We start from the raw sequence: 142,802 nt of genomic DNA, 5'->3' as shown, positions 1-142,802 counted from the left end.
CAAGAGAAAGCACCGCCATGAGAAGACCAAGCATTGCAACAAAGAGTAGCCCCCGCTCACGGCAACTAGAGACAAGCAGTGAAGACTCAGCACAGCCAAAAATAAATAAAATTTTTTGCTCAGAATCACACAGTAAGTGGCAAGACCAGACCGTCTGGCTCCAGAGCATGTAATCTTCACAACTTGATGGAAAAGAAATGTGGCAATTGAGTGGGTGTATCATTCCTAATGACAAGAAATTCCAGAGCAGTGGTCGTTTGCAGCTGCTAAAAATCCTTGGGGAGATGTTGGGAATATAGAGCAGAGAAGTGGGGTTGGGGTTGGGAGTGCTGGTTCAGATTGGAGTGAAGGGAAGCCTATGAACATTGGTGCATCATTCATCTCTGTGTTTAGGGCTGGGGTGGGTAGAGGGAACTGGGCTCTCAGAAATAAAGAGGCCTCCTCTCTCCACTTCCAGGAGAGCACCCAAGAGACCAAGGCCGCCTAGATCAAAGCAGAAATGGATCGAACACCTCCTGGATAGTTGATGTTAAAGGATTATTGTTAATTTTGTTTTCCTTTAAAAATTTTTTTATTAGAGTACAGTTGCTTTACAGTGTTGTATTAGTTTCTGCTGATCAGCAAAGTGAATCAGCCACATGTGTATATATATATATATATATATATCCTCTCTTTTTTGGATTTTCTTCCTATATTGTTGATTTCTTTTCCAGCTGTGATAATGGTATTATATAGCTATTTCCCCCCCCTGCTTTTTTTTTTTTTTTTTTAAGTTTTTTATTTTAGCCAATGACTATTTCCCATAGAACCTGGGTCCCAGATCCATGAGAAATATCAGGACCCTAGAATGAAGGTGCTGGAGAGGGCCACAGAAACAGAACTCCATTCAGGAAAGATTCCAGATTCACCAGGAGACCTTTCTCAGGGTTTTGGGTGGGTTAATTACTTGGGGGAGTTTTGCCCTTAAACATTAAGTTCAGAGCCTTACTCAGCAGAGCCATCAGAGATAGGGTTGCCTGAGAGGTCACGACGTATAACTGCAAAAGGACAGAATTTCAAGCAACAGAAGATGCAGTTTAGAGATAGACTAACTCTTGCCTGACTCATGACTTCATGGAAGTTCCTAAATCTCTCTCTAATTTTCTTTTTTTGTTTTCTATTTCTTATTTATATATAAGATGCATTCATCCTATTTCTTATCTGTAAACATTTCTAAAAGATCTGTGTCTTTTAGAAGTTTTATAAATACTTACTGATGCAATGATATGACATTTGGGGTTCTCTTTAAAACAGTTCATGGGGGTTAGGCAGGTTGATGTGTGTATAGAGAAAACAGGATGGGGAGGATACTGAATTAGGTGATGGGCACCTGAGAGTTTGTTACACTATACTCTTGTATGTTTGAGATTTTCTTAGCAAATTTTTCAGAAATACAAGGGAGGGGATCAAGAGATTTTAAGGATAGAAAGGGGGAAGGGCAGGCATCTCAGGAAAGACGGTGCTAGAGATACCACCGTAGAAAATTCTAATTTTTGCAGGAAGGCAGGAGTATTCTGTACCCCACCCTCCAATGTGAGAAACCTGGGGGGAAGTTGCTCTGAACTGAGTGTGAGTTTCTGGGTTTGGGACTTGTGGACTCTGGGCAACTGGCTTGGAGTGACTGATAACCTAGTGAAATTCATCGCACAAGGATGTCCTCTTCTTTTTTCCCATTTTGTTCTTGTATCTGTATTTCCACAGGAAGCAGGGCTGGCTGGTGTGCTGGGGCTTCTGTTTTGCTTGAGAAAAGCCACTGCTTGCAGGTGTCCTGGGGAGTTCTCATTTTTTCGGTCGAGATGTAAGGTTGCTGTCATTACATTTGGGGTTGGCCTTATGGAACTTTGGGACCATAAGAGGGTTGGGATAAATTCATGTAGTTTGGGAGTCCTGAAGAAAGCACATTTGTAATAAGGTTTCTAAAGAGACAATCTGTACCTGAGTATCGAGTGAGACTCCCATTAGAACCCCTGAGCTTATGACTGGATTAGGGGAAGGAAATCACTGGGCTTCATTTTACTTTGGCTTTTCAATCTCTTTGTGGGACTGTGAGTGTCAACTTCTGGTTGCTTTTATTTAATTAATTTATTTTTTGACTGAGCCATGCGGTATGTGGGATCTTAGTTCCCAGACCAGGGATTGAACCTGGGCCCCCTGCATTGGAAGCACATACTCTTAACCCCTGGACTTCCAGGGAAGCCCCTGTAGGTGCTTTTTAAGCTGCTAAACTTTCCCTGTGGTGGGTATTCGTGACTCATTATATAAGCCTTTCAGGTTATATAACATATGACCCCAGGTTGGGTGGCACAGCTGGGCATAAATTCAGGTGAGATGCAGAATAAAGGGTTAGTCCTCTGCGAGTCCAGCTCTGAAGTATCTTAATATCAAGTCTGACCAGCTTCATACCTTGGGAGCAGCTTCTGTCTTGTCCCACTAGCCCCAGGTCAGTACTTAAGAATAATCATTTAAAAAATCTAAATGGCCACTTGGGTGTGGATAGCACATTTCTGATATTCTGAGCTCCTTCTCTGAAGAGATCATCAGATTTAGTGTTGGCTGTTAAATGGGTTAATAAAACTAAATGTAAAGAATTTTAGGGTGGGAAGAAAGCTCTTAAATTCTCTACTCTGCTCCTAGTTTCCCCCAGGGTACATTTTGTTCATGTGATTGGGTGAGAGTTTGGGACAGTGACACTGAGCCATGGAATCAGCAAAAGTTTGGTTAGACTCTACATCCCCAGATTTCTAGCCACCTTCCTCCCTAGTGGCTCAGACAGTAAAAAAAAAAATCTGCTTGCAATGTGGGAGACCTGGGTTCAATCCCTGGATTGAGAAGATCCCCTGGAGAAGGGAATGGCTACCCACGCCAGTATTCTTGCTTGGAGAATTCCATGGACAGAGGAGCCTGATGGGCTTCACTCTAGGGGGTTACAAAGAGTCGTATATGACTGAGTGACCATCATTTTTACTTTCCTCTTCTCAGGAACCCTGTCTTCAAATTCCATTCCCTCATCTGAAATATTTGGCTTCAGATCCTTGGTTTCCTTGATCCTAAAGAAAGTACTTTAACATTAGCTCATCTCCAGAGTTGATTTACCAGATGGCAATAGTAATAGCTTAAAAGGGAAAAGGAATGGTTTTATTTGTAAAGCAATTAAAAACCAAGTGCTCTTTAATGTTAATTACTCTCTCTGTGTTAGGAAAACAAGTGCCTTAAATTGTCATTAAGATCCTCAGCTGTTAAACAAGCTTTATTACCATTTTTAAAACTGCATTCAGAGTCTCTCCAAAGGTTAGGTGTGAATGCCCTTCAAACCTGAGCCCCAGGTCATCTATAAGCTCGGATCAGCCTATTTATGTCGCTGACGGAAAGTTCAGTCGTATTTAAAAAGGGTGCTCACTTTCCCTTTTCACTTTCATGCATTGGAGAAGGAAATGGCAACCCACTCCAGTGTTCTTGCCTGGAGAATCCCAGGGACGGGGGAGCCTGGTGGGCTGCCGTCTATGGGGTCGCACAGAGTTGGACACGACTGAAGCGACTCAGCAGCAGCAGCAGTGGCGGCAGCTGGTGCTCATCTGATTGATCTCTCTGATCAGCTGGTGTGAGGTATGGCTCTTTTCTCTCCTTTTTTCTTTGCATCAAAACATATGCTTTGTGGGAATTCCCTAGCAGTCCAGTGATCGGGACTCCATACTTTCACCACAGAGGGCGTGGGTTCAATCTCTGGTTGGGAACTAAGGTACCACAATTGGCATGGCGTAGCCAAATTTTAAAAAATCTCTCAGTTGTGTCTGACTCTTTGAGACCCCATGGACTATATACAGTTCGTGGAATTCTCTAGGCCAGACTACTCCCTTCTCCAGGGGATCTTCCCAACCCAGGGATCGAACCCAGATCTACCGCATTGCAGGTGAATTCTTTACCAGCTGAGCCACAAGGAAAGCCCACTGTTGTAGCTACCCTTGTATATTTTGGAAGCAAAGGTGAGAGATTAGGCATTCGTACCTGAGTGCCTGATTAGATATTGGATCTGATATTTAGATCCTTGGACAGTTTGCATAATCAACCAGAGGCCATTTTCTCATCTACATAGAGCTGGGTGGAAAAAATATCTTACTGTAGATGAAACTCTTAGGTCAGGAACTTAGAACTTAAGACCAGTTAAACCCTCAGTATGTGAGAACGGGTATTAAACATTTCTGCATTCCATGACTTTACCACTCTAATATTGTCAATCATATTAAATTCTAATGATAGACATCAACTTAACTTCTCATAGCTCCAAGTTTTTCTTTTTTAATGTTTACTTTCTGAAAATGCAATTTAAAGCTCTTTACAATCAGCAAAAATCAAGATCAGGAGCTGACTGTGGCTCAGATCATGAACTCCTTATTGCCAAATTCAGACTTAAATTGAAGAAAATAGGGAAGACCATTAGACCATTTAGGTATGACATAAATCAAATCCCTTACGATTCTACAGTGGAAGTGACAAATAGATTCAAGGGATTAGATCTGATAGAGTGCCTGAAGAACTATGGATGGAGGTTCGTGACATTGTACAGGAGGCAGTGATCAAGACCATCCCCAAGAAAAAGGAATGCAAAAAGGCAAAATGGTTGTCTGAGAAGGCCTTACAAATAGCTGAAAAAAGAAGAGAAGCTAAAGGCAAAGGAGAAAAGGAAAGATATACCCATCAGAATGCAGAGTTCCAAAGAACAACAAAGAGAGATAAGAAAGCCTTCCTCTGAGAAAGCCTTCCTCGGTGATCAAGGCAAAAAAAATAGAGGAAAGCAATAGAATGGGAAAGACTAGAGATCTCTTCAAGAAAATCAGAGATACCAAGGGAACATTTCATGCAAAGATGGGCACAATAAAGGACAGAAATGGTATGGACCTAACAGAAGCAGAAGATATTAAGAAGAGGTGGCAAGAATACACAGAAGAGCTATATAAAAAAGATCTTCGTGACCCAGATAACCACGATGGTGGGATCACTCACCTAGAGCCAGACATCCTGGAAGGTGAAGTCAGTGGGCCTTAGGAAGCATCACTATGAACAAAGCTAGTGGATGTGATGGAATTCCAGCTGAGCTGTTTCATCCTAAATGATGCTGCTGTAAAAGTGCTGCACTCAATAAGCCAGCAAATCCGGAAAACTCAGCAGTGGCCTCAGGACTGGAAAAGGTCAGTTTTCATTCCCAATCCCAAAGATAGGCAATGCCAAAGAATGTTCAAACTACTGCACAATTGCACTCATCTCACACACTAGCAAAGTAATGCTCAAAATTCTTCAAGTGAGGCATCAACAGTACGTGAACTGAGAACTTCCAGATGTTCAAGTCGGATTTAAAAAAGGCAGAGGAACCAGAGATCAAATTGCCAACATCCATCGGATCATCAAGAAAGCAAGAGAGTTCCAGAAAAACATCTACTACTGCTTTATTGACTATGCCAAAGGCTTTGACTGTGTGGATCACAATAAACTGTGGAAAATTCTGAAAGAGATGGGAATACCAGACCACCTGACCTGCCTCCTGAGAAATCTGTATGCAGGTCAAGAAGCAACAGTTTGAACTGGACATGGAACAACAGACTGGTTCCAAATTGGGAAAGGAGTACGCCAAGGCTGTATATTGTCACCCTGCTTATTTAACTTATATGCAGTGTACATCATAAGAAATGCTGGACTGGATGAAGCACAAGCTGGAATCAAGATTGCCGGAAGAAATATCAATAACCTCAGATATGCAGATGACACCACCCTTATGGCAGAAAGCGAAGAACTCAAGATCTTCTTGGTGAAAGTGAGAGAGGAGACTGAAAAAGCTGGCTTAAAACTCAGCATTCAGAAAACTAAGATTATGGCATCTGGTCCCATCACTTCATGGCAAATAGATGGGGAAACAGTGTCTGCCTTTATTTTTCTGGGCTCCAAAATCACTGCAGATGGTGACTGCAGCCATGAAATTAAAAGACACTTGCTCTTTGAAAGAAAAGTTATGACCAACCTAGACAGCATGTTAAAAAGCAGAGACACTACTTTGCCAACAAAGGCCCATCTAGTCAAAGCTATCGGAGAAGGCAATGGCACCCCACTCCAGTACTCTTGCCTGGAAAATCCCATGGATGGAGGAGCCTGGTAGGTTGCAGTCCATGGGGTCGCTAAGAGTCGGACACGACTGAGCGACTTCACTTTGACTTTTCACTTTCATGCATTGGAGAAGGAAATGGCAACCCACTCCTGTGTTCTTGCCTGGAGAATCCCAGGGGCGGGGGAGCCTGGTGGGCTGCCGTCTATGGGGTCGCACAGAGTCGGACACGACTAAAGTGACTTAGCTTAGCTTAGCTTAGCTTAGCTTAGCTTAGTCAAAGCTATAGTTTTCCAGTAGTCATATATGGATGTGAGAGTTGGACCATAAAGAAAGCTGAGCACCGAAGAACTGATGCTTTTGAACTGTGGTGTTGGAGAAGATTCTTGAGAGTCCCTTGGATGGCAAGGGGATCAAACCAGTCAATCCTAAAGGAAATCAGTCTTGAATATTCATTGAAAGGACTGATATGAAGCTGAAATTGCAATACTTTGGCCACCTGATGTGAAGAACTGAACCAGAAATAAGAAATGGGTGTTAGAGGTATTTAAGTTTATATGACTTGGGTTACGCTAAAATAAATAAAATAAAGGAATTTGTGAAGGGAAGGTGGCTTGAGGTACACTTCTGTTATATATTTATTTTGGTATAGAAAGCCCTGACAATTCAAAAATACCCCTTCTCATCTCCCCCAGTGTTGAATTTTCCTTGTTGGTTCCTAAGGGTTAAGAGCGGTGATATGCAAGGCAGAAATCTTATCCCTGGGAAGGACCCAATTCTCTGACTAGAGTGGGGTGTGTTGGAAAGAGCATAAACTGGGTTTCAGGAGACAGAGTTTTGGGTCTTCTTTGGCCACTTGCTTGCTCTGGCCCTGGATCAGTTCCTCAGCATCTCTTGGCATCAAGCATCTAGCTGTGTGCCTAGCACATAGGAAGCACTTACAAGCTCCTTATCTTTCTATATCTTACCCACTCAAATTGCCTAAACCGCACATCTGATGCCTCCTGGGCTTCTTATAGTCCTTCCCACCCAGTTCCAGCCAGGCAGTAAGTCTGACCAGTTTTACCTGCTAAATGCTGCTGAATCCTGCTTATCCTCCCCATCCCTGCCCCAGGTCAGTTCAGCCCTTATTGTTCACTGGAGTCTTGTAGGAAATCATTTCTCTGTGCTGGCCACAGGTCCCGCTCCGATAACCATCTCTCACTCCTGCTAAGAATAGGAGAATTAACCAGATCTTGCGTATAAAAGAATAAAAATAGCAAGCAATCTTTTCATTCTTACTCTGTGCTCTTCTATTGATAAAGGTTTCGTGTATGTTAACTCAATCCTTGCAATATTTTTATGTGAGGATGACTGTTCTGATTTTTAGTCGACAGATTAAAAAACTGAGGTGTAGAGAGGTTGAATAACTTGGTTGGAGTTAAACTGCTAGGAAGTGAGGAAGCAGAATATTAAAATTTTATATGTCTCTTCTCAGTCTGTCTTGTCTCTGGCCACTTCTGCCTTGTTCTTTTTTTTTTTTTTGCCACGCTGCATCTGTGCACAGGTTTTTTCTAGTTGTGGCAAGCAAGGGCTACTCTTTGTTAAGGTGCATGGGCTTCTCATTGCGATAGCCTCTCGTTGCGGAGCACAGGCTCTAGGGCACGTGGGCTTCAGCAGTTGCAGCACGTGGGCTCATCAGTAGATGTACATGGGCATAGTTGCTCCAAAGCATGTGGTATTTTCCCGGACCAGGGATTGAACCTGTGTCCCCTGCATTGGCAGGCAGATTCTTAACCACTGGACCACCAGGGAAGTCCCTGCCTTGTCCCTGCTAAGCCTTCAGGTGTGTAAGCCCCATGATGTTCTCATCCCACCCATATCCATTCTACTTTTCCCGTCTTATTGCTTCCGTTAATAGCTCTGCTTGGAATGCTTTTCCTATTAACTCCTTGGCAAGTTCCTACTTATCCTTTTGATACTGAGCAGGGTCCTGTAGGGTTCCTGGGCACAGAGTCTCTCAAAGTTTCTTTGATTATAGGAAATAGCCTTCATTCAGCCTCCATGACCTTCCCTGAGTTCCCATGGGCAGATTCAAGCAGTTTAGGGAAGGGAAAGGAGGCGAGACCAGAGAGAAACAGCTAAGAGCAGCCTTGAAACAGGGTTCTGTTTCCCCATCAAGTGATACACACAATATCTTTGAGCTATTTTGCAGATATTGAAACTCCTCCAGGTGGGAGAAGTTAACAATTAACAATGGTATGCTGCCCACAGGGATGTAGACCCCAGACCAGTTGGACCTGAAGATTGGTGATGCAGACTCCTTCTTACCTCACCACCACCCCATCAGAAGAATGTCCATGAGAATCAATCACTCCCTCTTTGAACAATTACTATGAAACTTCTCACAGTCTTTCCCAAGTGGGGACATATGCCTTTGAGGACATGAGCCTGCTGGGTTCCCCTTTGCCTGGCAAAGCAATAAAGCTATCCTTTTCTACTTCGCCCCCAAACACTCTATCTCTGAGATTTTATTCAGCACCAGTATACAGAGAAGCTGAGCTTTTGGCATCACTTTCAGACTTGACCCTGGCATCACCTCCCCCATCATTCAGTCTTCCCACCTGGGTCGCCCTTGTGCTCTGTGCACACCTTCAAATATCTGAGGGGCTGCCTTGTATTAGGAATGAGACAGATGATGGAAACCCAGATTGAGAGGTGGTCTTCGGGATTTCAGAATCATTTAGGGAAAAGAGGCAAAAACCCCGGAGCAGAATAGCATAAGCAATCCTGGAAAGGTGAGCACAGGTCACTCAGAGGTCTCTAGCCTGGGGCTTGGGGAAACTAGAAAGAAATTCACAGTGAAGAACTGGGGCAAGGAAAGGCCATCTAGACAGAAGGAATGGCCATTTGCAAGCTCAGAGCCAAGACAGCTCGTAGTAGGCCTGGGGAAATAATTGAGTGCATTCATCTATTTCCTTGTTTCCCCCAGTTGGCTGAGCTCCTTGAGGATATCAAGTCCCTTCTGCATGACTCACAGAGATCTCAGTGGACCTGCCCCTTGCTGCAAACTTATATGTAACCTGACCCCTCTCCCCACCTCCTTGGAACAGTTCTCTCAGAGTCCCCTGAGATGCTGTCTCCTGGGCTTGACGTCCTAAAAATTCCCACCAAATAAAATATAACTCTCAACTTCAAGGTTGTAACTACTTTTTAAAAAAAATTTATTTATTTATTTTAATTGGAGGCTAATAACTTTACAATATTGTGGTGATTTTTGCCATACATTGACATGAATCAGCCATGGGTGTACATGTGTCCCCCATCCCGAACCCCCCTCTCACCTCCCTCCCCATCCCAACCCTCTGGGTTCTCCCAGTGCACCAGCTTTGAGTGCCCTGTTTCATGCATCAAACTTGGACTGGTGATCTATTTCACATATGATAATATACATGTTTCAAAGCTATTCTCTCAAATCATCTCACCCTTGCCTTCTCCCACAGAGTCCAAAAGTCTGTTCTTTGTATCTGTGTCTCTTTTGCTGTCTTGCATATAGGGTCATCGTTACCATCTTTCTAAATTTCATATATATGCGTTAGTATACTGTATTGGTATTTTTCTTTCTGGCTTACTTCACTCTGTATAATAGGCTCCAGTTTCACCCACCTCACTAGAACTGATTCAAATGCATTCTTTTTAATAGCTGAGTAATATTCCATTGTGTATATGTACCACAACTTCCTTATCCATTCATCTGCTGATGGACATCTAGGTTGCTTCTATGTCCTGGCTATTGTAAACAGTGCTGTGATGAACATTGGGGTACACGTGTCTCTTTCAATTCTGGTTTCCTCACTGTGTATGCCCAGCAGGTGGATTGGCTGGGTTGCAAGTGACCACCTTTGCCCCCTTCTGTCAGGTAGGAAATTGTAACTACTTTTCAAGTCGACAATACTTTCCCTTCTCCAGACTGGAAGTGGAAAACCTCTTGCCAATATCCCTGGCCTGCATATAGACTCCTCTGCAGGATTGGTCAGATATCTGAAAGCCTCTTCTAAATGCAAGGTCCCTGTAGAGCCCCGAGAGACTGAACATACATTGGCCAGACTATAAATAAAAATAGAACCCTGGCCCACAGCTTGCTGCAATCTGCCCAGGAAGCCATCCTCCTAACAACAGTAGCCAGTCCAGAAAGCCAAATCTTAATCCCTGTGGCAATTGATCCCAAACAGCCAGGACTTGATTAATAACTGACAGCCTCCCTAATTTTTGTACCTACTTCCGCTATAGGACAGACAGGAGAAAGCCAGAACGCACCCGTAACCAATTACACAGGAAAGCTCCGTGTCTCACTGGCCTATCTACTGCTTCTCCACGCTAACAGCCTCCAATCAGGGCTTCCTACCCTTTTTATCCGCCAGAAAACTGTCACACTCTAACCTCTGCTTTTTTTTTTTTTTTTTAATTATTTTTATTATTTGTGCCTGTGTCGCTGCATAGGCTTTCCTCTAGTTTCGGTGAGTAGGGGCTATTCCTCGTTGAGGTGTGTGGGCTTCTCACTGTGGTGGCTTCTCTTGTTGCAGAGCAGGGGCTCTGGGCACATAGTAGTTGCAGCACTGGGTTCAGTAGTCTTAGTGCCCGGGCTCTAGAGCACAGGCTCAGTAGTTGTGGCACACCGGCTTAGTTGCTCCATGGCAGGTGGGATCTTCCCGGACCAGGGATTGCACTCACGTCTCCTGCATTAGCAGGCAGATTCTTTACCACTGAGCCACGGGGGAAGCCCTTCTGCCTGCTTTTGAGTTTCTGTCATGTGCAAGTGATGATGGTCAACTCCCTTGCTAGAGCAAGCTCTAAATCAATAGCCTTTGCTTGTTCTCATATGGGTGGTCTTCATTCACTTCCACGGATCAGAAGTTTCCTGAAGCTCAGGGTATTCCATTGATTTTTTTCACTCTTGGATACAACTTCCCTTTCTTTAAACACAAGATTGTTTTTAACCAACGCTTTTCAATAATTTCCCCAAACCTACTCTAAACATTGACCAGAACTGAGCATGTTTGTGCTGTGTGGTGCTAGTGGTAAAGAACCCACCTTCAATGTAGGAGACATAGGAGACTTGAGTTCGACCCCTGGGTCAGGAAGATCCCCTGGAGGAGAACATGGCAACCTACTCCAGTATTCTTACCTGGAGAATCCCGTGGACAGAGGAGCCTGGCAGGCTACTGTCCACAGGGTCACAAAGAGTCCGACAGGACCGAAGCGACTTAGCCTGCAAGCACGTGCTGGAAAGAGCACTGTTTCCTAGGAGATAAGAAATAACACCTGGATTCCCAAATCTGCGCTCGGTGCTGTGAGTCAGCAAGTCTCTTAGACTTCTGCTACCTCCATCTTCTTACCTGTAAAATAGGACTAAGACATGATTGTCTGGTTAAGTATTTGGACCATACCCCATAGTCCTCTGGCCTTCCCTGATAGCTTAGTTGGTAAAGAATCTGCCTGCAATGCAAGAGACACTGGTTCTATTCCTGGGTTGGGAAGATCTGCTGGAGAAGGGATAGGCTACCCACTCCAGTATTCTTGGGCTTCCCTTGTAGCTCAGCTGGTAAAGAATCCACCTGTAATGCTGGAGACCTGGGTTCAATCCCTGGGTTGGGAAGATCCCCTGGAGAAGGAAAAGGCTACCCACACCAGGATTCTGGCCTAGAGAATGCCATGGACTCTATAGTCCATGGAGTTGCAAAAAGTTGGATACGACTGAGTGACTTTCACTTTCACTTTCCATAGTCCTCAATATTTATAACACCGGGTACACCTCTCAGCACTTTCTTACAGTTAAAAAAAAAAATTCTAGAGGAAGATATGGAGATATTTTATTTGAAAAGACTATGGCAATGAGGGGAGGGGCACTATTGTAATAGAGTGCTTGGAGCCGGAGATTTGCAAGGGTCTCCGACAGGTTTCAGAGAAGGCGATGGCACCCCACTCCAGTACTCTTGCCTGGAAAATCCCATGGATGGAGGAGCCTGGTAGACTGCAGTCCATGGGGTCACGAAGAGTCAGGCACGACTGAGCAACTTCCCTTTCACTTTTCACTTTCATGCATTGGAGAAGGAAATGGCAACCCACTCCAGTGTTCTTGCCTGGAGAATCCCAGGGACGGGGGAGCCTGGTGGGCTGCCGTCTATAGGGTCGCACAGAGTCGGACACAACTGAAGTGACTTAGCAGCAGCAGCAGCCAACAGGTTTCGTCAGGAAGGGCTGTGCGGTGTTCTGATGCTGGCTCAGGTTGAAAGTGGGTCAAGGTTCAGGCTCTTCAGGGGAGGGAAGAAGCCAGAGTAAAGTTAGGTCAGGCCATGTCAGCAGGCGTTTTGTCCATAATGGTTAGTAGTGTTAGTCGCTCAGTTGTGTCAGATTCTTTATGACCCTGTGGTCTGTAGCCTGCCAGGTTTCTCTGTCCATGGAATTCTCCAGGCAAGAATACTGGAGTGGGTAGCCATTCTCTTCTCCAGGGGATCTTCCCAACCCAGGGACTGGGGTCTCCTGCATTGAAGGCAGATTCTTTACCATTTGAGCCACCAGGTACACCTGATGGTCAATGGGCTCAAACAATTTAGCTAATCATTGATAGACAAATAAGGGGGGCTGGAATTTGTGTCTAGGTAAATGAGGGAGTATCTATGAATCTCATCCAAGTTACATGAAGGGTGTTTTTTTTCTTCCCATTTTATTGAGATATAATTGACATACAGCACTATATTAAATTTAAAGTGTACAGCATAATGATTTGACTTACACATATCATGAGATGGTTGTCCCAATGAGTTTAGTGACCATCCATCATCATATATATATATATATATCATATCATATATATATCATATATAATATCATATATTTATATATATATAAAGCAATAGAAAAAAAAGTATTTTTTTGTGATGAGTACTCTTAGAATTTACTCTCTTAACAGCTTTTATACCTAACATACAACAATGTTTTGTTTGTTGTTTGTTTTGGGGCTGAGATACACAGCTAGGAAGAAACTGTAAAAAAAAAAAAAAGATATAAATCATCTATACATCAATTTTTAAAAGTTTGTTACAAAAACAGTGCAATTGATGAGGAAATGTGGTTGTTTCTGGCCATGTAAAACAAAATAAAATCAATTTGAAATGAAAGTGACAAATATTTTTTTAAAATAGAAGATCACATGATTGTAAAGAACTTTAGCTCTTCCCAAAGTGAGAAAACTTTGTTCCTTTAAGTCATCAAGGACGTGGTAAAGTCAGCGTAAGGCACAGGAAAGTATTCCGGTAAGACATAGAATCCTTTGCCTTTTAGGCAGACTGAGAACACTTTTCTAATCTCTTAAGAAGCAGATCAGTAATCCAAGAAAATTTTGTCATTTGGCAACGAGAAAATAGAATTTCAGTTTTTCACCAGTATAATATTTGATACTAGTGATCTTTTAAAGGCAATCTTATAATAAGCCCATTAACCCTTAACAAAGGAGGTTCCCTCATAGCTCAGTTGATAAAGAATCTGCCTGTAATGCAGGAGACCTGGGTTCAATTCCTGGGTTGGGAAGAGTCAGACACGACTTAGTGACTAAACCACCACCAACCCTTGACAAATGTTGACCATGACAAATACAGTTCCCTTTCTGTGAGCCTTCTACAACTTTCTATACCCATGCAGATTTCATCCTCTGCATCCCTGCTCCTCACTCTCAAACAACCAATCATCTTACTTTAGGACAAAGCTACTCTTCTTTCCCTTAACAAAAACACATCCTGAATACCTTGCATACAAATTTATTTTCCTATGCAGTTATTTCTCCCAGAGACTCATTCACAGATAATGATCATAACTTTTAACCCCAGCAACTTCTGTTCCACAGAAATAACTGAAAAGTGGATAATTGTGAATTGTCACACACTGTTTTATAGCAAAGCTTATGAATGTACATCTCACAACTTTTTATGGCCGCATACATCTTTACAGTACAGCTTCTTGATGTGGCAGAAAACACATCCATTAACAGATCAATATATATAAAGTCTTAAAATTATGCTTGGTTGTTAATATTTCAGTATTTTATCTTATTAGAAATAAGGTAGGGTTTCCCTGGTGGCTCAGTGGTAAATAATCTGCCTGCCAATGCAGGAGACACAGGTTTGATCCCTGGTCTGGGATGATCCCAAATGCCACGAAGAGCTAAACCCGTGTGCCACAACTACTGAGCCTGTGCTGTAAAGCCGGGGAGCCTCAGCTGCTGAGCCCACGTGCTGCAACAACTGAAGCCTGTGTACCCTAGAACCTGTGCTATGTGACAGGAGAAGCCACCACAGGGAGAAGTCCCTGCACTGCAACCAGAGAGTAGCTCCCCCTCTGCACAACTAGAGAAAAGCCTGCACAGCAACGGAGACCCAGCATAGCCAAAAATAAATACATTAATTAATTAGATTATTTTTAAAAAATAGTTATTTGAGGTGGTTTACAGGGAAATTTAAAAAAAGAAGAAATGATGTATATAGATCATTTGCATAAATCGGGTCATGCCAAGGACTACAGGCAGTCACCAAGCTCCAGGACCAGATAAGAAAAAATCTTCCCTTAGAACCTGCAAACCATCCCTTAGAACCATCGTCCCTGGTGGCTCAGATGGTAAAGCATCTGCCTACAATGCAGGAGACCCGGGTTCAATCCCTGGGTTAGGAAGATCTCCTGGAGAAGGAAATGGCAACCCACTCCAGTATTCCTGGCTGGAAAATCCCATGGATGGAGGAACCTAGTAGGCTATAGTCCATGGGGTCACAGAGAGTCGGACACGACTGAGCAACTTCACTTCACTAGAATCTACAGAAGGAGGATGGCCCTGCTGACACCTCAATTTCAGATTCTAGCCTCCAGAACTCTGAGACAACAAATTTGTTGTTCAAAGCCACACAGTTTATGACATTTTGTTAGGACAGCCCTAGGAAACTCATCCAGTTAGTAACCCATGGGATTAGATAATCACATCAGACATAAAGACCTTAAAGAAGACAGGAAAGATCATCCTCCTCATGTTACTGCTCTAATGCTTCTCACACTGTCCCAATGCAAAGAATCCTCCTTCATTCAATCCTCAGTTGAGGAGCTGAAGGAACTTCCTGGAAAAATCTCAGAAGAGGAACCAAAGAGAAATAGGAGGGGCCTCGCAGAAGAGCCAGAGGAAAGTCACCTTGCCTGGAAGAATCACTGTAACTCAGCATGTCATGTGAGATGGCCGTCCAAAGCCTGAATGAAGATCCCAGATCCCTAGGACACAGAGGCTCAGAGAAGCCAATGTGAAAACCTAGGTGAAGATGGCCTGGTCCACGGAAGGGCTGCCATTCAGTCTGAGACATGGCACCAGCAAACTGTCCGAGACAAATCCAGATTTAGGTAAGGGGGAGTATTTGAAAGGACTATTGTAAGTGTTTGCCAGAGGTTGGAGGAAAGGCAGGCAGTGGACAGTGGCTCTCTAATGCAGAGGAGAGTTTCAGTTTTGCAAGATGAAAAAGTTCTGGAGATCTGTAGCACAATAAAGTGAGCGTACTTAACATGACCAAACCACACACTTAAAAATGTTTAGGGTGCTAATGTTTACGATATATGCCTTTTACCACAACTTAAAAAAATACTCAAAAAAGAGAAAAGACTTATAATATGGGGAAGGGGCCAACTGCAAAATAACACGTTGAACAAGATTGCAAGCATCTCAAAGGTCAGGTGAAAAATGGCTTTTTTAAAAATTTTGTTGTTTGTTGTTCAGTCAGTAAGTTGTGTCCGACCCCGCGACCCCATGGACTGCAGCACGTCAGGCTTCTCTGTCCTTCACTGTCTCCCAGAGTTTGCTCAAATTCATCTTCATGCTATCTATCTCTCTCATCCTCTACTGCCCCCTTCTCCTCGTGCCCTCAGTCTTTCCCAGCATCAGAGTCTTTTCCAATGAGTCCGCTCTTCACCTCAGGTGGCCAAAATATTGGAGCTTCAGCTTCAGCATCATCAGTCCTTCCAATGAATATTCAAGGTTGATTTCCTTTAAGATTGACTGGTTTGATCTCCTTGCTGTCCAAGGAACTCTCAAGAGTCTTCTCCAGCACCACAATTCAAAAGCATCAATTCTTCAATGCTCAGCCTTCTTTATGGTTCAACTCTCACATCTGGACATGACTACTGGAAAAGCCATAGCTCTCACTATATAGACCCTTGTCAGCAAAATGATGTCTCTGCTTTTTAATACACTGTCTAGGTTTATCATAGCTTTTCCTCCAAGGAACAAATGTTTTTTAATTTCATGGCTGCAGTCACCATCCATAGTGATTTTGGACCCCAAGAGAATAAAGTCTGTCACTGCTTCCATTTTTTCCCCAAAGGGGAGTAAACAAGACTGGAAGGAGCTGGATGTGGCCTATGGGGTGAACTAGGTGATGGCTGGACCATTGATCAGGGAATGTCCATGTTCATGGTCAGCTTTTGGGCTGGGGGAGGATGATTAAGGAAGGGTTGTTCTGAATTATGCTGATTCAGGTTGAAGGTGGGTCAAATGTCAAGGGCCTGGCTGGAGAGGAGACGCCCCAGTTGAGTTTGAAAAAAAGAATAGTTACCAGGCCTGAACCAGGGTGGCAGCTGGATCCCTACAAATTGGACATTTGATGAGCGTTTGTTCCCTTCAATTCTGTATCTTTATATAATCTAATAACTTTTGTGTGATCCTCAGCTTTCTTTTAACACTTCAGACAGATGCAGAACCAGTGTTTAATGTAAGTTAGATCATGTAAGTTAGAAGACAGGTAGTTCTTCGTCTGAATAATTTGGTGTCAGTGGTTAGGGGAAAGGAGGCATGCTGCTGCCAAGTTGCTCCAGTCGTGTCCGACTCCGTGCGAGCCCATAGACAGCAGCCCACCAGGCTCCCCCGTCCCTGAGACTCTCCAGGCAAGAACACTGGAGTGGGTTGCCATTTCCTTCTCCAATGCATGAAAGTGAAAAGTGAAAGTGAATCGCTTAGTCGTGTCCGACTCCTAGCGACCCCATGGACTGCAGCCTACCAGGCTCCTCTGTCCATGGGATTTTCCAGGCAAGAGTACTGGAGTGGGTTGCCATTGCCTTCTCCGAAGGAGGCATAGACTCATCATAATAAAGGGAAACCTGTAGAATTCAAGTTCAAAGAATAGAAATAGTCATGACCTGGCTACTGGTTTACAGCGGGTCTTCCCTTTTGAAAAACTATCAACTATTTCCAAAAAAATCCAAGGGAAGCATAGACTTAGATTTTTTTGGAAATAGTTGATAGTTTTTCAAAAGGGAAGACCCGCTGTAAACCAGTAGCCAGGTCATGACTATTTCTATTCTTTGAACTTGAATTCTACAGGTTTCCCTTTATTAGGATGCTGTCACAATGCACCCCTCCCCCAACACACATACATGCACTTTGCCAGGAAAGGTTTTGGGATTATTTGTGGGAGAGAGACTGACACGCTCACAAGAAAACAAACCTTAACATATTGATAATGTGCATTTGAAAATCCATCTGTTTATGTATTTGAAAAAGAGGAAATTCAACATAAACAAAGCAAAAATTTGTAGTCTGAGAAGATATTCAAATATTAATATCCATGGAAAAGAATTGCTCAGAAGAACAAAGGAAAGCTTGACGTTGCTTGAGTCATGACATTTTCCAAGAGAGTAAGATAGTAGAGAGTGGTTAGTTGATATTGAACTTTTAGCACCTTTGACATGAGTACTGATTGTGGAGGGACCCACCCCTACTCATGGGTTATTTGCACTCCTCTGTGGGCCTAAGGGTATTTTTGTCATCATTTATCCCACCTGTGTCTGTCTGTTCCTCCCCACTCGCCTCCTCCCATGACAGCCTGGCTCATGTTTCTCAGCAAAGCGCTAAGCCAGTTATTAATAACAGCCCAGCAAGTCTCCAGAGCCACCTAGGAGCAGATGGTGTTTTTCACAAAAGAAAGAGATCATCTCCTTGACTTTGGACTTCGCTTATCGAACCCCTGAACAGTAAGTTTTTTTTTTTTTAAGTGGCCTTTTAAAATGTTGACAAGAGGAAAGTTTAGCAGAAGTCTTGCTTGGTTCTGGTAGGGGAATACAGGAAGCTCAAAGACTCTGGAAGACTATTTTCTCTCCTTATCTTTCAATGTCTCTCCAGTTTTTATAAGGCTGGTTATATGATCTAATATGAATTAGAATTCTATCCCCTCCATTTCCTTCTGGATTAATAAAGGCAGAAGGAGAAGCAAGGGATTAATATGATCTCAAAGCTTGACCCAGCCTTGTGGTCATGCCAGATATTAATATTTATTAATAATTATTTTATATTAATTATTAACAGTATTTCTGTCTTTCTGTGTCCCCCTCCCCAAAGAGAGGATGTCAGTGATTTCAAAGAGAAGTTTCACATATGGAAAGTGTCTGCAGGGGAATATTGGACTGGACACTTGGGCCTTGTCTGTCATTGCCCCGTGTTTGAGATTTGCTGCAGAGAGAGGGTGTCTGTCATGTTGCTTGAATTTATTGCCTTCTTGAGTGTTTACCAAAGGCTTTGTCCTTGAAGCCTTTTTTTTTTTTTCTTTTGAAATAATGGTTGTTTCTGAGAGTCCTGAAAAGTAGGTCACTGTGTTTTCAGTCTAGAAAAGGAGGACCCTGAAGCTGGGGCCTTGCCCAGCCCTCTCAGAAAAGATGAAAGCTGACACTCCAGTCCCTCCTCAGGATTACAGACTAAGAGAGTTTCTGCTTCGGTTACGTATGTTCAGTCCTCTTGAACATGTGCATCAGGCTGCTGAATAAGAGAGGCATCACGGGAACTGGAAGGAGGCAGATGCTGGCTTGGTACTGAGGCCTGGCTCAACAGGCTGTGCGACCTTAAGCAAGTAGTCACCCTCTCTGAGCCTCAGTTTCCTTGTTTATGAGATGAGAGTTATAACCTCTTTGATAAGGTGGTGGGTTTTACTCACCATGTTTCTAAGTGGCCTAGTATGGAAAGATTATTGATGAAGTTCCTCATTTGAATTTTTTCTTGAATCTTCTTAACCTAGAACCTCCAACGTGGTCTTTGATGGGAAAGTTTAAACTGTAGGGACAATAATTGGCTTTCGGTGCTTTTAATAACTTCATCCTTAGGATCGTATCAGCCATGGGAATGCTGAGGATGGGGCCATTGGAGGATGCCATATGGTAAGCAGTTCGGGACATTAGGCTATGGCTAAACTACAAGAGATAGTGAAGGATGAGGAAGCCTGGCATGCCACAGTCCATGGGGTTGCAAAGAGTTGGACATGACTTAATGACTAAACAACTATAAGATCAACGATGCTGGGGAAACTTTCAAAACAATTTCAAAGCACAAGCTATTGTTTTAATAAACTTTTCTGCTCTTCTATAATCAGCATTCTGAAATTTTTCTTTTGGTTCCATGCTTCTGTCATTCTGAAAGATCTGGTTACCCCACTTCCTAGCTCCAATTCTGTGTCTGGATGAGACAGAAAGGAGGGTTGTTTCAGACAATACCTACTTCCCAAAGTGTTACCCTGTATGCTCAGGAGACAGGATGAGATTTTGTTTTCCACTGCAAGCTTTCATTCTGCAAATATTTATTTAATTCCCACTGTGTGAAGACACAATGCTAGATTAGCAAAGGGTCAGTAAACTCAGAATAAGGTAGGAGAGAGAAGTCATTTCATGAGCAACTGATGTAAGTCAGAATGGCCTTGATCCATGGTACATGAGAACTACAAACAGTGGGCCGGCATCCCACAGGGCCACCATTTCCAAAACTTATTCACTGAGGATGGGTATTATCATCAGACCTTACCTTGGAGAGCTGTGCATTCTTAGAAAACAGCTCATTGCTTTTCAGTGTTCCTCCCTGGGTTTACCTTCTAAGCAACAAGCTTGGGAGGCACAGAAAAACTCACCATGAAGCCGAATCTCAACCTCCCCACCCCAGTTTTTTTGTTTTTTGGTTTTTTTGGAGTACCGGTTTTGTTCCAAAGTGAAAGTGAAAGCTGCTCAGTCGTGTCCAACTCTTTGCAACTCCATGGACTATACAGTTCATAGAATTCTCTAGGCCAGAATACTGGTGTGGGTAGCCTTTTCCTTCTCCAGGGATCTTCCCAACCCAGGGCTCGAACCCAGGTCTCCCTCATTGCAGGCAGATTCTTTACCAGCTGAGCCACAAGGGAAGCCCAAGAATACTGGAGTGGGTAGCCTGTCCCTTCTCCAGCAGATCTTCCCAATCCAGGAACAGAACCAATGTCTTCTGCATTGCAGCTGGATTCTTTACCAACTGAGCTATCAGGGAAGCCCCAGCCCTGTGCTAAATGCTAGAAATTTAATTTGGCCTTAGGAGAGGTTACAGTCTTTCATTGAACCTGAAATTCTGTTACTCCAACCTGGCCATCTGCCTTCTCAGCTTAACTTGACTCCAAATAACACTTAGCTGGTTTCAGAAATCAAGTATTAGATTAAAAAGACAAAACTGCTAGCAGTGAATTTAGGCAAAGGAGTGTGTGTTGCAGGCCAAGAAAGTAGTTTAAAAGGTTTTCCTGAATGCTTTTAAGAAGTCAAACAGGTCCAGAGACCTCCCCTCCACTCGCCAAACTTAGGAGGACACTTGTTTCGATATGAGAGCTCTGCAGATAAAACCCCCAAAGCCAACAAATAAGCACCCGGCCTCAGCTCCACTCCTGCTTCATCACACCATGGAAGGTGTCATGTGGCACTGCCCTGTGGGGTTCCGCAAGGAAGCTTTGTAGGGCTGGTCCTCGCCACAGCTCTGGACAGTTTGGCCTCGTAAGACTGCGCTACAGCTGTGATTCCTGGCAAGGGTTGGGGAACTTGGCAGGGAGAAGGTTGAAAACATTTTGATTGTTTTGGTTCCAGAATCTTTCTTAATGTTAAGTGCCTGTAACTGAGTAATTTATGTCTTCTTAGGGGCAATGCAATCTCCTATTTGGTTTAGGAACAGGGTCTTGGAAAATTTCAGCTTTCAGGAGTCTCGGTACTGGATGATTAAGAGGAGATGTTTGTTCATAGGTAGAAAAACTGTTCATTTTAGGGCTGGAATATTTACTCAAGATGTGGGAGGCAAGGGACTTCTCTGGTGCTCCAGGGGTTAAGGCTCCTCACTTCCAACGCAGGGAAGGTCCTTCCCTGGTCAGGGAACTGAGATCCCACATGCTGTGTGTTCCTGTGTGCTCACTCAGTCGTGTCTGACTCTTTGCAACCCCTTGGACTGTAGCCCACCAGGCTCCTCTGTCCATGGGATTTCCCAGGCAAGAATACTAGAGTGGGGTGCCATTTCCTACTCCAGGGGATCTTCTTGATCCTGAGTCTCCTGCATCTCCTGCATTGGGAGGCAGATTATTTACCACTGAGCTACCTGGGAAGCCCTGCCACATGCTGTGCACATGGCCAAAACAATTAATTAATTAATTAATGGTCATATATGGCTTGGGAAAGCCCAGATTGGACAGATATTGACATGGAGAGAAAGCTTGAGAACTACAGTCGAAGAGGAGGAGAACAGAGGGATTCCACAGAGGTCTGGGACCCTCTCTGCACTCCTAGGGGTCAGGTGGACCCTCATGGAGCTCTGCCAGGCCAGACAGTGCCCTCTGGCCCACATCTCTGCGCGTCTGTCCCGGCTTCCTGGGGCTTGCCATCTCTTAAGTCCATCTGAGTCCCCCACCTCCCTCCATCATTGTCGGACTGCAGGAAGTGTCCACCTTTTTGACTCTCAAGCTTCATCATATCAACCATTCTTTTATCTGTTGCCAGGCAACATGCTGGGCTCTTAACTCACCTTTTTCTTTTGACCACCGCTGAGATGCTGCAGTGGCTAAGGCTTTGAAGCCAAACTGACCTCCATTCAAATCCCTGGTCATCCCCTGGAGTGTGATCTCAGATAGCTCCCTGAGGTCTCTGGTCATCAGTCTCTCCAACTAAGGAAATAGAAGCATTAGCGCTCACCTCATGTGGCTTTATGAGATTAAAATCAGAATATGTGCAGGCCCTTCTTAACTACAGTTATCAATAAAATCCTTTCAATCCCATGCAAGACTGGTTACGTCTATCCAGATGAGATAGCAGGTGAGGTTAAATGTCTGGTCAATGGCTATCGTGCTAATACCAGCCAGAACCAGGATCTCAAACCAGTTCCATCCGGCTCCACAACCTTCCTGACCCCCAACGCTCAACAGAGCATGTGTTTCTGTCTCCAAGCAAAGTCCACTTTGTCAATTCTGGCAAGTCTTACCTCCCAAGTTTCCAAGTTCTCCTTGTGGCTTATTTTATCCTGGACATTGGCCTTCCCTTGGCCTGAATCAAAGCAGCTGGGAGGTGTTGAAGGTAGAATAGCTTCAAATAGCCAAGTCTGGTGAAATGCAGAATCCAATTTATCATAAATGTATCCAAAACTTGCTGAGGCAATTAATATGGCAGCTCAGAAGAAAAGTAACCATGTGACCTCAGACAAGTTACTGTACTTCTCTGGGCCTCGCTTGTCAAATGAGAAGCTGGAAGAAATCTCTAATTTCTTTGCCAGTGCTAACATTTCTGTCATAGTTGAGATTTTTTCACTACAGTTGTTTTTCCTAGCTAGAGAAAGGTCTCCTTGAAATCATATTTTAATCAAGAAACTAGGTTTAACAATCATGCTCATAATCACTTCAGTGTAAAACCATATGCCATTTATAATTATTCTCATTCAAGCTTTCCCTGTACAATGCTCATATTATTGATGAGTTAATTTCTCAGATATCTGTTAAATTCTCTTCTTCATGTAATTCTTCACATAATTAATTCAGAAAATGCACCTTGAACTCTGTTTTGGAAACTTACAGAATGCACAAAATCCTTGTAACTATTGAATATGCCTGATTTTTTAGTTAACTTCTGAATGACTCAAAATTAAGGAGTTGATGTCTCCTATCCTACCAGGCTGTCATCTGTTTCTAGAATCTTAAGGAGACAAATCACCATTATGCTGGAGAAATAGTAACTATCCCAACAGGACAGTTCCATCGTGAAACCCTGTAGGCTGGTACAAAAGTTTTGTTCTCTTCCAACATTTGACCAGGTCTCATAATTACAGGCCAAAAAAAAAAAAAAAGAAAAACATCAACAAGGTATGATTCCTATATGATTTCTCAGGTTTCTAAAAGATAAATTTCGTTAAACATAAATTTTGTGGGAGAGAGACATTTTCTGGAGACAAAATTGAAACTACCCAACTTTGGGATTTTATTTTTGAAATTTTGGTGGTAAAAGTAGACTTACTATATGTGTTTTTCTTGTTGTAGTTGTCTTTTGAGCAAAATGAACTTTCAGTCTTCCAAGAAAGCTTCTGCTTGATGTGCAATTATTAAATCAATATTGTTAAAAATGATTAACATCAGATACCAGGATGCAGTGGGATTCAGGATGGGTAAGTCCATCCCCACTTTCTAGGAAGACAGCAGCTGCCCATGGGGGCTGCATGCAAATAACCATAATACACTATAGTGAGTTTCAATACATTCCAGATAAGTGGACACTAAATGCTGCCAGAGGACATCAGGAAGGATCACAGAGGAGATATGTTGGGCTTCAAAAGATGAGTAGGTGTGTGACAGTTTTGCATGTTTGGATACCTAAAGAGAAACTGAGAAAACTGATTCATTCAAGGGGTACCATCTAGGAGGTGATATGGTAGCGTATAACTGATAATCATAGTTACCCTTGCCTATTAAGTGTTTACTCCCTAGGCACAAGTATTATCTCATTTAATTCTCACACTGCCCTAAGGAGTGGCTACTGTCCTTATTGGGCTTACCAGGTGGCACAGTAGTAAAGAATCTTCTCCCAATGTAGGAAACACAAGAAGCTCGGGTTTGATCCCTGGTTCAGGAAGATTCCCTTGGAGTAGGAAATGGCAACTCACTCCAGTATTCTTGCCTGGAAAATTCCATGGACAGAGGAGCGTTGTGGGATACAGTCCATGGGGTCACAAAGAGTCAGACACAATTGAGCGTGCACACACACACACACGCACACACACAGTTATTGTCATCCCCATTTTATAGAAGTGCTAACAAACAGAGGCACAGAGAGTTAACATGACTTGCCCAGGGTCTCATGGTAAGTGGCAGATCCGAGTCAAATACCACCAATCTTATTCCTGACCCATCTCTCAACTACCAAGTCCTGGAAGCATTCTTGTTATTTCTCCATCCAGCTAATGTTAATAAGATCAAGAGGAGAAATTCCCTGGTGGGCCAGTGGTTAAGATTTCTTGTTTCCACTGCAGGGAACATGGGTTCAATCCCTGATTGAGAAACTAAGATACCACAAGCCGCTGGCACAGCTGAAAAAAAAAGATGAAGGGGACAAACTTGTCGGTCATAAGATGATCAGTGGGTTGATAACAAAACGAATAATAGGAGAGAATAAAATTGCAGAGAGTAAAAGCTCATAAAAAACAAATTAAAAAAACCTGAACTTTCAGCTAATCAGGTTGTTAGATAGTAAGCTTGCAGTAGTGGCCTGTGAAAGATCCATTTATAAAGAGAAGATGGTTTTGATGTGAATAAAATTGGCTGTTGTAAAAGTATTCCAGCAAATTCAGGGTTATCAGGCCCAGAGGGGTAACTGCAAGACTATCCATCCCTTTGTTCACCCAGCAGTTCACATATACAGAAGGGAGTCAGGACTAAAGAGAAAGAATGGCTGTTGGTAATTACATGTGGATATTTCCATTTCGGTCCGTTTCATTTGAAAACATTAATAAATCCATGCAGTTGAAACAGAGTGGCATCTGGGGGCTAAAGCTCTAGGTTACTAGCGTCAAGGCTCTAGCTTCGAACCTTGGGCAGTTGCTCCATGTCCCAGTAGGGCCTAATCACAACTGGGCACGTACTAGACCCATGATAAATGGCTATTATTATACTTTACTTAAACGTAAAAGTGAAACAGGTAGTTGCTCAGTCCTATCCAACTCTTCATGACCCCATGGACTGGAGCCTGCCAGGCTCCTCTGTCCATGGGATTCTCCAGGTAAGAATCCTGGAGTGGCTAGCCGTTTCCTTCTCCAGGGGATCGTCTCAATCCAGGGATTGAACCCAGGTCTCCTGCATTGCAGGCAGATTCCTTACTGTCTGAGCCACTTTAAGTGACTTGTTAAGCAAGAGTGGACAGATTTCAATTGTGTCTCATTTTTCTATTTGTGTCTCTAGGGAATGTCTATGAATGTTATCTTGACCATTAGATATTGATGGAAACAAGTAGGATTAGCAAATTCTTATCAAAACAGAAAATATTTTTGAAATGTGACTCATGTGTTTAAGACTATAATCTTGAATCCAATGAAAAGTGTTTTTCTTCTGATTGAAAAACAGACTTTGCAAAGTATGTTCTCTTCTTTGTCTTGACCGAGACTCCACGCCTAATAAGTGGAAATAGTAGAGGTTGGGAGAGATTGAGAAATGTGTGAAGTCTTAGGACAAGTAATAATTTTATGTAATAGAGGGGGTTTTACTGGTTCATTTGCATGTTTTGATTTTCCTAGGGGACCAAGTTCAGTTCAGTTCAGTCGCTCAGTCATGTCCAACTCTTTGTGACCCCATGAATTGCAACGGTGCACTTTTCTTGGGGTCCCAGGAGTCTCTACAATCTACAGGATTCTAGAGATTTGAAAGGCTAGTGCCTACAAGCTGATGGCAGGGTAAAAAACAGAGAATGGAATGAAATTCAACCCCCAGAGACCAAAAGTGACTACTACTAGACATTTGTCTAACTTTCTTCGTGGGACACCACTGTTCAACCATTCAATAAACAGATTAATTTGGGTTAGATTATTTGGACTCTTGGTGGAGTCAAAAGAGAATATAATAAAGACAGGTTTTGAAAACTAGATAAGAGATTATTCATACTACTTTCAATATAACTTTCTAGAAATTAATTTCTACAAAATAAATTGTTTCTCATTGCCTTTTGGAAATAGGGAAAAGAAAGGTATAGAGAGACATTCAAAACATAGGGGCAATTATTTGCAGGCATCTGAAATTTCAACATGAAATATGTTAGGCCCCAAATAACCTGGATGTCTTATATCAGAAATTGGAGTTAATGTTATTTTAGCTAGGATTTTTAAATGTTGTATTCAAAATAAGATCGTTCCACTCAATACATTCTATTACACATTAAGAAGCATGCTAACTTGTTTAAAATTAATCAACTTATTTTTGAAATGTGTTTATTCAGTGCATGTTTTAGCCAATAAAAAACACTACAAATCATCTTTTTTTCTGAAAATGCTGCTGTGAAATAGCCATTCCTCCAAAAGAATGTTCCTAAGAGAAAAAACACATGGTTACCAAGCTTCTAGCATAGCAAGGACTAATCAGGCAAAATGTAAATCAAGCATCATTTAATCCTCAGTAAAATCTGAGTGTGCTAGTAAACTTGTGGTGGTACAGATTCGAGTGCTTCCACTGATTTAGTTCTAGAAACAGATCTAACATTAAGGAGAAGACCCAAACAGGAACCACCCACATTCCTGTTTTTCATGAGCATTTTGGAATGAAGCAAGAACATGTTCTTTAGCCAAAGAGATTTAATATAAACTCAAGAAAAATGAAATGGGTCAGTGAAACATTTTAATGAAAATGCATAATTTATTGGATTAAGTGTAGGTTACATATTTTCATTCACATCTCTCACTGATACATTTAATTTTCCCGAGTTCATATTTGTTAAAATGATTTGTTTGACAGAGATAGAATCATTACTTTTAAATAGATGGAAAAGAAAGAGGACAGGGAGTTAGAAGACTATTTTCTTTAGTGTTCTGAAGTTTCATAAGTGACATCCTTTAAATGAAAATGTGAGAAGTGAAAGAAACAAAGGGAAAAAAATCACATATAGTCCTTCACCCAAACTTGACAACTATAGCCATTATTGAGATTTGTAGAGAATTCTCTGGCTTTTTAAAAGAATATTTCAATTGTGTACATACCTAGAGAAAGGCCTATAAAATTTCTATGTGCAGTTTCAGTTCAGTTCAGTCGCTCAGTCGTGTTCAACTCCTTTCGACCCCATGAATCGCAGCACCCCAGGCCTCCCTGTCCATCACAAACTCCCAGAATTGACTCAGACTCATGTCCATCGAGTCAGTGATGCCATCCAGCCATCTCATCCTCTGTCGTCCCCTTCTCCTCCTGCCCCTAGTCCCTCCCAGCATCAGGGTCTTTTCCAATAGTCAACTCTTTGCATGAGGTGGCCAAAGTATTGGAGTTTCAGCCTCAGCATCAGTCCTTCCAGTGAATACCCAGGACTGGTCTCCTTTAGGATGGAGTGGTTGGATCTCCTTGCAGTCCAAGGGACTTGCAAGAGTCTTCTCCAGCACCATAGTTCAAAAGTTTAGGAAGTAATTAAAAACTAATTATCAACATAACCACCACCAAGGACAGAAAGTGAAAATTATAAAAATAAAAGAGATTTCCCCCGTGGTCCAGTGATGAAGACTCAGACGCAGTGCTTCCGCTGCAGGGAGAACTCAAATCCTTGCATGGCGCGTGGCAGGGCCAAATTTAAAAGAAAGAAAGGAAATACTTCTGGAAGCTCTCCACCCCTTCCATTAACACCACCACCATCCTGATTTTATGATAGTCAGTCCTTTGCTTCACTTGATCAATTAATCACCTACACCATTGCTACCCATATTACGTACCCCTAAGTCATACAGCTTTAATTGTTTTCCTACTTTACATAAATGTATTTACCATGTGTTTTCTTTTGTATCTTCCTTTTAAAAACTCAATATTATGTTTGTAAAATTCACCACTATTTTTTTCATGTAGCTGTAACTTAATTTTCATTATTGTATAATCCATTATATGGATTTATCTATCTACTAATAAGCATTTGGTTTGTTTTTAAGTTGCTGCTGCTGCTTTTGCTAAGTTGCTTCAGTATATTACAAATAAAGTTTGAATGTGTGTCCTGGTGTGAATATCTATGCTTGTATTTCAGGTATATACCCAGGATTGTAATTACTGGTCCTCAGGTATTGGTTTTCATCATACTTAAATATTTCAACATGATTTTCTAAGTAACGTTTCTATTATTTCATAGTTGTAATAATCATCATTTTCTTGGATAAATAATTTTTCAGTTGTGTCTGAATTTTACAGCCTGTTTTTTGCAAATAAATTCACTCCTCCACTTTCTAATTTGTTTGTAAAAGTGACACAAAATCTTAAAACTTATAAAATTTATAGCAGATATAAAATCTCATGAAGTATTGCCTCTTATGCAGAAAGAAATTTTGTTTGTTGTACTATGGAAGATAATGAAAGATATATTTAAAAAATAATTTTAGGAACTTTCAAAATTTAAGTTATATTTGACACAAACATTGTGTAAGTTTAAGGTGTACAGTATACTGGTTTGATATGTTTATATTGTAATATGACTGCCATGGTAGCGCTAGCTAACACCTCTTCATGTCACATGATTGTCATTTCTTCTGTGCTGAAAGCAATTAATACCTAGTCTCTTAGCAAGTTTAATGTATATAATACACTTTTACGACTATGCTCACTGTACTGTATATTACCGCTCTGGAACTTATTTGTCTATCAGTGGCACATATGTAACCCTTAAACAACATCTCTTCTCTTCCCCCCACCCCCTGAGAGCTATTGTTTTAGATCAGATCAGATCAGTCGCTCAGTCGTGTCCGACTCTTTGCGACCCCATGAATTGTAGCACGCCAGGCCTCCCTGTCCATCACCAACTCCCGGAGTTTACTCAGACTCATGTCCATCGAGTCAGTGATGCCATCCAGACATCTCATCCTCTGTCGTCCCCTTCTCCTCTTGCCCGCAATCCCTCCCAGCATCAGAGTCTTTTTCAATGAGTCAACTCTTCGCATGAGGTGGCCAAAGTACTGGAGTTTCAGCTTTAGCATCAATCCTTCCAAAGAAATCCCAGGGCTGATCTCCTTCAGAATGGACTGGTTGGATCTCCTTGCAGTCCAAGGGACTCTCAAGAGTCTTTTCCAACACCACAGTTTAAAAGCATCAATTCTTCGGCACTCAGCCTTCTTCACAGTCCAATTCTCACATCCATACATGACCACAGGAAAAACCATAGCTTTGACTAGATGAACCTTTGTTGGCAAAGTAGTGTCTCTGCTTTTGAATATGCCATCTAGGTTGGTCATAACTTTCCTTCCAAGGAGTAAGCGTCTTTTAATTTCATGGCTGCAGTCACCATCTGCAGTGATTTTGGAGCCCCTCAAAATAAAATCTGACACTGTTTCCACTGTTTCCTCATCTATTTCCCATGAAGTGATGGGACCGGATGCCATGATCTTCGTTTTCTGAATGTTGAGCTTTAAGCCAACTTTTTCACTCTCCACTTTCACTTTCATCAAGAGGCTTTTTAGTTCCTCTTTCCTTTCTGCCATAAGGGTGGTGTCATCTGCATATCTGAGGTGATTGATATTTCTCTCGGCAATCTTGATTCCAGCTTGTGTTTCTTCCAGTCCAGCATTTCACATAATGTACTCTGCATATAAGTTAAATAAACAGGGTGACAATATACAGCCTTGACGTACTCCTTTTCCTATTTGGAACCAGTCTGTTGTTTCATGTCCAGTTTTAACTGTTGCTTCCTGACCTGCATACAGATTTCTCAAGAGGCAGATCAGGTGTTCTGGTATTCCCATCTCTTTCAGAATTTTCCACAGTTTATAGTGATCCACACAGTCAAAGGCTTTGGCATAGTCAATAAAGCAGAAGTAGATGTTTTTCTGGAACTCTCTTGCTTTTTCCATAATCCAGCAGATGTTGGCAATTTGATTTCTGGTTCCTCTGCCTTTTCTAAAACCAGCTTGAACATCAGGAAGTTCACGGTTCACCTATTGCTGAAGCCTGGCTTGGAGAATTTTGAGCATTACTTTACTAGCGTGTGAGATGAGTGCAACTGTGCGGTCGTTTGAGCAATCTTTGGCATTGCCTTTCTTTGGGATTGGAATGAAAACTGACCTTTTCCAGTCCTGTGGCCACTGCTGAGTTTTCCAAATTTGCTGGCATATTGAGTGCAGCACTTTCACAGCATCATCTTTCAGGATTTGAAAGAGCTCAACAGGAATTCCATCACCTCCACTAGCTTTGTTCGTAGTGATGCTTTCTAAGGCCCACTTGACTTCACATTCCAGGACGTCACCATCGTGATTATCTGGGTCGTGAAGATCTTTTTTATACAGTTCTTCTGTGTATTCTTGCCATCTCTTCTTAATATCTTGTGCTTCTGTTAGGTCCATACCATTTCTGTCTTTTATTGAGCCCATCTTTGCATAAAATGTTCCCTTGGTATCTCTAATTTTCTTGAAGAGATCTCTAGTCTTTCCCATTCTGTTGTTTTCCTCTATTTCTTTGCATTGATCGCTGAAGAAGGCTTTCTTATCTCTTCTTGCTATTCTTTGGAACTCTGCACTCAGATGTTTATATCTTTCATTTTCTCCTTTGCTTTTCACTTCTCTTCTTTTCACAGCTATTTGTAAGGCCTCCCCAGACAGCCATTTTGCTTTTTTGCATTTCTTTTCCATGGGGATGCTCCTGTACGATGTCATGGACCTCATTCCATAGTTCATCAGGCACTCTATCTATCAGATCTAGGCCCTTAAATCTATTTCTCACTTCCACTGTATAATCATAAGGGATTTGATTTAGGTCATACCTGAATGGTCTAGTGGTTTTCCCTACTTTCTTCAATTTAAGTCTGAATTTTGCAATAAGGTGTTCATGGTCTGAGCCACAGTCAGCTCCCGGTCTTGTTTTTGCTGACTGTATAGAGCTTCTTCATCTTTGGCTGCAAAGAATATAATCAATCTGATTTCGGTGTTGACCATCTGGTGATGTCCATGTATAGAGTCTTCTCTTGTGTTGTTGGAAGAAGGTGTTTGTTATGACCAGTGCATTTTCTTTGCAAAACTCTATTAGTCTTTGCCCTGCTTCATTCCATATTCCAAGGCCAAATTTGCCTGTTACTCCAGGTGTTTCTTGACTTCCTACTTTTGCATTCTAGTCCCCTATAATGAAAAGGACATCTTTTTTGGGTGTTAGTTCTAAAAGGTCTTGTAGATCTTCATAGAACCGTTCAACTTTGGCTTCTTCAGCATTACTGGTTGGGGCATAGACTTGGATTACTGTGATATTGAATGGTTTGCCTTGGAGACGAACAGAGATCATTCTGTCGTTTTTGAGACTGCATCCAAGTACTGCATTTTGGACTCTTTTGTTGACCATGATGGCCACTCCATTTCTTCTGAGGGATTCCTGCCCGCAGTAGTAGATATAATGGTCATCTGAGTTAAATTCACCCATTCCAGTCCATTTTAGTTCACTGATTCCTAGAATGTCAACATTCACTCTTGCCATCTCTTGTTTGACCACTTCCAATTTGCCTTGATTCATGGACCTGATGTTCCAGGTTCCTATGCAATATTGCTCTTTACAGCATCGGACCTTGCTTCTATCACCAGTCACATCCACAGCTGGGTATTCTTTTTGCTTTGGCTCCATCCCTTCATTCTTTCTGGAGTTATTTCTCCACTGATCTCCAGTAGCATATTGGGCACCTACTGACCTGGGGAGTTTTTCTTTCAGTATCCTATCATTTTGCCCTTTCATACTGTTCATGGGGTTCTCAAGGCAAGAATACTGAAGTGGTTTGCCATTCCCTTCTCCAGTGGACCACCTTCTGTCAGATCTCTCCACCATGACCCGCCCATCTTGGGTTGCCCCAGGGGCATGGCTTAGTTTCATTGAGTTAGACAAGGCTGTGGTCCTAGTGTGATTAAAAGAGTGGTAAATGTTTGCCCTGTCAGGAAAATTCTAGAATTCTGTTTGACTTTTCTGTGAAAGGTGTAGTTTTTGGCTATAGTTTCTGTAATCCACTAAAATTTACGTATGACCTTTTCTCAACTTCTTTGAGAGTTTTTCCCCGCAGGCTCCCTGACTGTCCACTTCACAGACTACATCACCATTCAGTAAAGGCTTTTAATGTGCTTTGACACAGGAACCAAGCTTGCTAAGAGACCACCTGTTCTGAATGCACTTTGTCCCAGGAAGAGCAGCTGGAGAGAAAACCGAGGAGCAGCATTATCTACCGTTACCTGGATTAAATCAGGTGAGAAGTGGGTTTCTGTGCACTCTTCAATCCCCATCACTCATCTGGTCTTTCCCTTGCTTCCTATTCTGTTTCTCTCTTACTGTAATTGGATAAAATTGAAGGTACCCCTCGGAGTACAGACTGAAGAAACACAAGCTGGAGGTGGAGGAAATACGAGGCAAGGAATATCACTTTGCAAATTCATGTGTTATTCTTACCCCTTGTTTCCCAAACATGGAACAAGGAATTGTTGAACTTAAGGGAAATTCTAAGTGTTTACTTTGCCAATGTGGGCTTCCCTGGTGGCTCAGCAGTAAAGAATCCACCTGCAATGCAGGAGATGCTGGTTCCATCCCTGTTGGGAAGATCCCCTGGAGAAATGGCAATCCTCTGTAGTATTCTTGCCTGGGAAATTCCATGGACAGAGGATCCTGACGGGCTCTCTGTGGTCACAAACCACCACCACCACCATCACCACTTGCCAATGATTGCTGCCAAATTTGGGGCAAATCATCCCCTCCTTTAGGGAGGGGTTAGTTATCACAGAGATAAATCAAGAGGGAGAAGGTATCAATCAAAAGAGGGAGAAGGTATTTGTATACATCTCATTTATCTCCCTGGAGAAGGCAATGGCACCCCACTCCAGTACTCTTGCCTGGAAAATCCCATGGATGGAGGAGCCTGGTAGGCTCCAGTCCATGGGGTTGCTAAGAGTCGGACATGACTGAGTGACTTCATTTTCACTTTTCACTTTCATGCATTGGAGAAGGAAATGGCAACCCACTCTAGTGTTCTCGACTGAAGCGACTTAGCAGCAGCAGCAGCATCTATCTCCCTGTTTCTCTTTCATGTTCTCTCCTAAAACTCTACCTGCCTTTTTGGGCTTGAGCAAAAAATAGCAGAAAATATTTTCCCACCCCAATCTTGCCACTTTTTAAAAGTATTGATGCTCATTTTAAGTTGAGTGTATATAAGGGACTTGGATACAAGGCTTTGAAAATTACTTAACTCATTTGAACTTACATTCCTGGAAAAAGGAGTTGGAAATGGTTCTAAATTCCCTACCTGACAGGCATTCAGTAAAACATTCTAACAGTGTGCTCAACAGACTACAAATTAATACCTTTTGCAATTCCATAATACTTTAAAAAATTCCAGATATTTTTAAAAAAACTGATTAACACAGAAAGTAAATGTTAGTTGCTCAGCAGTATCCAGCTCTTTGCAACCTCATGGACTGTAGCCTGCCAGGCTCCTCTGTCCATGGGATTCTCCAGGCAAGAATACTGGAGTATGTAGCCATTCCCTCCTCCAGGGAATTTTCCTGACCCAGGGATCAAATCCAGGTCTCCTGCATTGCGAAGGGATTCTTTACCATCTGAACACAGAAGTGTGGTGGAAATGAAAATATTTAATGTCTTAATAAGTGACCAAAATAACCAGTCCATTCTAAAGGAGATCAGTCCTGGGTGTTCTTTTGAAGGAATAATGCTAAAGCTGAAACTCCATTACTTTGGCCACCTCATGCGAAGAGTTGACTCATTGGAAAAGACTCTGATGCTGGGAGGGATTGGGGGCAGGAGGAGAAGGGGATGACAGAGGATGAGATGGCTGGATGGCATCACTGACTCAATGGACGTGAGTCTGAGTGAACTCCGGGAATTGGTGATGGACAGGGAGGCCTGGAGTGCTGCAATTCATGGGGTCACAAAGAGTTGGACACAAATGAGCGACTGAACTGAACTGAACTGAAAATATAAGAAAGAGGATTTTGAGGAAAGATCAAGGAAATGAAATAAACCTTTTGTTGTTTAATTTTTAAAAATTTTATCACCTGCCTTTTTGCATGACTTCAAATTCTTATTTCCTGGTAATACTGGCTATAGGTTAGAAAAGTGGCAATTTCACTGATTCCATAAAAATGGTTATAAGTGACTTTGCAGAAAAGACTTCAAAAATAAACTGATAATTTATAACATTGGGAAGAGAGTGGTAATTCTGATAGTTCTTAAGCTTTTAAAAAAATTTTTGCTTATTTTTTTTAAAGAAAGAAAGACAAGAGAATTCCCTAGTGGTCCTGTGGTTAGGACTCTATGCATTCACTGCTGCAGCCCAGATTTGATCCCCTCTTGGATCCCACAGGCTTCACAGCTCAGCCAAAAAATAGACAGACAAATAGAAAATTCAATGATTATGACTTAAGATGGTCAGAATTAGTGGATAAAAGTTCGTTAATTCATTAAGGAGAAAAATATTTTAGTTCATTGATTGGTTACTAAAATGTACAAAGTCCTGACTGAAAGACATGTCTTGATCACTGTTTCTTTACTGTGCAAATTATTAGATTGAGTTTAAAAAATCAGGATTACAAATGTGTTTATTTAAGGATATTTTCTCTTTATTTTACTTCTTAGGAAGCAGAAGCATTTTGGATATGACGTGTAAAAATTGGATATTAATTTCTACTACTACCCCCACAAGTCTAGAAGATGAAATTGTGGGAAGACTTCTAAAAATTTTGTTTGTAATCTTTGTTGACTTCCTGTCTATTATATATGTTGTTATAACTTCTTAGAAAACTGATTTCCTTTACTTTACTTGTGAATTTCATATTGAACTCCAGTGAATAAAATTTTATAATTTAATACATTGAGTGATTTTAATTTGATGACATTTCCAGTTATTCTAGAAGCTAATAAGACATTGCAATAAAAACAAAATTGTCTGTTATTTAGAACTTTATGGTTTATAAAACATTCACATAAATTGAAATGGAATTTTTTTTCAAAAATCTATACTACTGTCATAAATTTCTTAATTTATGAATTTAAGAATTCATAAATTTAAGAATTTATGAATTTATGAATTTAAGAATCAAAAAATTCTTAATTTTTACCATGATTGATTGATATAGTTAATAGATTGACTACAATGTGTACAATTATGAGTGATTTTTTTTTTATTACGGATGCATGCCTATGTGAAATTTTATATGGTTCTATTTTTAAATTTTTACTTTGTTTTTAAAATTTATTTTATGAAGTGTAGTTGATTTACAGTGTTGAATTAATTTCTACTGTACAGCAAAATGTTTAAGTTGTACATATATAACATTCTTTTTCATATTCTGTTCCATTATGGATTATCACAGGATATTGAATATAGTTTTCTCTCCTATACAACAGGACCTTGTTGTTTATTATGTGATTCTATTTTTTAACACACCAAACTTAGCATAAGATAATCTCTCCATATGATATGCTAATAGTTTATTCTCATTTTCTTATATATACATTTCATCTGTGTGTAGGTAGATTGTTTTTCTTAATCCCCCACAGTTTTATGTTTCTACCAACAAACAAATCTTTAAGTTAGGAATAGAAATGCTTAAAAAGAGATTCTTTTAGGAAAACAGAACTTATAAGAAAGAAGAGAATACAGAATGCAACCTGCGTTGATTTTCTGTTTGGAACTAAATGCTCACAGTATGTCATTTAACATACGACTCCCAGTAATCCTAGGAGGCAAGGGTGTGTTGTCCATTTCACAGATGAGCACGCCGAATACTGGAAGAATTATGCTAGCTGGAGACCATTCCTAGGGAGTGGCAGACCCAGGCCTTGTGCCTTCACAATCCATCATATCATGCTGCCCCCAAAGGTAATAATAATGAAACAAGTGCAATTAAAATACAGTTCAACTTTTTTGACAGTAATGTTTTATTCAAGACCCTATGGGTATATTTTAGTATTGTCCTGATTTATTTTCTTATTCCACATTTAAGAATCTTCTATCAAAAACAGATTAAGTTTACCCTTTTCTCATATCCAACTGAACAATGTGTTCTCTTCCTCTGTTTTTTTGACTCCCTCGTTTTCTGACAGTATTAAACTATAACTTGAATTCTACTCTTTAAGTCTTTGAAAAATGGAGTTCTCTCTGTCCTTTAGACTTTTTAACTTTTTACATTGGACACACACGCTTCACAAAATCCTGATCTCTTCCGTGTGATGAGCATCTTCTCAGCTTTGGTCCAGACATTAGTGCAAGGTTTCATGAGAGACCTAACGAAGTGTGAAAGGAAGCTGAGACCTTTGAGACTTCTTACTTCACTGACTCTTACTTAACCTTTGAGTGGAGTTGTATATTTAACCATAAGCCAAATAGAATCACACTATGAGAGCATTTGCTGTAACAGAATCTCTTTTCCAATGCTATATCATTGGACATCCTTTAGGATATAATGTGGATATGATATGTTTTTTCCCAAGCGCCTCTATTTGGGATTTGTTGGAGCCTTTTATCAGGTTATTGAGTGGAGAGTCGAGTCACTCCCAGGCCTGGGCAATTGCTTCTTGTCCCCGTGTATTTCTAGGCAATCAACGATATGGTTAGAAGCACTGATGCTGAAGGCACACTGCCTGGGTCCAGATCTTGGCTGTATCTCCTACGGTTTAATAACCCTAAGTCTCTGCTTCCTTACCTATTAAAAAAGTGCCTGTGTCATAGGTTTGTCCAGAGGATGGCATGAGATGACAGGTGCAAAGTGCTTAGTTGAAGGCCTGGCATATGAAAAAGGCGCCGTCCACGGAGGACTGGGGTTCTCAGCATCCACAGGTGGTGCTGAGTTCCAGCGAGCCTCCATCACCCTGACTGGTCCACATCTTCCCCTTCCCTTGGAATGACCTTAGGTTAACCAGTCCTGGAGGCCCAAGGATGTGATTCTGTCCCCCGGACCCCTTACACTGTTCTGTAGCCAGTATAACCTGGTTGACCCTATGTGGCTTTTATTTGGTTATTTTGGTCCCAATGACAACTGGGTATCATAATGTGACTCCAGACAACAAAGGATACTTGATGAATAGCCTTTTAAAAGACTGATTAAATGGCTGATTCTTCTTTAATTGTTTACTTTATATTGGACTATAGTTGATTCATAGTTTTGTGTTTTGGGTGTTTAGCAAAATGATTCAGTTATACATATACATATGTGTATTCTTTTTCAAATTCTTTTTCCCATTTAGGTTATGAAAGAATATTAAGCAGATTTCCCTGTGCTATACAGTAAGTCCTTGTTGGCTATCTATTTTTAAGGTAGTAGTGTATATATGTTAATTCCAAACTCCCAATTTATCACTTCCCTCCAGTAACCATAAAGTTGTTTTCTAAGTCTGTGAGTCTGTTTCTGTTTAGTAAATAATTTCATTTGTATAAGAAATCACAGACTTAATTATTATGGCTGTGTAGTTGGAAATAGGTCACTTAACCTTTCAAAAATATTCATTTGGTTTCTTTTTTGGCATGCATGGTGCTGGGTGGCCAGGTCAAAGCAGTGAATAAAACCTAGTTCCTGCTCTCATGGAGCTTGATAGGTTAGTGGTGGAAATTAGTGAATACCCAAATACTACAACTGCCATCGGAGGAGATAGTAGGATGGACACATCTGGGGTGTCATGAAGGGTGTGGGGAAAGATGTTCTGAGGACCTCCAGTAGCAACAAGTCCTGGGAGATTAGGAAACACACAGGATCCTAGTTTTGCCCTTCAATCCCCCAGACCTATTAAATTCAGAATCTGCATTGTAACCAGATCCCCAGAGATTACTAGGCATTTGAGAAATGCTGATGCGGAGGGAAGTTCACGGACTACGTGTTCCTACTGTCTGGCTACTGAACAGTTCTGTGACCTCAGATTACACTGCTTCTCTGGGTCTCCTGTGCTTCCTGTGTCAAAACAGAACCAAGAAAAGATCAAAAGTGGCATTAATATCATTGGCTTTGCATATCACATAGAAACACCATAGTTACTAAATGAACTGGACTGCTATTTGCAGGAAGACATATAACAGAAAGGAGTTCTAGAAATCTAAGATGTTGTTTAAACATCAAGAAGACAGGAGTAGCTCTGTGAAGTAAGGGACCTGTGACTACCTTCAGTAGGATTGGGAAAAGATTGTTTTCCTAAGTGGGGACAATATGCACCCAATATCCATGGCATATTTGTATGTATGCAGTCTGGGTTAGGTAAACAGATAACTGAGTGACAAGCACTGTACAACTGATGAAACATTAGTGATTAAATATTCACTTGAATGAAATGACTTGCAAGAAAACTAAGCCAGAAAGCCTGAGTTTTATGATGGTTATAAATGGATATTTATAAGTTATAATGAGTTATAATGGACAGAAGAACTGTACAAAAAAGATCTTCATCACCCAGATAATCACGATGGTGTGATCACTGACCCAGAGCCAGACATCCTGGAAGGTGAAGTCAAGTGGGCCTTAGAAAGCATCACTACAAACACAGCTAGTGGAGGTCAAAGAATTCCAGTTGAGCTATTCCAAATCCTGAAAGATGATGCTGTGAAAGTGCTACACTCCATATGCCAGCAAATTTGGAAAACTCAGCAGTGGCCACAGGACTGGGAAAGGTCAGTTTTCATTCCAATCCCAAAGAAAGGCAATGCCAAAGAATGCTCAAACTACTGCACAATTGCGCTCATCTCACACGCTAGTAAAGTAATGCTCAAAATTCTCCAAGCCAGGCTTCAGCAATATGTGAACCGTGAACTTTCAGATGTTCAAGCTGGTTTTAGAAAAGGCAGAGGAACCAGAAATCAAATTGCCAACATCTGCTGGATCATGGAAAAAGCAAGAGAGTTCCAGAAAAACATCTACTTCTGCTTTATTGACTATGCCAAAGCCTTTGACTGTGTGGATCACAATAAACTGTGGAAAATTCTGAAAGAGATGGGACTACCAGACCACCTGACCTGCCTCTTGAGAAATTTGTATGCAGGTCAGGAAGCAACAGTTAGAACTGGACATGGAACAACAGACTGGGTCCAAATAGGAAAAGGAGTACATCAAGGCTGTATATTGTCACCCTGTTTATTTAACTTATATGCAGAGTACATCAGGAGAAACGCTAGACTGGAAGAAACACAAGCTGGAATCAAGATTGCTGGGAAAAATATCAATAACCTCAGATATGCAGATGATACCACCCTTATGGCAGAAAGTGAAGAGGAACTAAAGAGCCTCCTGATGAAAGTGAAAGTGGAGAGTGAAAAAGTTGGCTTAAAGCTCAACATTCAGAAAACGAAGATCATGGCATCCGGTCCTATCACTTCATGGGAAGTAGATGGGGAAACAGTGGAAACAGTGTCAGACTTTATTTTTTCTGGGCTCCAAAATCACTATAGATGGTGACTGCAGCCATGAAATTAAAAGACGCTTACTCCTTGGAAGGAAAGTTATGACCAACCTAGATAGCATATTCAAAAGCAGAGACATTACTTTGCCAACAAAGGTCCATCTAGTCAAGGCTATGGTTTTGCCTGTGGTCATGTATGGATTTGAGAGTTGGACTGTGAAGAAGGCTGAGCACCGAAGAATTGATGCTTTTGAACTGTGGTGTTGGAGAAGACTCTTGAGAGTCCCTTGGGCTGCAAGGAGATCCAACCAGTCCATTCTGAAGGAGATCAGCCCTGGGATTTCTTTGGAAGGAATGATGCTAAAGCTGAAACTCCAGTACTTTGGCCATCTCATGCGAAGAGTTGGCTCACTGGAAAAGACTCTGATGCTGGGAGGGATTGGGGGCAAGAGGAGAAGGGGACAACAGAAGATGAGATGGCTGGATGGCATCACTGACTCGATGGACGTGAGTCTGAGTGAACTCCGGGAGTTGGTGATGGACAGGGAGGCCTGGCGTGCTGCGATTCATAGGGTTGCAAAGAGTCGGGCATGACTGAACGACTGATCTGACCTGATCTCTGGATGAACTGAGTTTTATGATGGTTTTAAATGGATATTTATAAGTTATATCTGAGTTATAATGGATATTTCCTAACTTTGGGGTATGATGTGGATGAACTGCTACTATAAAGACTGAGATCAAATTATATTTTATATTGGAGTAAAGTTAACAATGTTGTGTTAGTTTCCCATATACAGCAAAGTGATTCAATTATATATACACATGTATTAAATATCTATTCTTTTTCAGATTCTATTCCCATTTAGGTTATTACAGAATACTGAGCAGAGTTCTCTGTGCTGTATAGTAGGTCCTTTGAGAGAGAATCGGAAGCATGTGATATGTGTGTGACCACACAGACGTAGGCTGCTGTTCTGGGTGGCTTCTGCATGGCTATCGTTTGCTGTGCTTCCTGTGAGCAGTCCTACTAATGGAGCAAGCTGAAGGCATGCTGCCATATAGGCCACTCTGGGGTCAGCCATGAGCCCAGATTTATTTATAAACCCACAGGAAAGGCCCCAGAGCCATCCACCACCTGATCCGGGACCACAGTGAGGGAAGATTAGTGCAGGAGCAGAGGAAGCCCTTGGTGGCCAACTGGGCTTTCAGTCTCAGCCCTTTGCCCTTTCAGCTTGGACGTGGCTGCAGACTGTTCTCTGAAGAGTCAGTGTCCCGGGACTCCTATCTGAGGTGTGATCTCAAGGTACAGAGCCTGACCTTTCAGGTGTTGCTTACGAAGTTGATTATGACTTGCCCCATGGAGATCATATACTCAATTTTTCTCAAGCATTCACTACCTATCTGGTAGCTCTGTGGGCACAGGGAAATATTTCAGTCCCTGTTCTTGAAGACAAACCTGGCCTCTGTATGGCAACATCGAGTTAATTTTTGGAGGCAGAGTTTTGAGTGAAGTAAAAAAGAATCCCAAAGAAAGGCAATGCCAAATAATGCTCAAACTACTGCGCAATTGTGCTTATCTCACACGCTAGTAAAGTAATGCTCAAAATTCTCCAAGCCAGGCTTCAGCAATAGGTGAACCGTGAACTTCCAGATGTTCAAGCTGGTTTTAGAAAAGGCAGAGGAACCAGAGATCAAATTGCCAACATCTGCTGGATCATGGAAAAAGCAAGAGAGTTCCAGAAAAACATCTATTTCTACTTTATTGACTATGCCAAAGCCTTTGACTGTGTGGATCACAATAAACTGTGGAAAATTCTGAAAGAGATGGGACTACCAGACCACCTGACCTGCCTCTTGAGAAACCTGTATGCAGGTCAGGAAGCAACAGTTAGAACTGGACATGGAACAACAGACTGGTTCCAAATAGGAAAAGGAGTACGGCAAGGCTATATATTGTCACCCTGTTTATTTAACTTATATGCATAGTACATCATGAGAAATGCTGGGCTGGAGGAAGCACAAGCTGGAATCAAGATTGCTGGGAGAAATATCAATAACCTCAGATATGCAGATGACACCACCCTTATGGCAGAAAGTGAAGAGGAACTCAAAAGCCTCTTGATGAAAGTGAAAGTGGAGAGTGAAAAAGTTGGCTTAAAGCTCAACATTCAGAAAACGAAGATCATGGCATCCGGTCCCATCACTTCATGGGAAGTAGATGGGGAAACAGTGGAAACAGTGGCTGACTTTATATTTTTGGGCTCCAAAATCACTGCAGATGGTGATTGTAGCCATGAAATTAAAAGACGCTTACTCCTTGGAAGGAAAGTTATGACCAACCTAGATAGCATATTCAAAAGCAGCGACATTACTTTGTAAACAAAGGTCCGTCTAGTCAAGGCTATGGTTTTTCCAGTGGTCAGGTATGGATGTGAGAGTTGGACTGTGAAAAAAGCTGAGTGCCGAAGAATTGATGCTTTTGAACTGTGGTGGAGAAGACTCTTGAGAATCCTTGGACTGCAAGGAGATCCAACCAGTCCATCCTAAAGGAGATCAGTCCATCCTAAAGGAGATGCTGGGTGTTCATTGGAAGGATTGATGTTGAAGCTGAAACTCCAATACTTTGGCCACCTGATCTGAAGAGCTGACTCATTTGAAAAGACCCTGATGCTGGGAAAGATTGAGGGCAGGAGGAGAAGGGGATGACAGAGAGTGATATGGTTGGATGGCATCATCAATTCGATGGACATGGGTTTGGGTGAACTCTGAGAGTTGGTGATGGACAGGGAGGCCTGGTGTGCTGCGGTTCATGGGGTCACAAAGAGTCAGAAACGACTGAATGACTGAACTAAACTGAATTGAAAAAAGAATAGCTTTATTGCTTTGCCGGGCAAAGGGAGCCACAGCAGGCTAATGCCCTCATAACTGTGTGTCTCAGCCTGGAGAGTGCGGTGAGGAGTTCCATGGTAATGGTTCAAAGAGGTCGTGATAAGCTTGTGGACATTCTTCTGAGTGGTTAGCGGTGAGTTAAGTAGGAGGGGCGGCGGTTGGGAGGAGCAACCCCACGTCCAAGGAGCCGTGGCTACGTGGGCACAGGAGGGCCTAGAGGAGCTATCCCATGTTGAAGGTCAGGAAGGGCGGCGGTGAGGAGATACCCCTTGTCCAAGGTAAGGAGCAGCGGCTGCGCTTTGCTGGAGCAGCCGTGAAGAGATACCCCACGCCCAAGGTAAGAGAAACCTAAGTAAGATGGTTGGTGTTGCAAGAGGGCATCAGAGGGCAGACACACTGAAACCATACTCACAGAACACTAGTGAATCTAATCACACTAGGACCACAGCCTTGTCTAACTCAATGAAACTAAGCCATGCCCCTGGGGCAACCCAAGATGGGCGGGTCATGGTGGAGAGATCTGATAGAATGTGGCCCACTGGACAAGGGAATGGCAAACCACTTCAGTATTCTTGGCTTAAGAACCCCATGAACAGTATGAAAAGGCAAAACGATAGGATACTGAAAGAGAAACTCCCCAGGTCAGTAGGTGCCCAATATGCTACTGGAGATCAGTGGAGAAATAACTCCAGAATGAAGGGATGGAGTCAAAGCAAAAAGAATACCCAGCTGTGGATGTGACTGGTGATAGAAGCAAGGTCCGATGCTGTAAAGAGCAATATTGCATAGGAACCTGGAATGTCAGGTCCATGAATCAAGGCAAACTGGAAGTGGTCAAACAGGAGATGGCACGAGTGAATGTAGACATTCTAGGAATCAGCGAACTGAAATGGACTGGAATGGGTGCATTTAATTCAGATGACCATTATATCTACTACTGAGGGCAGGAATCCCTCAGAAGAAATGGAGTGGCCATCATGGTCAACAAAAGAGTCCAAAATGCAGTACTTGAATGCAATCTCAAAAACGACAGAATGATCTCTGTTCGTCTCCAAGGCAAACCATTCAATATCACAGTAATCCAAGTCTATGCCCCAACCAGTAATGCTGAAGAAGCCGAAGTTGAACGGTTCTATGAAGACCTACAAGACCTTTTAGAACTAACACCCAAAAAAGATGTCCTTTTCATTATAGGGGACTGGAATGCAAAAGTAGGAAGTCAAGAAACACCTGGAGTAACAGGAAAATTTGGCCTTGGAATACGGAATGAAGCAGGGCAAAGACTAATAGAGTTTTGCCAAGAAAATGCACTGGTCATAACAAACACCTTCTTCCAACAACACAAGAGAAGACTCTATACATGGACATCACCAGATGGTCAACACTGAAATCAGACTGATTATATTCTTTGCAGCCAAAGATGGAGAAGCTCTATACAGTCAGCAAAAACAAGACCGGGAGCTGACTGTGGCTCAGACCACGAACTCCTTATTGCCAAATTCAGACTTAAATTGAAGAAGGTAGGGAAAATCACTAGACCATTCAGGTATGACCTAAATCAAATCCCTTATGATTACACAGTGGAAGTGAGAAATAGATTTAAGGGTCTAGATCTGATAGATAGAGTGCCTGATGAACTATGGAATGACGTCCGTGACATTGTACAGGAGACAGGGATCAAGAGCATCCCCGTGGAAAAGAAATGCAAAAAAGCAAAATGGCTGTCTGGGGAGGCCTTACAAATAGCTGTGAAAAGAAGAGAAGCAAAAAACAAAGGAGAAAATGAAAGATATAAGCATCTGAATGCAGAGTTTCAAAGAATAGCAAGAAGAGATAAGAAAGCCTTCTTCAGCAATCAATGCAAAGAAATAGAGGAAAACAACAGAATGAGAAAGACTAGAGATCACTTCAAGAAAATTAGAGATATCAAGGGAACATTTCATGCAAAGATTGGCTTGATAAAGGACAGAAATGGTATGGACCTAACAGAAGCAGAAGATATTAAGAAGAGACGGCAAGAATACACAGAAGAACTGTACAAAAAAGATCTTCACGACCCAGATAATCACGATGGTGTGATCACTGACCTAGAGCCAGACATCCTGGAAGGTGAAGTCAAGTGGGCCTTAGAAAGCATCACTGTGAACAAAGCTAGTGGAGGTGATGGATTTCCAGTTGAGCTCTTTCAAATCCTGAAAGATGATGCTGTGAAAGTGCTGCACTCAATATGCCAGCAAATTTGGAAAACTTGGCAGTAGCCACAAGACTGGAAAAGGTCAGTTTTCATTCCAATCCCAAAGAAAGGCAATGCCAAAGAATGCTCAAACTACCGCACAATTGCACTCATCTCACATGCTAGTAAAGTAATGCTCAAAATTCTCCAAGCCAGGCTTCAGCAATAGGTGAACCATGAACTTCCAGATGTTCAAGCTGGTTTTAGAAAATGCAGAGGAACCAGAGATCAAATTGCCAACATCTGCTGGATCATCGAAAAAGCAAGAGAGTTCCAGAAAAACATCTATTTCTACTTTATTGACTATGCCAAAGCCTTTGACTGTGTGGATCACAATAAACTGTGGAAAATTCTGAAAGAGATGGGACTACCAGACCACCTGACCTGCCTCTTGAGAAACCTGTATGCAGGTCAGGAAGCAACAGTTAGAACTGGACATGGAACAACAGACTGGTTCCAAATAGGAAAAGGAGTACGGCAAGGCTATATATTGTCACCCTGTTTATTTAACTTATATGCATAGTACATCATGAGAAATGCTGGGCTGGAGGAAGCACAAGCTGGAATCAAGATTGCTGGGAGAAATATCAATAACCTCAGATATGCAGATGACACCACCCTTATGGCAGAAAGTGAAGAGGAACTAAAGAGCCTCCTGATGAAAGTGAAAGTGGAGAGTGAAAAAGTTGGCTTAAAGCTCAACATTCAGAAAACGAAGATCATGGCATCCGGTCCCATCACTTCATGGGAAGTAGATGGGGAAACAGTGCAAACAGTGTCAGACTTTATTTTTTCTGGGCTCCAAAATCACTGCAGATGGTGGCTGCAGCCATGAAATTAAAAGACACTTACTCCTTGGAAGGAAAGTTATGACCAACCTAGATAGCATATTCAAAAGCAGAGACCTTACTTTGCCAACAAAGGTTCGTCTAGTCAAGGCTATGGTTTTTCCTGTGGTCATGTATGGATGTGAGAGTTGGACTGTGAAGAAGGATGAGCACCGAAGAATTGATGCTTTTGAACTATGGTGTTGGAGAAGACACTTGAGAGTCCCTTGGACTTCAAGGAGATCCAACCTGTCCATTCTGAAGGAGATCAGCCCTGGGATTTCTTTGGAAGGAATGATGCTAAAGCTGAAACTCCAGTACTTTGGCCACCTCATTCGAAGAGTTGACTCATTGGAAAAGACTCTGATGCTGGGAGGGATTGCGGGATTGTGGGCCGGAGGAGAAGGGAATGACAGAGGATGAGATGGCTGGATGGCATCCCTGACTCGATGGACGCGAGTCTCAATGAACTCCAGGAGTTGGTGATGGACAGGGAGGCCTGGCGTGCTGAGATTCATGGGGTCGCAAAGGGTCGGACATGATTGAGCGACTGATCTGATCTGATCTGATCTGATGTTTTCATTTCTCTTGGGTATACATCAATTTGTGAAATTATTGCGTCAGACTGAACTGGACAGAACTGATAACTCTTCCTTTAAACTTTTCAGAAACTGCCAGACTATTTTACAAAGCAGATGCCCCACAAGTATAATCTTTGAGAAGGTTGTCTCCTGATCTCTAAAGGAAAGAGAACATTTTTGTCATCCTGATAATCCTCAGGATTTCAAATATTAAACAGGTAGGTTATGAAATAAAGGCTAAAGATGAAAGTATTTACTCTTTTCCTCTTCATTACAGTTTTAAAACCTTCATCGATTTTCTTTAAATCTCTATTTTATGCTGTCTATCTATCAGAACTCATTATTTGGTCTCCTTAAGTACCAATTCCATATCAAAGAATTCATTACATAAGAAATCTATCACATTTCTTTCAAGTACTGTAGGTCAGATAATACAGATCCAAGTTAATGTGAGTTAATTTTTAATTGATGAAGATTAGGTTTATTCAATTAATTTTCCCTGGATACATACTCTAAGCCAGGTATGTTTGAGATGCTGGATATTTTCTGTGCTGTTTTCAATTCTAGGAGGTTCAACTTCATTCAGTTCAGTTCAGTCACTCAGTTGTGTCCAACTCTTTGCGACCCCATGGACTGAAGCACGCCAGGCTTCCCTGTCCATCACCAACTCCCAGAGCTTACTGAAACTCATGTCCATCAAATCAGTGATGCCATCCAACCATCTCATCCTCTGTCATCCCCTTCTCCTCCTGCCTTCAATCTTTCCCAGCATCAGGGTCTTTTCCAGTGAGTCAGTTCTTCGCATCAGGTGGCCAAAGTATTGGAGTTTCAGCTTTAGCATAAGTCCTTCCAATGAATGTTCAGGACTGATTTCCTTTAGGATCAACTGGTTTGATCTCCTTGCAGTCCAAGGGACTCTCAAGAACCTTTTCCAACACCACAGTTCAAAAGCATTAGTTCTTTGTGCTCAGCCGAAGAATCAGACTTCTTTATACTCCAACTCTCATATCCATACATGAGTACTGGGAAAACCATAGCTTTGACTAGACGGACAGACCTTTGTTGGCAAAGTAATGTCTTTGCTTTTTAGTATGCTGTCTAGGTTGGTCATAGCTTTTCTTCCAAGGAGCAAGTGTCTTTTAATTGCATGGCTGCAGTCAGCCATCTGCAGTGATGAAATCAACTTCATTAGACATATGGTTATGGTGCAAATGACTCTTAAATGTCATTTTCCATAAACAGTCTTTTTGCCAGTTGAGTTTTTACCCTTTGATATCTATGCTGCACACTTCTTATAAAATATGCTCTTTGGCCACACTCAGTAAATCAAACATGTTGTAGATTATAATTATCAGCATGATAGGAGTTCCATTCTGTATTTCTTTTTCCACCCACAGCAACATTCATTTTTTGATTTCTTTGTAGCTATACTGTAACCCTGTCCGCTAAAGAACCTGTTGAAAAATAATCTTGACCAGCCAAAGAAAAGTTGAACTAAGAGTCTTGCCAAAAACGGCATCTGAGTCAAACATCTTCAGTTCATTAAGACCATAGTTGACAGAAGATGGACTCAAGTTGTAGAGAGATTCATGTGATGTGGAGTGAGGCTAACACTTGAGGAGCAATTAGGATCTACTTCTTAAAAAGGATCATTTTCAGACTTTGTTGGTCACTGGACTTTATTGATTTCCTGGGTTGGTTATCATACCTGCCTGTCACTACAGGAGCTCTTCTTGAGTGAATTTTAAGAACTCAAATGTGGGTTTTGATAAGACATCCTTAAAGGATATTATATATGACAACTATCTGTAATCATTGTAAATTTGCCACTAGGTAAAAATTTCCTCTTTTAACTATGTGTAGGGAAGGTAGGATCAGTTTCCCAGTTGAAGTGGGGTCATGAATATAAACATTTATATGACACTTATTATCTGTTAGGAATACTTTATGTGGTTTAATGCACTGATCCTTCTTAACTGTCATACGAGATAGGTATCACTCTCTGCACAGGAGAAGGAACCTTGTCCAGGTTACAGAGCTAGTCAGTAGTCTGGCTTCAAGTCATGCGCTCATATCCTCTACACTTTCCACCTCATCATTCAACCTCTTGGGGCCTCTGTTTCTTCATCTGAAAAATTATTAGATTAAATGCTACAGCAAGTATGATAGTCTACCTGCTAATCTTCAAGACCTCTTCCAGTTCTTAGACTCTGATTCAAATTCAGCTGTCTCTAAAGAAGCATTCATGACTGTGTGTAACTAAGAGAAATAATGAAGACACAAAGTATGTTGTTGAAATACCCAGGAGTGGCCTTTTTGGCTCTCCAACAGGGTCAGGAGGAGCAGGTTCAATGGAAGGAAATGCCTGCAATTATTATTGTCCATGATATTGAGAGTTAATTCAGCTTTCACTTGGTGAGCGCCAGGGTCTGTTTGATCAATCCAAGCATTTATACTGTGGGTCATACCACACCAGATTTAGAAACGTAGATTTTTCTTTACATACAGACTGATGGCTTTGGTTGTGGATATCTTGTTTGTTGATATTAGTGTTGGCATGTCTCCATCTGAGCCAGCTGTACATCTGGTATTTTATCGATGCTTGCTTGTTGCTGCCAAAGGATCTGGCCCCTTCCTTCTAAGGTCTCTTTAACCTGATAATCAACCCAGATTCTTCTCAGTTAGGATAAGCCTGCAAAACCCTAGCATATACCTTGCAGGCACCACTACTCATTATGTGTGTGTGCGTGTTAGTCACTCAGCTGTGTCCGTCTCTTTGCAACCCCATGGACTGTAGCCCACCAGGCTCCTCTATCTATGGGGTTTCCCAGACAAGAATACTGGAGTGGGTTGCCATTCCCTTCTCCAGGGGATCTTCCCAACCCAGGGATCAAACCCAGGTCTCCCACAGTGCAGTCAGATTATTTACTGTCTGGGCCACCAGTGAAGCCCACTACTCACTATACTGATATTGAATGTTTCCTGCTTTTTGTTTCTGTTGCATATATTCACTCATCTATGATCATATTATCCATACCAGAAGTCAGGAGAGTCAGACCAAAGAACTTTGAACCATACCCAACTGCAAAAGGAATGTTAGAGATGTATTTTAACTTGAGGTTTCTTGAAAAATTTTTAATGTTTTATTGGAACAATGAGATACAGTGTTTGAAATTTGGACTATTCTAGAGGATTATGGTTTTTCCAGTAGTCATGTATGGATGTGAGAGTTGAACTATAAAGAAGGCTGAGTGCCAAAGAATTGGTGCTTTTGAACTGTGGTGTTGGAGAGGACTTTTGAGAATCCCATGGACTGCAAGGAGATCCAACCAGTCCATCCTAAAAGAGATCAGTCCTGGGTGTTCATTGGAAGGACTGATGTTGAAGCTGAAGCTCCAATACTTTGGCCACCTGATGCGAAGAACTGACTCATTTGAAAAGATCCTGGTGCTGGGAAAGATTGAAGGTGGGAAAAGGGGACAACAGAGGATGAGATGGCTGGATGGCATCACTGACTTGATGAACATGAGTCTGGGTAGACTCCAGGAGTTGGTGATGGACAGGGAGGCCTGGCGTGCTGCGGTCCATGGGGTCGCAAGAGTTGGACATGACTAAACGACTGAACTGAACTAAGAGGATCCTGCAGTGTGAGGCATACTTCCTTAATTTTACAGCAATTCTTTACAAGCTCTTATGGGAAACCTAGAAGCCATTCCCAACCTTTCTTTCTACTCATCCCTGTATCCATCAATTATGGCACTTAATTTCATAAGTGCATTAAGAATTTCACTTTGAATTCTTAATCTCTCAAATTGGTCCCCTTATTTTGAAATTTTCTAGGTATTAAATTTTCAAATATGTATTTTTGCCTCAGCTATTAAAGCAGACTCTGACTACTTCTCTCCCAATCTGTCTTTTAACATGGTTTCTAAGCGTGATGGTTTTGAAACAAAGCCAACCATATTATTCCAGTGTTTAGAGTCCTTCAATGGTTCCTCTTTGCTTCCTGGAGAACCCCTTCATAATAGAGACACAGAGTCTAACCGACTGAAGAGGACATTTACTATGTTTTGGCTAGGTGGCATTCCAATTTGCTTTTGGAGTGTCCTCTCAAAGTGCCTCCTCTTCCTCTGAGTGATGGTTATATTGCCCACACCAGGCCAGTCACACTCTTTCTTCTGGGACTTAATCTTAACAAAATCCTGTAAGGCTGGAGAAAACAGACAGAGCTCATTCATTTCCTGCTGAGGCAATGTAGCCCCTGCCCTGTAGATCTCCAAGTACACCAGAGTTCTCCCCAGTTCTCTATTTATGTTGTCCTGCCAAGAGATAGGAGCTGTTGCTGATGATCAAAAGGCCTCTTCCTGTTTACCTCCCACTTCCTATAAGTACTCTGACCTTGAATCACTTGTGATTATCCATTGTATTTCCATAGTCCAGGAGCATTTTACACCATTAAGACTTTGCAAGTGTTCTTCCCTCAGTCCTGGAATGTCCCCTTCCCAACTCAAGCAGTGTTTCCTCCTCTCTGCTCTCTTAACAGAGCCTAAGTACCTCAGCTGAGGTACTTAGCACATTCTAGTGATTGTTCACCTGACGCTCTTCCCTCCTAGATTGCAAGACTCTTTGTTTTCATTTACTGCTGGCACAGCATAAATGATTAAGAGTTATTTGGATGAATGAACAAAGAAGAATTGACTGCATAGTTTGGAGTCCCTGTGTGGAGATTTATCTTCCAAGCAACAAGTGAGGCACATTTCCAGAATTCAAGAAATGGCTTGTAAGTTGCAGTTCACAGAATCAACATAAAATGCATGAAACTCCCCGTAATCTAAATTGCTGACAAGATTAAGGCACATTGATCAAAGTAGCAATGATAAGGTCACAGTCACGTGATAGATGCAGAGCTCAGTTAAGTGCCTGGTGGGCCTGGTCGTTCTCCCTTTGCCACTCTCCCCAGCCCAACCCAATGTCTACCTTCTTTGCCCTGTTCTGTGGGCCAGAGGCTGACCCTGGGTGGGCAGCATTTTCTGGACTCCCTCAGTGCCTGGCTTCTGCCTGGCTTTGGCCAATGATAGATGCCACCAAGAAATCTGAAAGCAAAGAGAGAGGTGGGAGTATTCTCTCCACACGCACCTGGACTCTCTGTCTCTGGCAATAAACCGGAATCTCTTCCAAATTCCAGCTCCCGCTGGGTGATCCCTGCTTTGCAGGTTCTGCTCTCCCAGGCATTGGTAACACTAGACCTTCCTTTTATTACTTAAAGCCCAGAATCAATAATCACTGCCCACTGTCCAGTCTGGGTGCCTCTTGTTTACTTGTAGGATACACTTGTAGGATTTCATGAGTGAATTTAAATGTGGGAAAGGGTCTTAAACTGTCCTGGAAACATGAGGGAATTTCCTCCTTTTCTTGGTTAATACCTTTATAGAGAGTCAACTATGTCCCAAGCACCATACTTGACCCTTGGCTAGAGTAAGCTGTGAACTAGCAGAGTAAGGGGCCAAGCATGCATCCTGGACTTATCTACCTGTGTTTACCTGTCTCTGCCTCTGCTTTGGTGCCTCACCTTGGGCAGCTCACTTAACCTCAGGGGGCCTTAGTTCCCCAACTATAAAAGGAGTGAAAAGTAGTAGTTGCCCTATGAGATTCAATGAAATGATTGTAATAATTACTTAGAATAGAGCTTGGCAGAGTAAGGCAACTGAAGAATTTCAGTTATCTGCTATAGCAAAAATATGCCCATACTTCGAGCATGCATTCGTTCCTTTGCTTGTTCGATCCTTTCTTCCTTCAACAAAAGCTCATTAAGTGAAGTTCTGTTCTGCTGCTGCCACTGTGTTCTAGAGAACAGTGATGAACAGGACTCTTCTGGTACCTGCTCTCAGGAGGTTATAGTTTTGCTACACAAACAAGACAGTGAGGACATTACAGATGCTGTCAGTCCAATACCGGGAGATACACTGAGGGTTTTGGAAATGGTATGCATAAAGATGTAGGTTCCTTTTGGTTATGGCCTTGAAACCATGCAACACAGGGCAGAAGGATGTAAAGTGGATATATATGTACACATACACACACACAGAAGGCATGTACATTCTATACAATTTTACATTTCTGATTTCCATTTTCATGAAACAGGGTAGTGGTTCAGAGCTTGGATGCCTGGATTTGAACCCCAGCCTACCCATCATTGGGCTTCCCAGGTGGCTCAGTGGTAAAGAATCCACCTGCAATGCAGGAGCTGCAGGAGACGTGGGTTTGATCCCTGGGTGCGAAGATCCCCTGGAGGAGGGGATGGCAACCCACTCCAGTATTCTTGCCTGGAGAATCCCAAGGGCAGAGGAGCCTGGGGGCTACAGTCCATAGGGTCACAAAGAGTCAGACATGACCGAAGTGATTGAGGACTCACACATGTACTGCTGCTGCTGCTGCTGCTGCTGCTAAGTCGCTTCAGTCGTGTCCGACTGTGCAACCCCATAGACGGCATTAACTGTGTGATTGGGGGCAAGTTATTTAACTGCTCTGTAGTTCATTTTTATCATTGACAAACTGTGGGTAATCATAAGAGCTCTTCCTTTTTAGGTTTACTGTGAGCCTCAGATGAGTTATTACCATTGAGAAGGCAGTCCTCCATTAGCTCATCCAAGCCTTGATGCATTTTTCTAAGGTAGATTGGGGAGAGCACAGGCTTAGCCATCAGCCAGACCAGGGCTTGAATCGGACTCCATCACTTACCTACTGAGTGACTCAGCAAGTAACTTAACAGCTCTGAATTCCAGTTTCCTCATCTACAAAGTGAAGATAAGGATACAAGACTACAATAGATTACTTTGAGGAGTCAATGAGATAGCATAGTTCTTGACGATTACCAGGCACTTAAAGAACAGTATTCACCTCTCTTTCCTCCTTCCTCTAAGATTTAAAATTGTTTAAGCCAGATAAATTATAAAAGAAAAGGCAAGAAAAAGATGAACAGTACTCTGGAGGACTGCAAGAAGAAAGTGATATAGTATGTTCTTCAGGTAATTTTTGACATTTGAAATTGTGTCCTTTTCAGTAAAAGCTCTATAAGCATGAGGGGAAGGATTTATCCACTTCTATCTACTTTTTTCTGATCTTTTATCAGTTAGAGCATCAGTCCTCAACTTTTTTGGCACCAGGGACCAGTTTTGTGGAAAACATTTTGTCTACAGACCCTAGGGTCGGGGGATGCTTTTGGGACCTGGTTTCCCAGATCATCAAGCATTAGATTAGATCCTGCTAGAGGGTGAGTGAGTGAAAGGGAGTTAATAGAATGATCTTTAGATCTCTGAGCTATAAACATGCTAAAGTCTATTTGTGTGCGTGTGTTATTTTTATGTGAAAGTGTAGTGTCTATGTAGCTGTGCTGAGTTGCTCTGTCGTGTCTGACTCTTTGTGACCCTATAGACTGTAGGCTGTCAGGCTTCTCTGTCCATGGGATTCTCCAAGCAAGGATGCTGAAGTGGGTTGCCATGCCCTCCTCCAGGGATCTTCCCGACCCACGTATTGAACCCGTGTCCCTTGAATCTCTTACGTCTCCTGCGCTGGCATGCAGGTTTTTTACTGCTAGCACCATCTGGGAAGCCCTATGTGGCTGTGCTGTCATTCATAAACAGGGGACAAACAAGACTTACAAAAGAAACCTGCCCTGATGTACTAACATAAGTCGGGAACAGAAGTCCAGTCAGCCAGGCAGGCGGTGGACCTGCGTCTCAGGGGCTACCCTCATCCTAACCCTTCCCTACCCACTGATACCTGCCTCTGCCGGCATCTGTATTTCTGGCTTCCTTGCTGGGCTGATTTTAGGTTAATTTCTCTATCTTACCCTCCAAAAGCTTAAGGCAACAGATAGTCTAAGAACTGGGGAGCTTAGAATATTACACCAACCACAGACTTCTTAACAAATGCTCCGTAAGGACAACACAAGACAACAGATGTCTTCCTTCAGGGCACCACTTCTGTATCATTTTTCCTTAAATGCTTTCCCTTAGGTCTCTTTCTTCCCAAGGGAGGCTCATTTAAATCCAATTTATTTCACGATCCACCTTTTTCTCTCACTCCATCATGTTGAAAGTACACCAACTTCTAGGCCCAAGAGAAACTCAAAGGGCAGGGGCTGCACAGAGCAACAATGTTGAACTTGTCTGACCCTCACCTCTCAAGCAGATCTTGCATCTTTACTTCACTGGGAGTAAAAACTCTGGGTGGTCAGGAGGTCATTTTGGTCTTTACCGACTGAAAGTTTTAGCAAGTAACATCATCCGCAAAATGGAGCTAACATACTTGACCACTTGAGATTGCTTTGAGGAGCAAAGGCGGTAACCCGTCTCTGTCTGCCAGACCTGTTCCCCACCCCACCACTCTGACCTGGGGTTGATCAGGAACTCATCCCTGGCTTCTCTGGGTCAAATTCCATTCATAGGTAAAGTGTCGGGTTTGGACTAGATTTTTGAGTTCTCAGTATGTCTAAATGCTCTGCTGAGGTATGACTGAATAATAAACCTTCATCAGTGGCAATTTTCACATTCCAGCCAGGCAATAATCCCTTAAACCAGGTGGCTCCCCCCCCCCCAATCCCCACCCCATATCCCCTGGAGCCAGCTTCCATGCTCCCAGTTTGCATTCTGCCCGCTTCATTCACAACATTATGAGTCTGGACCCCCAGCCATTTGAGTTTTTGACTCCTGGGATTCGGTTTTACACTAAAGTTGGAACCATGCTGCATGGAAGAATGAGCTAATTTTTGCTTCTTAGGTGATAGGTGTGGACTGGCTGAGCAGATAGGAGAATGCTGATTACATCCTCTCTTTAAAAGAAATCTGGGAACTTGGTGAAGATGAGAACAGGGACAGAGCAACTTCAGAAGCCAGCTGGTGAACAAAGAAATATTTTTCAAGCAGGGTCTCCTTGTCCCCCAAATATAATTTCATACATTTTGATCGGGCTTCCTTGGTAGCCTAACAACAAAATGCATTGATTGGTTCAACCAACTGTTAAGATGACATTTGCTCTAGTAGTTGGGGGTATTTGAATCAAAGAAAAAACTTTCTAAAAATACCTTTTATTGAAATATATAGAGAAAAGTACAAAAATTATCAGTGTACAGGTCAACACATTATTACAAAGTGAATGTACTTGAGTGTGGTTGCAAACCAGGTCAAAAATAGAAGAGGATAAGAAGTCCCTATTGGATCCCCTCTCCTCAGAAATAAATTTTTGATGGTGTTGACATCACCACCTCTCCATTTTTCCTTCCAGAAACTTTCTAGGACCACCTTCCTATTATTCTTACTGTTACTCCCCGACTCCCCTCCTTAATCTTTCTTCATCTTTAAAGTGAAAGTTGCTCAGTCATGTCTGACTCATGGTGACCCCATAGACTGTAGCCCACCAGGCTCCCCTGTCCATGGAATTCTCCAGGCAAGAACACCTGTGTGGGTAGCTGTTCCCTTCTCCAAGGGATCTTCCCCACCCAGAAATCAAACCCAGGCCTCCCACATTGCAGGTGGATTCTTTACCATCTGAGCCACCAGGGAAGCCCAAGAATACTAGAGTGGGTAGCCTATCCCTTTTCCAGGGGATCTTCCCCACCCAGCAATCAAACCAGGGTCTCCTGCACTGCAAGCAGATTCTTTACCAGCTGACCTACCAAAGAGGACAAAACAAAGTAATAATTAACCATTAACTAATAACTGGTCATTCTCTTCCCCATTGGGGCTTCCCTTGGTAGCTTGGCTGATAAAGAATCTGCCTGTCATGCATGAGACACAGAAGATGTGGATTTGATCCCTGGGTTGAGAAGATCCCCTGGAGGAGACCATGGCAACCCACCCCAGTATTCCTGCCTGGAGAATCCCATGGATAGAAGAACCTGGTGGGCTACAGTCTATGGGGTCACAAAGAGTAGGACAGGACTGAAGCAACTTAGCACGCAGGCATGCACTCTTCCCCATGACCTGAATAGAATTCAGTAAACTGCAGGGAAACGAATGGTGTGAGGCAAATAGATGGAATACTATTTTCCTGTCTGTAAGAACATTCACCAACGTGGCCAGGGTCCACAGGTTTTTTTTGTTGTTGTTGGAACTTTCATCTCATAGACTCTTTGATGCAGAAAAGATGAAACAGGGAGGCTAAGGAAGCTTATGCAGCTTCATTTGGACTTCAGAAACCAACCCTTGGCAAGGTGTAGAGTCTTTGTCTAGGTCAAAACTAGAGGAGATTCAGTGTATAAAGGAAATTTGCATCTCAGTGGTGGATGGTCACAGCCCTCTTTGAGAACCTAGTAGAATGTATGGTGTCCCTTCTCAGAAATACCCATATATACAGGAACACAAAAATTGCACATCGCTTTAGGAGGTTGCCACAGCTGGTAAGCACTAGATACCTACCTATGGACTGGCCCCAGTCTGCTGCGGCGACTGGAAATCAAAGCGCCATGCCTGTTACCTTTTAACTGAAGACAGGAGTGTATCTTCAGTGCAGCGCATCTACCTTATAGACAGAACGTGCTCAGACGCAGCCTCTCTGCTTCAGCACACTTTGTGCACTACAGGGGCGCCCCCCTTTTCCTTGGAACTGTCACAAAGGACAGCACTTGGCATCCTCACTCCTCACTGCCCAGGAGCACCGACTCCTCAAAGTTCTGGTGCCCGTTTCTCTGGGATCGCTGCCAGCTCCGGCTAGGAGGGCGCCCGGCGGCCCAGGAGCCTGGGAGACCCGGGGGGCACTCGCACTCATCTCCACACTCGGGCTCGCTCCAAGTGCGCACGGTCCGGACCCGCCGGCGCGAGCACGCGGTGGGCGGCGGGGGCGCAGCGGCGCCGGGGGACGCGCGAATGTGCGCACCGAGAGGGCGCCTGGCCGGCGGTGCCCAGCTCTCCCGCGGCTTCCGTGGCTCCGGGCCGGGCCGGGGCCGCGGCCCCCACACCGCCCTCCCTCCGCCCGGCCGCACTGGCCGGGCTGGGAGCCGCGAGAGCAAGAGCAGCGCCCCTACCGCCCGCTTTTCCACCTCCATCTCCTCTGCCTCCTCCTCCTTCCCCCAGCCACCCGCTCAGTCACAACCGGTTCAGACTGGCCAGGGTGCCCCGCAAAAGAGAGAGACCGGGGGGAAACCACGAGAAATAACTTCCCAAGGAGAAGGAGGGCGAGAAGGTGGAGCCCACTGGAGGGGCCGGCTCCCTCCCTCCATGTGGCCGCCGCCGCCGCTGCCGCGGGGCTCGGCGCGGGCAGAGGGCGGCGGCTCCCGGGGCAGCCTGTAGCGGGACGAATTGCCCAATACTCCGGCAGGGGCCGGGGCCGGGGCCGAGCCCCCGGATAAATAGCCTCCCGGCAGGCCCGGAGCTGCCGGGGAGAGCGGCGGCCGCGGTTCTCCCCGCACCACCCGCCCGGGCAGTGCGCCCTGTGCTGCGCCCCGGAGACGCCGCTCACTGCGGCCGGTACCCAGGTAAAAAGCTGGAGCTCGCGGGGAGGGTCCGGGGGTCGGCGGTCCCCCGTCTGCCTCCCAGAGGCTAGGAGAAACTCTTCGGTCTCCGAGCGGCCGGAGGCGGCGGGGGCGACGCTGTCATCTGGGGCCAAGCAGCTCGGAGCCGGTTTCTTGTTTGGAGTGTGTGCGGGGGAGCTGAGAGCGTCTTCGGGGTGTTCGCGCCCACCGCGTGACAACTCCCAACCCTCTGGTAGGGTGCTGCCCTGCAGCGGGCCAGTTTCTCCAGCGCTCTGAGGGCGGTATTGTGCACGGAGTTGGACGGGAGAGAGGGAGAAAGGAGGTCCTGTGCCCTCGGATTGAGTTCGGGTTAGAGATCTGCGCCGGGACTGCTGGTGGCAGAGCAGGGTGGGAGTTGGGGGGGAAGCGACTCAGGTGAGCCCCTGTTTCCCAGGGGGCACGAGGCCTCCAAGTGCCCTGGTTGGGAGCTGGTGCACGCAGATGACCCCGGGAGGGTCTCACTGGGGCGCCCAAGGGTTCCAGGCGCGGCGCCAGCTTCAGCACCGCGGGGTCAGCTCGGGCGAGCGCAGGAGGCACGGGCGCCTCGGCCGCCTGGACACAGAGCCGGAACTTGCGAGGACCTGGTGTTTCACGCTCCATCTGTGGCTCACTCTAGGTAACCACCTCTAGCTTCAGGAGCTCCTAGAGGGTTCGGAGAGAAATAATAAACGCTTAAAAACTTGGTCATCAGAAGTAGATCAATGCTTCTTAGGTTGCCATGTCTAATCCAGCCCAAAGCAATCAATATATCCTGGAGGTAGGGTAGGATTTACACTAAATAGACATACTACTTACACAGTAAGTTATTTAATATCTTGTGTTTTTGGATCAGTGTCTTGGGTCACAGTTAGTTTGGATGTATTTTTTTAAATCTTGAATTATCTGGATAGTAGCTCAGGTTGCAGGTGAGTTCCTCCCAGCAAATCCTGTTAATTTGATATGTCCTAACAGTTTATCAGATTTGAGTTGGTTTCAGCTGTGAGAAATTGTTCTGGCTGGTTCAGGCAGAGGACTGAGGAAGCCCGACAAGATTCTGAAGTGAAAGCACCAATTATTCATTTCTAGGATCACACCTTCTTTTTAAATACCTTGTGGATCATAACAGGGTTATCCATGTCATTGCTAGAAAGAAATGTATTTCTTTTCAGGCCCTAGAAGTGGAAATTACATAATAAAATAGCTTAACCTGCAATTTTGCAATAACTCATACTTGTAGCAGCACTGACTGCCCAAGAACACACTTCTCTGTTTCTTCCCTTTTGTGTGTGGGCAAGAGGGGGTAACAAGGACCCTTTTTCTCTGTGGGATGTCTATAGGGAAAGACAAAAGATACGCAGAGGTAGATCAGGACACTGGGAAGCCTTCTCTAGTTTCTGACTGAGACTCTGAAAAGATGGTGGTGATATGTGCATTGATTGGTGTCTGAATCTGTATCAAGGCAGAGCTTGGTGCTTTGGGTGTGGTTCTGGTCATAAAACTAGAGCAAGAGAATGACAATTAGATGTAGTTAGCTTTTCAAGCTTTATTTTCTCACCTGATATTTTGAGCCTGCAATTTTTTTAGTCTTTCTCTTGAGCGAGTCATTACTTGAACTTACTTCATACAATGCAATTGGGTATAGAAAGCCAGTGGGTAGGTACAAAAGAAACAGTGTCTTGCTTGCTTAATTATTGCTTTACGAGAAAGTATCACCTAATGACTTTAATTTTAATTAAAGTTGGCCGGAATGCATATATTTTGAGCTAGCTGGCCTTTTCTTTGGGAGGTTCTTTGTAGACATTCGAGTGTTCCCTGCAGATAATGAGCTTGAAGTGTGACTTAAAACTGAGTTCAAGGAAAGAACACATGACCCCTGCCTTCAAAGCATTTAGTCTGGTGGGAAAGATAGGCCTGTTTATAAATATCTATAATACATGATAGTAAAAATGTAGTCATATGGCAGTGACATCAATAGTGTATGATTGAATGGCAGAGAGGTTCATTCAGGGTTAAGAAATGAGGAAAGTTATGTGGTGGGTGTGGCATCTGAGCTAAGACTTGAAGAAGGAAGAGGATTTCCTTGATGCAAAGGAGGGCTGCTGGAACAAGCATGTTGCATGGAGGTGTGCAAGTCTGGTGTGTTCAAAGGTAGCAGAGCAGTTTGGAATGGCTGGAGTCTGGAATTTTAGATAAGACTGGGAGGTAGAACGGGGCTAAATTATAGAGATGACAAGCCATGGTAAGAAATTAAAGTGTGACTGAACATTATTATTGTATTTATACTAACAGGGTTAACATCCTTCACTGTAGTTTATTCCTTGAAGTTCAATTTTGTGAGCTTCCCCTAATAAGTAAATGAACAAGATCTTAATAGCATTTACTTTCTATAAATGTGAAAAAGTAATGTGTTTTCAAGTAGATTTCAATGCTTTATTCAAATCCAACAATGATTTCCCCTGAATTTGCAATCTTGTGATACAACAACTTTTAGTTTGATTAAAACTTTGGATAGGAAAATACCCCCACTTTCGTGGGTCAGTATGCAGAGTAAAGTCACTTTCTGTTCACTGTTTTGATTATTGACAGTAATAATAATTATTATTAATCTTTATTAAACATGACATATTAAGTGAGCTACATACCTTCTTTTATCTAGGGAGACATAATTTTAAACTTATTCTGAGAATTTCTTTTTGGCCTCATTGCACAGCATGTGGGATCTTAGTTCCCTGACCAGGGATCAGTCTGAAGCCCCTGGCATTGGAAGTGCAGAGTCTTAACCACTGGACCACCAGGGAAGTCACATTGATCTCTTGATCTTGAGAATTTTAATAAGGTCACTCACCTAAGTAAATGGTAGAACCAGGTATTGAACCCAGGAAGTTTGTCTTGATAGCCCATTCTTTGGGCAGGGGCATAATATATGTTAACTGTTATTCACAGTAATTAGAAATTGGGCCTGCTACCTGTAGGAGAAGTTTTTCTCTGTTTTTCCTTTGCATCCTCATTTCTATCATTTTAATTTTATTTTTTAATTTATATAATTGCCATATAAAATATTACTTTTAGGTGTATAACATGATGATTCTAAATATATATATACTGCAAAATGGTGACACAGTAAGTTTAATTAACATGCACCACCGTAGTTCTAATTTCTTTATGTATCTGATGAGAACTTGAGGATTTCCCTGTAGCTCAAATGGTAAAGAATCTGCCTGCAAAGCAGGAGACCAGGGTTCAATCCCTGGGTCGGAAAGATCCTCTGGAGAAGGGAACGGCAATCCATTCCAGTATTCTCTCCTGGAGAATCCCATGGACAGAGAAGCCTGGTGGTCTACAATTCGTGGGGTTGAAAAGAGTCGGACACTAACACACACAACAGAATGAGAACTTTTAAAATCTACTCTTTTGGCGACTTTCAAATATATACCACAGTATGTTACAGTCACTATACTGTACATTATCTGATTATTTTTACTTTATAGGTTCAGTGATGACCCATATTTCAGTGTTTTAACGCATCTTCAAACTTGTTTCTTAAATTAATCAGTCTATTTTGGGCTGTGCTGGGTCTTCATTGCTGCGTGGGCTTTCTCTAGTTGCAGCAAGCAGGGGCTACTCTCTTGCTGCAGGCTTCTCATTGTCCTGGCTTTTTTTTTTTTTTACTTATTGCAGAAAAATGGGCAATAGGGGCTTCAGTAGTTTCCGCTTCCCAGGCTCTAGGGTACAGGTTCAATAGTTGTGGCGCATGGGCTTAGTTGCTCCAAAGCATGTGAGATCTTCCAGGATCAGGGATCAAACCTGTGTCTCCTGTATTAGCAGGCAGATTCTTTACCTCTGAGCCACCAAGGAAGCCTCATCTTCAAACTATTATATGATCTTGTGCTTTTATGACCCACTCAAAAGAAACTCTTTTTTTTTTTTTTTCTCAATTACAGTCCTTCCTTTTATTGGAGTTCCAAATTTTAAAAACTGAAAGTAAAGCAATCATTCAGTGGTTCAGATAAAAGAAAAGCATCTTTACCTGAGTTACCCATCAGGCCTACTCTGACCTGCTCTAGTTCTTCCCAGAAAACGTTTCTGGGAATCTAAACAAAACGGTTTGCATGTCGACTCCATTAAAAGTCATCTCTACTACAGGGGTCAACTAACTATGAGAATAGTTCTTCTCATACCTATTAAATGTACACTATCGAGTTAGACCTCTTTAGAGGTCTACAAAATGCTCTCCAGAGTAGTTTCTTTGGGGCCCCATAAGGTAGAGATTTCCTGCAAGGATTTTTTTTCCCCCCAGACTTAGGGTTATTTATAGGGTCTTTCACTTATACAAGTTCCCTGGTGTACAAGAACTGATCATTGACAGAAGTTTTTCTCATTCTGAGAATTCATAAGGTCCTTCATCAGATTTTTTTTTTGGCGGGGGTCGGGGGGTGGGGGGGTGGGGTGGTGGCGTGGGTTGCAAACCCAAGAAAGCTCTCCACTTAATGCTTTTGCCACATTCAAGGCAAATACACAAATTTTCACCTGTATGGCTTCTCTGATAGGTAATAAAGTCACAGTTATGTTAAGAGGCTTTTTTCACAACGGTTGGGGTTTCTTTCCAGTGGGGCTTTCTGATGTCCAATGAGGCATGCATACTGTCTGAAGCACTGTTTCACAGGGCATTAAAAAAATATCATCCTCTGGTCTGAATTCTCTTGGAATGAGGAGAGGTGAGCATTGCTAGATAGCTTTCTCACATTCACTGAACTTGTAAGTTTCCCACCTGTATAAATCCTCTTGTGGGTGATCAGACATGAGCTTGGACTGAGGTTTTCCAAAAACTCAGGGCATTTGTAAGGTTTCTCACTGGAGTGATTGATACGGTTCTATAAAGACAGCTCTCTGGTCAAACCATTTCTCAAGTTCCTACAACAGCAGATTTTCTGGTCCCCAGTAAAGTCTGAGCTCTGAGGAAAGTCTGAGTTTGAGTTCTCCATCTTAAATGAGTTCTCTTACATTGTAAATACATCTTTTTTTTTTTTTTTTTTTTAATGGTATAACAACTTCTTGTCTGGTCAAGACATCTGTGAGGCTTCTGATACATTGGGAGGGCTGAGCTCAAGACCTTTCTCAGCCACATTACAGATATATGGTTTTTCACCGAAGTGGATTGTCTGATGTTGAAGAAGGGCTGAGCTCTGATGAAAGGTTTTATCACAGACACTGTACTTATAATGCAACTCCTCTGTCTGAGTTCTCATTTTCTGTTGGGCAACGAAGTCCATGCCTAGGAGGAAGCCACTGTCACATGCAGACCACTGATGTGGTTTCTCTTCCATGTGAATTCTTTGATGCACAATAAGGTCTGAACTACAGCTGAAGCTCTTCTCATATTCAAGGCATTTAAAAGTGTGAGTGTGAGTTGCCTGGTGCCTGATCAGGTTGGCACTCCGGGTAAAACTTCTCATACATTCCAAGCATTTATACGGCTTCTCACCTGTGTGGACTCTCTGGTGTACAATAAGGTCTGATTTCTGGCCAAAGCATTTCTCACAGGCACCACACTTATAGGGCTTCTCCCCAGTATGTACTCTTTTATGAACAATGAAGGCTGACCGGTGTCGGTAACTTTTCTCACACTTATTACATTTGTAGGGTCTTTCACCAGTGTGAGTTCTCTGGTGGCTAATAAGATCGGATTTCCCACTAAAAGCTTTTTCACACTCCAGACACTTAAACGGTTTCTCACCTGTGTGAGTTCTTCTATGCCTTATGAGGTTTGTACTTCGGCTGAAGCATTTATCACACTCACTACACAGATATGGTTTCTCGCCTGTATGGCTTCACTGGTGGACAAGCAGATCAGAGCTCTGACCAAAATTCTTGCCACAGATATCACATGTATAGAATTTTTTACCTGCATGCGTTCTCTGGTGTCCTGAAAGGGCTAAGTGGTGCCAAAAGCTCTTCTCACATTTGCTACATTTATAAGGTTTCTCATAACTGTGGATCCTCTGATGTGAAATAAGATCTGAGCTTTGGATAAAGGTTTTCTCACACATATCACATCTATAAGGTTTCTCCCCAGTGTGGGTTCTCTCACACATAATAAGAGCTAAGTTTTCACAAAAGTTTTGCTCACGTTCAAGGCACTCGTATATCTGATCATCTATTTGAGTAATCTCATGCACATGAATAAAAATCTTTTTACCCTTCTGAGGGCATACATGATATATTTTCCTTTTTTGAGTTCTCTGATTATATCTCTCTTCTGAAGTGTACATTTTCTATGGCTCTCTCCTAGGGAGTTTTCCACTGGTCTTCCTGACCCATCATTTTCTTCACAGTCATTTTCTCGATAAGAACTTGAAAGATACATCTGTCTTAGGCCTTTCAGTCATGAGCAGTTCCTCTTTACAAGTTTGCAGCATCACATGCACTCGTTTCTTATGTGGTATTTACAACCCGTAACAAGAAAGACTCAAGACTGTCTTCCTTTTGGCTCCAAAAGGTCTCCAGTCCATAGTTATTAACAATACTCAATTCTTGCCTCTCCTGGGAGGCCGACGAGAGCCAGGAGCATCCTTCTTTGCGCGGCTCGGCGAGGGTAGCTGGGGCCAGGCCATCCAGTGTGCGATTTAAGGGCCAACAAGGCCAGCTAGCTTCCCGAGCCCTTTCAGCCTGGCTGGGAAGCGGCCGGCCTCAAAAGAAACTCGTAAGCTCTTTGAGAAGAGATGGGATATGAGATGAGAAAAACTTTAGTAAATCTCACAGCCTTAAATACAAAGACGCAGTTCAGTTCAGCCGCTCAGTCGTGTCCGACTCTTTGTGACCCCATGAATCGCAGCACGCCAGGGCTCCCTGTCCATCACCAACTCCCAGAGTTCACTCAAATTCATGTTCGTCGAGTTGGTGATGCCATCCATCCATCTAATCCTCTGTCGTCCCCTTCTCCTCCTGCCCTTAATCCCTCCCAGCATCAGAGTCTTTTCCAATGAGTCAACTCTTCGCATGAGGTGGCCAAAGTACTGGAGTTTCAGCTTTAGCATCATTTCTTCCAAAGAAATCCCAGGGCTGTTCTCCTTCAGAATGGACTGGTTGGATCTCCTTGCAGTCCAAGGGACTCTCAAGAGTCTTCTCCAACACTACAGTTCAAAAGCATCAATTCTTCGGTGCTCAGCCTTCTTCACAGTCCAATTCTCACATCCATACATGACCACTGGAAAAACCATAGCCTTGACTGGACAGACCTTTGTTGGCAAAGTAATGTCTCTGCTTTTCAATATACTATCTAGGATGGTCATAACTTTTCTTCCAAGGAGTAAGTGTCTTTTAATTTCATGGCTGCAGTCACCATCTGCAGTGATTTTGGAGCCCAAAAAAATAAAGTCTGACACTGTTTGCACTGTTTCCCCATCTATTTCCCATGAAGTGATGGGACCGGATGCCATGATCTTCGTTTTCTAAATGTTGAGTTTTAAGCCAACTATTTTACTCTCCTCTTTCACTTTCATCAAGAGGCTTTTTAGTTCCTCTTCACTTTCTGCCAAAAGGGTGGTGTCATCTGCATATCTGAGGTTATTGATATTTCTCCCAACAATCTTGAATCCAGCTTGTGCTTCCTCCAGCCCAGCATTTCTCATGATGTACTCTGCATATATAAGTTAAATAAGCAGGGTGACAATATACAGCCTTGATGAACTCCTTTTCCTATTTGGAACCAGTCTGTTGTTCCATGTCCAGTTCTAACTGTTGCTTACTGACCTGCATACAGATTTCTCAAGAGGCAGGTCAGGTGGTCTGGTATTCCCATCTCTTTCAGAATTTTCCACAGTTTATTGTGATCCACACAGTCAAAGGCTTTGGCGTAGTCAATAAAGCAGAAGTAGATATTTTTCTGGAACTCTCTTGCTTTTTTGATGATCCAGCAGATGTTGGCAATTTGATCTCTGGTTCCTCTGCCTTTTCTAAAACCAGCTTGAACAGAGGAGGAAATTGAGGAATTATTAAGATTAGGGGCAGTAAGTTCTCTAGGTTCTCCCAGGGCTGACTGGCCTCTTAGAGCAGCAGACCAGGGTGGGAAGTGGGGAGAGCACAGGTGAAACTCCAAGGCAAGTCAGCCTTGGTCCTGTGAAAGGGTGAGGAGGGAGTGGAAGGAGCTGGGGAGAACATGCCCATTCATGAGGCCCGGAGCTACCCAGTTCCAGCCAATTGTTATGTAAGAACAAGAGCCCAGTGTTGCCAGATCTTCAAGAGAATCCAGAAATTCAGATTTTGATGGGAAAACATTGGCAATTCATTCAACATGGCTAAAAATAAAAGAAAATAAGAATTGAGCAGGCCAAACAAAACACCTCTAGAGATCAGATTTGGCTTTTTTGCCACTAATTTGCTAGATGACTTCCAAGCTTTCTTCTGGTTTCAGACTTCCATGATCCTACACTCAGTCCATCTGATCTCTAACCCACTTCTTCTGTACTGACACATATTCCAGTACTCACCGGATCTAAAGCATGATAGCTTTGGAAGATCTCTTTGGTGAGTGCTGGACCATGATAGATTTATAAGGCCTTTAAGATCAAAGAATGCCCTTTTTCGATGGCTATGCTGTTGACATAATTCAGAGGCCCCGGCAGTTAATTGCTTGTGTTAATTATCCCTTTCAGGGACAGTTAGTTTGGTTTAATTCCGGGACCCAGAGCTGTTTCTCTAAATATTTTCCTTCCTGTTCTTTCTTCTCACTCAAACGTAAGAAGATAATGACAGCTGGAAAATAGATCCTGGTTTTTACTTGGACAAGGTGTATTTATAAGCTTAGTTTTTTCTTTTCTTTATTTTTTGCCATGCTACTTAGCTTGCAGGATCTTAGTTCCCTGATTAGGGATGAACCCAGACCCCTGGTCTTGGAAGCTTGAAGTCCAAACCACTGGATCGCCAGGGAATTCCCAATAGGCTTGTCTTACAGTGCTTAGACAAATCTTCATCATCTTTACCTGAGCAAGAGTCTGCCCTGTAGTCTGTCTCTCTTCTTAATCTGGGGATGTTCTTCAATTGCAACAAGGTGAATAAGTTAAGAGTTTGGCTCTTATGTGTTAATATGGAAGTTTAGGGTTTTTTTTAAAAGCATATTTATATGGATCCCCCAAAATAAAAATGAGAACAAAAGTAGTGGACTTGCATGTGATTCCAATCTCCAGTTCTTTTGAATAACTCATTCCTGGGGGAACAGTACAGTTAAATTCTATAATATAATATTTTTAAAGCAGAGTTTCATGAATGTGATGAGCTAAGATGTATTCTTTGCTTTATGCTAATAAGCTGCTTTACAAACAGGTGGGCCAGCCTCTACCTGAAAAGCTCAGAGCAGATACTGACAACAGGAAGGAAGCATCTGAGTAAAAGAAGCCTGGAGTTTTCAGAGAAATCACAGACCTTACTGTGACTGAGCTGACAGAGAGGACCAGAGGAAGGCTGTCAATGACAGTTGTGAGCCACACTTTGTCCTTGTCCCTGCTCCAGTGGTGAGTTGACCCTCCCTTGCACCTATGGGAGTTTGTCAGCCAATCCTGGATGTTTATCATTTAAAACAAACCTGCAAGAATCAGGTAATTGTCTGATCATTAGACATACCATCTGATCTTATACTGGTAACAACTTTAAATTAAAAAAGTCGATTCTATGTTTACCCAAGTATTTGGCTAGCCTTTCAGGTTTAATGATGGAGGCAGGCTCTAAGCCCTTTGGAGGAAGGAACCAGATCCACCTTTTATCCACAACACCTTTCAGATACATTCATTTTCTTCAAAATACATTCATTTTCTTCCAAATACACAAATACCTCCCAAATGTACTCAATTCTTTCTGTTGAATGAAAGCTGTATGGTTAATCATTTTGATATACAGGAGATTTAGGTCAGTAGGCTTTCTATGCATTCATTTATTCATTCATTTCATAAAGACCTGTTGAGCCTTTACTATGTGCCAAGCGCAATTCTTAGTGCTAGGGATGCAGGATAATCTTGTTGGTTACATACCTTAATGAATAATAACATATTGTGATAGATGTTGTAAGAACAAGATTGCCCAAATTATTGTGAAACCTTCGAGAAGGAATGACTAACTGTTGAAGGGTTTGGATGGCATCAAATAAGAGGAGACATTTAGGCTAAGTCAAGAATTGATGCTTTTGAACTGTGGTATTGGTGAAGACTCTTCAAAGTCCCTTGGACTGCAAGGAGATCCAACCAGTCAAAAAAGGATATCAGTCCTGAATATTCATTGGAAGGACTGATGCTGAAACTGAAGCTCCAATACTTTGGCTACCTGATGTGAAGAGCTGACTCCTTGGAAAAGACCGTGATGCTGGGAAAGATTAAAGGCAGGAGGAGAAGGGGATGACAGAGGACGAGATGGTTGGATGGCATCACTGACTCAATGGACATGAGTTTGAGCAAACTCTGGGAGATGGTGAAAGACAGGGAAGCCTGATGTGCTGTAGTCCATGGGGTTGCAAAGAATTGGACACGCCTGAGCAACTGAACAACTTGAAGCAGGAGTTTCAGAAAGGATTACAGCCTCTCCAGCAGCTGGTGGGGAGTGAAGAGTCTAAGGCATGCAGGAGGAGAGGAGCATGGCTTAAGGGATGAATTGTGACAGTGGTTTGGAGAGCCCAGGTTTTGGTAATCCCGCAGAGGTAGTTGGGGCTGAAGTGTTGCAAATATTTAGGGAAAATAGAAAGAATCAGGTAGCTAGCTGGGTATTGAAAGATCTAAATACCAAATGTCATATGAACAAAATACATATTTGTAAAACCAGTTTTTATTTTTTATTTATAATTTTTTATAATTAAAAAATTTTATTTATATATTTTTGGTTGTGCTGAGTCTTGTTGCTGCACGGGCTTTTCTCTGCAACTATGCAGACAGCAGGGCTACTCTCTAATTGTGGTGTTCGGGCTTCTCACTGTGGTGGCTTCTCTCGTTGCAGAGCGCAAACTGTAGGGCACATGGGCTTCAGTAGCTCCAGCTCCCAGGCTCTAGAGCACAGGCTCGATAGTTATGGCACACAGGATTAGTTGCTCCATGAAATGTGAGATCTTCCCAGATCAGGAATTGAACCTGTGTCTCCTGCATTGGCAGGTGGCTTCTTTACCCCTGAGCCACCTGGGAAACCCTATTTATAATTTTTGGATCACACTGTTCATTGATGCCTGGCTTGAATCTCCATGAGGGCAGGAATAATCATCTTTGATTTTCTTTTGCACTTAAACATCACAGTAAGGACATTTTTCTTCTCTGGATGCATAGAAGCCAGGAAACATTGAGTTGAGGAATGAGGAAATGAGAAAGTGAAGGGGAGGGAGGTACTCATTCAAGTTTTTCTAAGAAAACCTTTAGAACATGCCACAACAGTAACAGTATTGGTAAACATTTGCTCTGTGCCAAGTATCAACGCCTAGTATTTCATAGAGATTATTTCGTATGTTCCTCATAAAATTCTATGACAAAGGAGTTCTTCCTATCCTATTTTCATTTTATAGATGAAGAAACTGAGGTTTTTTACCTTGCTTAAATTCACATGGCTAATGCTCTGCTATTAATTGTGGTCTAACCTCAACTAGGTACCCAGGTTGAACATGGACCCTTCTGGACTAGGGGCTTTCAGTGTTTTTGACTGTGACTCATAGTGAGATTTATTTTACAGCCTGACCCTGCCAGCAAACACAGGCGCACATGTAAACTGAAGCCAAGTCTCTCAAAGTAGTGCTCAACCCTTAGCAGCATGCAGTAGGGCTTATATTTGTACTATAACCGATGTTATTCTAGTCTGAATTTCAGTTTTTTAAACATTGCTGCTCACGACCAACGATGTACTACAGAGTTTGGACCACACCCCTCTAGCCCGCTAGCTACTTTATGTTGCTCCCTGAACTATATAGCTTAATATCTTTTTCTATTAACATCAGCAAACATTTATTCAGTGCCTACTGTTTGCAGAGATGTGGAAGGAACATAAAGAACATATGGTATCCCTTAACCCCAAGGAATTTTCAGTGTAGTGAAGGGAAAGACAATTAATGGCTAATGATAAGGCAGACCAGCAAAAAAAAAAAAAAGAAGAAGAAGAAGAGAGGCGCAAGCCATGTAGAATGGCTTGTGGAACATAGGAATAATGATGGATACTGGTGTGTGTGTGTGCTGCAAGAATGTTAAAAGACTTTTATGAAATAAATAGAAATGTCTTTGGTAAAGACTTTTAGGACTTAGGGCCAAAGGAGATCTGAAGACCACAGTATTCTATGTATTATTCTCAAAGGTCCTTGAAATGGTCAAGCTATCATTATTATCATGTAGACATTAGTTTGTCCACTATAAGCCCTTGAAGGATGCTAGCATGTCCAGTTATGTTAAAGAGTATCCATTAAAAAAAGTTTAAGATAACTTCCCAAAGTAAAAGAATGCAAACTTACGAACCATTTATGAACCTCCATTAGGCGATCAATCCTAGGGTTAAATGGAGAGAGAGAGCCTTATGTAGAATCTAGCAAAAATTCTGTGGACATTGGAGGTAGAAGGAGGGTTATTAATACTTTTCTAATTTATCTTACATAGATTAAAAAGATAACATCTGAAAATCCTGGCACTGTGTCTGATGCATAGAGAGTGTTCAGTTTAGTTCAGTTCAGTCGCTCAGTCGTGTCAGACTCTTTGTGATCCCATGAATCGCAGCACGCCAGGCCTCCCTGTCCGTCACCATCTCCTGGAGTTCACTCAAACTCAGGTCCATCGAGTTGGTGATGCCATCCAGCCATCTCATCCTCTTTCGTCCCCTTCTCCTCCTGCCCCCAATCCCTCCCAGCATCAGAGTCTTTTCCAATGAGTCAACTCTTCACATGGGGTGGCCAAAGTACTGGAGTTTCAGCTTCAGCATCAGTCCTTCCAATGAACACCCAGGACTGATCTCCTTTAGGATGGACTGGTTGGACCTCCTTGCAGTCTAAGGGACTCTCAAGAGTCTTCTCCAACACCACAGTTCAAAAGCATCAATTCTTCAGTGCTCAGCTTTCTTTATAGTCCAACTCTCACATCCATACATGACCACAGGAAAAACCATAGCCTTGACTAGACGAACCTTTGTTGGCAAAGTAATGTCTCTGCTTTAGAATATGCTATCTAGATTGGTCATAACTTTCCTTCCAAGGAGTAAGCGTCTTTTAATTTCATGGCTGCAGTCACCATCTGCAGTGATTTTGGAGCCCAGAAAAATAAAAATAAAGTCTGACACTGTTTCCACTGTTTCCCCATCTATTTCCCATGAAGTGATGGGACCAGATGCCATGATCTTCGTTTTCTGAACGTTGAGCTTTAAGCCAACTTTTTTACTCTCCTCTTTCACTTTCATCAAGAGACTTTTCAGTTACTCTTCGCTTTCTGCCATAAGGGTGGTGTCATCTGCATATCTGAGGTTATTGATATTTCTCCCGGCAATCTTGATTCCAGCTTGTGCTTCCTCCAGCCCAGCGTTTCTCATGATGTAGTCTGCATATAAGTTAAATAAGCAGGGTGGAAATATACAGCCTTGATGTACTCCTTTCCCTATTTGGAACCAGTCTGTTGTTCCATGTCCAGTTCTAACTGTTGCTTCCTGACCTGCCTACAGGTTTCTCAAGAGGCAGATCAGGTGGTCTGGTATTCTCATCTCTTTCAGAATTTTCCACAGTTTATTGTGATCCACACAGTCAAAGGCTTTGGCATAGGCAATAAAGCAGAAATAGATGTTAGATCAGTTTAAATAACTAAAATCAGTCAAGTCTTTCAATTTAGGCTTGTCTGGCAAGAGGAGCAATTATGTAAGCTAGTGCTGTGGTCCACTCCTTTCTGTCAGAAGCTTCACATTGAGATCACCTGGAGCCCTTTAGCAATCTGGCCTCAAGCCCAGAGATCCTGTTTTCATGTGTCTAGAGAAGTCTCAGACATTGGTCATTTTTAAGCCCCTAAGGTACAGCCAGGTTTGAAATGAAAATTGTTAGTTGCTCAGTTGTGTCCGACTCTTTGCGACCCCATGGACTGTAGCCCACCAGGCTTCTCTGTTTTTGAGATTCTCCAGTCAAGAATACTGGAGTGGGTAGCTATTCCCTTCTCCAGGGGATCCTACTGACCTGGGGATCAAACCCTGGTCTCCTGCACTGCAAGCAGATTCTTTACTGTCTGAGCCAACACAGCCAGGTTTGAAATCCCCTGAAAAGTATATGCTTTAATGATTAGAAACATGCTTGTGTGGAGATACAACCTTAAAATTGGGTCCTTTGTTTGCTTTTTTGATGCTCACAGAGTCATCACCTTTTCTTAAGAACTAGTTTAGAAAACAAGATCTTAGGTATCTTTATGGTCACACCTCACGGCTTTTGGGATGTTAGTTTCCTGACTAGGGACTGAACCCTCACCCTTGGCAGGGAAAGTATGGAATCCTCACCACTGAACAACCAGGGTGTCCTCAAGATCTTTGGTACATTTGAAGTCAGAAAGGGGTATCTTTGAACTGGGGAAGAGTAGAAAACTGGGTATGAAGACTGTCAAGGTGAACTTGACTTCCTGCAGTGCTCAGGAGACAAAGGAATTGATTTTGTCCTGTTATCTTTGAGGATACATCTTCACCTCCATTCTACCAACAAGTACCCTGGTAACTGGAGTAGCATGCGGCAAAGAGGCGTGCATAAGTTACATAGCTCCCTGAGTTGATACGAAAAAGAAGGAAGGAAATGAAAGAAAGGAATGAAAGTAAGCCTCTCTTTGACTTCAGTGGCTCTTTGTTTTGTCTTCTTTGGGCTGTGGGTGATCTGATGGCTCTTTGGGACCTAAGAGCAGACTGTCATTGTCACTGGGGTCTTTCCTCACCGAGACTTCTCTCTTCCCTTTTTTTAAAAAAGTTTATTTTATTGAAGTATTGGTGATATAGAGTGTTGTGTTCCTTTCTGTTGTACAGCAAAGTGCTTCAATTATACATATATATCTATTTTAATTTTTATTTTTGTATTGGTCCATGGGGTCACAAAGAGTCGTACATGCTGAGCATGCACACACACACACACACACACACATTTATTTTTGGCTGCACTGGATCTTTGTTGCAGTGCTCGAGCTTCTCATTCTTGTGGCTTCTCTTGTTGCAGAGCATGGGCTCTAGGCATATGGGCTTCAACATTTAGGGCACAAAGGCTCGGTAGTTACAGCTCCCAGGCTCTAGAGCACAGGCTCAATAGTTGTGACACATGGGCTTAGTTGCTCCATGGCACGTGGGATCTTTCTGGATCAGGGATTGAACCTGTGTCTCCTACATTGGCAGGTGGATTCTTTACCACTGAGCCACCAGGGAAGCCCTACCTGGAGATTCTTGAAGCTGCTTTTCCCAGGTCTTTCCCTGCACTGCTCTGCAGCAGCAGGACGGCATTATGGGTGGTGAAGTGATGCTCTAGAGGCAGTGCACCCAGACTTGGCCATCTGGGACAGTGGGAGAGATGGGAAAAGATTCTTCCCTCTTCTATCTGGCAGTGTGTGTGTTTGCCCTCTCTGGAGCCGTCAGGGTGAAATTGCTCCTTCTCTGGCCGGAAACCAGCCAACAGGTTTTGGGCACTTGCCACATCAAAGGGTGGGATTAATAGCGTTGCCACCGCCAGTGGGGACAGCGCCAGATGTCACAAGTGAAGAGGGAGCTTGCAACCATTCATTCCTTCTTTTTCCTTCTTCTACACTCCAGGGGGCTTTAGAAAAATGAAAGTCATGCTGTCCTGAGATGGTCCAATTATTCTGCTCTCTTGTTTGGTAAACTTTTGATTCTTTGGAGAGAGATGCTGACTTTTCTATAACTTTCAAGTCACTTAGGTGCATTAGCATGGTAGGTGTGTTTATTTATTTTTTGCATTGTTTGATATACTTTCTTATAGCACGTTCTCCTCTTTTCATTAAAAAAACAGATAAATGGATGTAATCATCTTTTAAATTTTTTATTATAGACAGTGAGCCTCTTCTGCATTTTTTCTGCAAGCATTTATAGAAAATCAAGAAACTAACTTTTGCCATGGTTATCACTGCTGTAAGAATTTTTGCTTTTGTTTCTATTTGAAACCTACGTAGACCTGATGATCAGTAGAGATTTAGGTGTGGGGCTGAGTAAGCTTTGTCTTTGACAGGGTAAATGACAGAGTAGAGTCAAAGGACAGCCAAGTGCTGGATGCTGCACTGGGGTGGTGGGCTCCAGGCAGAGTTTCCACTTGCTCAGTTCACTATCGCCAACTGCTTATCTTCTTCTCTGTCTCCCTTACCTGTGTCTTTCTTCCACTGGGGTGGAAGATGGGACGGTTGTTCAGAAGGTGCTCTATCCTCTAGGACAGTGATGCTCAGCCTAGCTACACATTAGAGTGGCTGGAAGTGTTAGGCTCTACCCCAGAGCAGGCTGGTGGTGGGACCTGGCATCAGGTATATTTAAAAGCTTCCCAGATAGCTGCAGTCCATGGGGTCGCTGAGAGTCGGATATGACTGAGCGACGTCACTTTCACTTTTCGCTTTCATGCATTGGAGAAGGAAATGGCAACCCACTCCAGTGTTCTTGCCTGGAGAATCCCAGGGATGGGGGAGCCTGGTGGGCTGCCGTCTATGGGGTCGCACAGAGTCGGACACGACTGAAGTGACTTAGCAGCAGCAGCAGCAGATGATTTTAGTGTAGTCATGGCCGAGAATCACTGTGGTTGGGCAGCAGTTTTCAGGGTGTATCTGTGGATAACCTGTATCAGAATCATTGGGTGATTTTTTTTTTTTTTTGGCTGCACTGCGAGGCTTGAAGGATCTTGGTTCCCTGTCCAGGAACTGAATCTGGGGCCATGGCATTGAAAGCTCTGAGTCCTAACCACTAGAATGCTGGGAGTTCCCCATAGGGTGACTTTTTAAAAATGCAAATTCTGGAATTCCTAAACTTGAAACCAAATCAAGTTTTAACAGGAGTAAACACGGTTTTGAATCATTCCAAATGCAACCTGCCAGTATCCAGATCTTGGTTTCAAGGTCCTTAGTATTAAGAAATAACTAAAGATTAAGAAATAACTAAAGATCAAAAAGTCTTAGAAGCCTAGAGTGAGAAATGATTCAGTAACTAGTTGATCTTGAATTCTGGTGTGAGTAATTAGGAACTACTTCTGAGAAAGTGGCTATCAAGTCCCCAGAAATCCTTTATAGGAATAAAATCATAGCTAATACTTAGTAAAATGTTTTATTGTGTGCCAGGCACTGAGATTTGAACTTAAAAATTTTTTTATTGGAGTATAGTTGATTTACAATGTTGTGTTAGTTTCGGGTGTTCAGCAAGGTGAATCAGTTATACATACAGCTACTCTTTTTTTAGATACTGTTCCCACATAGGCTATTACAGAGTATTGAGTAGAGTTCCCTGTGCTATACAATAGGTCCTTATTTTTTATCTATTTTATATATAATACTGTCTATATGTCAATCCCAGTCTCCCAGTTCATCCCTTCCCCTCTTCTGCCCGTAACCTTAAGTTTATTTTCTACATCTGTAGTTCTATTTCCATTTTGTGGATAAGTTCATTTGTACTCTTTTTTAACATTCCGCATATAAGTCAGCTTTGTACTTTAAACTCATTATTTACCATTTTCAGTTCAGTCACTCAGTTGTGTCCAACTCTTTGTGACCCCATGGACTGCAGCACGCCAGGCCTCCCTGTCCATCACCAACTCCCGGAGTTTACCCAAACTCGTGTCCATTGAGTCAATGATGCCATCCAACCATCCCATCCTCTGTCGTCCCCTTCTCCTCCCGCCTTCATTCTTTCCCACCATCAGGGTCTTTTCAAATGAGTCAGTTCTTCAAATCAGGTGGCCAAAGTATTGGAGATTCAGCTTCAGCATTTTACAGATGGGGAAAACTGAGGCTCACAGACATTAAGTACTTAGCTCAAAAACATATGGTAAGTAGTGTAGACTGGATCAGAACCAGATATACATGTGATAACAAAGCTCATATATGGCATCATGGATGACATCACCGATTTGAATGACTTGAGTTTGAGCATGCTCCGGGAGTTGGTGGTGGACAGGGAAGCCTGGCGTGCTGCAGTCCATGGGGTCGAGAAGAGTTGAACTCAACTGAGTGACTGAGCTGAACTGAATAAAGCTCATGACCTTAACCATTCCTCAGTTCCTTCTGCTGTGCAACCAGATACTGGCAAAACCTCTCTTCCTCTCTACCCTGTCTTTATGGTGAAACTAAGAGGAAAAAAAGGAAGCTATCAAACAACTGAAAGTATTAACTTGCTCCTTATCATTTTCTGTACGTTCTTCTATACGTACACAAAGCAGCCAGGGATCACTGACGTTTACTTTAGAAGCCCTGAACCTACATTTTATTTTCATTGCTTAGATTCTTCTTTTATGATGTGTAGTCATTCCTGCACTTGAACTGGAGCTTTGTTACTGCTTTATTTGAGGAGCTACAATGCAAACAGAATAAGCAAAGCATAATCTCCTGATTTTATTGCCCTTGTTTAAACCTGTTCCTAGGTTAGAAATCTGGGTGTGATCAGGAGTGAACTTGATGCTCTGACTTAGGAAGTGACCGTGTCTGCATTAGTTAAGTTACATGAAAGAATCATGACCTGGAGGGGTCATCACAGAAAAAAGAAATCTGTGTGTGTGTGTGTTGGGAGGTGTGTAGGAGGGGAGGGAACCTCACGTTTATGAAAGACCTTAAACAGATATTGTTGATTTTATCTCCAAATCAGGTCATAGAGCAGTCATTGGAACCATATGTGTGTTTATAGCATTAATAATTTGTCTTTATAAAGTCAACTTTACTGAGGTATACTTTATATACAATAAAATCCAACAGGTCTAAGCATACAGTATGATGAATTTTGAGAAATATTGCAAATATTGAGAAATAATGCAAACAGTTGGGGTTTGCATTAATTTTTTGACAGCTTTATTAAAACATAATTCACAAACCTTATGATTCACCTATTTAAAGTGTACAAGTTGATGGTTTTCAGTGTATTCACAGACATGTACCACTATCACTGTAATTAATTCTGAAATATTTTCATCAGCCCCCAAAAGAAACCTTATACCTGTCAGCAGTCATTTCTCTTTTTCTCCCAACTCTTTTAGTCCTAGGCAATGACTCACCTACTTTCTGTAGACTTGCCTGTTCTGGAAGGTTCATAGAAATGGGAACCATGTAATATGTAGTCTTTGGTGATTGGCTGCTTTCCCTTAGTTCTTAATACAGTGTTTTTAAGGTTCATACATGTTGTAGCATGTGTAATACTTCATTCCTTGCTGAATAATATCATTGTGTATGGAAATAGACTCACAGAAATGGAGAACTTGTGTTGCCAAGGGTAAGGGTGGGGAAGGGATGGATTGGGAGTTTGGGACTATCTGATGCAAACGATTATACACAGGATGGTAAGCAACAAGGTCCTATTGTATAGCATAGGGAACTATATTCAATACCCTGTAATAACAATAATGGCAAAGAGTATGAAAAAGAATTACACGTATACAGAAATGCTTCATTGTAAAACACTTCATTGTATAACAGCAACACTTCATTGTCAACCAACGATACTTCAATAAAATGATTTTTTTTAATTAAAGAATAAAACAACCTACCTCCTCAGTTAACTTGGAGACCAAAAGCTAAATACAATTTATAGTAAAGAAAAAATTCCATTGTGTAGATATACCACATTTTATTTATTATCAGTTGTTGGATATTCAGGTTGTTTCTACTTTTTTGGCTGATAGCATTGATTTCTTTTAGGATTTTTTTTTATAAGGACCATTTTTAAAGCCTGTTGAATTTGTTACAATATTCTTCTGCTTTATGTTTTGGTTTTTTGGCCGCAAGGCATGTGGACTCTTAGCTCCTGACCAGGAATTGAACTCAGATTGCCTGCAATGGAAGACGAAGTCTGAATCACTAGACCATTAGGGAAGTCCCCTAGCACTGATTTTTAAAGAGTAAACCTTTAATAGATACCTTGATTTTTAAATCCTCATTTAGGCTTTTTTTCCTTCACTAATATGCCAGGAGTATAAAGTAGCTCGGACTTGCCAGGTGGTGCTTGTGTTGAAGAACCTGCCTGCCAGTGCAGGAGACACAAGAGACCTGGGTTCGATCCCTGGATTGGGAAAATCCCCCATGGCAACTCCCATATTCTTGTCTGGAGAATTCATGGATAGAGGAGCCCTGGTGGGCTATAGTCCATAGGGTCACAAAAAGTCAGATACAACTGAAGCAACTGAGCACGCATGCAGGAAGTCCTCCCTTGACTACTGAGACAGTCTGATTAAGGTCGAAACAACTGGATTTACAGTTGTACTAAAATTCTTGTTTGGAGTTAATTCTCTTTTATAGCTATTAATACTGTGGAAAATGCATATAGAATTGTGCTGCTGCTACTGCTAAGTCACTTCAGTCGTGTCCAACTCTGTGCGACCCCATAGACGGCAGCCCACCAGGCTCCCCCATCCCTGGGATTCTCCAGGCAAGAACACTGGAGTGGGTTGCCATTTCCTTCTCCAGTGCATGAAAGTGAAAAGTGAAAGTGAAGTCGCTCAGTCGTGAATGACTCTTAGCGACCCCATGGACTGCAGCCTATCAGGCTCTTCCGTCCATGGGATTTTCCAGGCAAGAGTACTGGAGTGGGGTGCCATTGCCCTCTCCATATAGAATTGTAGATATAGAAATATATATACATATGTATATATGTGCATGTGTGGGCTCAGTCTCTGAGTTGTGTTTGACTCTGTGACCCTATGGATTGTAGCCCGCCAGACTCCTCTGTCCATGGGATTCTCCAGGCAAGAATACTAGAGTGAGTTTCCATTTCCTCCTCTAGGGGATTTTTCTACCTAGGGATCGAACACATGTCTCCTTCGTCTTTTGCACTGCAGGCAGATTCTTTACTGCTGAGCTATCAGGGAAGCCCTAATATATATGTGCCTGTATCTGTATAAAATAAGGATAACTCATATGGTTTTACAAGGAGTTTTAAAGTTAATTTACGAAGACAACATGTAGTTTCTTTTTCTTTTAAAAAATATTGATATATAACAAATTATTTTACTTTAGAAATCATAAACTGTGCTGTTTATGAAATGTCACTGGTAAGTGTCAAAACTGATCCAACGACTATTACTTTTGAAGGACTAACATTGGTGTTCAGTTGGTTCAGTTCAGTTGCTCAGTCGTGTCCGACTCTTTGCAACCCCATGAATCACAGCACGCCAGGCCTCCCTGTCCATCACCCACTCCCGGAGTTCACTCATACTCACGTCCATCGAGTCAGTGATGCCACCCAGCCATCTCATCCTCTGGCATCCCCTTCTCCTCCTGCCCCCAATCCCTCCCAGCATCAGTCTTTTCCAGTGAGTCAACTCTTCGCATGAGATGGCCAAAGTACTGGAGTTTCAGCTTTAGCATCACTCCTTCCAAAGAAATCCCAGGGCTGATCTCCTTTAGAATGGACTGGTTGGATCTCCTTGCAGTCCAAAGGACTCTCAAGAAGTCCAATTTCTCCAACACCACAGTTCAAAAGCATCGATTCTTCGGCGCTCAGCTTTCTTCACAGTCCAGCTCTCACATCCATACATGACCACTGGAAAAAGCATAGCCTTGACTAGACGGACCTTTGTTGGCAAAGTAATGTCTCTGCTTTTCAATATGCTATCTAGGTTGGTCATAACTTTTCTTCCAAGGAGTAAATGTCTTTTAATTTCATGGCTGCAGTCACCATCTGCAGTGATTTTGAAGCCCAAACATTGGTGTTAGGGTTATTCTATTCGAAAATATATAAATCAATACATAGGAAGTTTACGTTTTTGACCCAGAAGAAGCTTACATTATTTTAAAGCTTTATGCTACTCATAAATTATCAAAAATCAGTCATAATAGTTTTGACACTCTTGTAACTGCAGATGTTACACTTCTCACCCCTAAAACACATCATAGAACTAAAGTGCTTGAGAAATAGGAAAGTGAAAGAAGATGTGAAGTGATAGGAGAAGTCAAGAACTAGGTACAGGCATCATTACTTATACATCCTTTTTAAAATTTTTAGATAATAAGACTTTTAAAAATGGAGACAGGGCAGAGATGATGAAGGACAGGGGAGCCTGGCATGCTGCAGTCCATGGGGTTGCAAAGAGTCGGACACGACGGAACAACTGAACTAAAACAAATAGTTGATTTACAATGTTGTATTGGTTTTGGTTGTACAGAAAAGTGATTCAGTTTTATACTGTATATATAATATATATGTATAAAATGTATATATATACACATATAAATATGTATGGAGCATTCAGAGTCAACAAAAGAGTCTGAAATGCAGTGCTTGGGTACAATCTCAAGAACAACAGAATGATCTGGGTTCCTTTCCAAGGCAAACCATTCATCATCATAGTAATCCAAGTCTATGCCCCAACCAGTAATGCTGAAGAAGCTGAAGTTGAATGTCTCTATGAAGACCTACAGCACTTTCACCAACTAACACCAAAAAACAGATGTCCATTTCATCATAGGGGATTAGAATGCAAAAGTAGGAAGTCAAGAGATACCTGGAGTAAAAGGCAAGTTTGGCCTTGGACAAAATGAAGCATGACAAAGGCTAACAGAGTTTTGTCAAGAGAACACACTGGTCATTGCAAACACTCTGTCCCAACAACACAAGAAACAACTCTGCTCATGGACATCACCAGATGGTCAATACCAAAATCAGATTGATTCTATTTTTGCAGCCAAAAATGGAGAAACTCTATACAGTCAGCAAAACACAAGACCCAGAGCTGACTGTAACTCTGACCTTGAGCTCCTTAGCAAAATTCAGGCTTAAATTGAAGAAAGGAGAGAAAGCCACTGGGCCATTCAGGTATATTATACAGTGGAAGTGGCAAATAGATTCAAGGGATTAGATCTTGTAGACAGAGTGCCTGAAGAACTAGTCAGGAGGCAGTGACAAAAACCATCCCAAGGAAAAAGAAATGCAAGAAGGCAAAGTGGTTGTGTGAGGAGGCTTTACAAATAGCTGAGGGAAGAAGAGAAGTGGAAGGCAAGGGGGAAGAACTGAATGCAGAGTTCCAGAGAATAGCAAGGAGGGATTAGAAGGCCTTCTTAAAGGAACAGTGCAAAGAAATAGAGGAAAATAATAGAATGGAAAGACTAGAGATCTCTTCAAGAAAATTGGCAATATCAAGGAAGCATTTCATGTGAGGATGGTCATGATAAAGGACAGAAATGGTCAAGACTTAACAGAAGCTGAAGAGATTAAGAAGTGGCAGAAATACACTAAAGAACTATACAAAAAAGGTCTTAATGACCCAAATAACCATGATGGTGTGGTCATTCACCTACAGCCAGATATCCTGGAGTGTGAATGACGTCAGGTGGGTCTTAGGAAACATTACTACGAACCAAGCTAGGGGAAGTGATGGAATTCCAGCTGAGCTATTTCAAGTCCTTAAAAATGATGTGTTGAAGTGCTGCACTCAATATGCCAGCAAATTTGGAAGACTCAGCAGTGGCCACGGGACTGTAAAAGGTCAGTTTTCATTCCTGTTGCAAAGCAGGGCAATACCAGAGAATGTTCCAGCTATTATTCTTAAGGAGACTGAAATAAAACCAGACCACCTTACCTGTCTCCTGAGAAACCTGTATTCAGGTCAAGAAGCAATGGTTAGAACCCCACATTGAAAAACAGACTGGTTCAAAACTGGGAAAGGAGTATACATCAAGGCTGTATATTGTCACCCTGCTTATTTAACTTATATGCAGAGTACATCATGCGAAATGCCAGGCAGAATGAATCCCAAGCTGGAATCAAGATTGCCAGGAGAAATATCAACAACATCAGATATGCAGATGATATCTTTCTGATGTCTAAAAGTGAAAAGGAACTAAAGATCTTCTTGATGAAAGTGAAAAAGGAGATTGAAAAAGCTGGCTTAAAAGTCAGCATTCAAAAAATTAAGATGATGGCATCCAGTCCCATCGCTTCATGGCAAATTGATGGCGAAAAGTGGAAGCAGTGACAGATTTCATTTTCTTGGTTCAAAAATCACTTTGAATGATGACTGCAGCCATGAAATTAAAAGACACTTACTCTTTGAAAGGAAAACTATGACAAAGCTAGATAGCATGTGACAAAGCAGAGTCATCACTTTGCTGACAAAAGTCCATCTAGTCAAAGCTATGGTTTTTCCAGTAGTCTTGTATGGACGGAATGTTCGGCCATAAAGAAGGTTGAGCATGGAGGAATGGATGCTTTAGAACTGTGGTGCTGGAGAAGACTCTTGAGAGTCCCTTGGACAGCAAGGCGATCAAACCAAGCAATCCTAAAGGAAATCAACCCTGAATATTCATTGGAAGAAGTGATACTGAAGCTGAAGCTCCAATAGTTTGCCCAGTTGATGGGAACAGCCAATGCATTGGAAAAGACCCTGTTGTTGGGAAAGATTGAAGGCAAAAGTAGAAAGATGAAATGTTTAGATAGCTTCACTGACTCTGTGGACATGAATTTGAGCAAACTCTGAGAGAGAGTGAAGGACAGGGTATCCTGATGTACTCCAGTCCATAGGGTCATGACTTAGTGACTGAACAACAACAATGAACTTTAGTATGTACAGTATTCTTGCCTGGAGAATTCCAAGGACGGGGAAGCCTGGTGGGCTGCCGTCTATGGGGTCTCACAGAGTCAGACACGACTAAAGCGACTTAGCAGCAGCAGCAGTATATATTTCTTTGTCTGTATTTTAATAAGCATAATTCACAGTAATTCACAAAGAATTATTTGCTTACTTTCTTTTTTTTATCATAGCACCCAAAGACTGATTTGTTTACCTACGATTTTATTAGAATTCCCAGTTCTCAGAATCCCTTTCTCCCAAACTGTGGTAGCAGGTAATAAATGATGTATGTTTGGGGCAAAGGAACAATGGGGAAAGAACAATATGAACACTAGAACAGCTCTGGCAGAGCAGGTCTGCTCTTGAGTTTATAAAACTTGTTACCTGTATTGGAGTCAGAACTAAAACACAATTTCTAGGAACTTCTAAAAATTTAATTCTTATTGGAGTATGGTTGCTTTACAATGTTGTGTGAATTTCTGCTTTGCAGCAAAATGAATCAGTTATACTCTAGGAGCTTTTGAATGTGTTTTCTTTTGACAGATAAAGATTCACATGTGATAAAATTCACCCACCTACTGTGTACTGTTGAGTGGATCTTATTCAAGAGTTGTGCATACTATACCAAAATCTAATTTTAAAACATTTAAAAATAATTGTAGGACTATGCTGGTGGTTCAGTGGTTAAGACTCTGAGCCCCCACTGTAGGGGATGTGGGTTTGATCCCCGGTCAGGGAGGTTCCATATGACAAAAGGTTCAGCCAATGAATAAATAAAAATAATTGTAAAACATTTTCATCACTCCAAAGAAATCTTGTCCCTTTAACAGTCATTTTCCATTTCCACTCCTCAAACTTTTCCAGAGTGGCCACTGCCTTTGCATCCCCACCAGCAACACGTGATCTACCTCCTTGCCCATCCTTTAGAGCTGCCCACATGACTGTGGCATTAACGTGACTGAGGAAAGGTCATGAAACCCAGGCTAATTCAGACTTTTGACACTCCTCATGGATGGATGCCTAGATGAAGATAAAATCAACCTGGAATAAACTGTTTTCCCCCAGGATGTAGCCCATGATTGTAGGCCCTCAATTAAAATAAAGTAATAATTCAGCACCACATAATTTGGTAGTGATTGAGATTCAAATAAAAATTTGCTGTTTTTGCCTACTTTTGTTCAAGTAGAAAATGTATCTAGGAATCCTTAGACAGATATTTAATGGTAACATTCAAAAAGGAGTTACTAGAGAAAAATTACTGAGGCAGCTATGACTGAAAATAAGACCAAACAGTTGTAAATCACTCTGTATTTGACAAAAAATAGTGTAGAACATTTGTATACATTTCAGGGACAGGAAGCTTCTGTGTCAACATTCAGTGTTCATAAATGTCAAATACTCAATTCTGACATCCCATCCTATATCTGGGAGAATAGAAATTTTCAGCCAGTGTAGAGTTGAAATAACAAAGACTTGGCATCACTTGAACAGAACTGAATTCCATCTAAGATGTTAGAGCTTAAAAGTTTTCCATGAGTGTAATGTAGACTTTCATCAACAGTCCTTTTCATTTTCTGAAGCAAATGTCTTGCAATTTACATAACTCTCCTTTTCCTTTAACAGAACAAACGATAACTTTAGGAGTACATGCTATCCTTTATACTAATGATAATCTAATTTTGTTGAATGGTGTGATTTTATTATGGTGCATTTTATTTATTGTTCTTCTTTCTTGTCCGAGGGAGGTTTATAATAATATGTGGGACAGATATATTTTTAAAGACCAACATTTTTTACTTTATCAGGCATTTTATTTAAATTTTAAAAAGTCATATAATTTTTAAGGATACTTTCCATTTACAGTTATTACAAAATATTGGTTATATTCCCTGTGGTGTACAGTACATCCCTGAGCTTATCTTATACCCAGTTGTTTGTACCTCCTCCCCCCAACCCCTATATTGCCCTCCCTCCCCACTGCTGTTGCTGCTGCTGCTGCTGCTAAGTTGCTTCAGTCGTGTCCGACTCTGTGCGACCCCATAGACGGCAGCCTACCAGGCTCCCCCGTCCCTGGGATTCTCCAGGCAAGAACACTGGAGTGGGTTGCCATTTCCTTCTCCAATGCATGAAAGTGAAAAGTGAAAGGGAAGTCGCTCAGTCATGTCTGACTCTTAGCGACCCCATGGACTGCAGCCTACCAGGCTCCTCCATCCATGGGATTCTCCAGGCAAGAGTCCTGCCCACTGATAAGCACTATTAAAAGTTCTCTGTAGGTCTGCTTCCTTTTGCTGTGTTCACTAGGTGTATTTTTTAGATTCACATGTAAGTGGTATCATATAGTATTTGCCTTTCTCTGTCTGACTTATTTCTCTAAAACATAACACCCTCCAGGTCTATTCATGTCACTGCAAATGGTAAAATTTGGCAGTTTTTTGTTGCTGGATAGTATCTCATTGCATACATACTCCACATCTTCTTTCTCCAATTATCTGTTGATGGACTCTTAATTAGATTACTTCCACACCTTGGCAATTGTGAGTAATGCTGCTCTGAACATTGGGATGCATGTATCTTTTCAAATTAGTGTTTTTGTCTTTTTTGGACATATACCCAATAGTAGAAATGCTGGCTCACATGCTAATCTTATTTTTATTTTTTTGAGAAACCTCAATACTGTTTTCCACAGTGACTGCACCAATTTATGTTCCCACCAACAATGTACAAGGTTTCCTTTCCTCCACATCCTTGTCAACATTGTTATTTGTGTTCTTTTGGATGACAGCTATTCTGACATAAGTGAGGTGATGTTTAATTGTGGTTTTGATTTGCATTTCCCTGATAATTAGCAATATTGAGCACCCCTTCATGTGCCTGTTGGCCATCTGTATTTCCTCTTTGGAAAAATATTTATTTAGTCCTTCTGTCTAGTTTTTAATTGACTTGTTTTGTGTTTTTTTTGATGTTGAATTGTATGAGCTGTTTATATATGTTGAATACTAATCCCTGATCTGTCATATCATTTGTAGATATCTTCTCCCATTCAGTAGGTTGATGACTATCTTTAGTGTTATGTTTGGATTTCTTTTTCTTTTTTGTGTGTATATTTATTACAGATTTTTGGTTTGTGGTTACCATGAAGTTTTTAATATAGAAGTCTGTATTTATATGTGCCAGTTTTGAGTTACTGATCTCTTAGTTTCAAATTCATTGTAAAAACCCTGCATTTTTACTCTCCTCTCCTTATAATTACTGTCTTTGATATCATATTTTACTTTTAATTTTTTGTGTATTCCTTAACTGTTTCTTGCGAATATAGATGATTTTTACTACTTTGGTCTTTTAACCTCTCTTGGGATTCCCTGGTGGCTCAGATGGTAAAGAGTCTGCCTGTAATGCAGGAGACCTGGATTTGATCCCTGAGTCAGGAAGATCCCCTGGAGAAGGAAATGGCAACCCAGTCCAGTATTCTTGCCTGGAAAATCCCATGGACGGAGGAGCCTGGCCAACTACAGTCCATGGGTCGCAAAGAGTTGGACTGAGCGACTTCACTTTCACTTTCACTAGATTGTAATGTGTAGATAATTTCCTACCTTTACTGTGTATTTTCCTTCAGTGAGCTTTTTCATTTTGTGATTTTCTTGTTTCTAGTTCAGGCCTTTTCTTTTTCACCTAGAGAAGTTCTATGAACATATGTTGTAAAGCTGGTTTGGTGGTTCTGCACTCTTCTAGCTTTTGCTTGTCTGTAAAATCTTTGATTTCCCTATCAAGTCTTTTCAAATTGTCTTTCAAAATAGCTTCTGATTTTGAGTTTTATAAGATGTCATCAGAGTCTGAAGTTAACACAGGTTAAAAGATTCCAAACTCTCAAAGAGTGTACTAGAATATACAACAATACATGTAGTATATAGAAGCATATTTTCATACAGTTACATGAACAAGAGTCCCAAACTTTGAGTATACTCATGGAACACTAGTCCAAATGTTCTGGTACTTATTGCTCTTGTTTTTTTTTTAATTTGGCTGCACTAAGTTTTAGCTGTGGCATGCAAGCTATTAGTTACAGCATGTAGGGTCTAGTTCCCTGACCAGGGAGTGAACCCCAGGCTCCCTGCATTGGGAGTGGGGAGTCTTAGCTTCTGGGCCACCAGGTAAGTCTTGATCTTGCTATATTTTTGGGGGAAAAAATCCACCATTTAGATTATATAATGGGTTATTAATGCCAGGATTTATTACAAAAAGTGTGGAAAGAATCCTTTCTTGGGGCTCTAAACTCAAGCTTCTTGGGATACTTTGCTCTTAAATTTCAGTGGAAACTGCTGTCTTTCTAATATTTTCCTCTGTAAGCCTTTGAAGATCCACTCTTTTCGCTTTACACCAGAGCTGCTAAGCTTGTTCCTGATTCCAGACCCGTATTTGTCTTGATCCTCTTGCTGAGCCACCCTTTAGTGAGTTTCTACATTATTTTTTAGAACTGACCTGCTTTCCCACTTCCCTAGTTAAGACTCCACCGTCCAGTGCAGGGAGTGTGGGTTTGATCCCTGGTCCAGAGACTAAATTCCCACATGCCGTGCTTCACCCTATGCTGCTGCGGCTCAGTTGTGTCCAACTCTTTGTGACCCCATGGACTGTAGCCCCCCAGGCTCCTCTGCCCATGAAATTTTCCAGGCAAGAATACTGAAATGGGTTGCCATTTCCTACTCCAGGGGATCTTCCTGGCCCGGGGATCAAACCCACATCTCTTGCACCTCCTGCAGGTTGGGTTGGCAGGTGGGTTCTATACCACTAGCATCACCTGGGAGACCATATCGTTGGGAATGGCCAAAAAAAAGAAAAAGAACCATTCATGAGGCCTTCCACTCCCGCTCCTGCCTTGATTGCCTGCCTTTCCCTATGACTCCTAAACATTTACTGCCCACCCAACCTCTGTGGCACTTCCCCATATACTCTTGTGGATGCTTCTTACCTTCCTAATGGGCGTATAAGCTCCTAGGTGGCAAGGCCTATGCCTTATATTTCGTCTGAGGTCCCTTGGTATCTATTGCAATATAGTTTAAATTGAAAGTGATCAAAAAATTTCTGGAATGAGGATCCCATTTTTATAACACAGCATTTCTGTAAATATTAGGATAAACAGGCCTAGTGGAAATTTCAGTGACTTAATTTTTGGTTACCTTTTATTGGAATATAGCTGCTTTACAGCAAAGTGAATCCACCATATGTATACATAGATTCCCTCCTCTTTGGATTTTCTTCATTTAGTTGCTCCCAGAAAGCACTGAGTAGAGTTCCCTGAGCTATACCGTGGGTTCTGATTAGTAATCTATTTTGTACACAGTACAAATAGTGTATATACGACAGTCTCAATCTCCCAATTTGCCCCACCTCCCTTTTCCCTCTCTTGGTGTCCATATGTTTGTTCTGTACATCCGCATCTCTATTTCTTTTTTTTTTTTTTTCCACGTCTCTATTTCTGTTTTGCAAATAAAGTTCATCTATACCATTTTTCTAGGTTCCATATGTATGTATTAATATATAATATTTCAATTAATTTAAGCTGTTTATTCACAAGAATACCAGGGAAGACATTTTATCATATTGGATCATAAGCTATGAAGAAGAATTAGTAAGATGAAATTTTCAGAAAAAAATGGTAATTCCTATCTATATTTCCTTATTTTGTGGTCATAGACTGTACACCTAAGGTTAACCTTTGACCCAAACAGGATTAAGCTGGGTGTGGATAGTTAAAATAATCAACTTGAAATTACTGCACACTCACAGCACGTTTATTCTGTTGCACTTAAAAGAAACAAATGCCAGCTAACTTGAAATAATTTACTAGGTTAGCTCTGAGAATGAAATGGAAGGCTGGAGGAACCAGGCCTGGGTATCCCTTGGGAGCCAAGGTAGTAGGATTAGACAGAGGCTTTCTTTAATGCACTGCCACTAGGATCAATAAATCCCAGATATTTTTCTTTTATTAGAACTTGCACTCAAGTTCAGGATCCTGGGGAAGAGGTCCTACTGGCCTTGCTTGGTTCAGGTTCTACTTTATAGGTCAAGATCAAAGACCTCTTGATTAACAGTCCCACCGACCATCTATCCATGAGGAAAGACCCCCCAAGTACTCCAAAGAAAATTGGTTACCATTACAACAAAGAGGAAAGGCTAGTCTAGTTGTGAAGTCACCTTATGGAATATAGAAAATCAGAAAAAGCAGGTGAGAGACATCTAAAGGATAGCAGATTACAGGAGAAAGATGTTGCCCTGACAGAAAATAAAAAATCACTAAATGGTATTTTTCACCATGTTCTGTTCAGACTACCTGTGTCTCAAATTCTGAGACAATGAACAGTCAGAAGCTCTTAGCCAACTCTTTAAAAACCTTGTCATTCTAGTCCCGGTTGATACATATGGGAGCTTTGTATTTCAAAGATTTGCTCTCCCAAACATTTACTGTGACAAGAATTTCTCTGGCTCCTGTCCTATGTGTTGAAATGTCACTCAAGGCAAGGCAAAGCAAAGCAAGGCATGGCCACAGGTATTTGGTGTATAAAGGCATTTCTGTCTACTTCAGTTTGAAAACTTGCAAGGGAGATACTCCTTACCTTTTCACTCCCCTTCCCTTTCCCTCCAGAAAACTCTGACTTTTTTTAAGATCATGGTGCTTTGCCTTTGTAAATGTGTACTTTTCCTGGACACCTGTACCTTGAAGATTTAAATGAAGGACAATCTCTTATACATTAAAAAAAATTATTTATTTGTTTATTTATGACTGTGTGGCTCAGAGGGTAGAGCGTCTGCCTGCAATGCAGGAGACCTGGGTTCGATCCCTGGGTCAGGAAGATCCCCTGGAGAAGGAAATAGCAACCCACTCCAGTACTCTTGCCTGGAAAATCTCATGGACAGAGAAGCCTGGTAGGCTACAGTCCATAGGATCGCAAAGAGTCGGACACGACTGAGCGATTGCTTGCTTGCTTGCTTGTGCTGGGTCTTTGTGGCTGCGTGGGCTTTTCTCTAGTTGCAGCAAGCGAGGACTACTCTTGAGTTGTTGTGTGCAGGCTTCTCATTGCAGTGGCTTATCTTGTTCTGGAGCAGGGACTCTCAGGTGCTGTGGCTCCCAGGACTCTCGGTAGCTGTGGCTCCCAGGCTCAAGAGCACAGGCTCAGTACTTTTGGCCCACAGGTTTAGTTGCTCCTTGGCATGTGAAATCTTCCAGGATCAGGGATCAAACCTGTGTCTCCAGCATTTGCAGACAGATTATTTACCACTGAGCTGCCAGGGAAGCCCTGCATTTGGTTTTTTATACAACCTTTTGGCTTCATTAGGTATTTGGTTGTTGAAGTCATACATTACCTGGTTTACGGAATTAAGACTATTTTTTCTTTAAAAGGTACTCTAAATAGGAATTGCAGACACCACTATGTTGTCTCTAGAAGGAACAGAATTTATTATTTACTTTTACAATAGAGTAGGTACTGGAGAGAATAGACTTCTCAGGTAGGGGCATATCTGAATACTTCAAAGGATTTTCATATTTGCAAGTGTTCTGTCTGCTAACACAGTCATGTGGTCTGAAAGACTAAATTTTAGACTCTACAGTTTTGTGCACAAATTGTAATATTTCTTGGTTTTCAGTTATGAAATATTGAAAGTTAATTTGTACAAAAAGCTGTGGCAGGTGGTGACGTGATTTTTGCCCAGTACTTTGAATGTCGAAGTGAAGAAATTCACCAAGTCGCAGGTAAATTGATGGGTATAGCTATGGCTCTCTTGAAAAAGTGAAAGTGAAGTCGCTCAGTCGTGTCCAACTCTTTGCGACCCCATGGATTATAGCCTACCAGGCTCCTCTGTCCATAAGATTTTCCAGCCAAGAGTACTGGAGTGGGTTGCAATTTCCTTCTCCAGGGGATCTTCCTGACTCAGGGATCGAACCCAGTTCTCCTGCATTGTAGGCAGAGGCTTTATTGTCTGAGCCACCAGGAAGTCTCTTTTAAGGTAGCCAAATTCCTCACCATATAATTAGGGACATGCATGAATGGAAGAATGATATTCCTACTCTCTTCACCTATTTGTTGATGAAACTACAGCCAAGAGAATGGTTTGGCAAAATCTGTGGATGAAGAAGACTCTTTGAACCTGACTGTGAAACTGGCATGGTGAAGGGAGACAGAAGGTAAAGATGCCTGGGAGGCCCTGTTGAGGGCGGGAAGCTCAGGCCTTGGGCCTCCAAATCCATTACCATATAGACTACTTCAGAATTTATAAAGAATGAATGTTTTAAAATTTTTTTAAAATATAATTTTGATACCAAAACCCAGTCAAAACTAAAAACAAGAGACAAATCTCACTTATGACTTTAACCCTCCCCCAAAGAGACTGACATAATCAAAATAGAGCATGAACCAGGGAAGTTTTAGTCTACTAATTCAAGGATGATTCAATAGTAGAAAATAGAGATTTTATTAAAATTAAAAAGAGAAAAAAATCACAATCATCTCCATATGCACTGGAAATGCATTTGAGAAAAACATAATACACATTCTTTATAATAACACTTGAAAGTAGAAACTTTTGTCCTTAAGTTTGTGGAATATATCTATCTGAGCCTCAGAAGCAATACCATGGCACTTGAAGGCTTTTCCATTAAAGTTAGAAACTGGACAAAGATATATACTCTGATTATTTAACATTATTCTGTATGCCTTGTCTCACACAAAGGCAAAAAAAAGATTAGACATATGAGAATCCAAAGTAAGGAGTTTGTAGATGGCTATATGACTGTATTATATTATCAGTTGTATATACCCAAGAAAATCATCAAAGAATCTAATTCAAACAAGAGATTTTATAGTAAGGTAGTAGAATCCAAAATTAACATACAGATAGTAATAGCTTTTATACATACAAACAGAGGTAAAGAAATAAACCTAATTATAATGTTAGCAAAAAGAATAAACTATATAAAAATAAAAAGAAACATTGAGGAAAACTTTAATAAACACTAGAACACAAAATAGATTGGACAAATGCAAAGATATGAAATGGAAAGTAGACTCAACATCATAAAAGGAATTTTCCCCCTTAAATCAATTTATAATTTAATTCAGTCATAATGAAAGCACTATCAGATGTTAGAATCAAACTGATTCAGAAGTTCATATAAAAAAGTAAACAAACAAGTGAAAATCACTCAGTCGTGTCCAGCTCTTTGCAACCCCATGGGCTATACAGTCCATGGAATTCTCCAGACTGGAATACTGGAGTGGGTAGCCTTTCTGTTCTCCAGGGGATCTTCCCAACTCAGGGATCAAACCCAGGTCTCCCACATTGCAGGCAGATTCTTTACCAGCTGAGCCACAAGGGAAGCCCAAGAATACTGGAGTGGGTAGCCTATCTCTTCTCCAACAGATCTTCCTGACCCAGGAATCAAACTGGGGTCTCCTGCATTGCAGGTGGATTCTTTACCAACTGAGCTATGAGGGAAGCCCAAACAAACAAGAGCCAAGACAATATTGAAAAGGTGTGCAGTGATAGACAGGAAAGAAAGTATTTGCACTGAAACTTGAAATATATTAAAAATGCTTAAGGAATAATTCTCTGGTGCTCAAGTGGTTAATTCTTTGCACTGTCACTGCTGTGGGTGCGGGTTCAAGTCCTGGTCAGGAAACTAAGATCCCGCAAGCCACATGGATGGGCCCAAAGAAAGAGAAAGACTTAATAGTTAAACAAATTTGATAATGATGGGTGACTAGACAGATCATTGGAACAGAAAGAAAAATCCAGAAACACCCATATATACCCAAGAATTAGATAAGAATTACAACTGACTTTTCACCTATGAGACAACACATATCATTCAGAGAATGCTGAGAAATGCAAGTTAAAGCCAACAAATTGACAAAAATCCTGAAGTTTCACCGCACACCCAAAGTTGCTGGGGCTCAGATAAATTGGTTTAATCCCTTGAAGTCAATTTGCTAATACTAATTACAATTACAAATCTATATTTGTAGTTGGCTCAGCAATTCTTTTCAGATATGTATAAAGATATATGTGAATGTGAGGTTATTTATTACAGCATTGTTTTTGTTTGGGAGCAGTGGTTAAAGAATTTAGAATTACTGGAACACAATGTAGCTGAAAGAAAGGAGTGAGGATGGTTATTACACATTGATGTGAAAGATCTTCAAGGTATTTTTCAAGTGAGAAAAAGCAAGACACATACCAATATAAATATAACATGCTATTTTTTGTGTGTCTAAAAAAATTAGAGGGAATCTATATTTGAGTTAGCTTAGACCCGGGTTGGATCCCTGGGTTGGGAAGATCCCCTGGAGAAGGAAATGGCAATCCACTCCAGTACTATTGCCTGGAAAATCCCATAGACAGAGGAGCCTGGTAGGCAACAGTCCATGGGTTCGCAAAGAGTCGGACACGACTTAGCGACAGGGCTATAAGGCTATGTATTTATGTTAATTCTGTGTGAGTGCGTGCTAAGTTGCTTCAGTTCTAGAAAGATACAAGAGAAACAAGAAGCGTTGGTTACCTTTGAAGGGTATGGAAATTAGACAGGAACTAGGTAGAGGGAGACTGTATATCGTCTGTCATTTTTTTTTTTCCATTTTGAACCAAATGAATGTTTTGTTGAAAAGAGGATATCTAAGATATTTGCTTGTTTTTGCTTGTTATATTCATAAAGAAACTCTTGAAGGGGACTTCCCTGGTAGTCCAGTGGTTAAGAATCTACCTGCCAATGTTGGGGACACGGATTCCATCCCTGATCTGGGAAGATCCCACATGCCATGGAGCAACTAAGCCCGTGTGCCATAACCACTAAGCCTGTGCTCTAGAGCCGGGGAGCAGGAGCCACAATTACTGCAACCCAAGTCTGGAGCCTGTACTCTGCAGCGAGAGAAGCTCCTGCACTGAGAAGCCTGCGCAAGGAAGACCAAGTGCAAAAAAATAAATGAATATGTTCTTTTGAAAAAAAGGAAACTCTGGAGGGATACTTGAGTTGGTGAACATTGTGCTGTGCTGCCTATCCTCCCTCCAGACCCCCTTTAGGAATGAAAGGTTTCTTGCCCCTGAAACTGAAGGGCTGCTGACAGATGGCTTCAGGTAAAAGCCCCCAGGGGTAATGGTTGCCCCTTTTGAATAGAGTCACCACACCCAAGGTCACGCCCCCTTCCCAGGGGACCTGCAACTGGTGAGTTATCAATATGGGGCTGTGAAGGGCCAGCTCCTCTTGCCCCACTCAGGGCAACTCTGAGAGGTCAGCTGGCTTTGGAAATCTCCTTAGCCCTTAACTCGGTATGGTGGCTTGCCATCTCTTGCTGCTCTCTGTTCTCTTCCATTGAGAACACTTTTAATAAACCTGCTCTTGCTAAGAGTCTTCTTCATGGGGAACTCAACATGCAACAAGAATCCAAAACAGTCATTTCCTGTGGCTGGCTTGGGGTGGGAACCTGGGGAGTGGGGATAAATTTGGGAAGGAGACTTTCCACTCTATGCCTTTTTAAAAAATTTTGAAGTGTAGTTGATTTACAGTGTCATGTTATACAGCACTGTGATTGAGTTGTACATATATTGTGTGTGTGTGTGTGTGTGTATATGTATGTATATATACACCTACATATGTATATACATACACACACATATATATATTCTTTTTAGATTCTTTCCCTTATAGGTTATTACAAAATATTGATTATAGTTCTCCATGCTATACAGTAGGTGCCTGTTGGTTATCTATTTTATATATATGAGTCAGACACAACTGATCGACTTCACTTTCCCTTTTCACTTTCATGCATTAGAGAAGGAAATGGCAACCCACTCCAGTGTTCTTGCCTGGAGAATCCCAGGGACGGGGGAGCCTGGTGGGCTGCTGTCTATGGGGTCCCACAGAGTCGGACACGACTGAAGTGACTTAGCAGTAGCAGCAGTGCATATGTGTTTATTCCGAACTCCTAATGTATCCTTTTTATAATATAAAAAACATTTTTTGGAAACGTGGATATAGTACTTATTCAAATCAGAAATAAAAATTTTAAAGTTAACTTGATATGTCAGTGATCTCTTATCCTTTTCCTTGTGTATTTTTAGGGAACTTTTTAATATTTTAATTTAAGAGGAGCTATTTTAAATCTAAAATACCATGCCTTACCATACTCTAAATATGCTTTTTCTTTTTTCTTTTTTTGCGTAGGACCCAGTGAGAGACGCCTGCTTGACTTCACGTTACAATGGAATTTAAAAAGCCACCCGATGGTGGCTGGGGCTGGGTGATTGTGGTTGTCTCCTTCTTTACTCAGTTTTTGTGTTATGGGTCACCGTTAGCTGTTGGTGTCTTGTACATAGAATGGCTGGACGCCTTTGGTGAAGGAAAAGGAAAAACGGCCTGGATTGGATCCCTTGCAAGTGGAGTTGGCTTGCTTGCGAGTAAGTGGATAACTTTGTGCTTCTCCTCACTCATTAATCGTTTAATTACGTAATTGTTTCCTGGCTCATTAACACTGTACAAGGCATAGGAGGCTACAATTTTTTTTTTAAAGTATAATACCTACTTTTCTGCTTTCACTGAGATTATAAACCTCTCCTTCACTGTTATAGTGTGTCTGACAGTCATGTCTGACTTTTTGCGACTCTATGGACTGTAGCCCACCAGGCTTCTCTGTCCATGGGAATTTCCAGGCCAGAACAGTACAGTGGGTTGCCATTTCCTTCTCCAGGAGATCTTCCTGACCCAGGGACCAAACCCAAGTCTCTCGCATTGCAGACAGATTCTTTAACATCTGAGCTACCAGGGAAGCCCTCACAGTACTAAATCGTGTGAAAATACAGAAATTCCATAAGATATTGAAGAATTCATAACTTTATTCATTTATTTGCTGCTGTGTACTAGGCATTGATGCTGGATATGAAAGGATGAATGGCTAACACATCATTTATTTCTGTCTTAAAGAGGTTCAGTCTAGTAAGACACAAATACTTCCACAAGTAAGAAAGATACAAGGGTGTGAGGACAGTGATCCACGTCTGTCCGATGAATGCTGGTGACCAAAAGGCCAAATGTTTTGCATTAGTCCTGGAAACAGTTCCTCTGTGATTCATAGTTACTCCTCTCTGATTCAGATATACTGTGATCAAATTGCATGTCCTACATTTGTGTCACCTTCTTAAGAAAAATTTGACATGGCAAAGGATAGTCCCATCTCACATTGATGATGCCATTAAGGATTTAAATGCAGTGTTATGTATGTGATGCATTTTGTGTGACCTTTATGTAATGTATCCAGAAGTAATATTCTTGATTAGCACTTATCAAGTATGGTACAATAGTGATTCTTAGCATCTTTAGAGAGCGTAGTGGAGGGGCTTTTTTTTTTAAGGGTTATATGCACTTCAATTTCTAGAGTTGCAGTTTGAACTCCGCAGTATATTTAGTGATTGTCAGTCTAACTTACTTGGAACTGGTTAAGAACAGACATGCTAAAACGTAGCCCTGGAGTCTCTTTCTGTGCTTTGAACTTGACATGATGATTCATTGAGCAAATCACAATCTGTTCTTATGGAAAAATAAGGACAACGCATGTGGTGATTTATAAGATCTTTTTGCAGCTCTACAATGATTTCCAAAGAAAATGCAATGGCTATTCCTTCTTTTAAATTTGTTGTCTTTCCTGATCACTAAAGGGGACTTCTTAGAACAAAATAAAACATAAACAGTTGCTTCCAACTGATTCATTGCCTTGTTAAATTAAAAACAAGACTTGAAAAACAATGCTGGATCATCTGGCCATGTCAGATAAGATAACTAAGCATAACTAAACAAATGAAAATAACACTCGTTATAAGCTTAAGAAAAACAGGAAACATTTGCCAAGATTTGTTTGAAAGAATTTTTCAAAATGTGGGCTGTTTGTAAAGCTGTCAGAGGACAAGTGAATGGTGGTTGATATGTTTGAGAGTATAATTTTTAGAAAATGATCTGGTGAGAAGAGAATTTTTAAATGTTTTCCAATTAGTCATCATTTCTATTAGCAAATTCAAAGTTAAATAGGAATGCAATTATTTGCCTTCCAGCCAGAGTCAAAGGGTAATTGAAATACTACCTCTATTAGCACATACCTGGAGAACAGCTCTTTTTCATGAAGTTTGTCCAGGTAGGACTTGAGGGTTTGAGGGTTCAGGGAAGCTAAGATCATCTTAGGGATGGGTAGGGTGGTCAGAGCTGACGTTGAGATTCTGAACTGTGGCTGTCCACTTTCTGCAGGTTCCCCAGTGAATGATTAGTTTGTCTCAGGGCCACGAGCAGCCCTCTTCACTTATAGGCAGGACCAGATACGTAATTTGCAAGCCCATGTGCGAAATGAAAATTCAGGACCTTCTGTTAAAAAAGTTAAGAATTTCCAGATAGCAAGAGCAGGGCAGCAGACCAAGTGCATGGCCTTTTTTAAAGCCAAGTCCTGTCCCGCTGGTTGGGCTGGAGAGAGAGCATCCCACTGAATGTCCAGGGAGTGAAAAAGTACTGAGGGAAATGTTGGGCTGAAGTCAGAGTTAGTCTGAGCCCTGGCTCCACTACCCTGTAGCTGAGGGACCACATGCAATTCACTTATCTTCAGTGTCTACAGCTAGATGAGGAGACACTTAGACCAGCTAATCAAAACTTTTGAAGATAAGCGTAGACTGTGGAGACCAGAGGGTTCCAGAATGAGGAAGCAGTGAGAAGAAAATGCTGACAGGAGACCTAAGACTTACAGGTGTGTGTGTGTGTGTGTGTGCGTATGTGTGCATTTGCATGTGCCTGTGCGCACTTTAGTTAGTGGTCACTGAATATCCACGTTGTTGGCCTCTCTTGGCTCTTTATAGCACAAATTAGAGGACAAATCCTGAGAGCTATGGTAATACAATGTGAGCGAGAGGTGTTGAGCAGTGTTTGAGCCACATTCAGCTTCTACTTTGTCTACCACTTTGTCCTACGCGGAAACAAACAGATCGGTACTACCTTGGAAACAGGAAAAGTACACCTCACGATGTTTATCAGTGATTCTTTTTCTTTTAACTCTATTAACTTACTTACTGTTGGCTGTGCCGAGTCTTCGCTGCTGCACATGAGCTTTCTCTAGTTGGTGGAGAGTGGAGACTACTTTCTGACTTCTCATTGCAGTAGCTTCTCTTGCTGCGGAGCTCGGGCTCAGCAGTTGTGGGGCACAGGCTTAGTTGTCCCGTGGAATGTGAGGTCTTCCCGGAACAGGGATAGAACCCATGTCCCTTGTCTTGGCAGATGGATTCTGGACCAGTGGACCACCAGGGAAGTCCTATCAGTGATACTAAAATAGGGAGATAATCAGAATCATTGGCAGAAAATTTCAGCATATAAACGCCTAGATTAGACCTTATGTATTCTAATTCAGTTTATAATGGGGCCCACATACATGATTTTTTTTTCAAGAAGCTTCCAAAGTGATTTTCAAGTTGGAACTACCACTGGCTTAAGCCCTCTCTACTTAGATTTCATTCTGGCACTTTTTTGATGTTTTTCAAATATATGATTGCCGTTGACTTATTTAGAAAGAGAAACACTGTAGGTTTGTGGTTGAATGTGTCACTGTGCTCATTCTGTCTAAATCATGACAAATAAATTGTGTCCAGTGTCTGCAGTCTGGTGTTTGCATCCTTTTTGATAAAAATTAATATAATTTGTACATATATATGTGTGTGTATGCATATATGTATTTATATAAGTACATCTTTGATAGTTGTTCTTCAAATTTAGGAGCATATATGAATTACTTGAGCTTTAAAAAGCCCATTTCTTACTCATCAGTGCTGTGAGGGTGGAGATGGTCCCAAGAATCTTCATTTTTTATCATTAAAAAAATATATATGTATTTATTTATTTATTTGGCTGCTCAGGTATTAGCTGAGGCACACTGGATCTCTGATCTTTGTTGCTACATGTGGGATCTGGTTCCCTGAGCAGGGATCAGGCCTGGGCTCCCTGCGTTGGGAGTGCAGAGTCTTAGCCACTAGACCACTAGGGAAGTCCTAGGAATCTTCATCCTAACTAGCTCCCCAGATGATTCTTCTGCAGCAAGTTATATCATAGCCAAGAAACACGAGTTGTTTTCTCTACCCAGTTTTGTCCAGAGAAGGTCTGGTAGGTGTCATCCTTGACCAATTTTGTGATCCAACCTCTGGAGATGACAGCTGAGCAAGTATATCTACACACGGACATCACCAGATGGCCAACACCAAAATCAGATTGATTATATTCTTTGCCGCCGAAGGTGGAGAAGCTCTATACAGTCAGCAAAAACAAGACCAGGAGCTGACTGTGGCTCAGATCATGAACTCCTTATTGCCAAATTCAGACTTAAATTGAAGAAAGTAGGGAAAACCACTAGACCATTCAGGTATGACCTAAATCAAATCCCTTATGACTACACAGTAGAAGTGAGAAAGAGATTTAAGGGACTAGATCTGGTAGACAGAGGACCTGATGAACTATGGACGGAGGTTCGTGACATTGTACAGGAGACAGGGATCAAGACCATCCCCAAGAAAAAGAAATGCAAAAAAGCAAAATGGCTGTCTAAGGGGGCCATACAAATAGCTGTGAAAAGAAGAGAAGTGAAAAGCAAAGGAGAAAAGGAAAGATATAAGCATCTAAATACAGAGTTCCAAAGAATAGCAAGATAAGACAGCCTTCCTCAGCAATCAGTGCAAAGAAATAGAGGAAAACAGTAGAATGGGAAACACTAGAAATCTCTTCAAGAAAATTAGAGATACCAAGGGAACATTTCATGCAAAGATGGGCTCAATAAAGGACAGAAATGATATGGGCCTAACAGAAGCCAAGGATATTAAGAAGAGGTGGCAAGAATACACAAAACTATACAAAAAAGATCTTTATGACCCAGATAATCACGGTGGTATGATCACTCACCTAGAGCCAGACATCCTGGAATGTGAAGTCCAGTGGGCCTTAGGAAGCATCACTACAAACAAAGCTAGTGGAGGTGATGGAATTCCAGTTGAGCTATTCCAAATCCTGAAAGATGATGCTGTGAAAGTGCTACACTCCATATGCCAGCAAATTTGGAAAACTCAGCAGTGGCCACAGGACTGGAAAAGGTCAGTTTTCATTCCAATCCCAAAGAAAGGCAATGCCAAAGAATGCTCAAACTACAGCACAATTGAACTCATCTCACATGCTAGGAAAGTAATGCTCAAAATTCTCCAAGCCAGGCCTCCGCAATACGTGAACTGTGAACTTCCAGATGTTCAAGCTGGTTTTAGAAAATGCAGAGGAACCAGAGATCAAATTGCCAAAATCCACTGGATCATGGAAAAAGCAAGAGAATTCCAGAGAAACATCTGTTTCTTCTTTATTGACTATGCCACAGCCTTTGACTGTGTGGATCACAACAAACTGTGGAAAATTCTGAAAGAGATGGGAATACCAGACCACCTGACCTGCCTCTTGAGAAACCTGTATGCAGGTCAGGAAGGAACAGTTAGAACTGCACATGGAACAACAGACTGGTTCCAAATAGGAAAAAGAGTACATCAAGGCTGTATATTGTCACCCTGATTATTTAACTTATATGCAGAGTACGTCATGAGAAACGCTGGGCTTGAAGAAGCACAGCTGGAATCAGGATTGCCAGGAGAAATATCAATAACCTCAGATATGCAAAGGACATCACCCTTATGGCAGAAAGTGAAGAAGAACTAAAGAGCCTCTTGATGAAAGTGAAAGAGGGGAGTGAAAAAGTTGGCTTAAAGCTCAACATTCAGAAAACTAAGATTATGGCATCTGGTCCCATCACTTCATAGCAAATAGATGGGGAAACAGTGGAAACAGTGGCTGACTTTATTTTTCTGGGCTCCAAAATCATTGCAGATGGTGATTGCAGCCATGAAATTAAAGGACGCTTACTCCTTGAAAGGAAAGTTATGAGCAACCTAGATAGCATATTCAAAAGCAGAGACATTACTTTGCCAACAAAGGTCTGTCTAGTCAAGGCTATGGTTTTTCCAGAAGTCATGTATGAATGTGAGACTTGGACTATAAAGAAAGCTGAGCGCTGAAGAATTGATGCTTTTTGAACTGTGGTGTTGGATAAGTCTCTTGAGAGTCCCTTGGATTGCACAGAGATCCAACCAGTCCATCCTAAAGGAGACCAGTCCTGGGTGTTCATTGGAAGGACTAATGTTGAAGCTGAAGCTCCAAAACTTTGGCCACCTGATGCGAAGAGCTGACTCATTTGAAAAGACCCTGATGCTGGGAAGGATTGAGGGCAGGAGGAGAAGGGGATGACAGAGGATGAGATGGTTGGATGCCATCACTGACTCAATGGACCTGGGTTTGGGTGGACTCTGAGAGTTGGTGATGGACAGGGAGGCCTGGTGTGCTGTGGTTCATGGGGTTGTAGGGAGTTGGACACGACTGAGCGACTGGACTGAACTGAACTGAAGTATAGCAGGAGTACCTTTGCCAAGCAACATACAAATTCTACTTTTTAGAAAATATTTGTTTAACTGTATTTATCTGGCTGCACCAAGTCTTAATTGTAGCACGTGGAATCTTTAGTTGTAGCGTGTGAACTCTTAGCTGTGGCTTGTGGGATCTAGTTCTGTCACCAAGGATCGAACCTTGGCCCCCCTGTATTGGGAGCATGGAGTCTTAGCCACTGAACCACCAGGGAAGACCCACAAATTCTGTTTTTCATCTGTTTGTCCCTTTAGTTTGGAAAGTGCCCCTTGTGTGTCTGGCAGTCACCTTCGCTTACTTGATCCTCATAACAATACACGGTGTGTGTGTGTGTGTGTGTGTGTGTGTGTGTGAAAATCACTCAGTCATGTCTGACTCTTTGCAACCCCATGGACTATACAGTCCATGGAATTCTCTAGGCGAGAATACTGGACTGGGTAGCCTTCCCGTTCTCCAGGGGATCTTCCCAACCCAGGGATCGAACCCAGGTACAATACACTGAAGTAGGCGTTATTGTCCTTAGGGTTTAGTGACCTGCCCAAGGTGAAGTACACTATCTAAGGGTTTTTTCTGACCTGTTAAGTCTGTTTCTTCATCTTTAAATGGGAGATAATCAAAGTACCTACTTCATAGGATTGCTTTGTAGAAAAACAGAGATGGTACTTGGCAGCAGAAGACATCTTCTCTGCTATGAGTCGTTTATAATCTCAGGAAAGAGGGAAAAAGAGTAGTGATCCTGAGATATCACCGCAAATACCAAGAATAGCAAGAACAAGACAGTCTGTATGGGCTGGGCAAGGCAGATGGGTAGAGAGAGGGCAGTCTATGCAGAGGCCATGTATGCAGAGCCCTGGTGTCTGCACTGCACATGACATGGTCTGGTAGAGTAAATTTGGCTGGAGAAGGAGAGATTGTGTTAGGTATGACACAGATGTGTTAGGTATATAACATTGTGTTAGATGGGGGAGCCTGATGGGCTGCCGTCTTTGGGGTTGCACAGAGTCAGACACGACTGAAGCGACTTAGCAGCAGCAGGTATAGCCAATAGGTGTGACAGTTGGTGTCAACTTGGCTAGGCTACATTCTGTGGTTGTTGAAACACTCATGGAGGTGTGGCTGTGAAGGTGTTTTATAGATGTGCTCTAAGTCCATAGTCAGTTGACTCTAAGTCAGAGAGATTATCCAGAATAAACTAGATGGATCTGATTCAATTTGTTGAAAGACTTTATGAGCATAAGGGAGCTTTTCAGAAGAAGAAATTCTGCCTGCGGGCTGTGGCTTCATCCTGTGGGAGAGAGTTCCAACCTGCCCTTACTGATGCCTATCCCGTGGACACCATGCTCGCCTCACCAAGCCCCACAACCACATAAGCCACTTCGTTGCAATAAACCTCCTAACGTACGTCTACTTCTGGTTCAGTTTCTCTGGTCAGAATCTGAAGGATACAGAAGGAATGGAAGGTCAGTGAACTAAAGGGCAATCATGGCCTTATGTATACATATTTTGTTGTTGTTGTTGTTGCACTGGATCTTCCTTGCTGCACACAGACTTTCTCTAGTTGCAGAGCTTGGGGGCTACTCTCTAGTTGCCATGCATGGGCTTCTCATTGTAGTGGCTTCTATTGCTGTGGAGCAAAGGCTCTAGGCGTGCAGGCTTCGATAGTTGTGGTTCGTGGGCTCTAGAGCTCAAGGGCTCCAGTAGCTGTGGCACATGGACTTAATTGCTGCTCCATGTGTGGAATGTTCCCGGACCAGGGATCAACCCCATGTCTGCTGCATTAGCAGGCTAATTCTTATCCACTGTACCACTGGGGAGGAAGCCCCTTTATTAATTTTTATTGGAGTATATTTGTATTACAATACTGTGTTAATTTCTGCTCTACATATATACAGTGGAATATTATTCAGTCTTTTATTAAATTGAGAGAAAGCACTCTTTGGTTAGATGTAATTCTTCAAATTCAAGGAGAAGGGTGGGGCCATTTTTCCAACAACAGAGATGCTGATGGAGCAGAGAGATCTTTTGTTCTGCAGTTTTGTACTCCAAATAGATTGAAGAGTCCCTTCCCTCTCATTTTTTGCCTTATGCTATGCTATGCTATGCTATGCTATGCTAAGTCGCTTCAGTCGTGTCCCACTCTGTGCGACCCCATAGACGGTAGCCCACCAGGCTCCGTCGTCCCTGGGATTCTCCAGGCAAGAATACTGGAGTGGGTTGCCATTTCCTTTTCCAGTGCATGAAAAGAGAAAAGTGAAAGTGAAGTTGCTCAGTCGTGTCCAACTCCTTAGTTCCTTTAAAGGTCTTCAAATTGCTAAGGAGTCAGTACATCTATCCCTGGGTTAATATAATGAGTCAGTATAGCCAACAGATTTGCTGCCTGAGTTGCAAATGTTGGCAGAGCTGAGTTTGAGTGTATCCATACAATTTTACCCCCAAGTACTGTAGACTCCTTTGTGTAGGGCTGAATTTCTGCCTCCTGTTACATTGGCCCGCTCCCAGCGTGCTAGGCGGGTCTACGGTTGATTGGTGCGAATCATGTAGGTTTTACTGACTTGAAAAAAGCAAATGTGTGTAATATGCCAAACCAACCCTCAGGCAAAGGTGATCAGTATACTTGACAGCAAGGATTTGAGTGGGTGTGGCTCCGTAGTGCCTTTCTCTTCCTCAGGAAGATAAACTTAAAATTTCTGGTCTCAGCAAGAATGAGGAAGGAGGAACCTGCATTGTTGGGCTCCCTGCATTGTAAGTGAAGGAATGGGGGTCCTGAACCCAATCAGTCTACTCTGTTAGGGAACCTTTACAGCACTGTGAGCACACAGCCTGGTTATAATTTCATTATACACACACACACACACACACACACACAAAATGTATGTTCTCAGTTGCTTCAGTCGTGTCCACTCTTTGTGACCCCATGGACTGTAGCCTGCCAGGCTCCTTTGTCCATGGTATTTTCCTGGCAAGAATACTGGAGTGGATTGCCATGCCCTCCTCCAGGGGATCTTCCCGACCTAGGAATCGAATCCGTATCTCCTACGTTGTAGGCAGATTTTATTGCTGAGCCACCAAGGAAGCCATATATATATATATATGTCAAATTTCAACCTGCTATAATTTCATTCTTTTTTTTTAGATTTTTTTTGATGTGGATCATTTTAAAAGACTTTATTGAATTTGTTTCTGTTGTTTGTTGAAGCAAGAATAATATTGCTTCTGTTGTTTATGTTCTGGATTTTTAGCCTGGAGGCCTGGGGATCTTAACTGTCCAACCAGAGATCAAACCTGCACCCCCTACATTGGAAGCACAGAACCTTAACCACTGGACCACCAGGGAAGTCCCTATAATTTATTTCTCACTCTAATATGAATAGAGTGAGATATTTCTACGCCCTGTGGCAGGCCAGGCCATCCTACCACTCTGGGGACTCTCTGAATCTTTTTGGGAGAGAGAAGTTCATGGAAGTTGATTTATTTTTCAAAGGAGATAATTCATTTCCCAAAGCTTTCTTACAAAATTTATAAACTGGAAAACTGCATCATGGGTCTGTTGCCTCCACTCAATATAACCATACTTCACAGCCCAGTTCAAGACTCGGTTCGTTGGCCCATGATAATCTCCCTTTTCTGAAATTCCCAAACACGTGATCTGAACCTTTCTTTTGGGACTTCATCACCCACAGCCTTAGGTTTGGACCTTCGTTTGTTTTGCCTTTTGGCCTTGCTTGGAAACTGTGTGTGTTCTTCTCTGTGTCCTTTCCTCCCTTGATACGAGACCAGGTGCCATGAGACTGCACACCAGGGCTGTGTGGTCCAGAACAGTAACTCGCCATATGTACCTGTTGGGTACTTACGATGTGGTTATTTCAAGATGAGATGTGATGAAAGTGTCACAAATACATACTGGATTTCAAAGACTTAGTACAAAATAAAGGAGTGTAGAATATCTCTAATGATATTGAAGTGCTGAAGTGATAATGTTTTCGATACAGTCGGTTAGGTAAACTATATTATTGACATCAATTTTACCTCTTTTTCTTTTGCTCATGGAGCTACTAGAAACTTTAACATTCCACGTGTAGCTTCTTATTTTTCTGTTTTGCAGCAGTGCTTCTCTAACGGATGCTTGGTAAATAGTGGGGGAATGGTAATGGTCAAATATTTACTTTTTTGTGTGCTTCATGCAGCCTTAAATTCATGTTACTATTCATAGCAGATTTTAAAATTTTAATCAGTGTATTCTTCCTCCTTTCTAATCTCAACCACCAGCAAAAATTTAACAGTTTCTTCCCACATCACCCTGAAGGGCTAAAGGAAACAATTTCATTCCTTACTAGTAGTTCATTCTGACTTCCTTAAAACAACGCATCCTTCTCATTTTCTAATTCACCCTTGATCATAACAAAACACTTTTTCCACTGGAGTTTTCATTTTCATTTCCCTCTTGACTGAGAATAATATCAATCAGTCGGATCTTCAGATGGCTATGAACACATGGTTTTATATTTTTGTTTCATTTTGTATTTAAGAGGTTGTAAGGCTTCCCTTCGGAGAAGGCAATGGCACCCCTCTCCAGTAGTACTCTTGCCTGGAAAATCCCATGGACGGAAGAGCCTGGTAGGCTGCAGTCCATGGGGTCGCTAAGAGTCAGACACGACTGAGCGACTTCACTTTCACTTTTCACTTTGATGCATTGGAGAAGGAAATGGCAACCCACTCCAGTGTTCTTGCCTGGAGAATCCCAGGGACGGGGGAGCCTGGTGTGAGGCCGTGTATGGGGTCGCACAGAGTTGGACACGACTGAAGCGACTTAGCAGCAGCAGCAACAGGGCTTCCCTGGTGGCTTAGATGGTAAAGAACTGCCCACAATGCAGGAGACCTGGGTTTGATTCCTGGGTTGGGAAGATCCCCTGGAGGAGGGCATGGCAACCCACTCCAGTATTCTTGCTTGGAGAATTCCATGGACAGAGGAGGCTGGCAGGCTACAGTCCATGGAGTCACAAAGGGTTGGACATGACTGAGTGACTAAGCACAGCTGTCTTAAAACTCATCTGTATCCTCCTTTCATTCTTCATTGCTCACTTTGGTTTATAGGGCTACTCCCTAATATGTAAGTTCTTACCTCTTTTGAAAATTTTATTTATTTTTAATTAGAGGATAATCGCTTTACAATATTGTGTTGGTTTCTGCCATACATCAGCATGAATCAACCATAGGCATACATATGTCCCCTTCCTTTTGAACCTTTTCCCCACCTGCCACCCCTCTAGGTAGTCACAGAGCCCTGGTTTTGAGCTCCCTCTGTCATACAGCAAATTCTTACCTTTTTAGAGGGAAAGTGTCAGCATCGTGCCAAAGATGTTGCCAGGCCACTATGCAAAAGAGTGGAATATCTTTTAGGACCCTGCCTACCAGAATCTCATGGACAGAGGAGCCTGGTGGGCTACAGTCCACGGGGTTGCAAAGAGTCGGACACGACTAAACAATGGGGCATGCATACATGCATACCTCTTACCGCCCCACCTGTCACCTGCTATCCTCAAACCATTCTTCTGTGCTGACTGCCAGCCCTACTACTGAGCATTTTCAGTTCATCTAAGCAATCAAGATTAATTACCCAAACAGAAGGTAGTAATAATGGCTCCTAAACCCCAATACATATAAAACTATGAGTTCAAGAAAACTTTTCATGGGGTCTTCCATAGAGGTCCAGTGGTAAGACTCTGAACTTCCAATGCAAGAGGCACGGGTTTGATCCTTGGTAGGGAAACTAAGATCCCATATGCTGCATGGTAAGGCCCAAGAAGAAAAAACCAAAAAAAGAAAAAAGACAACTTTTCACAAAAGACAAAATGAATATGAAGACAGTGATACATTGTATGTGTTTCCCACTATCGTACTGGCTTCCATTTTACTCTGAAAATATATCCTGCTCACTATTTCCTTATTAAAATATTCCTTCTTCTGCTTTAATAATGAGGCAATGAAAACAGATGGTTATTACATTTTAAAAATGTTTTTATTTGTCAAAGTAAAAAAATCGGCAACCCAATGATGGTGCTCCTCCCTCCCTTTTTTCTAAAATTTTACAGATCCCAAGCAGTGGAATTACTGGTTCACATTACAAGTTAACTGACTTTTGTTCCAAAGGTTCCTTCTGCAAAGTAAAACACTTGAGGCCTCATCAGTCTCCCCTGAGAGTAGTCGTTTGATTTATTTAGTCTCTTGAATAGAAACTAGTCCAGTGCTGAGGAGTAATCTGTGGTTTATCATCTTGGAGAACTTGCCTGTTACTGTAAAGAGCTAAACACATAAATGTGTCAGGTTTTGTGGGTGTGACTTACTGGTCACTTCCAGTGTACTTTGCCCTAATTGTTATTGATGAAACCTGGGGCTGCTGTGGTTTAAAGCTGTGTAAATCAAGTCTAGAAATACCCTGGTTCTGAGGATGAGAATAAAATAATTTGTTCTAAACCTTTAAGCACCAAAATGAGCATAAATGTCATGTTTTCATCTTCCATAAATTCATTAAGCTACTTAAACTGTGAGATAATACAAAAGTATGTTGCTGTTTTTTAAACATATTTCTAGAAAACCATTAAGGTGCCAATGGAAACACTTCTCAGTTGGGAAGAATGTTGGGCTGACTTTGGCCTTAGTTCTGTCATTGATTAGCTATGGATTCTTGGTCAAATCACATGATCCTTCTAAGCTCCAGTTTCATCATTTTACCTTTGGGCCCTTTCCAAGGCCTCTTTCAGCTCTAAAATTCTTTGTCTTTAACCTCTGACATCAAGATTTTTTTTCATTTCACTTAGCAGCAGTTGATGGTGTGAAAGTAGAGAATTTTTTTTCTTCTAGTTTTATGCAGGAATAATTGACATAAAGTGCTGTATAAATTTAAGGTGTATAGTATGATTTAACTTACATTTATCATGAAACGATTACCACAGTAAGTTTAGTGAACATCCATCATTTCATATATGCACAGCATTAAAGAGATAGAAAACATTTTTTTTCCTATCATTATGTTTTAGTTTCGTGAACATCCAACATTTTATATATGGACAGCTTTAAAGAAGTAGAAAAAAATTTTTTCCTTGCAATGAGAACTGTTAAGGAGAGGATTCACTCTCGTAACAACTTTCATATATAAATACAACAGTGTTAATTATATTTATCATGTTGTACATTTCAACCCTAGTGCTCATTTACCTTATAACTGAAAGTTTGGACCTTTTGACCACTGTCCTCCAGTTCTTCTTCCCTCTACCCTCTACCTCTGGTAACCACATACTTGATTTCTTTTCCTATGAGCTTTTTTGTTGGCTTGTTTGTTTTTGAAGTATAACTGACTTACAGCACCATGTTATTTCTAATACACAGCATAGTGATTTGCTATTTCGATGTGTTTTTAAGTGAGCTTCCCTGGTGGCTCAGGTGGTGAAGAATCCACCTGCAATGCAGGAGACCTGGGTTTGATTCCTGGGTTGGGGTGATCCCCTGGAGGAGGGCATGGCAACCCACTCCAGTATTCTTGCCTGGAGAATCCCCATGGACAGAGGAGCCTGGTGGGCTACAATGCATGAGGTTGCAAAGGGTAGGACACAACTGAGCGACTAAGCACAGCACAGCACATGTTTTAAAATGATCACCATAATAAGCGTAATTACACTCTGTTACCATACTAAGACACTCTATAATTATTGACTGTATTCCCCACGCTCTACATTTCATACCTGTGACTCATTTATTTTGTAACTGGGAGTTTGCATCTCTTAATTTCCCTGATCTAGTTTTCTCTCCCTCTACACCACTCCTCTCTGGCAACCACCAGTTTGTTCTCTGTATCCATGACTGCTTCTGTTTAGATATGTTTGTTCATTTTACTTTTTTAGGTTACACATATAAGTGAAATCATACAGTATTTATCTTTCTCTGTCTGACTTATTTCACTTAGTATAATACTCTCTAGGTCCATCCATACGGTCACAAATAGTAAGATTTCATTCTTTTTGATGGCTGAGTAACATTCCATTGTATATATATAAATATATATACACACACACACACACACCCCACATCCATTTATCTATTGATGAGCACTTAAGTTGGTTTCATATCTTGGCTATTGTAAATAATGCTGCACTTAACATGGAGATGCATATATCTTTTTGAATTAGTGTTTTTGTTTTCTTTGAATGAAGACCCAGGAATGGAATTGCTGGATGTTATGGTAGTTCTATTTTTAAGCTTTTGAGGAATCTCCATATTGTTTTGCATTGTGGCTACACCAATTTACATTCTCAGCAACAGTGCATGGGGGTTCCCTTTTCTACACATTGTAACCAGCACTTATTTGTTATCTTTTTAATAAAGTCAGTCAGGTGTGAGGTGAGAATTTCTTTAAAAACAGTTTCAATTTGCTGTTTTCATTTGTTAAAGAATCTCTGCTTGCTTCTTCCTTAAGCTTAAGTTTTTTCAAAGAATCATATATTAGACAGCATGATAAAATAATTTATCATAAAATTGATAATAATATCACATATTTTATAAAGTAGTGATTTTGACTGTACATGCTATGAAATTTATTACCCTTCATCCCACTGCCAGCTTCCCAAACTCTGGGTTTCCTTGTAGAATTCACATGCATTAAGGAGAATAAATTTAAAGACCTACTTTGAGGGTGAAACTTGAAACTTTTCAAGTATGCCAGTTACAATCTCTGTTTCAATTCCATGTGACTGATGAATTTGTAAACACTGACTCTCAATGTCAGTACAATTTGGTAAACAGCAGAAAAGGGTCACGACTTTATCCATTTATGAAATTTGACTCTTAAAATCATTTCTATTTTTGAAGTATCTAAGTGTTTCTTTTTTGGGTATACACATAGCTCAATAGCTCAACTGTCAGATAAAAAGTATAGTCTTTCAAATGGCTTTTCCTCCTAAAACACTGGCATATAATATTCTCTTCTGTCATGTAAATATATCAGTTTTCTTCTCTGTACTGGTTCACAGAAGAGGTCCTGAAATGACCAGGGAGGAATGTGGGATGTCTGTAGGCTTTAAAAGCTGGTAATATCTCAGTGATCATAACCTGGTCTTAAATATGTGCTTAACACATTGTTGACTGGGGGATTTTTGCAGAAACTAATCCCTGTGGCCATAATACACTATATGTATGTCTCCAGTTAATAACGTGTTGAATAAGAATGGGCCTGGTATTGGTAAGCATGGGCCTGGGATCGTCAGATCCTGGTTCCACCACTTATAAGACTGTGGATGGATGACACCATCTCTCCATTTGCGTTTTCTTAAGAACTTTTAAGATATGTACAGAAAAGTGAGCATGTCATGAGAATATAGCTCTGTAATTTTTTTTTTTTTTTACAAACCAGACACACTCATGTAATGAGCACATTCACATCCAGAAACAGGACGTTAGAGCACCTAGAAGTTGGGCTGCGTTCCCTTCTGGATACAGCTCCCTAACTCCTACCAAAGATAACTGCTGTCCTGACTCTGACTAGATTAGTTTTGCCTCTTTTTGTACTGAGAAGGACTAAGTACTGGGACTTCCTTGGCAGGTCCAGTGGTTAAGACTTTGCCTTCTAATGTAGCAAGTGCGGATTCGATCCCTCATTGGCGAGCTAAGATGCCACGTGCCTTGTGGCCAAAAAACCCAAAAAATGTAAAACAGAACAATATTGTAACAAATTCAATAAAGACTTAAAAAATTATCCACATCAAAAAAAATCTTAAAAAGTGCTGAAAATAATTGAAATTACCGAACGTGTACTTTTTTCATGTTGGGTCTTCCACTCCGCATTCATTTGTGAGATTACTCCTGCATTGCTGTTGCTGTGTGTAGCTGTAGATCATTCATTCTCATGGCTTTATCATAGTCCGTTGTTTGAATCTCCTCATACTTTCTACTACTGAAGAACATCTGTATTTGTAGGCACTGGCTACTATGACTGCTGCTGCTGCTGCTAAGTCGCTTCAGTCGTGTCCGACTCTGTGCGACCCCATGGACGGCAGCCCACCAGGCTCCCCCGTCCCTGGGATTCTCCAGGCAAGAACACTGGAGTGGGCTGCCATTTCCTTCTCCAATGCATAAAAGTGAAAAGTGAAAGTGAAGTCGCTGAGTTGTGTCCAACTCCTAGCGACCCAATGGACTGCAGCCTACCAGGCTCCTCCGTCCATGGGATTTTCCAGGCAAGAGTACTGGAGTGGGGTGCCATTGCCTTCTCCAGCTACTTTGACTAGTTTTGCCATAACCATATTTATGTTTATGACTTTTGGGTGTAGGTAGGTGGCGCTAGTGGTAAAGAACTTGCCTGCCAATTCAGGAAACTAGACACAGGGGTTCCATCCATGGGTCGGAAAGATCCCCTGGAGGAAGACATGGCAACCCACTCCAGTATTCTTGCCTGGAGAATTCCACGGACAGAGAATCCTGGTGGGCTACAGTCTATGGGGTCACAGAGTCAGACACAACTAAAGTGGCTTAGCACGCACACTCACATACCCGGAAGTAGAACTTCTGAGTTGTACGGTGCTATGTTCTGCTTCACAAGATCATGTCAGCACTGTGGGAGCTGTGATTGCTCTACATTCTTGCCAATACTTACTGTTGTTTATATTTAGCCATCCTGATGAGTATGTGTTTTAAAAATTGGGGATAATAGATTGTACCTTGAAAGGTTGTTGTGAATTCAGTTAAGGTGTTTCTCTTTGCTATCCAATATTAGACTCTTTCTTCGAACCATGGCCATGGACAACCCTTCTGGGCTTCAGTTTCCTTGAGTGTAAATGAGACTGTTGAGCTATAAGTAACCCTTCATGTCCTTTTATTTCTAATAATGCTAAGCTCCGTAGTTGTAGATACTTTGAAGATATGGCACTAGTGAGAACAGATTTCACTATCACTTAAATCTTAGTTCCTGAGCAATTGCCCACCTCTGCATAGGATTGGTCCAAGTGATGGTCCTCTTGCCTGTCAGTGAACAGTGCACTTCCTCCCCCAAATTCCAGGTTGCATGTGGTATGTAGGACATGGTACTGACAAACTCATGCCTGGGTGAGTAAGGTCGAAGCATTGCCACCGCACCCCACCCCCCAAACCCCTGCCAGAATATTCTCTAGGAGGGGAGTAACCTCACTCCTCACTTCGTCTGTCTATAGGGTTGCTATTGACTGCATTGAGTGAATCATCAAGTTTATTTTTGTCATCAATTATATGACTGGTCTTGTGCTGGATAGGAGCTTTGCATAGAAAAGATGTATGGCCTGTCTAGGAGACCAAAATCCTCAGAAGAGTGTGATGGTTAAGATGGTGGGCTCGAGGGACTTCCCTGGTGGTCCAGTGGTTAAGACTCTGTGCTCCCAGTGAGGGGGCGCAGGTTGGATCCCTGGTCAGGGAACTAAGATCTCACATGCCATATGGCATGCTACAAAAAGAAATAATAATAAAACTGGTGGACTCAAAGAGTCAGACAGTCTGGGTTTTTATTTCTTTATCACTACTCTGTGGCTGCTGCTGTTACCCTCATTGAGAATTTAATAAAGTCTGACTCCAGAACCCCAATTTCTTAACTATATGACCTTACTCTTCTGCAAGTTTAATTTCCTTATCAAAAAAAAAAAAATGAGGATAACAAAAACACCTAGCTCCTAGGAATGCGGTGAAGTGAGATTGTTTATGTGAAGTAGCAGAGTGTCCAACCCATAGTGAATATGCAGTGGCTTATTGTTGTTTTGTTGTTTTATGATGGAAAGAATCATTTTAAAGTTCCCATGGGATGGATAATAGGATGTGGAGAGGAGGTTGCTGTTAAATAAGTGAAGGTTTCGTTTATGATTTTAGGTCCTGTCTGCAGCGTGTGTGTCTCATCTTTTGGAGCGAGAGCCGTGACAATCTTCAGTGGCTTCCTGGTGGCAGGAGGCCTGATGTTGAGCAGTTTTGCCCCCAATATCTACTTTCTGTTTTTTTCCTATGGCATTGTTGTAGGTAAGAAATCTGGTCACTATGACGCTTTTCTAAGCTTTGAGAGTTAAATATCGTTTTAATGAATGACGTTAATGTAAGGAGTGAAAATGCTCAGGAATAATTCACTTTCAACCACCACTTCGCCAAAAATTGTTGCTTTAATGAAATGCCCACCCAGTGAATTACAGTATTTCAAGGGATAAGTGTGTTTTAACAATGCACATTATGTTTTCTTGCAAGGCATGGGAAGGGTTTTTTAAATTTTAGCACTCGTCTCTCTAGCACAACAAAGGAAAAGAGAGAGGAAAGAGTGAAACTTAGGTGTCACTGACACCTGCCACTTCTCACTGATGTGGGAAGTGGTCCCTTTCATATCGGTTGGTTGAACAGGGCTGTGTTGAACTGTTTGTGTTCTAAACATCCTGCTGTTCCGCAGTAGCTGTCACCAGGGCCTCAATCACAAGGTCATAGCAGAAGTAAAAAGTCGATTTTCAAGTACATCAGAATAATGATTGTTTTTGTGGAAGATAAGGCATGAGCAGATAAAACCGAGTGGTTGATGATGATCTTGGTTATAGGAGAGGAAGGGGTACAGGACTCAGGGCCTGAGAACACTGACAGTTTTGGGGGAAATACTTTTGTGATGTATTGTACTTGTTGTATTCTGTGTTAAACATCACCAGACTCATGATTCCTAGGAGCTGTTGGCAGGGAATTTTTTAAAAACACCAGCTTTCCAAGTTTCTTCTGAATATCTGAAAGACTTAATTACTTTTCCTTCTAAATATTAAAAATGTATTTTGTAAATCAAATACACTTTCAAATGTATCGTTTCTGTAAATCCAAATGTTCAGCTATTAGATTTTTTTTAAAAACAATACACCAGTGTTATATAAATTGGAGGGGAATCGTAGTTGAAATATAGTGTAGGCAGAAGTTCTAGTTTTTCATATTAAGTTTGAACAAATAGAAATGTGTATTAGTCACGTAGAAATATTTTATTATTCATTTATTTCTTATTTTTGGCCATGCCACACAGCCAGCACATTCTTAGTCTCCTGACCAGGGATGGAACCTGGGTTCTTACCAGTAAAAGCGCAGAGTCCTAACCACTGGACCACCAGGGAATTCCTTAAATATTATATTTTAGATTGTAAAAATATTATGCCCACTCTTATTATCTAGTAAAATGTAATTGAATATTTGTTTAAGTAATGAAATGGTTAAGAGTTATATTTGAGTTATAATCAGAGGAACATAAGTTATACATCTATAGGAAGATTGACATTTTCCAAATGAAATTCCAGCAAAAGGCTAACCAACCTCAAACATTTGATGTAAAGAATGGGTTATTCCTGATTAACATGTTTTTGCTTTACTGTCAGAAAAGTTACAACACATTTGATTAATCTATGTTGAGAGCCTGTTTTCTAGACAGGAGTTCTATAGTGCCATCTATATGACATTGGTTCAGAAGTGGTGCCAAAATTCTTAGAACACAGCGTATTTGGGTGGAGGAAGATGTGCCTGCCAATGCTGACACAGCTAATTAATAGGAGAGGCTGCAAGGGAATAGACTGGAACAGGGGGAAGATCTCATCACTACATGTGGCAGCAAAGGAAAGAGCACAGCTGGGCCGGACATGACCCACACAGGGACTGTAGTTAAGGATTTTGGTGTATAAGACTTCAGAGACAAATTCCAGCAAGATGGCTGGTTTGAGTCAAACCTGAAAGAACCTAATTTTGTTGACAACCAATATTCTTCTTTTTCACATAGGAATATTTCCCTAATAATAAATGATGGAAATAATAACCTCTAATATCTGAGTTCATACTGTGTGTTCAGCTCTGTGCTTTATATGCTTCCCTGGTGACTCAGTGGTAAAGAATCTGCCTGCCAAGCAGGAGATAGGGTTAGATTCCTGGGTCAGGAAGATGCCCTGGAGAAGGAAATGGCAACCCACTCCAATGGTTTTGCCTGGGAAATCCCATGAACAGAGGAACCTGGCAGGCTCCACGGGGTCACAGAGAGTCAGACATGACTTAGTGACAAACAACAACACCAACAGCTGTACGCTAAGCTCTGTGCTTTATATGATCTCATTCAGTCTTCATATGAACACATTTTACAGACAGGGAAAGTGAAGCTCAATGAAGTGAGATTACTAACTAAAGCTGCAAAGCTGGGAGACTTGGGGTTAAATCCATTCCGTCTGACATCAGGTCCTAACCTCTTCTACATGTTTGTAATTGTTTTTAATGCTTTTAGAACTCTTAAAGTTTATTTTGAATTTAACTCCATACTCAGATTCTACTCAGATCATAATCTAAATAAGTAGGTTACTTGTTAGTTCTTTGAGAACAGGTTATATATGTGATATTTTATATTACCTAATCACTATAGTGTTTATATTACAGTTTAAACCTGTACATGTAAATATGATTATCTCTGGTGTAAAATTTGAAAATATTCATTGAATAGTCATCTTGAATTCTTTTCTAAAATCATGAAAATAAAAATATTGCTATTTGTGCATGGACATTTGATTACTCCTTGTAGGACAAACCCCTTTTAACATAGAAAATTAAATCATTATGTTATTGGTATGATTTGGGCATTTTCTCCAAAATTTTGGACTAAGCATTTAAAATTTCGTGGGGTTTTATGTCTCACATGATTTCAGAGTTAAGGTATAGCCTTTGTGAGTACATATCCAAAGTTGTCACTGACTTAAAAAAAATGATCTAAAGTGGGTGATACCATAGTATTTGTATTACCATAGATAAAAATGAATTTTTAAAAAGAAAAAATGTGAGTGCAGATTGTCCAAGATTTTATGTGCATTTGATTGTTGGAAGCATATCTAAGGGTATATAGAAAGACAGAGACAAAATTAAGTAACCCCTATAATTAAATTTCAAATTTTCTGTGGCAATGGAAAGGGCTTTATCAACCAGTACAACTGATTTTGATTTGGCTAATGGTGTTGTAACCTTTGAGTAGCTAATCCTGTTCCCTCTCCTCCGTGAATCCATGATCTTCTATTCATTAGATAGGATTTGATACTTTTCTTGATTTATTCTGGGATTCCCTGATGGCACAGACAGTAAAGAGTCTGCCTGTAATGCAGGAGACCCGGTTTGATTCCTGAGTCAGGAAGATCCCCTGGAGAAGGAAATGGCAACCAAGTCCAGTATTCTTGCCTGGAAAGTCCCATGGACAGAGGAGCCTGGCCAACTACAGTCCATAGGTCGCAAAGAGTCAGGCACGACTGAGCGACTTCACTTTCACTTTTTGATTTAGCCTGCTGGCTGCTGCTGGTGGTTGACTTGCAGATCTTCCACATGGCTTTCTCCACTATGGTAACTTTTACTCCCCTGGGCAAAGAGCAATGTAGAAAGAAGGTTATGCCAAATATCATGTACATGGGCTTCTCACGTGGCACCAGTGGTAAAGGGCCGCCTGCCAATGCAGGAAACACGAGAGACTCAGTTTCAGTCTCTGGGTCAGGAATCCCCCGGAGTAGGAAATGGGAACCTACTCCAGTATTCTTGCCTGGAAAATTCCAGTGACAGAGAAGCTTGGCGGGCTGCAGTTCATAGGCTTGCAGAGTCGAACATGACTGAGCTCCCTCAAGTGCCCACACTGCTGTTGAACCTATAAGCACCTTAGTGCTCCAATTAAATATTGGGAACTGGGTAAATAACTGTATGATGTGCCCATGGACTCAGTGGACTCACTGTGAGCAAGACCAGGGCCATGATCCCATATATTCCCTGGCTCCCATGAGATCCCACTCTAAGGGGAGGCCATGTAAGTGCCCCAGGCCCCTAGCTAACAGTGCCATTTCCTGTATCCTACCCTGCTCAAAGGCGTCCCACTTTCTCTAGTGTATGATATCTAAATAAGTGATTGTAGTTCTCTTTGGGGAATGATCCAAGATGTTATTATCTATATATTTGTCATAGTGTGTTTTGCAATGTCTTTCCTTCTGGAATCCTGGCCTCTCCTTCACGTAATGGAACCTGGGGCAGAAAACACGTCTCTGGGGACTTCTCTGGCACTCCAGGGATTAAGACTCTGCACTTCCATTGCAGAAGGACAGAGTTCAATCCCTGTCCAGGGAACTAAGATCCTACATGCAGCATGGCCAAAACATAAAAACAAAAACAGTCACAAGTCTGATTAAAAAAAGAGCAAAACAAGCTATGTCTGAAGATTGTATATGACTCTGATTTGGCAGCAGATTCTGAATCTCTGTGGCTAGGAGAAAATTATAAGCTCAGGGAGAGAGCACTGAGCTTTGGGTCAGGAGATACAGGTTCTGTGAGTTTGTGCAAAGCCCTTGATCTCCAATAGTGACTGTCTCCTCATCTGTGAAGGCAAACTAAGAAACCTGCATCACACAGGTCTTGTAAGGACTTGGAGAAATCAGGCAAAATAAAAATAAGATATATAAGAGTGTTGAGTTGGATTTCAACAGCAAAAAGTCAGTTGAATTTTCATTTCAATAATTATTTTGTAATTTCCATTTTAAATAATTAAAATTTTTTCAAGTTTTAATTTCAATAATTAAAAAGTCACTCACTGTAGTAATAATTGGACCTCTTTGCTGGCAGATTATTAACAGTTCATATCATGATTGACTTCTTTGTGGTTTTATTTTGTCAGTAAGCTCAGAGTATAGGGCTCATAGAATATTCGTGGGATAAAGAAATGGGAATTTAATGAACAATGACACTTTCATCTGTTCCCATTGAAAGCAGAGTATCCAGTTGAAAAGGAAGTGACAGGAAATTATAACACTGTCTAAACTTACAAGTTGAGACTGCGTATTATGAATTCTTTTGAAAAAACAAGAAAGATTCAGTCTGACGATAACATATATTGAGCACCCATTCTGTGCAGTATTCTAAGCATTTTCCTTCATCTGGAATGAACTAGATGGTCTCTTGAGAAAGCAGTATGGCATACACAGGAGCAAGCAGTAACAAGCAGGCTCTGTGGTTGGACCATGCAGGTTAATCTTATCTTACTCACTTGCTAGCTGCATGGACGACAGACAAGTTGCATATTGTTTTCTCATTTTTTGAACGGAATATATCAATAGTATCTACCTTAGAAGGTTTTGTGGATGGATGAGTATTTTGCCAAAAGTTTTCACTTTCGTCTCAGGTTCAAAGGATTTGTTAACAAATAAGCCACTCGTTATATACAAATAAGTAATACAAATATTTATTAGAATTATCTAGCTCACTTTCAATATACTAAGATTAAAAGAAAAGAGAAATAGAGCAGAGGATACATCACCAAATTAAATTTTGACCAACATCCAGAGTTAATCAGCGCTGAGAAGTACCGTGCCACTGCACATCTGGAGTCCCATTGGGAAAGGGTCTCAGGCAGCGCATCCACTCCGTGGGTGAGACTTCAAAGATTGCAGTTTGGGGTTCCTGCTTATAATCCCAGGATGGTAGCAAACTGATATCATCCTTAATCTGTGACCAAATTGCAGCTCTGGTTTTCTGTAAGTGCTGTTTGTTTTGTTATGTAAAACTTGGAATGTAGGTAAGCCTGGGGCTTGGTTAGCCAGGCCCCCTCCAGGGGTTCAACAATCGCAGGATTTCTCCCCCATCTTATCTATGGTGCTGCAAGTCCTGCACTCACAGCAGGCAGTCACTCACAGTCACTCTCAGGTAGGACAGTATCCAGGTAGGTTAGAAGCAAGGTCAGAGGCCTGCTCTGCTTTGTCTCTGAAACCTAAACAAGACTATTTTTTAAATTTCCCTAACAATGAGTTTTCCAAATTTGCTGGCATATTGAGTGCAGCACTTTCAGGATTTGAAATAGCTCAACTGGAATTCCGTCACCTCCACTAGCTTTGTTCGTAGTGATGCTTTCTAAGGCCCACTTGACTTCACATTCCAGGATGTCTGGCTCTAGGTCAGTGATCACACCATCATGATTATCTGGGTTGTGAAGATCTTTTTTATACAGTTCTTCTGTGTATTCTTGACACCTCTTCTTAATATCTTTTGCTTCTGTTAGGTCCATCCCATTTCTGTCCTTTATCGAGCCCATTTTTGCATGAAATGTTCCCTTGGTATCTCTAATTTTCTTGAAGAGATCTCTAGTCTTCCCCATTCTGTTGTTTTCCTCTATTTCCTTGCACTGATTGCTGAGGAAGGCTTTCTTATCTCTCCTTGCTATTCTTTGGAACTCTGCATTCTAATGGGAATATTTTTCCTTTTCTCCTTTGCTTTTCACTTCTCTTCTTTTCATAGCTATTTGTATGGCCTCCTCTGACAGCCATTTTGCTTTTTTGCATTTCTTTTCCATGGGGATGGTCTTGATCCCTGTCTTCTGTACAATGTCACGGACCTCAGTCCATAGTTCATCAGGTATTCTTTCTATCAGATCTAGTCCCTTAAATCTATTTCTCACTTCCACTGTAAAATCATAAGGGATTTGATTTAGGTCATACCTGAATGGTCTAGTGGTTTTCCCTACTTTCTTCAACTGAAGTCTGAATTTGGCAATAAGGAGTTCATGATCTGAGCCACAGTCAGCTCCCGGTCTTGTTTTTGCTGACTGTATAGAGCTTCTCCATCTTTGGCTGCAAAGAATACAATCAATCTGATTTTGGTGTTGACCCTCTGATGATGTCCATGTGTAGAGTCCTCTCTTGTGTTGTTAGAAGAGGGTGTTTTCTATGACCAGTGCATTCTCTTGGCAAAACTCTCTTAGCCTTTGCCCTGCTTCATTCATTTGAGAATGCTCAAACTACTGCACAGTTGCACTCATCTCACATGCTAGTAAAGTAATGCTCAAAATTCTCCAAGCCAGGCTTCAGCAATACATGAACCGTGAACTTCCAGATGTTCAAGCTGGTTTTAGAAAAGGCAGAGGAAGCAGAAATCAAATTGCCAACATCTGCTGGATCATGGAAAAAGCAAGAGAGTTCCAGAGAAACATCTATTTCTGCTTTATTGACTATGCCAAAGCCTTTGACTGTGTGGATCACAATGAACTGTGGAAAATTCTGAAAGAGGTGGGCATACCAGACTACCTGACCTGCCTCTTGAGAAACCTGTATGCAGGTCAGGAAGCAACAGTTAGAACTGCACATGGAACAGCAGACTGGTTCCAAATAGGAAAAGGAGTATGTCAAGGCTGTATATAGTCACCCTGCTTATTTAACTTATGTGCAGAGTACATCATGAGAAATGCTGGACTGGAAGAAGCACAAGCTGGAATCAAGATTGCCGGGAGAAATATCAACAACCTCAGATATGCAGATGACACCACCCTTATGGCAGAAAGTGAAGAGGAACTCAAAAGCCTCTTGATGAAAGTGAAAGAGAAGAGTGAAAAAGTTGGCTCTAAGCTCAACATTCAGAAAACGAAGATCATGGCATCCGGTCCTATCACTTCATGGGAAATAGATGGGGAAACAGTGGAAACAGTGTCAGACTTTATTTTTTGGGGCTCCAAAATCATTGCAGATGGTGATTGCAGCCATGAAATTAAAAAGCGCTTACTCCTTAGAAGGAAAGTTATGACCAACCTAGAGAGCATATTACAAATCAGAGACATTACTTTGCCAAAAAAGGTCCGACTAGTCAAGGCTATGGTTTTTCCTGTCGTCATGTATGGATGTGAGAGTTGGACTGTGAAGAAAGCTGAGCATCGAAGAATTGATGCTTTTGAACTGTGGTGTTGGAGAAGACTCTTGAGAGTCCCTTGGATTGCAAGGAGATCCAACCAGTCCATCCTAAAGGAGACCAGTCCTGGGTGTTCATTGGAAGGACTGATGCTGAGGCTGAAACTCCAATACTGTGGCCACCTCACGTGAAGAGGTGACTTATTAGAAAAGACCCTGATGCTGGGAGGCATTGGGGGCAGGAGGAGAAGGGGACGACAGAGGATGAGATGGCTGGATGGCATCACCGACTCGATGCACATGAGTTTGGGTGAACTCCGGGAGTTGGTGATGGACAGGGAGGCCTGCAGTGCTGCGATTCATGGGGTCGCAAAGAGTCAGACGCAACTGAGTGACTGAACTGAACTGAACTGAACAATGAGTTAATGAAATAAGTATTGGTTAGCATAACCATCCTTATCAGTTTTGTGACCTTGGAAAATTATCTAACCTCTCTGAGCAGTTCCGTTTGTATTTCTTAAGAAATGAGACTAACAAGACTTCTCAGAGTTACTGTGACTATTCATGAAATAAGGTGTGTAGAGAGGCACAAAGGTGTTTAATGCATACTTGTTCTGTTTTCCTTATATTCCTTTCTAAGGAAAGACCTTTCTAAGACCTCTTAGTTTAAGACCACAGCAGTAGATTTTTGCAACTGAAGAAGCTCTATTGAATCAGAAATATTTGTATAACAGATTAAATAATATGAAGAAATTAATGTTATGTAGAAGGAAATGGCAACCCACTCCAGCGTACTTGCCTGGAGAATCCCAGGGATGGAGGAGCCTGGTGGGCTGCCCTCTCTGGGGTCGCACAGAGTCGGACACGACTGAAGCGACTTAGCAGCAATAGCAGCAGCAGCAGCAGTATGTTTATAATGTAAAACATCAAAAATAATACTGATGTGTATTAGTTAGCATAATTCTGTTTTACCATTTAAAAAAAATACCGTTTTGAAAATAGAAGATTCTCTTGTTTGGTGTTTGTAGCTGGAATAAAATGACAGCTTGCTTGGTTTTCAAGTGGCTCTATGTCACACTGCCAACAAACCCAGTAATTCAGGCTCCTGTTTTCTCAATAACTTTCCTAAAATCAGGAAAATCAGGGACTTCCCTGGAGGCACTCTATGCTTCCAGTGCAGGGGATGCAGGTTCCATCCGTGGTCGGGGAGCTAAGATCCCACAGGCAGTGCAGCCAAAAAACATAAAACAGAAGCAATACTGTAAGAAATTCATTACAGACTTTAAAAATGGTCTTCAAAAAAAAAAAAAAAAATTAGAAAAAAGAAAGTGTAGTGGGAGATGGGGAGGAGTGGGAGCAGGGACCGCAATATTCCATTAATGAATTGCTCAAGCTTCTTCCCAATTAATTTTCTTTGCTTTTCTGAAAAGCACAGCTGAAAAAATCAATTTCTTGCAGTCTCTTTTCTTTATATTATACTGATACTTGGCTACCCGATTACTGTTTTCTTAATAATATCTTCTCGATTTTGGAAAAATTCAATTTTCTCTTCCTTCATTTTCTTGGTCATATCTTCATGGTCCATTGAGCTTGAGGAGGGCATAGCCCACATTCATAGACAATCTCATTCCCCTCTAGGGATGGCAAATTAGGTAAAGGTCATTTTCTGGATATTCACTTTAGCAGTTAGACTTTTATAAGCCTTTTTTGGTTTGTTTTTAATGGTTATGCCATTAAAGATCTCCTTTTGTCTCTCATGGATGTTCAGTTATAATAAGGAACTCTGATTTTCTAATTAGTCTGAGGCTATATAGCTATGTAATTCCATAATACTCAGGTGAAAACTAAAAAAATATATATGTATAATGTCTATTTCAGGATATTTTATTATAGTCCAAGCACAGATATGAAAATATTTTACATTTTTTAAATGTCTCTTAATTTTGCAACTATCCTATGAGATTGTTTTAAAGATAAGGAAACTGAAAGTCACACAGCCAGTTAAGTGTTAGAGTTGAGATTTGAGTCTATACCTGCTTGATCCCAAACCTGTGCTTTTGACCAGCTAATGTTATGTTCAGAGTACTCATGTTAAGCATATAAAGTTTGTGCTTTAATCAAGTCAGTGTCAAAACCACATGCCTGTATAAAACCATGCCAATCAGAAAGCTAGGCAGTTGCTTAAACTTTTAACTTTTTCTCTGCAGATGTTTTAGGCTAGAAGCATAACCAGTAATTATATTTGGATGCTCTAAACTTATCTTTTTTAGCATCTGAAGGTCCATTCTCACAGATTCATTTCTAAAAGTAAGTATTTCTGGAATTCTGTATGCAATTGCCTATCTTAACCTTTGATCAAGATGATAAATCCTACTGGCTCAGCTATTTTAAGAGGTGCTCAGGTGCTTGTTTCAGAACATGGAGAGGGGGCATTCTCCCAAATGACCAAGAGACAAGTCCTTACACATGGTGACCAGCTGTTCTAGTTTGCCCAGGATGAAGGGTTTTCCAGGATATCAGACTTCTAGTGGCCAAGCTGAGAAAGTCTTAGGGGCTACCCCTGACCCTTGTTTCATATGTAGAATCTGGATTCTCTAACTTGACCCTCGTCACTTTTGAAGATTGCTGTATTAAAATGAACTAGTACTAAACCATTTCCTTTTTGTAAAGATAATACTGCAGGGAGAAATTTTCATATGTAAGTACAGGGGCTCGATAGATGTCCGTTAAGTTAGGTATATACAAAGATATGCATATAATGAAAGAATAGTTTAAAATAATTCATAAACAATTTTCAAACTGTGTGCACAATTTCCAATATTTTGTTGCTTGTCCTCCTAAAATAAATGAAAATTCCATTCAGTTATATAGTCTTGTGATATACATATCTCTTATCAGTTTAATTGGTCTGGGTGTTTTTTAGTTGTAGATAAGGACTAAGAAAACTGAAGGGGACTTCCCTGGTGGTGTAGTGGCTAAGACTCAGTGCTCCCAATGCAAGGAGATGAGGTTTGATCCCTGGTCAAAAATCTAGATCCCAAGTGCTGCAACTAAGACCCAGCACAACTAAATAAATAAATACAAAATTTTTTTTTTAATTTAAGAAAAATGAGAAAATGAGGCTGTTTAGTAAGATTTGCTCAGACCATCACACCATAATTCATACAAGTTGTAAATCCTTTTTTCAAACCATATAATTCTAATTCTATATTTCTAATGATTCTATCCTGTTACATGAATTATTGTGAAATAAAATAATCTTTAATATTTTTTAAGCTAAGATGTATTTTCTGGCCTAACTTAAAAAAATCAACACAATTTAGTTGGAAAGCAGACATCAGTTCAGTTCAGTTCAGTCGCTCAGTCGTGTCCGACTCTTTGCGACCCCATGAATCACAGCACGCCAGGCCTCCCTGTCCATCACCAACTTCCAGAGTTCACTCAGACTCACGTCCATCGAGTCAGTGATGCCATCCGGCCACCTCATCCTCTGTGGTCCCCTTCTCCTCCTGCCCCCAATCCCTCCCAGCATCAGAGTCTTTTCCAATGAGTCAACTCTTTGCATGAGGTGGCCAAAGTACTGGAGTTTCAGCTTCAGCATCATTCCCTTCAAAGAAATCCCAGGGCTGATCTCCTTCAGAATGGACTGGTTGGATCTCCTTGCAGTCCAAGGGACTCTCAAGAGTCTTCTCCAACACCACAGTTCAGAAGCATCAATTCTTCAGTGCTCAGCCTTCTTCACAGTCCAACTCTCACATCCACACATGAGATACTTTAAAATATATATATATTCACACACAAGCATGCATGTATGTAGTTTGTGTATGTTTGTTATATGAATAGAGAAAATGAGACAAAGAGAGGAAGAGAAAAATGCAAGAAAGAGTGACAGCCAGAGTAAGAATAGACAGAAATGGTTGAAATTAGCCAATGTAACTTAAAATTGGGAATTCAAATAAGGTTGATGGGAAAAAGAAGAAGAATAACTTTAACACTGTGCCAGGCTCAGACCTGGAACCAGAAGGCTCAAATGATTAAGACACAGCCTGCCCTCAGGTAGTGGCTTGGCTCATTGTCTAGTTGGGGGATGAGACTTGTAAATATGTAACTCGTAACATAGTAAAATTACGTGCAGTAATAAAATGAAAGCAACATTCAGTGCAGGTATAGTATGTCATGGGGTGGGGGCATAGAAGAAGGCTTCGTGCAGGAATTGGTGCTTGAGCTAAGTCTTCAAGGGCAGGTGGGATGTGATCAGGGGGCACAAGTTGGAGGAGTGAGGGTGGTGGGAGGACATTCCAGGAGCTCAAATGCTCAGGGGCATGAGATATAGTGGTCTTTGTTGGGATATTTGTTTAAGGAACACACAGATCGTGAGTGGACTTGCAAATAGGTCAAAGCTTTGTTTGCTTTATAAATAAGATCGTCTATACCAATTTTTTCAGATTCCATATAGATCCAATAATATATGGTATTTGTATTTCCCTTTCTGACTTTAGTCTGTATGACAGTATCGAGGTCTATCCACATTGCTTCAAATGATAGAAATAAAGAGACAGACAAGAATAAGCATAGAAATACCAAGGCGGAAAGAGGGTGTGGGGTGAATTGGGAGACTGGGATTGACATATATACATTACTATGAATAAAATAGATAACAAATGGGAACCTACTTTATAGCACAGGAAACTCTACTCATTGCTTTGTGGTGACCTAAAATGGGAAGGAAATCCAAAAAAAGAGGGGATATATGTATATGTATAGCTGATTCACTTTGCTGTACAGCAGAAACTAACACAGGCTTCCCTGGTGGCTTAAACAATAAAGAATCTGCCTGCAGTGCAGGAGACATTGGTTCAATCCCTGGGTCCAGAAGACCCCCTGGAGATATTCCAATTCTAAAATTTAAAACCTAAAATAAAAATATAAAAAATAAATTTAAAAAAAAGCTTGATTTGTAGCAGATACCTGATGATGAAGGGTCCTAATGCAGGAGAGTGATGTGATGAGAACTGTATGATAATTAGAAGGTAGATTGGTGGACAAAGTACTGGAGGCTGAGACAGCAATGAGGAGGCCATTTGTTCAGAAGAGAAAAGATCTGGAGGAGATGAATTGAGGCAGTGGCGGTCCACAGAGTGGGAGGTTGATAATTTAGGCAGTGGGTGTGATAAAGAACTTGATATCTGGGGGAGGAGATGAAGGAAAAAAGGCCTCTGAGGTTATGGTCTACCCAGAGTTACGTGAAATAAACATAAGGTATGGAAAAGAAATGTAAGAACATGTAAATATGTTTCAGTTCAGTTCAGTTCAGTCACTCAGTTGTGTCCGACTCTTTGCAACCCCATGGACTGCAGCACACCAGGTTTCCCTGTCCATCACCAACTCCTAGAGCTTGCTCACACACATGTCCATTGAGTCAGTGATGCCATCCAACCATGGCATCCTCTTTCATCCCCTTCTCCTCCTGCCTTCAATCTTTCCCAGCATCAGGGTCTTCTCCAAGGAGTCAGTTCTTCACATCAGGTGGCCAAAGTATTGGAGCTTCAGCTTCAGCATCAGTCCTTCCAGTGAATATTCAGGACTGATTTCTTTTACGATTGACTGCATCTCCTTGCAGTGCAAGGGACTCTAAAGAGTCTTCTCCAACACCACAGGTCAAAAGCATCAATTCTTTGGTGCTCAGCTTGCTTTATGGTCCAACTCTCACATCCATCCATGACTACTGGAAAAACCATAGCTTTGACTAGACAGACCTTTGTTGGCAAAGTAATGTCTCTGCTTTGTAATATGCTGTCTAGGTTGGTCATAGCTTTTCTTCCAAGGAGCGAGCATCTTTTAATTTCATGGCTGCAGTCACCGTCTGCAGTGATTTTGGAGCCCCCCAAAATAAAGTCTCTCACTGTTTCCATTGTTTCCCCATCTACTTGCCATTAAGTGATGGGAGTAGATTCCATGATCTTAGTTTTCTGAATGTTGAGTTTTAAGCCTACTTTTCCACTCTCCTCTTTCATTTTGATCAAGAGGCTCTTTAGTTCTTTGCTTTCTGTCATAAGGGTGGTGTAATCTGTATATCTAAAATTATTGATATTTCTCCTGGCAGTCTTGATTCCAGCTTGTGCTTCATCCAGCCTGCCATTTCTCATGATATACTCTGCACAGAAGTTAAATAAGCAGGGTGACAATATACAGCCTTGACATACTCCTTCCCAATTTGGAACCAGTGTGTTGTTTCATGTCTGGTTCTAACTGTGGTTTCTTGACCTGCGGACGGATTTCTCAGGAGGCAGATAAGATGGTCTGGTATTCCCATCTCTTGAAGAACTTTCCACAGTTTTCTGTGATCCACTCAGTCAAAGGCTTTGGCATAGTCAATAAAGCAGAAGTAGGTGTTTTTCTACAACTTTCTTGCTTTTTTGATGATCCAACAGATGTTGGCATTTTGATCTCTGGTTCCTCTGCCTTTTTAAATCCAGCCTGAACATCTAGAAGTTCATGGTTCATGGACTGTTGATACCTTGCTTGGAGAATTTTGGGCATTATTTTGCTAGCGTGCGAGATGAGTGCAATTGAGCAATAGTTTGAACATTCTTTGGCATTGCCTTTCTTTGGGTTTGGAATGAAAACTGATCTTTTCCAGTCCTGTGGCCACCGCTGAATTTTCCGAATTTGCTGGCATATTGAATGCAGGATTTTAATAGCATCATCTTTTAGGATCTGAAATAGCTCAACTGGAATTCCATTACCTCCCCTAGCTTTGTTTGTAGTGATGCTTCCTAAGGCCCACTTGACTTCACCTTCCAGGATGTCTGGCTCTAGGTGAGTGATCACACCATCATGGTTATCTGGGTCATGAAGATCTTTTTTGTACAGTTCTTCTGTGTATTCTTGCCACCTATATTTATGTTTAGTTTCACTATATAAGTAAAATATAGCAATTATATTTTACTAATGATTATGCTTTGAATTGTTAGTAGTATAGATATTTCATTAAAAAAATTATTATGCTATACTGGAGGTCGATGCTCAACATTTTTTCACTGGTCACAGTCTAATCAGAAATGATTTGAGACCAAGAAAGGCTTTATCTTTATGAATTTATTCTTTTCATTAGAGCATAGTTGATTTATAATCTTGTGTTAGTTTCAGATATACAGCAAAGTGAATCAGTTATACATATACATATATCCACTCTTTTTTAGATTCTGTTCCCGTATAGGCTGTTACAGAATACTGAGTAGTATTCCCTGTGCTATACAGGAGATCCTTATAAGTTATCTATTTTATATATAGTAGTGTATATATGTCAATATTGATTTCCCAATTTATCCCTCACTCCCCAAGGAAGGCTTTAAGGCAGCGGTTTATTCTTCAGACTCAGTCTATTCTTCAGACTCTTTACACTCTTTTATTTAGAACCCCAGTTCAGTTCAGTTCAGTCGCCCAGTCATGTCCGACTCTGCGACCCCATGAACCACAGCATGCCAGGTCTCCCTGTCCATCACCAACTGCTGGAGTCCACCCAAACCCAAGGAACCTTTAATTATGTGGATTATACTTATTTAGACTTATTTTGTCTGGGGTGGTTGCCATGCCCTCTTCAAGGGGATCTTTCCTACCCAGGGACTGAACCCGCATCTCCTGTGTCTCCTGCATTGCAAGTGGATTCTTTACCCACTGGGAATTCTTTACCTGGGAAAAGTCACGTTCTTTACCTGAGCCAGGGACTTCCCTGGCTCAGACGGTAAAAGCATCTGCCCACAATGGGGGAGACCCGGGTTCGATCCCTGGGTCGGGAAGATCCCCTGGAGAAGGAAATGGCAACCCACTCCAGTACTCTTGCCTGGAAAATCCCATGGACTGGGAAGCCTGGTAGGCCACAGTCCGTGGGGTCACAAAGAGTCAGACACGACTGAGTGACTTCACTTTCATTTTCAGACTTATTTTGTTTCTGTATTAGCAGTTGAGAAATTTAAAAGTATTTGTTTAGTAATTCATTTAAAGATAATAATAACAAATCCAGTATATTTTAGCATAAATAACATGTGCTATGCTATGTTCAGTTGCTTCAGTCATGTCTTGACTCTTTGTGACCTTATGGACTATAGCTTGCCAGGTTCCCTTGTCCATGGAATTCTCCAGGCAAGGATGCTGGAGTGGTTGCCATGCCCTCTTCCAGGGGATCTTTCCTACCCAGGGACTGAACTCGCATCTCCTGCGTCTCCTGCATTGCAAGTGGATTCTTTACCCACTGGGAATTCTTTACCTGGGAAAAGTCATGTTCTTTACCTGGGAAAGGCATCAATAACATACTTATTACAAAAACCAATTCTATTTTCCAGAACAAAACAAAGTTTAATGAGAAGAATGGCATTGTTTTACATTTTTGCAAATCTCTTTAACATCTGGTTTCATGGAAGGAATCTGGATTATCTGATCTGTTCAGTACTCAAATCTGTTGTAATATGTTTTTTTTTTAATTGAAGTGTGTGAATAAAATCTCACCCAAAGGTGTAATTGAAAAAGGGAGAGGTATATAATACTCTCCTCACGTCCCTGTATATACTTTTCTTTGATCCTATTCAAAAACTTGATATATGATAGTTTTCCAAGGGTTAATTGCAATATGGGAATTGAAACCACATCAGTATACTTTTCATGCTCTGTAATATTAAATCAATTTATTTAAATCTGTAACTTTGACTAGGTCAGCATTCAAGTCTGATTTTGTAACATTGTGAATTTGATATGTGAAAAATATTGGTTCTCTGAGTTAGGCAGGAACTTTTAAATGTTCACACATTTTATTAAACAACAGCTAAAAAATCACTTCTGTTAGTATCACCAATAGGCTTGTCAGGCGAGTGTATGCTCCTTGGTTCTGTCTCGTCACAACAAAGATTTGGAGTGACGGACATTAAAGCCCTCGACGTGTCACAGCTCTCGGGTCTTGGACAGACTGTGTTATAGCTCTCAGGTCTCGAATGGACCGTGTTATAGCTCTTAGACAAATCAGTGTTACAGCTCCATGTTACAGCTCTATTTTATTTAGATAATAGCAGGAAAATCCATCCTTGAGGCGTGAGGGCATGTCAACCCAAAGACACGAAGAGGAGAGCTCCACAGCGCACAGGAGAGAGACCCCCAGCCCTTTGGCTCCTTTTTTTGTATGTTTTTTCTCCCCCCCCCCGGGCCTGCCCTATGTAAATTGGGCTAGCCAGGAGTGTTGTTTGTTCTACCTGAGGTCCTCACTCCGGTCCTCGGACCTTCCTTTGTTCTATTTTCGCAGGCTTTTCTCTTCCTTGTCTTTTAGCCACCGCCATTCTGGACTCCTGTTTCCTATTCTAAGTACCTAACAGGCTCATCAGAAAATATTTATGTTTTGGGAAATTGTCAAATCATGGTGTTGGATACAAGTTTCCAAAAATTCTAATTTTTACTGGAAAATTCTAATTTTATCATTGGTAACCATTATTGTCAATTATTTTCCTTGCTTGTTTTCAAGAAAATGTCTGCCCAACATATAAGTCTGAGTAACCATAGTTTGTCTGTCAGACATTCTTTCAAATACATGCAGGGTTACGTGGAAAATTTGGCTACTTTAGCTGGCTACTAAAACAGTTGAGTAAGTGCTTTTTCTTGCCTCAATTGTTACAATTCAGATGAAGCATTTAAAAAAATTTTGTTTGTTTTTACTGTGAATGAGTGATGATGAAGCATATAAGATAAGAAGCTGGGTACCAATACCTTGATTTGTACTAAGGCTCTTCCAGTTTTACTCACCATCTCTTTTGTAACAATAACATAAATGTGAACACAGTGGAAAAAAGCCAAAAATATGTTAGTATCATTATGAAAATAGTTCTGACTTCATGCACTCCGAGAAAGACCTTGAGGGCTATCTCCTTAATAATTGATGGTTTAAGGTCATCCTAATCCTGATCTGGGAAAGTGTCCTGTCACCTTCTGTGTTTTGAAAAGTTTAGAGAAAAAGCATTTAAAATTTCTGCTATGTTAAAAAAAAGTGAGGTGATCTTATCTGAAACCCATGACCTTGAAATAATTTTTTAAAATTTCTTTCTTTTTAGTCTAAGGGAAAACATTTAAAAGTTACTGTTTTAACTTTTGTGGCATTGGCAAACAGAAATGTCCCTTTTATGGAGCCCTGACAACCAAATTACCCAAAAGTAAATTCATTCCCTCTCCAAAGCTTTTTGAATTACAATTTTAATTAAGGGTGGCATTTTTTTTGGTTTCACAAAATTGATTGTTCAGGAACAGGTCTTATTTTATTGAAATATATTATATGTGATAATGATAAGTATATAAGTCAATCCAAGTCATGTTTTAGTTTATGAGATATAGTATCTCTTCCCTTAAATCATACAAAAGGGTGCTGTATTTGAAAAATTTAATAATATTTAAAGTGTAATTATTTTAATCTACCTTGTTTCTTTAAGAGTATTTTTTAATACAGTCATGGATGATCATCTAAGTCTTTAGTTGTCTTAAGTGCTAATTTCATAAAATGTTTATGCAGCATATTTGTTAAACTCATGTATTCTTTCTAATCATAGTCCAGGTGGCAATCGAAAGTAATGAAACTGACTTTAATAACCCACCTAATGAGTCATGGTTAAAATTAGTTTTTAGACAGTGGCTTTTATGTTGTTTATAGAGTGACCCTCAAGAACGGATGATATTGCAGAAAGAGGGCACATGTTATAAGTTAGAAGTCAAGAGGAATGCTTTATGGAAACCAAAACTGGGGTTATTAGATCCTTAATAGGGAGAAAAAGATTAAGCTAACAGACAAGAGCCTTAAATGTTGCCCTAGGGTCTAAAGAAAGGGATATTGGGTTGTAAGGTATTTTTTTCCTAACCATAAAAGAATTTCAAATTCACAGAGAAATAAAGAATAGTATAGCAAGCAACCATAATGCTTAAATGTAACTGTTGTTAATATATTATTATATTTTCTTCCTCTTTTTTTCAAAGAGATTTTAAACTAAAGACATGACATTTTATTCCTATATAAAACCATTTACATCTGTAAAAGATTAAAACTTACAAATACACATTTTACAGTGGTGGGATGATCTGAGAGCCCCAGAAGGCCTTTGTTTTGTAGACTGGATGTGTCAAGCTGTGAAGTCTAGCAAAAGAGCTTGGAATGATGAAGGGGATTTTATAAAATTGTTTAGAGGACTTAGAGGAGGAAGAGCTGAGGGTAAACATGTGGAAGAGAGCCAGAGATAGTTAATGGAGAATTTTGGTTAAATTTTGCTATTTGGTGTGTGATTTAACAATTTTCTCTCTCCAGAATGTCTTAAATTACATTTACATTACTCCTTTGTGCTTTAGAAATTGGATTTTTTTGACCCTGACCTTAAGGGTGGGTGGGAGTGAAAACTGAGGCTGGCCAAAATGTATTCATTGGAGCTGCACTGCTAACATCAGAGGGATCTAGGAACACATACTTTGAAGAGTTTTAGCCAATCAGTAACAGAATGTCCTATAGAGTTATTTATTTATTTTACAAATACATTTTTTTATTGGAGTATAATTGCTTTACAATGTTGTGTTAGTTTTTGCTATACAACAGTGTGAATCAGCTATATGTATACATCCCCCCTCACTTAAGATATATATAATTACATGTATATCCCCTCCTCTTAAGCCTCCCTCCCACCCTGCCATCCCACACATCTAGATCATTGCAGAGCGCTGAGCTGAGCTCCTGTGCTATATAACAGTGTCCCGTTAGCTATCTATTGGTAGTGTATATACATCAGTACTAATCTGTCCATTCGTCCCACCTTTCCCACCCCTTGTCCACAGGTCTGTTCTTTACATCTCCATCTCGTTTCCCTCCCTGCACATTGGTTCACCAGTCCCAATTCTCTAGATTCCGTATATATGCGTTAATGTACAATGCTTGTTTCTCTCAGAGTTATTTAATTATCCCTCTTTGTTTCTTGCATTGAAATAATATAGTCTGCCTTCATTTATGCAATGTCTTCTTGTGTGTAGGTCTCGGATGTGGTTTATTATACACTGCAACGGTGACCATCACGTGCCAGTATTTTGACAGCCGTCGTGGCCTTGCCCTTGGCTTGATTTCAACAGGTACATTTTCAACATAAGTACAGCACTGCCGCTGTTCAGCCTTGTAATCAAAGTTAAAAGTTACCGAGCACCCCCCAGCTACCACTCAGGAGCACAACTTTTTTTGTGTGTGTTTTTTTTTTTTTTTTACTCTAATCCTAGAAGGAAATTATTTTCCACTGTAACTATGGGTATAGCTTTCACAACACCCTGCTGCTGCTGCTAAGTCGCTTCGGTCGTGTCCAACTCTGTGTGACCCCATAGATGGAAGCCCACTAGGCTCCCCCGTCCCTGGAATTCTCCAGGCAAGAACACTGGAGTGGGTTGCCATTTCCTTCTCCAATACATGAAAGTGAAAAGTGAAAGGGAAGTCGTTCAGTCGTGTCCGACTCTTAGTGACCCCATGGACTGCAGCCTATCAGGCTCCTCCGTCCATGGGATTTTCCAGGCAAGAGTACTGGAGTGGGTGCCATTGCCTTCTCCATCAAAATACCCTAAAGATACATATATAAAAAAAGCTAGGGCATTAGATGTCCAATATAACATAGGAAAAGAAAACTTACGGGTCCAATAATTTGAGCATCACATCCTGGTGAGAGCCTTGCTAAAAGAAGCAGAGAGCACTTAAGTAAAGCACCTGAACCCTGAGCAAGACAGGAGAAATGAAGGAAAATGGAGATCCTTTAGGCCACTGTCAAGAAGACCAATGCTGACACCTCTCCAACTCCATTTATTGTGGAACTTAGTTTTTCTAAAGTACTGATTTGTGAATACATCCAACTAGTCTATGTGCATATCCAAACGACAGACTGTTTATCCTTATTATTCCTTTAATAATCAAGACCATCACTGGGCTGGGGGCAGAGTGTAAGTATAAAACCTTCTGGACTTCAAGTCTCTGATATTTTTGAGTGGTGTTTTATTTTTCAGATGTATTTTTTTTCCTAAGCCATTTAGAGAACTTATCAAAATTTCTGTGGCCAATATTTTATGGGTTTGTTTAGGAGATAAAGTGTCCAGGCTTACTGAAACTTGTGCGTTTACATTGCTACTTGCTAATTGGTGGCTGCTCCTGAGGGGTCACACTTTCTGATAAGCTGAATTACTTCAGTAGTGTATCTGGCAACAGGATCCAAACTAATGTTTTGTTCCCGAGGCCAGTGCAGCAAAGTGACTCCAGATCAGATTCAATTAAGCTGGATATTTCCCCGAGGTGGTTTTAGAAAGCTTTACCAGGTAAGAAATGTGAATCATGGCCCAGGAGGAGAGAGGACCAGGGTCTGAGGGCATGGTTAAGGTAGAACTGAGAGAAGAAAGAGAAAAAACAAAAAGATGGAGAATCCAGAGCAGTTCAATAGCAGTTTAAAGAACTGACAGCATCTTCCACAAGTGTGGGAAGGACTGTGAGACAGGCATGGCACCTTCAAGGACAATAGGTCTTACCTATACTGTATTTTTTTTTGGCCATGCAGCATGCGGGATCTTCCCTAACTAGGGATCAAACCTGTGCCCCCTAGCATTGGGAGTTTGGACTCTTAACCACTGGACCACCAGGGAAATCCCACCTATACGGTATTTTTGTTGTGTAATGTAGTGGCAAACCCAGACCCTGAAGCCAAATCACCTGGTTTTGAATCCTCTGTCACTCAGTAGCTGCCTGTTGACAACAAGTAACCTAACTGCTCTGTGAAATTAACTGTTAAGCCTCAGTTTTCTGAACTGTAAAATGAGGATAATAATAGTTCCCATCTATTGGACTCCTCCACCCTGTACAGCCTGTATTTGCCCAGCTTCATGACTGAAGAAAGACCCCAGTGACATGTGAGTAGGTATAAGTGAAGCAGGCACTGGTCAAGCAGGGGACGTACAGAGAGCAAGAGAACAGCCACTTTGAGTGACCTGAGCATACACCATCCCACTGGGGTATTAGGAATATTAAAGGAACATATGCATAAGGCACATGGCAAGGGCTGTAAAAGTGTTAGCTGTTTAAAAAAAAAAAAAGTGGTAGCTGTTAAAACTATCACCTAGGTTTCCCTTAACATCCAGATTTATCTGGGATGAAGGTGTTAGAAATCGTATGCTGAGAGAGTTGCTCTTGCTTTCCATTCCGTCTAAAGAGGATAAGGGCCTGGACCTTAGCACACTGAACCAAAATGGACTGACTGTGGACAATCCAGATTTGGCAGAATTAGGGAGTTTTCCGGAGAAGGCAATGGCAACCCACTCCAGTACTCTTGCCTGGAAAATCCCATGGACGGAGGGGCCTGGTAGGCTGCAGTCCATGGGGTCGCTAGGAGTCGGACATGACTGAATGACTTCACTTTCACTTTTCACTTTCATGCATTGGAGAAGGAAATGGCAACCCACTCCAGTGTTCTTGCCTTGAGAATCCCAGGGACGGAGAGCCTGGTGGGCTGCTGTCTATGGGGTCGCACAGAGTCGGATACGACTGAAGCGACTTAGCAGCAGCAGCAGCAGCAGCAGCAGCAGCAGCAGGGAGTTTTCAGTTACAACACATAGGAAGCCAGGTGAGGCAGAAATCAGGGAGTAGTATGAATCCACTGTCTTAGTCTGTTCAGGCTGCTCTAAAGTATCTTAGACTGAGTGGTTTATAAACAACAGAAATGTATGTCTCAGAGTTCTGAGACTGGCAGTCTGAGATCAGGGTGTCAAGGTTAGCTGGGTTGGGCTCTGGTGAGAGCCTTCTCCTTGGTTGCAGACTGTCATCTTCTTCCTTTGTCCTCATATTACAGAAAAGGGAGATCTCTGGGGTTCTCCTTAATAAGTGCATTCATTCCATTCATGGGGGCTCCACCCTTTGACCTAATCACCTCCCAAAGTCCATACCTACTAATTCCATCATGTTGGGGGTTAAGATTTCAACTAACAAATTTTGGAGAGACACAAACATTCAGTCTATAGTATCTACCATCAGTGAAAGAGGTGACAAGAAAAATAAAACTCACAGTAGAAATTTTTAAAAATTGAAAAAGAACCCCAAATCAAAATAACTGAATTAATGTGACTTAGTTTAAATATTGTGACCTAGATGAAAGAAAGAAACATGGGCATAAAATGGGAATAGTCTTACTCCCTAGTGAACAGGGGTTGATAAACTAATGCCCATGGACCCAGTCTGATCTACTAAGTGTTTTTTGGACAGGTCATGCATAAAGAATGGTTTTTACGTTTTTTATTGGTTGAAAAAAGAATATTTCATGGCACATGAAAATTTTATGTAAAATTAAAATTTCAGTGTCTATAAATAAAGCTTTATTGAAACAGTCATACTCATTCCTTCACTATTCTTCTCTGGCTGCTATCGTGTTTCAAGGGCAGAGTTGAGCATTTGTGACAGAGCTTGGATGGCCCACTGTGAGTTAATTATTTCCTCTCTAGCCCTTTTATAGAAAAGTCTATTGACCCCTGGTCTTGAAGAAGAGTTCATCAAGATGTACGCGTGTATCTTACCATTTCAGGTTCCCTGAACATCAAATTCATATTTTGCCTCTTTGTGATCATGTATACTATAGACATTATGGAGAAGGCAATGGCACCCCACTCCAGTACTCTTGCCTGGAAAATCCCATGGATGGAGGAGCCTGGTAGGCTGCAGTCCATGGGGTCACTAAAAGTCGGATACGAACTGAGCGACTTCACTTTCACTTTTCACTTTCATGCACTGGAGAAGGAAATGGCAACCCACTCCAGTGTTCTTGCCTGGAGAATCCCAGGGACGGGGGAACCTGGTGGGCTGCCGCCTCTGGGGTTGCTGAAGCAACTTAGCAGAAGCAGCATACTATAGACATGCATGGAAGCATAATTAGTGCTTTATTTCACTTTTTCCTTTACATTGATGATTCTAAAATTGGGATTTTCTTTTTAAAGATTAAAAATTATAGTTTAACAGTTTACACAGTTCCACAAGAGAGCTCTAATTACTCTTCATTGCCCTGAAAGAATTTCTGCATTTTGTTTTTTGGCTGTGACACATGGCTTGTGAGATCTTAGTTCCCTGACGAAGGATTGAACCCAGGCCCTTGGCAGTGAGAGCATAGAGTCCTAACCACTGGACCACCAGAGTATTCCCTGCCGTATCTTCCTAATCCATGACTACATTCTCATGGGATGTGGGCTGAAAACACTAGTGTCCAAAGTGGAATTTTATTTTGGTGCCCTGTCATACACTTAGCATATCATAGGTTTTTGATAAACCACCTATTGAAGTGATTTGATATGCTTCCCTTAATATTTCATAATGTTGATAGATAAACTTGGTGAGCAATGGGGAATTGTTTACTTTCTCAAGATCAAAATATTTAACTTTCAAAACATCAAGAATATTTTAAAGTAATTATATGATACTTTGTTAGAATTTCTACAAAGAAATGGTGTTCGAGAAAATATGAATTAATAGTAAATGGATGCTAATCCACTATGGAAGTACATGAAATATACTTTTCAGTTCTTTCCATTTGTTTTCTGAAGTGCTTTTAACCTTTGAAGTATGTGCCACTTTTAAAAAGAGAAGGAAGGATTCAACTTGTCTACTTTTATTACTTAATAGTCAGCACAGGGATATTTCCTAAGTAGCCACAAAAAGATACTGTATTAACTGCCATTACACTAATGTGAACTATTGATTAATGTTTGTAAGCAAAGTTTTTTTCTTTCGGGATGAAGGAGTTAATTTTAAATATGTTAGGAAGGGACAACTGTGGTACCGTTTTTTTTAAAATAATTCTAAGAGTCATTTGGTTATTTGTAATTTTTACAATAAGCTTGGCATCCTGTTGGGATTATGATGTAATTTAGTATACACCATTTAAAAAGTATGATTAACCTCTTTAGACTATTTTTTTTTAAATTACAGATCACTTTCTTTCCTATTTTTTTTTTGAGTTGACATTTCTCAATGATATTTAAATGTTAAAATACTCATTAACAACTTGAAATCAGAACCACATAAGAACACTTCAAATTAAATGGGCTGATGTAATTTGCCATTCCAGTGTGGTTCATGTGATCTACTAAAAAAGGGTGTATTTACAGTGTTGCACAAATGTACAAGCAGGCATACTTTGTAATTTTAATATCCTATCGAAGTTCACTTTACTTTCTCATAGTTTATTAATATCAATCATTCATTCTGATGATTAGCAATGGATTTGAGCTTTCCTTGTGTCTCAGATGGTAAAGAATTAGTCTGCAATGCTGGAGACCCAGGTTCGATCCCTGGGTTGGGAAGATCCCCTGGAGAAGGAAATTGCAACCCACTCCAGTATTCTTGCCTCAAGAATGCCATGGACAGAGGAGCCTGGCAGGCTCCATGGGTTTGCAAAGAGTCAGACAAGACTGAGTGACTAACACACTTGAGTTATCAAACCACTATAAATATCCTACAACTAAAATATTAATATATTCTTCATCTCAAAAAATAAAATATGAAAACTTTTCTTTTCCAAAAGGAATACATATAAAGCATGTAAGTACTAAAAATGTGGTTGTATAAGGTATTTGTTAAGAACATAGGTTCCTGGGGTCAGACTGAATGTGAATCCTACTTACGCCACTTGTAGCTTTCTGATTTGTGGCAAATTTCTCAACCTTTCTAGCCCGAGGTCACTTCAAGTGTACACTGGGAATAATAATAGCACATACCCAATAGGAGGGGCTTCCCAGGTGGCGCTAGAGGTAAAGAACCCACCTGACAATGCAGGAGACACAGGAGATGTGGGTTTCATCCCTGGGTGGGAAGATCCCCTGGAGAAGGAAATGACAACCCACTCCAGTATTCTTGTCTGAAAACTTCCATGGACAGATGAGCCTTGTGGGCTACAGTTCATAGTCACAGAGAGTCAGACATGACTGAGCAAGCATAAGCACTCACACGCACCCAATAGGATTATTGTAAGGAAACATTGTTGTGCCATGTAAAGTATTTAACACAGTGTCTGAACTGCAAATGCTAATTTTAAAAATAGATCGATCAGTGTTACTATTGTTGAGGTCATCATGGTCATCATCTTCAGTTTTCTTGTTGTGATTTTAATATGAAGACAGACTCATGAATGCCAGTGTGAAAAAGAAATTGAACTGTAGTACTAATAATGCTTGTTCTGAGAGTCCTGATGATAAGAGGTTAAGATTAAACAGTTCCCATTTCCTTTTTAGGTTCAAGTGTTGGACTTTTTATATATGCTGCTTTGCAGAGACTGTTGATTGAGTTCTACGGACTGGATGGATGCCTGCTGATTGTGGGTGCTTTAGCTTTAAATATATTAGCCTGTGGCAGTCTGATGAGACCCCTCCAGTCCTCTGATTTCCCTTTACCTGAGAAAACAGCTCTGGAAAATGTACCAGATAGGTACTCGATTTACAAAGAAAAAGAAAAGGACCCAGAAGAAAACATAAACATGCTTGAAAAGAGCTACATTGGGGAGGAAACATGCAAGAGCACCTTAGCCAATGGTGACTGGAAATCAGAGAGTCTGCTTCATAAAAACCCAACAACGATGTCACGCACAAAAGAGACTGAAACCTACAAGAAGAAAGTTGCAGAACGAACATATTTTTGCAAACAGCTTGCCAAGAGGAAATGGCAGTTATATAAAAACTATTGTGGAGAAACTGTGGCTCTTTTTAAAAACAAAGTATTTTCAGCACTCTTCATTGCCATCTTTCTCTTTGACATCGGAGGGTTTCCACCTTCGTTACTTATGGAAGACGTGGCAAGAAGTTCAAATGTGAAAGAAGAGGAGTTTATTATGCCTCTTATTTCTATTATTGGCATTATGACAGCAGTTGGTAAACTCATTTTAGGGATACTGGCTGACTTCAAGTGGATTAATACCTTATATCTCTATGTAGCTACCTTAATAATCATGAGCCTGGCCTTGTGTGCAATTCCATTTGCCAAAAGTTATGTTACGTTGGCACTACTTTCTGGGATCCTAGGGTTTCTTACTGGTAATTGGTCCATCTTTCCTTATGTGACCACGAAGACAGTGGGAATTGAAAAATTAGCCCACGCCTATGGGATATTAATGTTCTTTGCTGGACTTGGAAATAGCCTTGGACCACCAATTGTTGGTAAGATATTTATCTTATAGTAAGCCCATTTTTCGGAGAAGGTGATGGCACCCCACTCCAGTACTCTTGCCTGGAAAATCCCATGGGCGGAGGAGCCTGGTAGGCTGCAGTCCATGGGGTCGCTAAGAGTTGGACACGACTGGGCGACTTCACTTTCACTTTTCACTTTCATGCATTGGAGAAGGAAATGATAACCCACTCCAGTGTTCTTGCCTGGAGAATCCCAGGGACAGCGAAGCCTGGTGGGCTGCCGTCTATGGGGTCGCACAGAGTCGGACACGACTGAAGCAACTTAGCAGCAGCAGCAGCAGCAGCAGCAGCAAGCCCATTTTACTGTTCTTCTTTGCAATGTCTCTGAATACAGGAATTGCTTTTGTAATAATAGCACAGATTTATACAAAATAAATCTGCTTGGAATGCCTCTGGATCATGATTTATTCAGAATCACTTTGCTGTAGTTGGAAAAGCCAATACACTTGCTCAGGAATTTGTGTTTATTCTTCATTTGGGAGAAACCCAAAATGCTGCTTAGTCTTGTCCAATTATTTAAGAAATTCTCCTCTAACTCCCATTAGGCCACTTTGGGAGTAGAGCTGGGTAATTTATATCCTAATCCAAACTGTATATAAATTTTTTAATTAACTTTTTTATTAGGTTATAGTTGATTTACAATGTTGCGTTAGTTTCTGCTGTACAGCAAAGTGAGTCAGCTATACATATATCTACTTTTTTAGATTCTTTTCCCATGTAAGTCATTACAGAGTATTGAATAGAGTTCCCTGTGCTATTAAGTAGGTTCTTATTAGTTCTCTATTCTATATATATAGTAGTGTGTGTATGTCAGTCCCACGAACTGTATATAAACTGATGAGATTAGAGTATTCCTATACGTACTATGTCTATCAAACTCACTTTTTTCTTACTCTCTTTTCAGGTTGGTTTTATGACTGGACCCAGACGTATGACATTGCATTTTATTTTAGTGGTCTCTGCGTCCTGCTGGGAGGTTTTATTCTGCTGCTGGCAGCCTTGCCTTCCTGGGATACATGCAAAAAGCAACTCCCCAAGCCAGCTCCCACAACCTTTTTATACAAAGTTGCCTCTAATTCCTCTAACGTTTAGAGGAATATTGGAAGGCGCTAAAGACTGTTTTCACACAGCGAAATTTCACTGTGTCTGATCTGAATGATTTTTTTTTTACATATCCTTTATGTACTGTATATGTAGACTCGATCTCCTATATTTTTTCTTTTTTCCCCCCTTTTTCCAAAAAGTTGGACTACTCTGTTTTACTACTATTCATGAGTTCTGGACATTGTGAACATTTTGGCCAGCCTCAGAAGGCTTTCTCTGTGTAAAGAAATATCATTTCTCTGCCGACTCCATTAGTTCCTTTGCAGGGCAGCCAGAGGAGACTCTGGCTATTTTAAACTGATGCAAGCAGCGTGATGAGTTATGTGTGAAGGCCGCCAGGGACTAAAACACTCTCTTCTCTCTGTTAGACTCACTAGTACATAGAAGACTTCGAGCCAGTCAGGAAATGAAAGTGGTTCCTAAAACAGCGTTAAGAATTGCCGTGGCACCAACTGGTCATTTTTTAAAAACATGATTTTTAAATTACCATCCCCCATTTTCATGATTCTGTTTACCTTGATGAAGCACTGCATGTTTGGTGCCCACCAAGGACACGTCCTTCCAATTCCTAAGGTGTTTGCTGAGATCCAGGCAGTCTCCAAACAAAGGGGTCGTCACCATAGCCTTTCTTCCTGGTTGGTCACTGGAACCTCACTCACTTTTGTCAGCAGCCACTCAGTGATGTTTTCCAAGAAGTGCTGACTTTACCTGTTTCCAAATTGGAAATGCATATTTAAAGCATTCCTTCTGGCAAATGGGAAACATCCATTTGCTTCGGGCACAGTGGGGATGAATTGCCAGTCTTTGCATATCTTCTCAGTGAGGCATTTATTTGCAACTATCAGATTTTACTGCTATCCAATTTTAATTCAAGGGCAGAACTAAAAAGTGTGTGGGTGGTGTGTGTGTGCATGCATGTGAGCATTGTGCTCTGTGTCTGTGCACTCTATGGAAAGGGAAAGGGGGAATAAGATATTGATACCCTCACCCACCTTTATTCAATTGTAAGAAAAATATTCTAGGAAGGAAATCAACATTTAATAAATTGACTTTTTTCTAAAGAAATGTTTTTTTAAACTTTGCTATGCATCAGAGTCTTCTATAGATCCTTTTTAAAATGTAGTTGTCTGAGTACCACTGGTAGAGATTTTAATTATGTACATCTAGGCTGTGGGCTAAGCATCTATATTTTTAATAAACTCTTCAAGTGATTCTGAGAGCACAGCCTGAATTGAGAATGACTGCTATAAGACTGGCAATAGAGAAACAGTTTTTTCTCTTAAAAAAATAAAACCAGTAAACCATTGAGGTGAGGGTTTTTTAATAAATAGCCAAGTTTGGGTCTTTAAATAGGAGGCACTCTGCCCATTGTGCCAAAATTGTCTTTTCATTTCTTTTGAAATAGGTAAGGTTATTTTATACGTCTATGTTGCCTTTCTTCGAAGGCGCCTGAAGCACTTTATAAGCTTGAATCCCCACAACACCTCAGTGAGGTCAGTAAATAGTGCTTTTCTAGGCAGGAAACCTGGAGTTGTGGGAACTTCATACCTGAGTGAATCCTACTCAGTAACCCAATCGTGGGGCTCCAAAGCGCCTTGGACTTCTGCTCCATATTCCGACTTCTGGAAAGTTTTCTGTACCTCATTCTTTAGTCACTGTCAGGGTAGTAAGTAAAATAAGCAACATTCAAAAAAAAAAAATTAACTGAAATGTTTTTGTGATAAAAGTTTTTTTTGCCAATATCATGTTCAGGAAATCCTATAACCTTTTTTTATTTTTTAAAATTTTTATGGCATCCCCACATTCATCAACGTTGATACCTGTCCAAATGCGTCATTACCGTGTCTACTAATATCATCCAATGTGTGCATTATCCATTGTCTTAGGAATAAATTTTAAGTTACAATAAAATTTTTTTTGTTTGTTTTTTATCATTGTGGTTGCTTTTTCTCTTCTTAGCCGCCATACCCCCAGCACTGAATTACAGTCACATTTGAATGTAAAAATACAAATTCTCTGATTTCACTTCAGATCCAGAATCTGGTGATTTAGACATTAGCATATTCAAAATCACTTCATGGCTAATAGATGGGGGAAAAGTTGAAACAGTGGCAGACTTTATTTTCGTGAG

The 142,802-nt window shown here is 41.4% G+C and overlaps 2 protein-coding genes and 1 pseudogene across 6 annotated transcripts; 2 read left to right on the top strand and 1 right to left on the bottom strand.

Moving 5' to 3' along the window:
• Positions 1 to 18,002: 18,002 nt before the first annotated feature.
• Positions 18,003 to 34,956, top strand: MRLN (myoregulin). Of its 2 annotated transcripts, none has more exons than XR_011564615.1 (3): positions 18,003 to 18,154; positions 32,219 to 32,329; positions 34,726 to 34,754. XR_011564615.1 is itself a non-coding variant. In XM_019954200.2 (3 exons), exons 2-3 carry the CDS (start codon positions 32,203 to 32,205, stop codon positions 34,884 to 34,886), a joined length of 288 nt encoding a protein of 95 aa, XP_019809759.2. In that variant the 5' UTR covers positions 18,037 to 18,154; positions 32,196 to 32,202; the 3' UTR covers positions 34,887 to 34,956. The 2 variants fall into 2 exon arrangements, 1 of the variants encoding a protein (XP_019809759.2); XM_019954200.2 differs by having other exon boundaries at positions 18,037 to 18,154; positions 32,196 to 32,329; positions 34,726 to 34,956.
• Positions 34,957 to 56,959: 22,003 nt separating this feature from the next.
• Positions 56,960 to 142,602, top strand: SLC16A9 (solute carrier family 16 member 9). Of its 4 annotated transcripts, none has more exons than XM_019954184.2 (6): positions 56,962 to 57,471; positions 94,380 to 94,612; positions 112,545 to 112,688; positions 132,368 to 132,463; positions 138,620 to 139,537; positions 140,472 to 142,602. In XM_019954184.2, exons 2-6 carry the CDS (start codon positions 94,417 to 94,419, stop codon positions 140,657 to 140,659), a joined length of 1,542 nt encoding a protein of 513 aa, XP_019809743.1. In that variant the 5' UTR covers positions 56,962 to 57,471; positions 94,380 to 94,416; the 3' UTR covers positions 140,660 to 142,602. The 4 variants fall into 4 exon arrangements, with proteins under 4 accessions (XP_019809744.1, XP_019809743.1, XP_070638246.1 ...); XM_070782145.1 differs by lacking the exon at positions 56,962 to 57,471 and adding an exon at positions 57,489 to 58,123; XM_019954185.2 differs by lacking the exon at positions 112,545 to 112,688 and having other exon boundaries at positions 56,960 to 57,471.
• Positions 61,914 to 64,166, bottom strand: LOC109553898 (zinc finger protein 322-like; annotated as a pseudogene).
• Positions 142,603 to 142,802: the final 200 nt, after the last annotated feature.

This window comes from Bos indicus, chromosome 28 (assembly GCF_029378745.1).
Source record: "Bos indicus isolate NIAB-ARS_2022 breed Sahiwal x Tharparkar chromosome 28, NIAB-ARS_B.indTharparkar_mat_pri_1.0, whole genome shotgun sequence".
NCBI classification, from domain to species: domain Eukaryota; kingdom Metazoa; phylum Chordata; class Mammalia; order Artiodactyla; family Bovidae; genus Bos; species Bos indicus.
This window is presented reverse-complemented; position numbering and strand designations above follow the sequence as displayed.

Excerpts from the sequence above, each read along its gene's own strand:
- MRLN (XM_019954200.2), top strand. The coding sequence starts at position 32,203 with ATGTGCTTTGACACAGGAACCAAGCTTGCTAAGAGACCACCTGTTCTG. Across the intron at positions 32,330-34,725 it reads CGTTACCTGGATTAAATCAG|GAAGCAGAAGCATTTTGGAT; the intron begins GTGAGAAGTGGG and ends TTTACTTCTTAG.
- SLC16A9 (XM_019954184.2), top strand. The coding sequence starts at position 94,417 with ATGGAATTTAAAAAGCCACCCGATGGTGGCTGGGGCTGGGTGATTGTG. Across the intron at positions 94,613-112,544 it reads TGGAGTTGGCTTGCTTGCGA|GTCCTGTCTGCAGCGTGTGT; the intron begins GTAAGTGGATAA and ends TTATGATTTTAG. Across the intron at positions 112,689-132,367 it reads TTCCTATGGCATTGTTGTAG|GTCTCGGATGTGGTTTATTA; the intron begins GTAAGAAATCTG and ends TCTTGTGTGTAG.